General features: G+C 37.6%; 16 protein-coding genes and 1 pseudogene across 26 annotated transcripts; 8 read left to right on the top strand and 9 right to left on the bottom strand.

Annotated features, from left to right (window-relative positions):
- The first annotated feature begins 1,987 nt into the window (after nt 1-1,987).
- Nucleotides 1,988-3,984, top strand: LOC126596524 (protein IQ-domain 26-like). The gene is made up of 3 exons (XM_050263144.1): nt 1,988-2,637; nt 2,728-2,934; nt 3,199-3,984. Exons 1-3 carry the CDS (start codon nt 2,224-2,226, stop codon nt 3,871-3,873), a joined length of 1,296 nt encoding a protein of 431 aa, XP_050119101.1. The 5' UTR covers nt 1,988-2,223; the 3' UTR covers nt 3,874-3,984.
- A 3,578-nt stretch (nt 3,985-7,562) lies between these two features.
- Nucleotides 7,563-11,397, bottom strand: LOC126596541 (probable pectinesterase 53). 2 transcript variants are annotated; one of them, XM_050263171.1, is made up of 5 exons: nt 10,688-11,378; nt 10,321-10,513; nt 10,027-10,233; nt 9,121-9,356; nt 7,563-7,894 (listed from the first exon to the last, which is right to left on the bottom strand). In XM_050263171.1, the coding sequence occupies exons 1-5, from the start codon at nt 11,050-11,052 to the stop codon at nt 7,747-7,749; spliced, it is 1,149 nt and encodes a 382-aa protein (XP_050119128.1). In that variant the 5' UTR covers nt 11,053-11,378; the 3' UTR covers nt 7,563-7,746. The 2 variants fall into 2 exon arrangements, with proteins under 2 accessions (XP_050119128.1, XP_050119123.1); XM_050263166.1 differs by having other exon boundaries at nt 10,027-10,513; nt 10,688-11,397.
- Nucleotides 11,398-14,648: 3,251 nt separating this feature from the next.
- Nucleotides 14,649-26,268, top strand: LOC126596458 (probable glutamate carboxypeptidase LAMP1). 6 transcript variants are annotated; one of them, XM_050263088.1, is made up of 14 exons: nt 14,649-14,862; nt 14,944-15,039; nt 15,491-16,516; nt 16,690-16,757; nt 16,874-16,955; nt 17,044-17,136; nt 23,322-23,474; nt 23,655-23,723; nt 23,854-23,941; nt 24,043-24,126; nt 24,222-24,310; nt 24,472-24,588; nt 24,671-24,814; nt 24,914-26,268. In XM_050263088.1, the coding sequence occupies exons 3-14, from the start codon at nt 15,566-15,568 to the stop codon at nt 25,094-25,096; spliced, it is 2,121 nt and encodes a 706-aa protein (XP_050119045.1). In that variant the 5' UTR covers nt 14,649-14,862; nt 14,944-15,039; nt 15,491-15,565; the 3' UTR covers nt 25,097-26,268. The 6 variants fall into 6 exon arrangements, with proteins under 6 accessions (XP_050119045.1, XP_050119037.1, XP_050119029.1 ...); XM_050263080.1 differs by lacking the exon at nt 23,322-23,474 and adding an exon at nt 17,233-17,385 and having other exon boundaries at nt 14,656-14,862; XM_050263072.1 differs by lacking the exons at nt 23,322-23,474; nt 23,655-23,723; nt 23,854-23,941; ... (3 more) ...; nt 24,671-24,814; nt 24,914-26,268 and adding exons at nt 17,233-17,385; nt 17,565-17,633; nt 17,862-17,949; ... (3 more) ...; nt 18,646-18,789; nt 18,950-19,478 and having other exon boundaries at nt 14,671-14,862; nt 15,533-16,516.
- A 1,209-nt stretch (nt 26,269-27,477) lies between these two features.
- On the top strand, nt 27,478-35,149 carry LOC126596655 (arginine--tRNA ligase, chloroplastic/mitochondrial-like). Of its 2 annotated transcripts, none has more exons than XM_050263322.1 (18): nt 27,478-27,611; nt 28,010-28,080; nt 28,279-28,415; nt 28,581-28,656; nt 28,800-28,901; nt 31,049-31,264; nt 31,444-31,524; nt 31,684-31,767; nt 31,908-32,012; nt 32,462-32,640; nt 32,778-32,862; nt 33,057-33,243; nt 33,434-33,491; nt 33,815-33,884; nt 34,043-34,132; nt 34,240-34,308; nt 34,432-34,533; nt 34,796-35,149. In XM_050263322.1, exons 1-18 carry the CDS (start codon nt 27,518-27,520, stop codon nt 34,904-34,906), a joined length of 1,917 nt encoding a protein of 638 aa, XP_050119279.1. In that variant the 5' UTR covers nt 27,478-27,517; the 3' UTR covers nt 34,907-35,149. The 2 variants fall into 2 exon arrangements, with proteins under 2 accessions (XP_050119279.1, XP_050119289.1); XM_050263332.1 differs by having other exon boundaries at nt 27,539-27,611; nt 28,006-28,080.
- Nucleotides 35,150-35,541: 392 nt separating this feature from the next.
- On the bottom strand, nt 35,542-36,526 carry LOC126596695 (protein OXIDATIVE STRESS 3-like). The gene is made up of 2 exons (XM_050263367.1): nt 36,172-36,526; nt 35,542-36,074 (listed from the first exon to the last, which is right to left on the bottom strand). The coding sequence occupies exons 1-2, from the start codon at nt 36,492-36,494 to the stop codon at nt 35,822-35,824; spliced, it is 576 nt and encodes a 191-aa protein (XP_050119324.1). The 5' UTR covers nt 36,495-36,526; the 3' UTR covers nt 35,542-35,821.
- A 2,555-nt stretch (nt 36,527-39,081) lies between these two features.
- LOC126596685 (mitogen-activated protein kinase kinase 6) lies at nt 39,082-42,487 on the bottom strand. Its single transcript, XM_050263356.1, has 8 exons — nt 42,216-42,487; nt 41,746-41,830; nt 40,993-41,133; nt 40,129-40,353; nt 39,842-40,024; nt 39,525-39,748; nt 39,391-39,436; nt 39,082-39,296 (listed from the first exon to the last, which is right to left on the bottom strand). The coding sequence occupies exons 1-8, from the start codon at nt 42,299-42,301 to the stop codon at nt 39,204-39,206; spliced, it is 1,083 nt and encodes a 360-aa protein (XP_050119313.1). The 5' UTR covers nt 42,302-42,487; the 3' UTR covers nt 39,082-39,203.
- A 2,177-nt stretch (nt 42,488-44,664) lies between these two features.
- On the bottom strand, nt 44,665-48,234 carry LOC126596679 (putative F-box protein At5g52610). The gene is made up of 3 exons (XM_050263352.1): nt 48,097-48,234; nt 47,969-48,033; nt 44,665-46,139 (listed from the first exon to the last, which is right to left on the bottom strand). Exons 1-3 carry the CDS (start codon nt 48,140-48,142, stop codon nt 44,898-44,900), a joined length of 1,353 nt encoding a protein of 450 aa, XP_050119309.1. The 5' UTR covers nt 48,143-48,234; the 3' UTR covers nt 44,665-44,897.
- A 2,016-nt stretch (nt 48,235-50,250) lies between these two features.
- LOC126588226 (uncharacterized) lies at nt 50,251-54,596 on the top strand. Its single transcript, XM_050253306.1, has 3 exons — nt 50,251-50,447; nt 50,645-51,266; nt 51,456-54,596. Exons 1-3 carry the CDS (start codon nt 50,251-50,253, stop codon nt 54,594-54,596), a joined length of 3,960 nt encoding a protein of 1,319 aa, XP_050109263.1.
- Nucleotides 54,597-58,444: 3,848 nt separating this feature from the next.
- LOC126596671 (glucan endo-1,3-beta-glucosidase 13-like) lies at nt 58,445-61,797 on the top strand. Its single transcript, XM_050263342.1, has 4 exons — nt 58,445-58,727; nt 60,015-61,295; nt 61,386-61,416; nt 61,511-61,797. Exons 1-4 carry the CDS (start codon nt 58,670-58,672, stop codon nt 61,647-61,649), a joined length of 1,509 nt encoding a protein of 502 aa, XP_050119299.1. The 5' UTR covers nt 58,445-58,669; the 3' UTR covers nt 61,650-61,797.
- Nucleotides 61,798-62,167: 370 nt separating this feature from the next.
- Nucleotides 62,168-63,830, bottom strand: LOC126596703 (profilin-2). The gene is made up of 4 exons (XM_050263374.1): nt 63,570-63,830; nt 63,184-63,321; nt 62,823-62,965; nt 62,168-62,385 (listed from the first exon to the last, which is right to left on the bottom strand). The coding sequence occupies exons 1-3, from the start codon at nt 63,690-63,692 to the stop codon at nt 62,831-62,833; spliced, it is 396 nt and encodes a 131-aa protein (XP_050119331.1). The 5' UTR covers nt 63,693-63,830; the 3' UTR covers nt 62,168-62,385; nt 62,823-62,830.
- An 8,321-nt stretch (nt 63,831-72,151) lies between these two features.
- LOC126596725 (profilin-4) lies at nt 72,152-73,712 on the bottom strand. The gene is made up of 3 exons (XM_050263402.1): nt 73,415-73,712; nt 72,727-72,864; nt 72,152-72,538 (listed from the first exon to the last, which is right to left on the bottom strand). Exons 1-3 carry the CDS (start codon nt 73,541-73,543, stop codon nt 72,404-72,406), a joined length of 402 nt encoding a protein of 133 aa, XP_050119359.1. The 5' UTR covers nt 73,544-73,712; the 3' UTR covers nt 72,152-72,403.
- Nucleotides 73,713-74,492: 780 nt separating this feature from the next.
- Nucleotides 74,493-77,585, bottom strand: LOC126596713 (derlin-1-like). Of its 2 annotated transcripts, XM_050263383.1 has the most exons (7): nt 77,412-77,579; nt 76,608-76,743; nt 76,449-76,522; nt 76,096-76,189; nt 75,546-75,674; nt 75,269-75,429; nt 74,493-74,878 (listed from the first exon to the last, which is right to left on the bottom strand). In XM_050263383.1, exons 1-7 carry the CDS (start codon nt 77,426-77,428, stop codon nt 74,758-74,760), a joined length of 732 nt encoding a protein of 243 aa, XP_050119340.1. In that variant the 5' UTR covers nt 77,429-77,579; the 3' UTR covers nt 74,493-74,757. The 2 variants fall into 2 exon arrangements, with proteins under 2 accessions (XP_050119340.1, XP_050119351.1); XM_050263394.1 differs by lacking the exon at nt 75,546-75,674 and having other exon boundaries at nt 77,412-77,585.
- A 6,591-nt stretch (nt 77,586-84,176) lies between these two features.
- Nucleotides 84,177-86,945, top strand: LOC126596731 (uncharacterized). Its single transcript, XM_050263407.1, has 2 exons — nt 84,177-84,861; nt 86,107-86,945. Exons 1-2 carry the CDS (start codon nt 84,266-84,268, stop codon nt 86,765-86,767), a joined length of 1,257 nt encoding a protein of 418 aa, XP_050119364.1. The 5' UTR covers nt 84,177-84,265; the 3' UTR covers nt 86,768-86,945.
- Nucleotides 86,946-87,809: 864 nt separating this feature from the next.
- Nucleotides 87,810-90,685, top strand: LOC126596739 (acid phosphatase 1-like; annotated as a pseudogene).
- Nucleotides 90,686-91,806: 1,121 nt separating this feature from the next.
- Nucleotides 91,807-93,331, bottom strand: LOC126596748 (leucine-rich repeat extensin-like protein 6). The gene has a single exon (XM_050263418.1). The coding sequence runs from the start codon at nt 93,239-93,241 to the stop codon at nt 92,033-92,035; it is 1,209 nt and encodes a 402-aa protein (XP_050119375.1). The 5' UTR covers nt 93,242-93,331; the 3' UTR covers nt 91,807-92,032.
- Nucleotides 93,332-102,309: 8,978 nt separating this feature from the next.
- LOC126596756 (phosphatidylglycerophosphate phosphatase PTPMT2-like) lies at nt 102,310-105,822 on the top strand. 2 transcript variants are annotated; one of them, XR_007614030.1, is made up of 8 exons: nt 102,310-102,538; nt 102,686-102,911; nt 103,523-103,645; nt 103,975-104,068; nt 104,174-104,256; nt 104,372-104,461; nt 104,608-104,995; nt 105,379-105,822. XR_007614030.1 is itself a non-coding variant. In XM_050263424.1 (7 exons), the coding sequence occupies exons 2-7, from the start codon at nt 102,708-102,710 to the stop codon at nt 104,872-104,874; spliced, it is 861 nt and encodes a 286-aa protein (XP_050119381.1). In that variant the 5' UTR covers nt 102,310-102,538; nt 102,686-102,707; the 3' UTR covers nt 104,875-105,245. The 2 variants fall into 2 exon arrangements, 1 of the variants encoding a protein (XP_050119381.1); XM_050263424.1 differs by lacking the exon at nt 105,379-105,822 and having other exon boundaries at nt 104,608-105,245.
- A 5,624-nt stretch (nt 105,823-111,446) lies between these two features.
- Nucleotides 111,447-117,175, bottom strand: LOC126596766 (NAC domain-containing protein 75-like). 2 transcript variants are annotated; one of them, XM_050263435.1, is made up of 7 exons: nt 116,865-117,175; nt 116,171-116,415; nt 115,751-115,928; nt 114,890-115,491; nt 113,948-114,301; nt 112,900-113,019; nt 111,447-112,174 (listed from the first exon to the last, which is right to left on the bottom strand). In XM_050263435.1, the coding sequence occupies exons 2-7, from the start codon at nt 116,291-116,293 to the stop codon at nt 112,085-112,087; spliced, it is 1,467 nt and encodes a 488-aa protein (XP_050119392.1). In that variant the 5' UTR covers nt 116,294-116,415; nt 116,865-117,175; the 3' UTR covers nt 111,447-112,084. The 2 variants fall into 2 exon arrangements, with proteins under 2 accessions (XP_050119392.1, XP_050119390.1); XM_050263433.1 differs by having other exon boundaries at nt 116,171-116,461.
- Nucleotides 117,176-120,768: the final 3,593 nt, after the last annotated feature.

The following is a 120,768-nucleotide window of genomic DNA, read 5'->3' on the forward strand; positions in this document are numbered from 1 at the left end:
AATAAAAATACATAATTTGAGTACATAATTATTAGAAATCGAAATATTTCAAAAATATTTTATCAGAATAAATTCAAATTCGGATTAAATTTTTTTAATCGGAACCATTTCAACTTCACCCCTAGAATAAGAATTTCTTCTTCCTTTTCTTTTGTTTTCTAAAAGAAAAATAAGACAAACTTTTTCCCAGAATTCGAGTTGTTCATTGGAGCAGTGAAAATCCCTTTCCCTTTCCCTTTTCCACTAATATTTTCAGCACAATTCTCATGTCAACATTATAAAACATCATGCAAAATGCATAAATTGGCGGAGAGTCCCCTTAGCATTTCTCTCTTTTTTTTTTTTGGGAGTTTAACCGAAACACTCCCAGTACTATTCACCTTTAACGAAAAATCATATTTTTCCTTTTTTCTGATACTATTCACTACACATTTATTTGTCATTTTTCATTAAAACTATATATATATTTTTTTTTTACTTTTCGTTATTTTTCGTTTTTTTTTTTGTCACTTTTCTTGTGGGAATATGATTCTACCAAGGTGAGAGACTTCCTCTGTTTAATTATTATTATTTTAGTCTTTATTTTTTTGGATTATCTGCCGGATGTAACTCCCTCAATTCATATTTTTGAACTTGGGATTTGTGGTGCAAAACTCCTCCTCTGTCTTTATTCGGTTCAAATAATTTTAAAAACAAAAAATAATTTTGAACTTGATATTTAGAATTAACTACATTTTACAATCTTTAAATTTAAAGTGATTTTTAAAAAGTAACGAAGTTTTAATTTTCTCATATTCTACTTTAAGGTTTTAAAATTTTACTAGTTCAAACATTCTATTTATTTGAATGTTTAACTTTTCCAGCAAATTCTCTTGTTGCAATGTATTAGAAAAAATGTAGCTTACAAGCTAACACATATAAGAATCTCGCTCTCACCATGCGTTAATTTAATGAGGATTAAAGAATCAATTAGACTGATGGCATAGGTTAATATAATTTCAATACTTTATGACATAAAATTTTAGGCCTAATTGGATAAATGGTCCCCGTGGTCATAAGGTATTCGGATGATAGCCTCTGTGGTAAAAAAATTCAGATTTAAACCCCTGTGGTCTAAGTCTGTTAGGATTTAAACCCCTGTGGTATAAGTCTGTTAGGATTTATGCCCTTCTGTTAAATAATGCTGATGTGGCTGACACATATATGTCATGTGGCTGCCAAATGTCTGCCACGTGGCAAAAATAATAATTTTTAATTTTTTTTTTAAACCTGAATTTTTACAAAAAAAAAAAAAAAAAACCAGATCTGCAAGAAGAATAAGGAAGAGGGAGGAGGGCACGGGGAGAGGGCTCCGACGAGGGGGGAGCTGGTCTCCGGCGGGAAGAAGAAGAAGAAGAAGAAGAAGAAGAAGAAGAAGAAGAAGAAGAAGAAGAAGAAGAAGAAGAAGAAGAAGAAGAAGAAGAAGAAGAAGAAGAAGAAGAAGAAGAAGAAGGAAGAGGGAGAGGGAGGAGTCGCGCGGGGAGATCGGCGGGAAGAAGAAGAAGAAGGAAGAAGGAGAGGGAGGAGGGTCGCGCGGGGGGGGGGGGGGGACGGGCGGAGGGCGGGGGGAGTTTCTGGGTTTTTTTTTTTTTTTTTTTAAAAAAAAAAAAATTAAAAATTAGTATTTTTGCCACGTGGCAGACATTTGGCAGCCACGTCAGCATTATTTAACAGAAGGGCATAAATCCTAACAGACTTAGACCACATGGGTTTAAATCCGAATTTTTTTACGACAGGGGCTATCATCCGAATACCTTATCACCACGGGGACCATTTATCCGATTAGGCCAAAATTTTAATAAAATGTGGATAAATATGTCGTGTAAAATTAGTGATTTATAATAAATTAGAGGAGAAAATCAATAAACATATAAGTCCAAGGGACAAAACCGACAGCGGAGTAACAGTTGGGAGGGAAATCCTTGAGAGTTGAGAACTTGAGATACCCAAAAAGAAGTGGAAAGAGGAGAGAAAATTCCCCTGTTTTTTCAAAACATTTTTTTACGTATTTCCAAAGATTTTATTCTTTTAACAACTCTGTTTCACGACTTTCTGCAACAAGGAAACAAAGTAGCTACCATTTTCTCTCTGAAACTTCAACTGGGTTTTAATTCCTTTTCACATTCAGTTTCTTCAAACCATTCTCTCTCTCTCTCTCTCTCTCTCTCTGTCTAGAGTGAGAAAATGGGCAGAGCAACTAGGTGGCTCAAAGGCTTGTTTGGAATAAAGACCAAAGACAAACACCAAAAACCAATTTCTGCTTCCGGCGACTTCAACGCCAAGAAAGGCTCGAGCTTTGGGAGGGAGGATGCAGCCGCAACCCTGCTCTGCCACAGCCCCGCCACCATCCCGCCCAACATTTCGCCGTCCGAGGTGGCTTGGCTGAGATCCTACTACACAGAAACAGAGAAGGAGCAGAACAAGCAGGCAATTGCCGTGGCGGCTGCCACGGCCGCTGCTGCCGACGCTGCGGTTGCAGCGGCAAACGCGGCCGTGGCGGTTGTCCGCCTCACGAGTCATGGTAGAGACACCATGTTCGGCGGCGCGAGAGAGAGATGGGCCGCTGTCAAAGTTCAAACTTGTTTCAGAGGCTATTTGGTAAGTGGGGTTTTACTCATTTGTTGCTCAAAGTTTCCAACATTTTTGAAAAAAGCAGTTATTTCGGCTTTTGAATTGTGAAAAACGCAGGCTAGAAAAGCTCTAAGAGCTCTGAAAGGACTGGTGAAGTTGCAGGCATTAGTGAGAGGCTACTTAGTGAGGAAGCAGGCGACTGCAACTCTCCACAGTATGCAAGCTCTAATCCGAGCTCAAGCAACTGTTCGTTCTCATAAAAATCGGGGGCTGATCAGCATTGAATCCAGCAACAGATTTGAAATCCGTGCACGAAAATCCATGGTAATAATTACAATCGAGTCCAAACTTTCCGGTGCATTGGAGATGCCCGAAAGACTTACGTTTGAAACTGGGAAGCGTTTTCCGCACAACCCATTACTACCCTGCCCACCTGTTTATTTCTGGCTTTCGAATTGAATAAATCGAAGAACATAAATAAACAGGAGTCCGCAGAAGGAGAAAGTGGTAGTTCGAAATAATAGATTTTTCTGTTTTTTATTGGCAATTAAATAATTTAAATCTGTGGGAAATAATTGAACGTTGCAGGAGAGATTTGGTGACAGCAGGAGTGAGCATACAGCTCCATCCCACAGCAAAAGGCTCTCTGCTTCTAATTCGGGTGACAATAATTTCAACGACATTGATGAAAGTCCCAAGATTGTTGAGGTTGATACAGGCAGCAGGCCGAAATCCAGGTCCCGGAGAACAAACACTGGCTCTGCATCCGTATTCTCCGACGACACGACATATCAGCGAGCATTGTCTTCTCCAATCCCGTATCCGGGTACTCCTGCCCGGCTGTCAATCCCCGACAGCCGGAACTACCAAGATTATGACTGGGCGCTTTCCGTGGAGGAATGCAGGATGATCTCCACGGCACAAAGTACGCCACGGTTCGTGAATTCCTGTGGCGGAGGGGCTACTAGCAATGCCGCCTGCACGCCTTCGAAGAGCGTTTGTAACGAAAATTATTTTAGAGGGTATTCGCCGAATTACATGGCGAGCACTCAGTCGTTCAAGGCGAAGTTGCGGTCTCATTCCGCTCCGAAACAGAGGCCGGAGCCGGGGGCAAAAAAGCGGCTTTCGCTGAACGAAATGTTGGCGTCGAGGAATAGTTTGAGTGGGGTTAGGATGCAGAGTTCCTGCTCGCAAGTGCAGGACGCCATTGTTTTCAAGAATGCTGTGATGGGGAAGCTTGAGAGGTCCTCTGGATTTTGGTAGTTGCAGGCATGTAATGATCGGAAACAGGGGATGTAATACTAGAATATGCGTTTGTAGATTAAAAAAAGGTTAACTGTTATTAATGATGTATTATAGCAGGGTTTGATCTGATTTTGATGTTTGGTTATGATGAATCATGATGGTTTGATGATTAATATTAATTAATGATATGAATCAAAGGCTTGAAATTGTGTACTATGATTGAAATTGTAATTTTGAGTCCCTCATGTCAAAGGCTTGAAATTGTGTACCATGATTGAAATTGTAATTTTGAGTACCTCATGTCAAAGGCCAAGTCTTGAAAGATACTTAGTAATGTTTTCAATATATATTTTCGATTTATAGAATATTTTCAAGCCCGTATTCAACAAGGCATATACTGATTTTGATTCCTTAGTGAATCACACGATAGTGATCATGAAAGGTTGAAATGTGAGTCTTCTTTTTCCCCAAAAAAGTAGATTGTCGTGGCAAAACCACCCGCGAATCCCCTTTAAATATATATATATATATATATATATATGCCCTTTAAGGGAAGGGGTTCCCTTTTTTTTTTAAATGGGAACACCCTCTTGACCATTAGATTTGGCTTTAATGAAATTCTATGGTTGAGATTAAATCACAAGCTACAGAATCTCAACCACAGAATTTCATTAAAGTCAAATCTAACGGTCAAGAAGGTATCCCCATTTTAAAATGGGGATCCCTCCCCTTAAAGGGTTCCTATATATATATATATATATATATATATATATATATATATATAGATGAGAAAGTGGCGATGATGGTGGTGGTTTGATGGCGGAGGTGGTTGTAGTTGTTGGATGACTCAAGTTTTTGTATTTTCTGAAAATGGTGAAAACGATAATTTAACGTATTTGACGTTTTCATAATTATAACGTTATGTTTGATCTGATTTCATTTCCAAGAACATTTTTTATGTTTTAAAGAAAAGTGCAAATGATGGCATAAAGATGCGATAAAAATAACATTTTTAAAAAGTAAAAGAGGCTCTAAAAGCGTCACTAAACGAGACCTTGCATCTTCACTTCTACTATAAATAAAAAACTTAAATCATAACATGAAACTATCAATCGAAAAAGATCAAATCATTAGTTGCCAATCAATTAGCTTCCCACCTTGGGATCGAAAATGTTGACAATAAATTCTTCCATGTTACAATATGTTGGCTGGAGAAGTTAGTCATTTCCAATTACGGTGCTCTGCAAAGATTTTGAAGACGCGCTTTATCAATTTCGGACGACAGAGCTCGATACTCTTCACATCACACGTACGATTCAAAATAATCATTTTGTATTGTTTTGTCATGTGAATCACATTGCAAAGTGCAAGTAAATGTTTGATATATATGTCTTTGATATGGATTCTCTAAACGAAAGAAAAAATGTTGAAGCTTTTTCAAACTAGTACAATTATTGACAACAAAAATGGAAAAAGTTTGAACCATGAAGCAATATGTGTCCCTTATGATTTTCCTAAGTATGAGAATTGATTTTGGTTTGCTTGATCGTCAAACTCTCTTGAAAAATATGACCCACTTATTTTTAAATTTGTGCTTCCCTATTCAATTACGGGATGACTTTATGGAATGAGTTCACAGTTATTGTGGCATTGTAGTTTAATAATACAATCTCATGTGTAAGTTTCTTTCTTTATGAAATTGCATTATCAGATTGGGACGTTGCTTGAAGCCGTTTCATTGTTTTCAAATTACAAAGCTAAAAGAGAAAGTAAACCAATTACCACATTTCTTGGTTGCTAAAAAGTCTCTAATGTGAAGATAAGTACCAAGACTTCTGCAATTGTGAGTTACATGCTTCCATTTTAGCCAATATTTGAAAAGTCTATTCTACTGTCCTTGTTTCTTCTCCCCTGTCCTTATCAATTATTCATTAAAAAGGATAAATAGTCTCACGTAATTTTCTAGTTTCTTCACCAGCTCAAACTTTTCTGAAAAAGAAGAATTATTAATAAAAATTAATGTATGTAGTTTGTTAAGTACCATGCAAGTTATTTATCAAAGTGTCAAAGGATGATCTTGCTCCTTGTAGTTTTACCAAAGTAGCAATTTAACCTATGTAAATTTACTAAAGTTGTTGTCATTCAAGGAAATTTTCAACAGAATTAGCACGTGAAATGTGTATATTTGATTTTTTTTTTCACCTCAATTTACCCTAACACACAAATTATTCGCAAACTAATTATTGTCAAAGAAATTGACAAAACCAAGTCATTGGTATTTCTTGTTTGAAAACATGATATTCTAAACAACACAAATGGAGATTCGAACTTGAGTACAAGGTAGGCGTAAAGAAGATTAAAGTTCCATTAGACTAATTGACACTTGTGTCCTGATAAGTACATACAAAAGTTTGATAAACTTCTATTATGAGAGATGTCTTCACATCCTCACAAAGCGGGCACACTATGCAATCTAAATCAGTGTCCCAAACATAGCAAGAGTTAATAAACAATGAAGTTTAAATCGCGACAATTAAAGTTAATTAGGTGAACTAAACCCTAAATTGAATCTCCATGATATGTCATTCGCTCAAACTACATATATAGACTTAAAAATCATAATATTTGCCTTTTATTTTTTCCAGTTTCCGAGGGGGATAATAAGCCAATGAGGACTCCCTTCGACTTGTCGCAACGGGTATTTGGATTGGAAGGCCGAAGCCAAATTCTTTTCAAGCTCTGTTGGTGCAGTTGAGTTTTGCAGAAACAAAGCTTAGCTGGAAGCTACGTCCTTTTGCTAGGTTTTTCATGAAAGGGGGCTTTCAAAGTTTGTTAGGTCAAGCAGAGAGCCTCAGTCATCACAGAGATCAGACAGAATGCTTCCCCACCAACAAGTACATTGGTGACTGCTTCCTCCTCCTCCTTCACTCCCCACAGTCCTTGGGAGAAAGAATATTACAAAAAATAAAAAATAAAAAAAAATCAAAAGTAAAAATGTGGTCCTTATTGTTATTTGTTATAACTTATAAGTCCAAAATGTGTAATAACATGCCTTACAGATTTTCAAGCCCAGTCTAAAGGCTTTAGTCAATCGAAGACCCAGCTTACAGGTTATGTAGCTCAAAAGCCAAGTCCAACTGAATTTTCTATCCAAAGTGGAAAGGAAAAAGCTTATAGCTTTGGATCAACAGTACACCATTTTCTTTTCTCATGCCAAAATTGCACATATCATTCATGTGGTGTGAGTCACATGTCAATATCGATCGATCATGTATTCATGTGATAGAAAGTTCTTAATATAATACCTTTGTGGTTAAGTATGTTATCAATCTCAGTATAAATTGAATGTTCTATTCAAGTTCTGTCTAATTTCACCAATTTGAATGTGCTTTTAAGACATTTATGTTAGTTTGATCCTTAAATTAGGCTTAAAATTAACCCTTTACTTTTTAAAGTAATGCGTACATTGGTTCAACTTGAAGAAAAGTTGGATAAAATTAACGATATGGATCAAGGTTGTGACGAACATAACCACATTACTACTAATAAGAATTTTGCCACAGAGTAACAATGACACGTGACCTACACCACTTGATAACTTGTGTAATTTAGCCGGCCGTTTTCTTGGGACAATCATATTTTGGATCAATATAAAAGCTTTAGTTTCTTTTCTTTTGTCTTAATTTCTATCGTTGCGGATTGGGAAGTTAAAGCAAGTTGCAATGATCATATAAAAGCTTTAGTTTGTGAGTTGAGTTATTCCTTGACATGGCAGATATCTCAATCACATATATATTAAGCAGGACATTACTAACATGGATTTTTGCAAACATTTTTCCTTCTTCTTTTGTTTGGATAAAAAATTGTTGGTATTATATTGTTTGATCATCATCATATTTTGATCCACTCAGAGCCATCGATGAAGGTAAGGGAAATAAAGGGCTTGGCTTCCTCATCAGTGAGTTCTCTGCTCCACGAAACCCTCCCTGCAAAGCGAGCTCCTGGTCCTGTGCACTTGTATTGCCCATAAAACACAGTCCTGCAACAACCAAAAACACCATATCCAACTATATCATTACAAAACCCTACTCATCAATCTTCATGCGCATGCCACTACCACCACATTGCACAATGCCAAAGCATCGAAACCAAACCTAACTCACCAAACTATACACACACAGACATAAGCACATATATATATATTATAAACACACACACACACACAGACATAAGCACACACATATATATATATATATATATATATTATAAACACACACACACACACACACACATACATATATATATATTATAAACACACACACATATATATAGACACCAAGGACTAATAAGTGGCTCATGTGACGTTGGTTTTCTTAAAATATGCCAACATGAATGGCGTAATGCATGAGTAGGTAGATAGGGTTTTTATATACATGCACTGGTGTTATGGTGCATTACACGTAGGGTTTGCAGCAGAAAAAGGCAAAAGGACATACAAGCATGCTTAGATCGTCTGTGTAACCGCCCATTTTGTGTTATCAAATGCCAAAGGTGCCCTACGTCTAATAATAATGAGCTAACTAGAACACAACTTTGCTTAAGTTTTGTGATCTCATAGGAGCATGATCTATTAACATCTTAAATCCACCTACTCTACCTTATTGGTTGTGATGGGGCTTGAGGGTTTACAAGGGTATGTTAATGTATTGAAGAAGAACACCTAATAGAAATATCATCATTTGAGAAACGCATTTGACCCACTGAATGGTGTATCTACAAGGGTCTACAACACCATATGATGGGTTTTAGTTTCGTACTAAAAATATGCCAAAATACCCTAGTAAAATTGAAAGTTTTAGAACATGGCTTTGCTTAAGTTGGCTCATACGGGCATGATCTAGATGCGCCTTTACCACTTGCCACTAATTCATTGGTTGCGGTGAAGTTTTAGGTGTGGTGCACGTACTATCGCTTCAAGTCTTCAAGGGTTTACTACATTATATGAGGGGTTATTTGTAGATGTTTGTCCTTAATACGTCAAAACACCCAAGAAAAAAAAAAAAAATTTTAGTTCTAAAAACTATCTCATGATCCTAAGTTGAAAAATGAAAACTATTGTGTGTGAATGACACTATGTACCGAATGTACTATGCGATGTACATGTCACGTTGATATGATGTATCGAATCCAACAAGATAAAAGAAAAGTAAGAGAGAGAGAGAGAGAGAGAGAGAGAGAGAGAGAGAGAGAGAGAGAGAGAGTTACATTTCACGATTAGGGTCACCCCAGTTGTACCAGCCTTTAGGGATGATAATATCGTCCATGTATGTGTAGGCAAAGACCACCCTGGAGAAGGGACCCCAAGCCCTACCAAGATAGAGAGCTCCTGAACCCGTGACCTTACAGTTTACAAATGAGAAGCCCGTTTCCTCCAACATACTGCTTCTGCCTTGCGCCGTGAGTGCTCCTATGTTCTGTGCTATTGCATGCACGTGACATCCCTGTACAGTTGCACATAGCAATTTCAACATTTACACATTCATGTGTGGCTATATGATATGAGACTGCAAGGTCAAGACATATAGAAGACGCCAAGAAATAGAACATGCTTTGATTTAACTTCATGATTTGACAACATCCACAGTTTTTTTGGCATGTCAACTGTCAAGCAGTGAGCTGTAAGAATTGAAAATTAACAAATAAATGAAAAGAGTAAGGGCATTGTTATTTGCAATTCGAAAATGTCGTTCATATTCGTTTCAGTGCAATTTTTCTCGTGTTTTATAAGGGAAGATTTCACGATGACTCTTATGTGCAATTTTGGGAATAGAATTAAAACACATATGAAAACCAACAAGAGAAATGCAGAGTTTTTGCATGTGGAGCGAGACTTACTTACACCCTGGTACATTACTATGGCACCCTGAGCCAATAAGCAAGCTATGTGGAAAAGATTAACGCATCACATACAATTATTCATTTAGGATGCTATGATGGTGTACAAGAGTGTAGGTAAGTCCTTCTCGTCCATGTGTCATTGTACAAATTCTTACGATCATGCGATGATGCAAGAAGACCGTAAATTATAGGATTTTGGAATGAATAAATTTATTATATTTTTGGATTAAAGGCTAAAAGAATCCAAAAAAATAAGGTGAGAATTGATCTAACCTCAAATAGGGAGAGTCCATTTCCAAAGATGAAATCCACAGAACCTTCAATATAGCAATCCTTGTAATAATGCCTTCCCAAATGATCATAGAGTGTATCTTGTGCCCCCAAAAAACTACACCCCCAGAAAGTTGCTGTATCAGCTGATATTCTAAACGCCACTGCCTGCTTCCCAATTGCTCCTGGTTTGGGGACTGGTGTAGTGTTCTGCACATTAATCGTATAATCGTATATCGTAACAAGAAAGCTCTGTGCAGGACGTCCATAAAAAGAGACCGAGATTGAGAAAATTACCTTAAATGTAATGTTTCTGGCAATAAAATAAGGGGAATTGACAGCAAAAGTTGCAGAATTAAAAGTTCCCATGGGTTGTTTTTTTGGACCAGATGGTGTTTGAGCTGTGTCTCCCCATTGAACAATGGTTTTATCTGCCCCTGCTCCTTCTATGGTTATAAATGATTTCAATGGAGGTATATTTACCTTCTCCCTGAATATTTTTACCATTCCACAACTTCATCAGTTACCAATTCACCACATAACAAGAATGTATGACAATTAACAACGTATGAAAAAGTGCAAAAATAAAAAGAAAACAGAGTATTTTCGGTCGGTAATGCTTTTTACACGAGAAGTCGTGTTCTTCTTCCAAAGATATACTCACGTGTATATTCCTGCGTGTACTTTGATGACAACTCTCACGAGATTGATGAAGGGGAGAGAATCAATGGCGTCTTGGATTTTTGTGAAGTCGCCTGCATTAGGGTTCTTGGCCACATGCAGTGTGGAAGAAGGAGAGAGCTTGTTCTTTGCTGCTTTGAAAACAGAGTGTTTGAGGCTTCCAACAAACTTAACCCACTTCATAAATTGCTGTTCCGATAATTGGGCTCGAGTCATGTTCTTCGTTAAGTGCACGTTTCCGGCCGGATTTCCCGGTCGGAGTCCCTTGGAATGGCACTGTGATGGGGTTGAATAGAGGAGGATAAGAAGAATAAGAACATAGAAAATGTGCTGGAATAATGTTGACATCTAATTTTATGGCAGGAGGCAAAGTGAGACGCAAAATAAAAATAGGAATGAGAATGAGAATGAGAATGAAAGGAGTATAGAGACTAGGGAGTATGTTATTATTAGGGAAAGGAATTCCAAGTGCATTATATATAGAGACAACGAAGGGGTTTGATTTGGTTTGGTTTATATACAAGTTGGTAGCTTTTGTTTTTAGGTGGAAAGTGATGCTTAATTGGAATCAAAGACTGATAATCAGTCACGGGTGCTTCTATGGACATTCATGTAATGAGAGAGAGAGAGAGGGAGAGGGAGAGAGAGGGAGAATTTAAGCACTTTCAACATATAAAAATTGTTGTCAAATGTTTTTGCACCTTTTTGTGTTGTAGATGTAGTTGCTTGGTGGTGCCCGTGAGTGTCTCTCTTTCTGTTTGTGTGTGAGTGTGGATATATTCTTGTGACTTGTGAGGGGGAAATGGGTTGTTTTATGTGACTACAAATATTAAGATAATGTTTTGTGAGTTATAAGACCCACTTCCTAGCTTCTACCGACCTCTTAATCATGGCCGTCAATAGAACATGGGGTCCAGTTATGCACCATTTGATTACTATCTAAATATGTGGTTATGGTTCATCAACGTTTTAAAAGACATTAAGAGCTAGTTGAGCGACATGTTGAGACCTAGCACCTAGGTAGCTAAGGTCATCTCCAAATGATCCGGCCAAAGGGCCATAGGGTTAAAAACAGTTCAGAATGACATGAAAACCGTCTCTAATCGAAGGCTAGGCCAAAGAGCTTGTGGGCACCATCGGGCCAAAACCCCCAAATCAGGCCAGCAAGGTGGCCATTTCTAACCAGCTAGCCAGCCCTCCAACGGCAGAATGTCAAGCTTGACTTTGTGGCAGGTGCAACAATACCATGCTTTCTTCATTATAGTGACAAGTGACACTCAAAATATGTCTGAAAACCTTATTTTAATATGATAGTTTAATTTAATTAACCATATTAATTCAATTAAAATAATAAATTATTGAGGGGGTTATGTTTGGCCTATGATCCTTTGGCCCCCTCGGTTAGAGATGAGTTTTTTGTCAAATTGCTATGTTTGGGCGATCGCCCTTTGACCCCCTTGGTTGGAGATGGTATAAAATATGGTATGTCACTGTTCATTAAAATATAATTTCTTGTAGGGCTATAGGGCTAAACATGGTCCTTTGGCCATCCTTCGGTTGGAGATGACCTAAGCGGATTTAAGTAAATTTATTATATCAAATAAATAAGTGTCCGCTTATACTTAAAAAATACCTAATTTCATTAAGATACATGAACTGCAAAATAGAATGACATATATATTATAAAGTATTATAACATAATGAAAACATGGATAACAAACATGTAATGTGTGTTCATCTAAGAATTCAACAAGTCTCTTACCAAAAAAAAAATGCAAAAAATATATTTTTTTTTTACGAAGTGAGAGTCACGACCTATGCGGGTCTAGGCGGACTAGACGGGCACCTAAGCAGGTTTAGGTGCCATTTTTTAATTTTTCAAACGCTTAGGGATTAATCGTGGTAGTAGCGAGCCGCCTAGGCGAAAATTTTTAGAACAGTTCAAGGAGTAGTTGTTGGTGTGTTGAGGAGAAAAACTTACTTACAACATGACTAATTGAATTGGCCGTAGACTGCTCTAAAGGAAAATACTATTTTGAATGAGATAAATACTAAGGGGACTCTCTCAAAAATTGAACTCTCTATACTCTCTTAAAAATGACACCTTATGTTTTTGCCACAATATTTTATAATACCAGCACATGAATTGACGTTAAACTATGAAGTGGTAAATAATTTATTTATGAATTTCACTTTCAAAGAATCCCCGTAACATATCTCTTTGAATGCTCATCATATTGATATTCTAAATCAATAATGTTATATACTATCATTTGTTTTAACATTTAGCATGACAGTGTATTCGTGACTCAATATACCGTCACAATTACAAGAAAGTTCTTGCCGAGCTGAGAGGATCGCTAGGACCACATGCAGAGGTAGACAAAGTGACTCACTCAAACTTAAGGCCTAGCTCTTGGCAGCTGCCACGTAAACAAACTTGTGTGGGGGAATTTTGGTGATGTACAAGAATTTTATATGCTCAACTTTTGTTTCTGGTCTTCTTTAGGACTTGCACTACAAGTTGGCTCTCCTTATTCGTGTCCAAAATTAATTTAGTTGCTTTCTATTGTTTCTTGATAGAATAAGACACTCTTTTAAAAATTTCCGGCTAACGGCGCTTAAGTTATGTTTAGACGCTAGACAACTTACCACAGTTCTAATTAGTTTTTAGGTGTTTGAAAATTAAAAAAATACGTTTAGACCTGTTTAGGTATCTGCCTAACCCGCTAAGCGGTTGTGGGTCGCCTAGCCCAAGTGATCCTTCTAGGTCACGACTATCACTTAGACAAAAATTATAACTTTCATTTTGGATTTTATTTGTCAATAAAATGTAAGAGACTTGTTAAATATTTGAATGAACACTCATTATATGCTTGTTCCCCAAATTTTAAAAATGTTCTAATACTTTGTAATTTATATGTTATTTTATTTTACGATTTATGTTTCTCAATACAATTGTGTGTTTCTTTAAATATAAATAGTCACTTATTGATATAAGAGAAAATTGTAGCAACGGTCCCTCAACTTATCAAAATGTGTAGCTATAGTCATTTTCATCAATTTCGTCAAAACTTTGTCAAAATAAGTTATGTTGGAATAACTATTTATATAATTAGGGTCCCTCAACTCATCAAAGTGTGTAATTATGATCATTTTCATCAACTACGTCAAAATTTTTGTCAAAACGAGTTATGTTGGAAGGACCATTGCTACATTTGGGTTAAAGTTAAGGAATCATTTCTCTATTTGAATTAAAGTTGAAGGATCAATGGTAATAGATTTTTAGTTGAGGGGGACCATAGCTGCACGTTTTGATGAGTTGATGGACTAATGGTAATGAATTTTTAATTGAGGGACCATTGCTTCAATTAAGTTAAAGTTAAAGGACCATAACTACAATTTACTCTTGATATAAATTATTTGTTTCTTCGATAATCTGTCTGTCATATCCCTTGTTGATAATCTATGTATTTTATTCGGCAAGGTATAGGACAATAAGAAAGTTAAAAATAGTACCAAATAATTCAAAATGAATAAAGTAACATCATATCATAGAGAGGGGCATTTTAGTCTAATTGTAATTTAAGTTGTAGACGTGCATCATTGAAGTTCTATGAACACTGATAATAATTCACGACTTTACAATAATTCATAATGATAGACATGTTATGTTGTTAGACAATCGTTTTGTTGTTACTTAAACAAACGTGAGTAACCCATTGTTAACCTTTCTCAACAGTTTGTAATCGTTAATGCAATCGGTCCCAGTGTTTCCGATGTTGTTGCCTCCATGAACACCCTTACTTTGAGATTTTGTGGTCTTGGATAATGGTGCAAGTCCTGTGACTGTGATGGTTGTTAAAGTATTTTTGGATCTTAAAAATATTTTCTCTAGAGTCGGTTTCAGTCGTTTTAAAAACAAGAACTAGTTGTGCGGAGCCGTCGACGGGAGAGCCCTAGATTTACCCTTATTTACTAAATAACCCCACGGTTGTTTGCATGATTGCAATTACTTCACTCCAAACTATTTTAAAATTGCGTTTTAGTGCTTTTGCGGTTGAGAGGACATATTTAAAAGTTAACACGACTGTCAGTAAAGTCTTCGAACTTGTTCGTCTTCTTCGGCTCCTCCTCCCTGCTTTCTTCTGCTCGAAGGTTTAATTTTTCTGGTATATTTAGTAAATTTTGGTTCTTTAATTTTTGTGAAAATAATTTGGGCTTTGTTTTTCTTGACAGGAAAAGAAAAATCATGCACTAGAGTCGGAGATGGAAACTGAATCATTAGCAGCAAGTTGAAGGGAAGAGAAGAGGTTGTGCTTTCTGTAAAAAAAGGTAATTAAACTTTGATCAATCAATTTGCAGAGATTTGTATTATAATTAAAGTAACAAGATGATATTAGTGAGAGATACTCTTAGTGCTAGTGTAACTAGTGCTTAAAATATTGTTATCCGTAGAAATACTGATATGCAACTTTGTGGAAATAAGATGGATATATCGATATGATATCGAATTTAGTTGCCTTTGATATAAATGATGGAAATTTACTAAAAAAAGTGGAAATTTAAAATGAAACTTTAGGGATTGTCAAACTCTAGTTTAGACGAAATATAAGAGTTTTTTCGATATTTGATTGATATGTTAGAAATATTGACGAATTCTATTGGTTTAAGAGTTTCTCCTATATGGGAACTGAAAGATAGCATTTTTCTCATTAATTATATAAAATGTTAACCTTTTCTGGATGATTATCTTGTTCTTGTCGTGAATTTCGATTCGAACTAGGAGGATCATTGTCTCATGAATGTGTATACTGATATACACTAGGACCTCTAACTTTGTATTGAAAGATTGGATTCCATGGTGACCAAAACAGCCAAAGCCAATTTGCTAGCAATAGCCACCTCCTTCACTTTCCTTCTCTTTTATCCTACTCCAAAATCCTCCTACCACTCTCTCTTCATTTCCGATTCGCTTTCAGACAATGCCTCCATATCTCACCACCTCTACACCCTCACCCGCCGGCCCCATGTGGCAGGCCTTGAAGCCAACGCCGAAGCTGCAGCTTATGTCCTCTCCGTTTTCGCTTCCTCCAATATCAAATCCCACATTGCCCCTTACCGTGTGGCCTTGCATTATCCGGTGTCACGCTCCTTAACACTCACGCCGTCACCACAAGAATCCCCTATCAGTTTCTGTCTTGAGCAAGAAATCTATGAGGGTGATCCTTATGCTGATGTAGCACATGAAGTCCTGCCCACTTTTCATGCTTATGCAAAGTCAGGAAATGTCACTGCCCCTTTGGTTTATGTCAATTATGGACGTTCGGAGGATTATGCAAGATTAGAACAAATGGGAGTAAATGTTTCGGGTTCGATTGTGTTGGCAAAGTATGGAAAAATTTATAGAGGGGGCATTGTGCAGATTGCATATGAGGCAGGTGCTATAGGGGTTCTAGTGTATTCAGATAGGAAGGACTATGGCGGTGGTGGAGGTGAGGCAAAGTGGTTCCCGGATGATAAGTGGTTGCCACCAAGCGGGGTTCAAGTGGGATCAGTTTACAATGGACTTGGTGACCCAACAACACCAGGATGGGCAAGTACTGAAGAGTGTGAGAGGCTTTCGGATGATGAGGTGGAGAAGTCAGGGGATGTTCCATTGATTCCTTCCCTTCCAATTTCAGCAGTAGATGGAGAAACCATTTTGAGGTCTATCGGAGGGCCAGTTGCAGATGAGGATTGGCAAGGGAGTGAAGATGCCCCAACTTACAACGTTGGACCAGGTCCCGGGATTGTTCATCTCAGTTACACAGTAAGTCTCAAATCAAGTTTTAAGTGAAGCAATTTCATGTGTTTTGTATATTCTTACACGCATTGTATGTATATATATGATACAGCGTGTGTTTTGTATATTCTTACACGCATTATATGCATATATATGATACAGCGTGCTATATTTGTATTCATTTTGGATATTGGTTTCAGGGGAAGCAAGTCATAGGGAGAATTGAGAATGTGATTGGTGTCATAGAAGGAGCAGAGGAACCTGACCGGTATGTTCGAAAAATTTCAGCTAGAAGTCTTGAATTTTAGTATCAGCATCATTCTGATTTGAATGTGAGCACTTCTACCTTAGCATGATTATTACTCCTTTGCCAAAACTACGTAGATTGGTCATTCTGGGTAATCACCGGGATGCATGGACATTTGGAGCCGTTGACCCAAATAGTGGCACTGCAGCACTGCTAGAGGTAATTGAGGATTTGAATTATGTATCGTCATCAAGTTCCTTCATAACAAGGAAAACTTAGCAGAAGCTACTTTTGATGTGTAATGTAGGTTGCCCAAAGATTAGGGAAGCTGCAGAAAAAAGGGTGGAAACCTCGACGTACGATTGTCTTGTGCAATTGGGATGCAGAGGAATACGGCCTGGTCTCTCATTTTCTCCCTCTTTCTATCTTTTTGTGCGTGTGTATCAAATTTATATCTATTTTTCTATATCTGAAGTTTTAAACTAAACACGAACAGATAGGATCAACTGAATGGGTAGAAGAAAACAGGGAAATGCTAGCTTCAAGGGCTATTGCATACTTGAATGTTGACAGTGGAGTACACGGTCCAGGATTCTTCGCCTCTGCAACTCCGCAGCTTGATGAACTTCTTAAACAAGCTACTGAACAGGTACAGCGAAATATTATTGATATGCTCACCCTGCTTGTGCATATGGTAATGGGGTAGCAAAATATGGTGTGCTACATATACGTGGGTGCTTAATATGATTTAGAGTTCCAATTTTTTCTTCTGTTTTCTGTCATAAATTTCTCACCCATCTCAATCATATTCAAAATTGACCCTTGAAGGTTAAAGACCCAGATAACTCATCACAAACTCTTTACCAATCGTGGGTTGGTTCCAGAACTTCGCCTAAGGTAAGAAATTGCTTCACCGAACTCCTCCATATAGAATTTCAATGAAATTCCAGAAGGGCATCATGCCGGTGATAAAAAAAAAAAAACAGTACAATTTCTGTCTAACCAGTAATCAGAAGTATTGCACTAATTTACCATAGAAAAATGTTGGAAGATGATTTTCAACAAATGGATTTTAAAATCTTGATGAGCATGTTATTGCTAAAAATCTATATTTTGCATACAAAGATTGACAGGTTGGGAAGTGCGGGATCAGATTTTGCAGCTTTTGTTCACCATCTTGGAATTCCGGCAACTCACATGGCTTTCGGTGAAGGTAACATATTAGACGTGACCTAAGCTCTCAAACCATGTTGCCACTAAAAAAAAATAAACATTATGCTTTTAATTACTAAGAAACATATCTAACATTGCAGGATACCCAGTGTACCATTCAATGTATGATGACTTTATATGGGTGAAGAAATTTGGTGATCCGATGTTTCATAGGCATGTTGCAGGTCAGCCTTTACGATTTCTCTCTTAACTGAACACATCTCAGACAATTCTACTTACACCCCCCTTGACAATTTAATTCAAGCACCTAGATTGAATTGATTGGTGTCGATCACAGTTGCAAGTGTGTGGGGTTTGGTAACTCTTTGGCTCGCAGATGCAGAACTTTTGCCTTTTAATTATCTCTCGTACGCAATGGAGCTACAGGTACGGAAAACATTTTCTTCTAATCAACAACTACATGCACTCTGGAAATTATAAAATGTATCAGTTACGGGAGACACTTGTACAAAAATAATATATTGAAACTCTGAATGCCAGACTTATGCGAATGACTTGGAAGATGATATTTCGGACACGAACATAAACCTAACCCCTCTGTTGAAGTCCATTGAAGAGCTCAAAAGAGCAGCCACAGAAATAAACAACGAGAGAAAGGTATCGATTGAGTTTCCTATTACTCGTGATCAAACACTTTCATTTCTTATGAGTACAGAACTGAACCATGATTCTCCAGGAAATAGAACAAAACAAAGGTTGGCTGTTGACATGGAAGAAAGATCATGTGAAGGTGAGAGAGCTGAATGACAGACTAATGATGGCAGAGCGTGCATTTACAGATCAAGACGGACTATTTGGAAGGTCATGGTATAAGCATTTGGTATGTTCCTTACAAATCGTCATGAATATTGTACTAAAGTTGTTTCCGTTGCTCTTTCATTTGCGTTCAACCATCTCTCAAAAGCATTTTGTTTTCCTCACATAGTAATATCGGATTGTGATTGTTACAAGATGGACTAATTGGTATGGTACTTTTGCAGATTTATGGGCCTTCGAAGTATGACGACTATGCCTCGGAATCCTTCCCTGGCATATATGATGCTATTGCAAAGGCGAAAATTTCGAACACCGCAAAGTCATGGAAATTTGTACAGCATGAAGTTTATAGGGTCTCCAGAGCTGTGAAACATGCATCACAAATCATCAATGGCGAACTAACATAACAAACATCAGTAACAAACAACTACATGTATTTCCCCTACTTCCAATCAAATTATCAAACACGTGTGAAGTTTTTGTATTTTGGAAATGTGTTCGATGTGTTTGTCACTGAAATATTGCAAACATCTTGTGAAAAATAATGTGAGAGAGAGAGAGAGAGAGAGAGAGAGAGAGAGAGAGAGTACTAAGCAATTTGAAGTGAGATAAAAAGAAAATGCTACAGATCAATGTAAATATGTGGGTTGGAGTTGTAGTTGGCCTACAATAAATATTGAGAGTTAAATATCTCAACCACACAACATCTTGATAGTTGGTTGTCTTCAATTGGACAAGAGACTTTTCAGTGTATCTATAACGAGTTGATGCATCATATTTTATAATACAAGTAGAAGAACACGAAAAAATATATTCTTTTTTCACTTATAATATAACTTGTGAAGTACTTACTATTACTATAACACGTAGAGCACCGGTTAGTGTCCTGTAATTGAGAACCCAATAAAACGTGAAGTACCAGCTCGTGTTCTACGAGGGGAAATATTACAAGGCACCCTTGCACGTGGTCTGTCAGCCTTTAAGCATGCACCAAGCACATGCATGCAACAATGCAGAATTTGCAATCAGTTTATTCTCTCATCTTTTTAGTGTAAATATATTGTTAAAGGTCGTACCCAGTGCACAAGGCTCCCGCTTTACGCATGGTCTGGGAGAGGTGAATGTCGGCTAGCCTTACCCCCATTTATGGAGAGGCTGCTCCCAAGTCTCGAACCCGAGACCTACCGCTCATGGGCGAAGGCACTTGCCATCGCACCAAGTGTGACCTCTCAGTGTAAATATATTGTTGTATAAAAAAAATTTTAAAAAAGAGTTAGGAGGTGCTATATATTGTAAGGATTAAGAATTGAATGAAGTGCATTTTTCTTTCTTTTATGTTAGTATCATATCACAATTTTTCTCTGTAACCCATAACTTTACAACAATTCTCTAGACACCAAAATAATTTACTGATCTTTTAGGAATACCGTTCCTCAAGCTTGGAGTCGAACCTAAAACCATTTCATTTCTAATACGAATAAAAGGGAATACTCATTAACAATTAAACATGGTTTTCAAGCAGCTTTCTTGCATTTTGGAGCCCAAAAGAATCAGCATTTTTTCTGGTGTGAAGAACTAGACAAGTTTTTGTTTTGACAAAAAACCTATACAAGTTTTTGCTTTTATCTTCTAACTTTCATCTATTTGACCATCTTCGAATTCCAGCAACTCACATCAAGTTTATAGGTTCTTGTGGCATGCGCCCATGTGCTTGGAGATTGATCGAACCATTATTTTGATAATTTATTTTTAAAATCAATTAATGTTGTTCTTAACATTTATTAAAACAAGTTAATTGATCATTTCTCTTAAATTCCATCAACTATTATGTTAGTGTATTGAAGTGGCACAAATGTAGAAATCACAAATTCAATAAAATGATGCCACAAAAATTACACCAAAATGACAACAGTTTATTCAATTTAATAAATAATGGGCTAAAATAATTTGATAAAATTGAGAGTATTTATGTCATTTTCTTCTTATTTAACGGAAATTTTAAACGGAAGGACTAAAGCGATCAAACAAACTTAAGAATCAATTATATCTATTTTAAATCTCAAAGACCAAAATGAGGAGTTATGTCAATTTAAATGACCATTTTAACTGATAAGCCATTATCTAATGTTGAGATTGTTGTGTTAATCTTAAGGGTTTTCGAATGAGGATCCTCTCCGGATCTTCTTTGTGAGAATTCGAGGATCATCCAATCGTGTTCATTCATTATACATCGTGTGATCATAAATTATTTTATTTAAAATTGAATATAAACCGTACCTAACAGAAACTGACCGCACAATATACAATTAACATACACGATTAAAGAATTCATAGAATTCAAGAGAATTCAAATAGGATAGTCATTCTCATCGCCAGTGGCCTATGAGATTGATTGAACGATCCTTTCCAGTGGCCTATGAGATTGATTGAACGATCCTTACTTTGGTCCCCTTACTTTTTATCGCCAATGGTTTAGTCCCTTTTTTTTTTTTTTTTATGAAAAATGGTTTAGTCCTTTTGCTGTTGACATGTCCAGAAGCAAACCACCGGCTTCCAAATTCCCCATTTCGCTACTAATGTAATTAAAAATTAAACCTTTCTCTAATCACTATCTAATACACGACTGCCCTATGATTAATCCATTGCCATCATCCGCATACAGGATTATTACAGATTAAACTCCATGATTATCCGTTGACAAAAAAATAAAACTCCATGATTATCCAAACAGCTGCAGCAGCCACTCTGCTGGCCGCCATAGCCACCACTTTCACCTTCCTTCTCATTTCTCCAACCCCAAAATCCTCCTACCACTCTCTCTTCACATCCCCCTCACTCTCAGACAATGCTTCTATCTCTCACCACCTCCACACCCTCACCCGCCGCCCCCACGTGGCCGGCCAAGAAGCCAACGCCGAGGCCGCCGCCTACGTCCTCTCCGTCTTCACCTCCTCCAACATCAAAACCCACATCGCCCCTTACCAAGTTGCCCTCACTTACCCTGTCTCCCGTTCCCTAAAGCTCACACCTTTACCGCAAGACCCGCAAACCCAAATCGAGTTCGACCTCCGGCAAGAAGTCTACGGCGGCGATCCCTACGCCGACGTGGCAGATGAAGTCCTGCCCACTTTCCATGCCTATGCGAAGTCGGGAACTGTGGAAGCGCCGGTGGTATTTGTAAATTATGGAACTTTGGAGGACTATTTGACTTTGGAAAAAATGGGAGTTCACGTTTCTGGAAAAATTGTGTTGGCGAAGTATGGGAGTATTTACAGAGGGAGTATTGTGCAAATTGCCTATGAAGAGGGGGCTGTTGGGGTTCTGGTGTATACAGATAGGAAGGACTACGGCGGAGGCGGCGGAGCAAAGTGGTTCCCGGACGAGAAGTGGCTGCCGCCAAGTGGGGTCCAGGTGGGGTCAGTTTACAATGCGTATGGTGATCCTACGACGCCGGGGTGGGCTAGTAGTGAAGAGTGTGAGAGGCTTTCGGATGAGGAGGTGGAGGAGGCAGGGGATGTTGGGAAGATACCGTCACTGCCAATTTCCGCGGCGGACGGCGAAACCATTTTGAGGGCTATTGGAGGGCAGGTGGCAAATGATGATTGGCAGGGAAGTGATGATGCTCCGGTTTATAGGGTTGGTCCTGGTCCTGGGGTTGTGCATCTCAGTTACACTGTAAGTGAATGAATTTCTTGTGTTCTAAGATTTCGAAACTTGAAATACATAATATTGTCGAGCGAGGTTCATTGTGGTCGGTTTTTTACGAAAAATGCACGACGGGAGGTATGAAAACGTAAAGAATCTGCGTAAAATGCAAAACTGGAAATTTAAGCATTCCTATAGTTGTATGAAGTGGGTCTAATTATGCAGAAAGTTGCTATTATTGCATTAATTCTGGATGTTTGTATCAGGGGAAGCAAGTCATAGGGAGAATTGAGAATGTGATTGGTGTCATAGAAGGAGAAGAGGAGCCTGACCGGTACGTATGAAATCTTTTTGCAACTAGGAAGTTCAGATTTTAAGCATCAGTAGCAATCATAAGGATTTGAGTATGTGCATTTAAGAAGGAATTAGGACATGTTTGAGAAGAAATTGACACTGGCTAGTACTGATTGTAATGGACTTTGATCGATGAAAGAAACCAAATTTTGGATGAGTAGTCACTCTGGTGCTAAATTTATGTAGATTTGTCATTTTGGGCAATCACCGGGATGCGTGGACATTTGGAGCCGTTGATCCAAATAGTGGAACTGCAGCACTGCTTGAGGTATTGTGGATTTGAATGATGTATCCTCATCCAGTTCCTTCTGTACGAGGAAAATTTAATACAAGCTGCTTTCAATGTGTAATGTAGATTGCCCAAAGATTAGGGAAGCTGCAGAAAAGAGGGTGGAAGCCTCGGCGTACAATTGTCTTGTGTAATTGGGATGCTGAGGAGTATGGCCTGGTCTCTATCCCTCTCTCTCTCTCTCTCTCTCTCTCTCTCTCTCTCTCTCTCTCTCTCTCTCTCTCTCTCTCTCTCTCTCTATGTGTGTGCGTGTAATATCTATCTATCTCTGTTTCTCTCTGAACTTTTAAACTATACCCTATCTACAGATAGGATCAACTGAATGGGTAGAAGAAAACAGGCAAATGCTAGCTTCAAAGGCTATTGCTTACTTGAATGTTGACAGTGCAGTGTACGGCCCGGGATTCTGGGCCGCTTCAACTCCACAGCTTGATGAACTGCTTAAACAAGCTACTCAACAGGTATTGCAAACTAGTATGGATATACTAACAGTACTTGAATACGGTGCAGCATTGGAAAGCAACAAAGATCCTGAATACAATGGTCCTTGGAGCCATAATATGATTAGGAATTTCAAGTTATTTCTTGTTTCTGCCATAGTTTCTAGCTCATGTCAATCATATTCAAAAAATTTATTGAAGGTTAAAGACCCAGATAACTCATCACAAACCATCTACCAATCATGGGTTGGTTCGAGCAGCTCGCCTATGGTAAGCAATTGCTTCATAGATCCTCTGTTCTAGAATTCAAGGACAAGTCTGCCATTTTTTATCGAATGGGTTTCTGAAAACTTTAGTGAAACTACTAGTGCTCAAACAAATCAGTATTTTGCATACAAAGATTGGCAGGTTGGGAAGCGGAGAATCAGATTTTGCAGCTTTTGTTCATCATATTGGAATTCCAGCAGCTGACATGGCTTTCGGTAAAGGTAACACATTTGACGCGACTTAAACTCTCACAACATTGTTGCCACTGAAAAATAGGAAGCTTTACGCTTTGAGATAGTAACAAATGATTTTGGAATCACAGGATACCCGGTATACCATTCAATGTATGATGACTTTATATGGATGCAAAAGTTTGGTGATCCATTGTTTCAAAGGCATGTTGCAGGTCAGCCATAAGTTTTCTCTCTTAACAATTCTGGTCAGCATCCACTTGAAAGTTTATTCAAACACCTCAATAGATTTCATTGGTCTCGAACGCAGTGGCAAGTTTATGGGGTTTGGTAGCTCTTTGGCTAGCTGATGCAGAAGTCTTGCCTTTTTATTATCTCTCCTATGCACTGGAGCTACAGGTACAACAACGTTATCTTCTGTTCACCACTTCATGAGCTCTTGAAATAATCAAATGTATCGTTTGCATGCAACCCTTTACAATTAAAAGGATTTTGCACAGGCATTTAGTGACAAATATATTTGCAATCAACCTGAATAATATTGAAACCCTGAATGACAGAGTTACGTGAAGGACCTGGAAGATGATCTTTCAGGTAAGAACGTAAACCTAACTCCTCTGTTCAAGTCCATTGAGGAGCTCGAGAAAGCAGCCACAAATATAAACAGCCAGAGAGAGGTATCATTTGTGTTTCTTAGAAACAATAAACTACACATCCATTTCTCGTGTGTCTGAAATTCTGAAGCATATAATTCTACAGGAAATAGAACAATGCAAAGCTAATCTATATATCGGAAAGAAAGATCACTTTAAGGTGAGAGAGCTGAATGACAGACTTATGATGGCGGAGCGCGCATTTACAGATCAAGACGGACTCTTAGGAAGGTCATGGTTTAAGCATTTGGTATGTTTGCGAATTTGGGTACCTAGTTTCCTAGACAAAAAATAAACAAGTTTTCCCGGCTGGTGATCTTGGATTGTGATTAGTTCATTGTTTTTCCAGATTTATGGGCCCTCAAAGCATGATGATTATGGATCTGTATCCTTCCCTGGCATAGGTGAAGCCATTGAAAAGGCAAAGAGTTTGAAGACAGCAGAGTCGTGGAAAATTGTACAACATGAAGTTTATAGAGTCTCTAGAGCTGTTAAACATGCATCACAAATCATCAACGGCGAATTAACATGACAACTTGATGACTGGAAATACCATGAAGATCTATCTCGAATGATAGTTTGTGGACTGCAGTAAACAGGCATCAAAATGTATTTCCAGAGCCGATTCTTGTCAGACCAAGAACCAAACAGCCCAAGAGGTGGAGATTTGTGAAGAAAAGTTCGACCAGCGTGGTAAAAGAAGTACAATTACAGCAAGCATATCGGTTTGATTTGGCCTTTGTAACCTCTTCCGCATGTCTTTGATTTCATATCCCACGTTATCCTTGCGCTAGTTATGTAATTTTTGTGCTTCTGTTATTTTCTGCAACAAAGGATGCTCCTTTCTGTATACATAATCTGTGAGTTATTCACATCTTATAATCTTTTGCTTTTCGCATCCCATTCCCCCGAATTCAAAGATATTGCTTTTGTTGCAGAGGAAGGCTAACTATGAACAACTTTTCGAACTTGTTCCACCTCGAATCTCGTGCCACGCTTCTTAATTGTTTCTCGCATAGGCTTTGGACAAGGCTTCTGGATGCGTTACCGGCAGTCTCAAGCCATTCGGATCCTCTTAAAAAGGAGGATGACAGAGGAAGGGACAAATTGCAGCGACGCATGGCTAAATCTCACTGAATCGTGACAGAAAATAAAGATAAACATCATCAGATGATGCACAAACAAAGAGAAGACAATCAAACCTCATTACTTAATATAAAAACTTGTACACAATGTAAGGATCATCGCCCCATTTGGCTTTTATCTATTTACATCTCATTTCCTCAACTGAAAAACTACATCAACATCAAAGATCATAATCAATATCATCAATGATGATGATCAGACGGTTGTGATCTCTTCTGGGTCTTCAAAGTTGGGATCTTTCGCATCGAAAACCTCCTTCTGCAACCCCATCTCGGCCGGAGAGTAGGCAACATCTCCAGCCCAAGTGAACTTACCTCCACGCCCTCCCTTCTTTGGTGATCCATTCATTCCAGTCCCCGACTTTCTGTCCTTCCTCACCTCCCCAGGTTTCCCATTCCCTTTCTGCCCCTGTTTTCCATTCCCGTTCCCACTGTACTTCTTCATCTCTCTCCCAACTCAACCTTTTGGACTCCGATCTCTCTGACTGTAAATCCGTGAAGATGTAAGAAGACTTGCCCTCTATTTATATAGGAGGAAAGGAAAGGTGGAGGTTTTTTATTGGTTTGAGGCCATCGGATAAGAACAACCAAATTTTTTATCTTTTATTACAACACAAAAATTAAGGACAACAACGTAATTTTACAAGATAAAATTTTGTTTTTTTTTTAAACCTCACCTATATAATTTTAGAGAGTTTTAACGAAAAGTCCACGGTACTGTTCACTTTAATGAAAAATCACATTTTTGCACTAAAAAGTCAAACCTGGTACTATTTACTTTACCCCTTATTTTGTCCTTATCATTAAAACTCAAAGTTTTCAAACCCTTTTCATTAGTTTTCCTATAATTTTATCATCTTTAATTTAAAAAAAAAAAAACAATCTCTCCCCATCTCTCCTCGCTCCACGTTCTCTCTCATATATTTAATGTTTGTTTGGAAATTGCTTCTTTAAAAACACTTCTAATCATTAGTACTTTCAATAAAAAAAAACTTCTCTTTGACGTGCATTAAAACTTGAGTAATGCTAGGTACACTAACTTTTTAAATTAACTTTGCAAATCATATAATATGTCATGAGTATGAAATAAACACATTAATCAATTTTTAAGTAATAATCCAATCATTAGCCACCATGTCAAATAATTTACGAAATTTGGTCTAAACAGTTGATCTCACTATCATTACTTTAAAATTTATAACAAAAATGAAAGTGTCACTGGTAAAACACTTAGGTTTGTTTGTAAATGCATTCAAAATAACTGAAAGCTCTTTTAGTGAAAATATTTTTGAAACCAATTCTTAATAAAAGTTCAATTGGATCCTGGAACAACTTAAGTGCTTCTTGCAAAAGCGCTTTCAGCTATTTTAAAAGCACTTTCAGACGCACTCTTAAAAATTTTCTTAAAGAATCACACAATAAAGTTGAATCTAGAAACATTTTTAGCTTTTTTTGTCAAACGTGGTTGGCTGCTTGTGATTAAAACGCTTACAGTTATTTTAAAATACAAACATTGAACTTGGGCTACAAGCATACAAAAACACATGTGAACTTGGGCTTTTTCTAAGATTGCCGTGTACTGCAAGTCCAAAATTTCAAAGTCCACACTCCAGTCCAAACATCTTTACTTGTGAAAGCCCTTCAACGTGTGGGACCCCTATCCACTATCGGCTGACATGGCATCGTCCCATTGGCCAATCAGAAGGAACTTTTCCTCCAACCTGTAAAAATTGGGCAACCAAAAAGACGAATATATAAATAGAGAAAAATTTCGAGGGAAAACAGAAATAAAAAGAAAAGAGAGTAACATGCTAGGTTCCCACTTAAATCTGATAGCGCCGATTTCTCCTTCCCTCTGTCGACTCTCTTCCCTCCACCCCTCTCCTTCCCTCCCCGCCGCCGGTGAGCCATCTTCTCTCTCTCTCTCTCTCCTCTATTTCTCTCTCTGTCTCTCTCTATTTCTCTCTCTAGTTATATATATATATGTGTATGTATGTATGTAAAGGTTGATTCTTTCAGGAAATATTTGTAAAGATTGATGCTTTTTACTGCTCACACTCGATATTGAAATGGGTTGTTTCTGTAGGTTGCTTTTATGTATTCTACTCTTTCAGAAGTTCATGAATGCAACCCAGTTTTATGCTTATATTTTTTTTGTAATTATCTCAAGATTTGTGCTGTTAGTTTTTCGATTAACTCAACTTTTATTTATTTTTTTGGGTTTTTATTAATTTGATTTGAGAAGTTCGAAATTCATAATTTTTGTTGTAATTTAATGTAGTAATTGTGAAACTAGACAGACTTGTTGAAGGCGGCATCTAGGAAGCTTATTTTTGCAGCTAAGTCCCACTCAGTATCCACAATGGCGACTGTAAGTTATTCCTTTTACACATAACTTTTACTTTTTACCAACTTTGTTTAGCCTTTTTTGTGTGTGTGTGTTTGACTGTGAGAAAATTCCTGCAATGTGTAGCTTGTGGTGCCGCACATTATGTTTTGAGCAGTAATCGATTTTCTGAACAATTGAGTTGTATGCTTGTATCTGATTTGTGGCTGTTGTTTGGCACAGGAAGAAGAGAATGTGGGAAATACAAAGCGACAGTTAGCGAAACTGTTTGAAGTCTCGCTCAGAAGAATAGTCCCCGATGAGCCAGATGTCGAGCCAGTGATTGCTGCTTGCACTGGGAAGTTTGGCGATTATCAATGGTACATTATAGTCTTTTATTCTAAATTGTACATATTGGATTTTTCTTGCAACTGTAAAAGAATGTATCTTTTTTTTTTGTTGCTGTCACTTAAAATGTATTTCAATCTGTAATTCATGGCTTGTACGGACTTCTTTCTGAACTCGCAAGTCTTTCTTTGGTGCAGTAACAATGCCATGGGTCTATGGTCTAAGGTAAAAGGAAAGGGCAGTGAGTTTAGGGGTCCTCCATCTGTGGGACAGGTACTAACGTTCACCCTTACTGTACTTCTCTACATTGAACTTGTTTTATCCATATTTTCTATAATTGTGGCTTAGATGGTTATGGTTTCTATTTAGGCGTTGAGTTGAAAGCATTGAATAATGACTGGTGTTTCATTTTATAGGCAATCATGAAAAATCTTCCTGATTCGGGGATCATAGAATCGTGTTCTGTAGCAGGACCTGGATTTGTGAATGTTGTCTTGTCAAAAAAATGGTTGGCTAAGGTATTGTTTGAACTTTTATGCGACTGAAAATTATACTGATAACTTCTTTATTCAATTGTTAAATTTTTTCGTGTGGCTTCTATATTCAAATTTTTTTTTTCTGGTGTGGACATAAAAGATGCTTTACTAGTGTTTCTAGCGAACACGGAATAGTAAGTTCTTGGGTAAAAATAGAAAAAAAAAACACAAAAACAAAGTTGATAGAAAGAATAAAGACAGATTAAAAATCTAGTAGTCTTCATCCATCAAAATATTTCTTCTCACATCTTTGAACTCCTTTGCAAAACAAGGTTGACAACAAAGTCATAACACTGTCTCACCTAGGTTTTAAAGATTTTCCACCTTTTAACTACTTGATCAGGAAAAAATTAGCTTATAAAATAAAATAAAGAGTTTTAACCAGTAATAACTAGAAATTCAAGCCTTACCCATAGCGTCAACGCTATTTTTTGTACATGCCAGAGTGTTTGACCAAGAACTCACGGATGTTCCCCATCCAAAATCAAAGGTTATTTTCAAAGCTAAAGAACCATACAGTAGTAAGTTCAGAATGACAAAATACTTGGTTAATGTCCCATACACACCCAGTACATGGTTTTGCCCACGAACAATGCCAAACCAAGCAAGAGTGGATACTCCATCTGAACCGCAAATACGAGCAACATGAAGAACATAGACTACTCCTATTGACTTCACCACGAAGAACACAAGTTCTATCACGTAGGAGTCATGTGACGAATTGATCTTCCTACCAAAATGCTTTGGATCAATTGTCGTAGCGAAAAAGAACGCAATCAAAGCCAAAAGGAAACTGGCATCGATATCCATAGCTTAGAACTCTCACTCAGACATTGTTAAACACCAAGAAATTTCTCAACAATTCCTTCAAACAAACTTTGGAACAACACTACACTTCGGCCTTATGAAATGTAGAAAAACCCAAAAAGATCAACAAATCTTCAAATGTTCCTTACAACTTCGGCTTCGGCCTTTGAAGCGCAGAAAATCAACAAATCTTCTGGGTTTCCCATATATTTTCTTGATGTATCAAAGCTTGAAGATTTGTTGATTTTCTGCACTTCAAAGGCCGAAGCCAAAGTTGCAAGGAACATTTGAAGATTTGTTGATCTTTCTGGGTTTTTGTACATTTCATTAGGCTGAAGTGTAGTGTTGTTCTGAAGTTTGTTTGAAGGAATTGTTGAGAAATTTCTTGGCGTTTAACATTGTCTGAGTGAGAGTTCCAAGCTATGGATATCGATCCCGGTTTCCTTTTGGCTTTGATTGCGTTTTTTTTCGCTATAACAATTGATCCAAAACATTTTGGTAGGAAGATCAATTCATCACATGACTCCTACGTGATAGAACTCGTGTCCTTTGTGCTGAAGTCAATAGGAGTAGAGTCTATGTTCTTCATGTTGCTCGTATTTGCGGTTCAGATGGAGTATCCACTCTTGCTTGGTTTGGCATTGTTCATGGGCAAAGCCATGTACTGGGTGTCTCAGTATGGGACATTACCCAAGTATCGATACTACATTGTGTTTGTCACTTCCTATTGTTTGGTTCTTTGGCTTTGAAAATAACCTTTGACTTTGGATGGGGAACGTCCGTGAGTTCTTGGTCAAACACTCTGGCATGTACAAGAAGTGATTTGACGCTATGGGTAAGGCTTGAATTTCTGGTTAAAACTCTTTATTTTATGAGCCTTTTCCTGCTCATGCAGTTAAAAGGTGGAAAATCTTTAAAACCTGGGTGAGACAGTGTTATGACTTTGTTTTGCAAAGGAGTTCGAAGATGCGAGAAGAAATATTTTGATGGTGAAGACTAGATTTTTAATCTGTCTTTATTCTTTCCATCAACTTTGTTTTTGTGTTTTTTTTTTTCTTATTTTTACCCAAGAACTTAAGAGGTCGCACTTGGTGCGATGGCAAGTGCCTTCGCCCATGAGCGGTAGGTCTCGGGTTCCAGACTTGGGAGCAGCCTCTCCATAAATGGGGGTAAGGCTAGCCGACATTCACCTCTCCCAGACCCTGCGTAAAGTGGGAGCCTTGTGCACTGGGTACGACCTTTATTTTTACCCAAGAACTTACTATTCTGTGTTCGCTAGATTACCTAAATGGGCTTGTAACTGAGAATAATTGTTGGTGCAGAGCATACAAAGGATGCTTACTGATGGCATCGATAAATGGGCGCCACAGCTTCCGATCAAAAGGGCTGTGGTTGACTTTTCCTCTCCTAATATAGCTAAAGAAATGCATGTGGGCCACTTAAGGTCAACTATTATTGGGGACACACTAGCTCGTATTCTGGAGTTTTCAAATGTTGAAGTTCTTCGACGAAATCATGTTGGTGACTGGGGGACACAGGTGATGTAGTTTTTGCATTTTTATAGCATATGTAACTAATCCATATTCCAAAAGAGAAACTATTGGTAAACTTGGACTTTTCAGGTTTCCCCACCATTTAACATGTGGTACTTGATAGAGAAGCACTCCTTTTTTTCATCAGTAAGATATGGCTCAAATAAGTTCTATGTCTATTGCAGTTTGGTATGTTGATTGAGTTTCTTTTTGAAAAGTTCCCGAACATAGAAGATGTTAATGAAACAGCCATTGGTGATCTGCAGGTGAGTGAAAGTATTCTCCTTACCTTTTAGTCGTTTAAATGCTTGTATTGTATTATTTATCATGTCCATTCTGTTTTGGTAAACTTCCTTTGGCATGGTGAATCAGAAAATAAAATAAAAATGATTGTTAGTGACTTTAATTGAATGGTGTTTTGTTAGGCATTCTATAAAGCATCAAAACAGAGATTCGATGATGATCCTGCTTTTAAGGAGAGAGCACAACGGGCAGTGGTTTCCCTTCAGGTGAGTTATGCATTTTTTTAGTTGTACAAAGAACATGAGGTTTATCTCTCTGTCCACGATGTTAGTAAAAATTTAAAAGTATGTGAGAATGTCTTTTATGTTTCTCTTAATAATTGGTTGTGATTCAACTCAATTTGCAGGGTGGCGAACTGAGGTACCGAAATGCATGGCTGAAAATCTGTGAAATCAGTCGTAAAGAATTTCACAAGGTCTATGAACGCCTTGGAGTTCATTTAGAGGAAAAGGTATGTTCTAACTTTGCAGGATACTCTTATGGCAGGCTATTGATATTCTTGTATCCCTTTGAATAAGACAACAAGTTTACTGAAATTAGACGCAATGTAAAATAATATGAGATGGCCATGTCCATCCTACGCATACAGAAGCTTTTATATTATGCACTTCATCTTATGCACGTAATCTTTTCTTATGAGTGGGACATTAGAAGATAAGTACCATTCCTTTCCACCTAGATTGTGCATTACAGGAAAACCTGGTTTTGTCCAGCAAGTTGGTTGTTTACTTTTGTGCCCTGAAATATATTGCAATGTGGTCGAAATGGAACGTGGATACTTTTTGTTTGTAATAACTGTGTATGGTATAGAATATTTGTTGGATTTAATTTTGCATCTTTAGTTGGTGAAAGCAAGCAGTGAAGTTATATGCATTTGTTGTTACTTTTTATTTCTGACAGGGTGAGAGTTTTTATAACCCATATATTCCTGGGGTTTTAAAAGAATTGAGTGATAAAGAGTTAATTGAGGACAGCCAGGGTGCTCGTGTAATCTTTCTGGAAGGGTTTAACATCCCCCTTATTGTCGTCAAGAGCGATGGCGGTTTCAACTATGCTTCAACTGATTTAGCAGCTCTTTGGTATGGATTTTTTTTGATAATTTTCCTGGATTTTTGGATTTTATAAGTCAAGCCCGTTACTTTATGGTCAGTCAGTTAGCCTTGAGAGTAAGTTGTCATTCTTACTGACGTCTTTCTACTTGTAATGTATTGTATAGGTATCGCCTGAATGAGGAGAAAGCTGATTGGATCATATATGTTACCGATGTTGGTCAGCAGCAGCATTTTAATATGTTTTTCGAGGTACGTTGCTAAAACTGTGACCTGTCTCTGCATACCCTGATTTGGGGTGTTTTGTGCATTTTGTGGTCTATGTTCTTGTTGTAATTATTTATCTCGTAGCATAAATCTTCTTTCAAGCTCATGTTCTCGCTTCTAAGGCATAGGGTAATACGATGTAGTTATATAATTGAACATAATTTGATGTTTGGTGTCAGGCAGCTAAACGTGCAGGTTGGCTCCCAACTGATGGCGCCTTGAAACCAAAAGTTACCCATGTTGGTTTTGGTCTTGTTCTTGGAGAAGATGGAAAACGCTTTCGCACTCGCTCTAGTGAGGTGGTCCGATTGGTTGATTTGCTTGATGAAGCCAAGGATCGTAGCAAAAAGGTTCTTGTTGAACGTGGTATGATATCCTATACCTATCTTCGAAAGTCTATCAATGTGGTATAACTTTATATCTTCCTTTTATTCACAGAGATGTATAATATATTCTGAAGGGAATTGTATTTGTCATCTTAGCATAGATTAGTCTTCTGTACCTCCTAACCTCCGAATCTTCTCAATTGGGTAATTATTCTTTAAATCATAATCAGGCTGGACAGAGCAGGAGCTTAATCAAATTGCAGAGGCTGTTGGTTACGGTGCTGTTAAGTAAGCTGCCTAAACTTTGATAAGTTTCTTATGGTTATGTTGTAATTATCTCGTCTTCATAATGGATGGGTTGGGTTAGCCTAGGTAAATTTTACGAGAACATATAAACTGTGACTACTGCCCCAGATTTTCTGCATCCTGAACGTGAATGGATGTATCGATGTAGTATTTCTTGAAGAACCTTAGGAATGGTTAAAAACTCCATGGTATCCAGATTATAAAAACATTTAGAGAGAGTGTATATGAGTAATTGCATACTTAGTCCAGCCTGTAGATTTCCTAGAACGGGACTCGATTTTTATATATTCTTAATTTTTTGACAGGTATGCTGATCTGAAGAACAACAGATTGACCAATTACACGTTTGATTTTGATCAAATGCTAAGTGACAAGGTGCGTCAACTAGTATTTGGCTAAGGCTTTGCATTAATATTGTTTCAAGATTTTGTTGTAGACTCTTGTTTCTGATGTTGTTCTAATTACTTGTCCTATATGTATTAAACTATGTTACTAATGCTTTCTGTCCTACTGCTCGGAAACTACTTGAGCAGGGAAACACTGCTGTTTACTTGCTCTACGCTCATGCTCGGATCTGTTCCATCATAAGGAAATCTGGCAAAAACATAGAGGAATTGAAAAAAGTAAGTTCAGCTGTATTTTTCCACATTGTTATCTGCGCTTCTTTATTCCTATGCGCCACTGGAAACCGGTGGATGAGGTCTGATGCTATTTTTTTTATTTGAAACAGACGGGGGAAATTGTGTTGGATCATGACGGTGAGCGTGAATTGGGGCTTCATTTGCTACAGTTTTCAGAGGTATGTCCATGCAATAACTGAACTGGTTGTTGCTTTCCTTGTGTCCGTAGCTTGAGTCTTCGTTGATTACTGCCGCAATACATGTGGAACTCACAGTTGTATATTTTTCTCTTCACCTTTCAGAACGTGGAGGAGACCTGCACCAATCTATTGCCGAATGTTTTGTGCGAATACCTATACAATTTATCAGAAGTCTTCACCAAAAAATTCTACTCCAATTGCCAGGTACATCCGTCATTGCTTGTCTCATGCTTTACGAAGATGAGTATTAAACTCAACGATGGCTTTTGATCTTCTACTTAATAACCGAACGAAGTAACCAAATCGTTGTTCATCTGCCAATTTTACCTTACCTTACTAGGCGAATGCTAGGAAAACCGCAAATGCCTTCGCGTATACAATGGAATTTGGTGAATATACATGATGTTTTGTTGAATACGATCGCAACAATCTTAATGAATCTTCATTGCTTTCCGAAACTGGGCAGGTTGTCGGGTCTCCTGAGGAAACGAGCAGACTCTTGCTTTGTGAAGCAACAGCCATTGTGATGAGGAAATGTTTTAATCTTCTCGGAATCGAACCGGTTTACAAGATATGATGGTGGACCAATATAGTGTTGTAACCCATCTTAGCAGGGATGTTTGAATGCTTGTTTTCCGTTTGCACTGTAAAATTGTAATCCGACTCTTCTCATACACGACTCGTCGTTTTCCTATCTCCCTCATTCGAAGTTTTGCATCAACAGATGGATAAAAGTAGATAAAAATCAATGGCTATGGTTTTGCAAACAGAAGAATCATGTGACTCCCATAATTAACCTAGGAAGTAAGTTTCACGCTTCCATTTTTCTTCTTCTGCATTTCTCTTGTTACTTCTGTCCTTCGATTTTTATTTGATTTGTTCAGTTTAAAAATCGCAAATATAAAGGTGTAAGATGAGAAAGAGAGCGTGAGTATAACTTCTTTTAAACCTACTGGAACGCCTCATTCTTTTGGTGAAAGCCTCCATACCAATGTACAATAAATTTGTCACCTAAAAGTTCGTTTGATAACTATTTAGTTTGATTTTATTCGTAAGGCATAAGCGTAAAATAAATGAGTCAATTTTAACATCAAAAATAAAAAAAACCTACGCTATTTTGATCCGTAAATTCTCCTCCAGTTCTCCCTTTCTCTCTAACACAAAAAACGAAAACTAAAAATTATCGCGATGAGAAAGGTGATCGGATTTGAATTATGGTTATAAAAATGTGCAGTTTATGTACAGAATTCTATAATTACGTATTCAAAACAATAGAGCTCCGTAAATTAATTAAACAAAAACAACTAATTAGCATACAAAAAAAAACCCAGATCGACATCTAAATCTTTTTTTTTTCTCGGTTACAAGATTAAATCCTAACTCTGCAAGACAAAACCATGCCAAATTTCTAATGTGTTTGCGCATAATTAGATTTTTGTTTTCTTTTTTTATGTACAAAGATGGATAAATTAAAGCTTAATTAGCTAATTAATTAACCCAATAATTTTCCTCTGTTACTAATGGAATACAAGTAAGACCCTCCTCTCGAAGTTTTCTTTGAAATAATGGATTTTGGAGAAAGATATGGTGATTTGTGACCATCAAAAGCGCCACCAAAGCTCTTGCATGGCTTCATTTTCTTCCTGTAAGGTTCCACCTTTTTTGCCAGATCCTCCAAGCTCGTCGCACTTGCTAGGGTTGTGAACGATTGTGACTTTCCTTCGTAACATTTTGATAAACCTCTCCTGCATATACATAACAAACCCTAATCAGAAACCCTATAATAATAACGGAAACATAAATCATCAACGTAAACAGAAAGAACATTGCCCGGCTCCTTACTTGATAGGAAGATGGATCATTAGGTCAGATAATTCGAAAAGCGGGCCGTTCGACGACGACGACGAGGTAGAAGAAGAAGAAGCAGCATCTTCAACCAAGTCAGATGAAAATGATGATTCCGCGGAGGTCAAAGAGTTTTCCATGGAGGGTTCAACAGATCTCGAGTCACAAATATCTTCTTCATGTTCTTCCTTATTGAAACCCCAGCATTCCTGTTTAACTTGATAAGCATGGTTTTCTTCTGTATTTTGATTCCCCAAAACTCTCTTTTCTTCTTCACGACGACCCATTTCTTGAAATCTACGTTGAAGATTTTGGAGCATATATGTGTGTGTGTGTGTATAAATAAGGAGATGGATAACACTGACTGTTCTGTTATATTTTTATATTAATTTTAATTTACCTATATAACGCTTTATCCCAGATTTTGTCGTCATCACATTCTTATGGTCTAAATTTATTTGCTTTCCCATGGTACTAGAAATAGATAAGCTCCATCGCTCCAACCTGGAAGACATCCATATCTGAGTGACTGACTCATCATCTTTAGGGCAACTTTTGCCTCATAAAGTCATGACAGGTTTCCGTATCGTGGTGGTAACTACACAATATTTTTACTATATACATACATTTTGTTATTTTTATAGTTTGATTTTTTTTTTAATTCATTCAATTGATGTTCGAAAATTGAAAAAGATGTGTAAAAAGTAGAAAATGATGTGAGAATAGCATCACCTTTTATGAATTGTTAATTTTAAATTTGTCTTCAACAATCCGAATAGATGATATAAAATTTTAAATTCGAATAAAAGGGTGAAAACATAAAGAAAAAGTGTTAAAGGTTTTTTTCAAGACAAAGTGAGAATATTTTTTTTTATAGATTTAACAGAACTTTTCGGAAGAATTTAGAGATGATTTTTTATGTGTATTTTAATGGTGGTAGAGTTCAATTGTCACGCTTTCATAACTAAAAATTGCAAGCGTACAAAATTTCATTTATCTTGGACGCAAGTTTTACTTTGGAAAACTCTTGTTTCTCCCCATAAATATGATTATACTTGCTTCCTTCTTTTGTAATTGAACTGGACTTGGCTGCTACAAATTCAACAGCGAAGTATCTTCCTTTGTACTTGACCTTGAAAATTCTGTTTTCTAAAACTTCTCCTCACATGCGTAAGAACAATACTTGTTTTTAAATGATGAGAAATATTCTTATAGTTTTCATCACGTAAATTCACATGATAAAAATTGTAAGTACAACTGCTTATTATTTAATTGCAAATAAGTGTTATTATTTTTTATTTTTTTATTCATTAAATTCGACAACTATAAATTTAGAGAAATCTATAAGAAAAAATAATTCAAAGCGTATCGCACCTAAAACTATATATTGTAAAAACAAGACATGATGTTTTAACCAACTTTATTACACTTTTTTAGTTGTGGGGTTTAGTAAAGGAGTATAGATCTTTTCCGAATTTAAAAAAACATAGCCCAATGATCAAATGATCTGAACCGTTGAAATTTAATTCAACTGCTATAAATAAAGAATCTCTTAAAATTATAATAATTGTAATTATTAGATCAAATTTTAACGATCCGGATCATTTAATCATTTTGGGCTTCGTTCTTTTAGATCGGAGAGGATACGTACTCTTATTAAAGAACGGGAATGAGGATAAGGACCATGGGAGGGTTGACTTAGTACAGCTCACGGTGGTTGGATGTGTGTTTTGATGGGCAATCTCCCACCACATGCTTTCTTCTGCTTCTGCTGCCATTTCCATCTTTATTATTCTTTTTTTTTCTTTTTTTTGAAGAAATGTATATATTTTTTTTTGGTAAAAAACTGGAGATGTACTAACCAGGGCAAAAGAAGCCAAAGAAAACAACGAAAGCCAAACAAGAGGCTAACAAGCAAAAAACAAACCAAAAGTGCAAGGGATAAGAAGACCGGACACTCGAAACAACCACAAAGCGTCCCCCCTTGCACCACCAACACTAACTTAAGGCGGACATGATAAGCCATCCTTATTCAACACATGTACCAGTGAAGATGGGGCCTAGCAACCCAAGACACGTCACACATCTCCACACAACTACGCGACCCCAAATTGGTTGATCTTGGTATTTTTCTATATCTTATATATCCATGTTAATTGCAAAATCTTCTTACAAAACAAAAAAAAAATTAAAAAACTTGAAAAAAAATCGTTTATTTATTTATTTAGTTTGGGGTCAGGATTGCCAAATCTGCTGGACTTAAAAAACCCCCTATAGTTGTTCAAAAAAAAAAAAAAAAAACCCCTATATAATATAATTTAATGGTTTTGTTTTTTTAACAAAAAGCCCACAGAAAACCCTAGCTTGATGGCCTTTACCGACCTCTCCCTATCCCTATCTCCATCCCCACCACCCCCCGTTGTCTCACTCATTCCATCTTTTCTTCTGTAACCTCATCCACACCACATTCTTCGGATTTTTTTCTATTTATAGAAAGGATATTTATTATTTAAATATGGAAAATAGATACCAATAGGCAATAGGATTGTTGTGAGATCATCTTGTTATATGGTGGAGATATGGAGCCTTGTCTCCTTTTGTTCATCAGTCCACCTACTTATCATTAGGGTTTTTAAGTTATTTGGCAAGATCGTATTGGATATAGGAGAAGATTTTTAATACAACAGTTTGTCTGAGTACGTAATTCATGAGATCACTCTCACAAGCGTTCAATAGGTGAGACCATGAAACCCAATTGCAATGATTCCTAATTTTTTTGGAAAAGTTGTCTTACGAATAACGTTGTCAGCTTTTCATGTTGAAGATTCTTTTGATAGGCCTCACAAGAATATGAATTTTAAACAATGGCGAGCAAAGTATCTGCCAAACGAACATTACGCCCCTCAATTTTTAAGAACAAATACTTGGAATGAAAAGCTGTAGTTACTACAAGAGAATTCATGTAATGGTTTGATCAAAACTGAACACTGATACATATGGGGAAAACATTGTTACATTGCAGCGACGAACTATCTTGGAAAATTTACAGGAGGTTCTAAGCTGCCAACCAGAATCCCGAGATCAATGTCTTTGTTTTCGAATTTCTTGATGAAGGGGTGACCCTGAAAGGGTAAACATGAATTCGTTATCAAGTTGATGACTGAAACAAAATCCAGAGCGTTCAAAACCGAAAAAGAAAATCACCGGATTACTAACCAAAAGGTCCAAAGATGATGATCTGCGTTGAGGGTCCTTCTGTATGCTGCAGATCGAATAAGAGAATGTAGAGAGTCAGCATTGCAGTGCATTTGATGTGAAAAGGTGAACAATGCATGTAAATATCTGATTACCAGGAAGACACGAAAGAACAGAACTCGGGGGAGAACTGATCCGGAGGAGCTGAAGGTGGTGGACTTTCCACAATTGCCTCCAAAAGCTCATAAAAGCTTGGCCAGCTTTGTTGATCTTCAGATTGCATGTAAGGAAACCTACCGATGGCACACTCGAGTACCACCAAGCCTAAACTCCAAATATCACTGCTATAGTCATAAGTACTCCCGCTAATCCTCTCCGGCTGAAAGACAAATGTATCATAGTTTCATGAGTCTTGTTTGATGTTTTCGGGTAATTACATGTGAAAAAAGACGGGAAAAAGATCATTACTTACCGACATGTAATTGTAAGTACCAACGAATGTGTCTCTTTGACCCATAGAGCTAGCTAGCGAAGCACTCACGCCAAAATCGGTGATCTTCACCTGCCCTTGATGGTTTACTAGCAGATTGGATGGTTTTATGTCTCTATGTATCACATGTCTTTCATTATGCAAGTACACAAGACCTTGTAAAACCTGATGCACAAGTAAAGATCTTTAGCTAAGGGTAAAACAGACTTCTGCAAGTTATTGCAAGTGAGTTAGGACTTGAATTTCATTAAAAACATACACTCGGATACCTGTTTACAAACGACTGCAAGATATGGTTCAAGAATTGTGTTAACTTGTCTGATCACATCTGCAAGAGATCCCCGATCCATGTATTCTAACACAAGAGAAATGGCCCCATTGTGATAGAATGAGTGGTGACAAACCACCACATGTGGACATTGTGCTGCTTGGTTTATTTTTAGCTCCTGCACAATCTGTTTACGAATTTCCTCTTGTATGTTCATCTGAATCACCTGGAGAACAGAACAAAAAAGAAATCCTAGTAAAACAGAACGAACTAAGAGCCGCAATGTCCTAATTGCATCAGATACTCATCACAGCGACTTTTTACTCAGAAAGAGGTGGATATAACTGGACAGTATTAGGGCTAGACCCGAAATAGTCAATGAGGATCACAGTTCTAACAAACAAGCAATAACTAAGAGGTGGATATAACTGGACGATATGCTACAGAAGAATCTCATGCTCTTCTTTCTGGGAAGGTAGGATTAGGAAAATCCTATTGGTTGCAATCCCCCCATGTCTTCGCTAAACGATTTTCATAACCTCCATCAGATTTTTTTGTTTATTTAAAAGAATTACCAAAATAAGTTGGTCTGGTATGCATAACACATCAACTCTATTAATATCCATTCCGCTTGAATCCTTAACCAAATCAAACCTTAGGTTACAAAGCAATGTTAAAAAATCCTATTACAATTGTAATTTGCACATAGGCCCTATGGTTCAAGAAGAAAACTTCATCTCATACCTCGCTTGAGACGACACTAAATCAACTATCATCACATAAGAAACAGAGAAAATACGACATAACACGATAAAGGCAAGTACACAGAAAATAAGAGAGCAGTTGTCATTGCTAGCGCACTGACCTTCAAGGCAAATAGTTTTCCGACCCATTTATGACGAACAAGTTGTACTACACCACCACTTCCCTTCCCGATCACTTTGATAGTCTCAAGATCTTCCAATGTAATTTCAAAGTTGAGCTCCTTACTGTCAGAAGTTTGATCCTATATACCAAATAGGCAATTGTGATATTGAGTCTATAGACCATATGGTAAACAGGGAAGTATATCTATTAAGAAAACATTCACAAGGACATTTCTGTGCAGATAATAGAAAATATGCACATCAAAAGACAAGAACGCCGAGCATGTGTTCATGGAAGGATGCAAAAACAGACACAAACAAAAGCAGTAAACCCTTCTAACTTAAGATCAGAAGTCAATCCCCAGAGGTTTAAATCATAAGCATAGGATTTAAGCACTTCAATGGAGTTTGATACACAATCGAGACACGTTTTAAATGAAATCAAAATCTTCATCCAAGAACAACAAAGGTCAAATGATGATGTTGAAATGACTCGGAATTCAAAAGCAACTCTTTTCATGGTCTGTGTATAAGTTTACTGGTCATGCTTCTGCAGTGGGAAGCTTAACCAAATTGAGCCTAAATGTCAGGGTGGAAACCATTACGGTCTCCAAATTCCATCAATCCTAACTACCTCATTTGGGATGAGAAACATATTAAATTATCATTTGCAACTTACAACTGAACACTTCAAGATCAATGTAAGATTAGAAATAAATAATAAAAAGATGGAAACCTTAAATTAAACTTACTGGGGTCTCCTTTTCTTCAGAGATAAGCCGCAATCCTTTCTGGTTCAGACGCAGATCGCCGTCATGAAATGTGCCACTGGCAGTCCTGAAATTCAAGAAACGAAAGCATGTCAAAGCTGGAAATTTTCATAACAAACCTAAATACAAAGGGGGATTTTCCTTCAAAGGAGGACATGTTAAGGAAACTAATTAATAGCAATCATAAATCCCAAAGTATGAAATTTCCATACAAATCCAGAAACCCAAATTATAGATATTCCCAGCTGGTAGTGAACGATCTAAATTTTGTTCAAGTGCCAAAGAAAAATCCAAAATTTCTTTTCTTTCTTGAAAAGCAACTTTCTTTGCAATTCCATCCATTCTCTCAGAACCCAAATGAAGTACCTAATCAAGAATTGAAATTTGGGACAGAGAAAAATGAACGATGCAATCTTTACGTTCAGTAGAGATAGAGAGAGGGAGTTACTCACAGAAAGGACTTGATGTTGGCTTCTTGAGCAGGGACATTGAGCTTGAGCTGCTTCAAGTTCAAATTCAATGGCGTCTTCGTCTTCATCTGTCGTCCTGCTGGATTTTGAACTGGTCGCTGGGGTTTCGAGGCACAGAGAGAGAGAGAGAGAGAGAGAGAGAGAGAGAGAGAGAGGCAGAGACTGAGTTTTTCAATTTTATGGAGGATGGATGGGCTTGATTGACTGAAAGTAGTAGACAGATTCAAACGAGCAGACCGCGAAAATTATATATAAAATATTGAGTAAACTGTCGATTTGCCCCCTGAACTATCACCCAACTTTCGATTTGCCCCCTGAACTTTTTAATTGGAAAATTAAGGACTTAAACTAATTTTTTTGGCCGATTTGCCCCCTGCTGTTAATTTTTCATTCATTCCATCCAAATTTCTGTTAAATGGAAGCATATGCACAACATGTGTGGGTAGTTCGGTCACTTCATTCTTTAAAATAATTGAAAACCTTAGATTTCTAAAATATAAACCTATGCAAATATGTGTGATTCTATAGCTTTTCTGTCTGAAGGTCTAGTGAAATGACGCTTTTGTCCACAAATGAGAGTTACGTGGTTTGCACATGATAAGAGTTAACGTTAATTTGGATGAAATTTATGAAAAACTAACGGTAGGGGGGAAATCGGCCAAAAAAATTAGTTTAAGTCCTTAATTTTCCAATTAAAAAGTTCAGGGGGCAAATCGAAAGTTGGGTGATAGTTCAGGGGGCAAATCGACAGTTTACTCTAAAATATTTGTTTTTTTTCCTTTCCGTTGGAAATAGTCTTGGATATGGAAATTTTATTATAATGTTGGGATGGTATTAGCTTGAAAACAAAAGCCATATTACGGTTAGTCGTTCACGTGTTATGTACGAATGAGTTTTATTTCAAGCGTCATCTTAATCATGCCTTTATTATACGGTTAATGGTTCACGTTTTATGTATGTATGAGTCTTGCTAAATTCTTTCAGAGTTATATTAAGGTCAATCGTTCACGTGTTATGTATGAGTGAGTCTTATTTTAAACATAATCTTAATTATGCCTTAATTACATGGTTAATTGTTCACGTTCTATGTACAGTCTTACTAAACTCTCTCAATCCAAGAAAAAAAAAGTGCTTTGTAATAATCAACAAGGTACAATTAAAATTTAGCTTATAAGATATTATAATGTCATGTTATAGTCAGTTGTTCACGTATGAAATTTTTCTGGATCAGGAGAACTTGTTTTGGAAACAGAAGTCCTTGGTGCATTGTTAGTAATAATTTTTGCAGCATGCTCATCTTGCTTAACGAACAATAATAGTAATACCTTAATGAGTGAGTCTGTTGACCGAACTTAACTAACCAATTCAGTAAAAACAAATACAAACTACAAGTATAACTGATAAAAGATCATTTCTACATTTTTTTCTACACGTGAGAGAGAACATTTGGGAATGTGAAAGTAAAAGAATCATACATTATGAAAAGAGAAACACTGTAAGGGCTTAGGTTGGGCTACTCTCTATATTATCAATTGATTTTATGATGAAACGTTAACTTTCTTCAAAAAATTTTAAAAAAAATGTACAATTTAACGAATCATTAACATTTGTACAAAAAACTTATGTTTTTTTGTATAAAAATAGATGTACGTACGTATATAATATGCATATTAGACACTAATTTACTAACTAAAATTTTAAGTAGGGTGGCCTTCTGTTTGAAAGAACGTAACTATATTTGAAGAAGTTATGATGTCAAATACTATTTTACATTCGCAACTTCAGTTTATATATAAAGAGAAATACCTAATTAATTGAATCAAACAATCGACGGCAGATTTTGATGTGTAAAAAAACGTATATCATTGTGGATCGATCCACTCGAAGGGATGGACACGATGATTCCATTCATACGGTATCCAGAGTACACAAGAAAAGAAACTATCAAGAAAACTCGTAGACAAAACAACGAAGCTTGAAGATAGCGATGAAATTATACAGTTTCTTGTTCCTTCTTTTCTCCTTCAATTCATTCAATTCAAAAACTAAAAATAAAAAGAAATGTAACACAATCACCAATTCTTCGTTATGATATTTTGTCTTCCGTAGCTTTAAACTCAACTCTTGTTTTTCACTCTCGGATTAACCATATGAATATAGACTATCATTTTGTTCGAGAAACGGTTCAAAAGGCTGATTGTTGGTACATTATATTCCCACCGATGATGAGGATGCAGATGTATTAAGAAAGGGCTTGCAGAGTCTTGTTTTTGTTCGTCGTTGCACGATGATGAGGGTGATTTGTTGGTAATGTATAAACTCAATTGTTCTGAGAATTGCAGATTCAGTTTTCAGTTCTACCAGAATGGGAAGAAAAAGACTCAAGTCCTTATACAAAGACAAAACAGATCCCTTCAAAGTCACAAAAAGAAGAGCTCGAACTGGTTACATTCCAGCCTTCCATCGAAGGATAAATTAGAGTATACAACGAACTAACTTAATATAAAACTTTATTAAACAAAGAAATATGGAATTGTCAAGAATGCTATATGAACCGAAGATGCTACATCTTTGACTTCAGTAATTCGGATGGAAGAGGCCTAAACCCAAACAATACACCTGAATCTAATTATTATTATTTTCCAACACGAGATTCATCTCCTCTCAAGATTCTGTGACACTGTTGTGAAGCTTAAGGGGGATGATGCTATCTTCATAACTAGCAATCAACTTCATTGGTCCTTCTGGATAGTCATAGACAGAAGGCATCCCTGTAGGAAAAGTAAAATCAAGTGTCCTCTCATGTTTGCTCTTCATATTATAAAGATAATATTCAGGTGGGGAGTCATCATATCCCGGTGAAAATCCAAACACAGTGACCTCAAGCAGTAGGTCATCACCTGCGCCAATTGTACCGAAACAATCAAGTTTCCACCTATCATGGTATCGTCTCACTGTCGACAGTACGGGAATAGTTTCCTTAACCCACACATGGTTTTGGTAGTCCTTCAAAATCCATAACGGGTTTTGTTTCTGCGAGTTGTCAACAAACACTCCCACACATCCTCCCACTTCAACTATAGGAAGATCCGGACTATAATCATTCCATTCCCATTCTCTAGTATAATCATACTCCTGAGGGAGCGGAATAACTCTGAATGCCTCGTCGCCGAGGTCAAATACTAATATACTTTGACTCTGCTCGTGTAGCCAGTGGATAGCCCCATGAAGACACACACTTCTCCTGTCACTTCTCATGTCAAAGGGGGGATGTTGGAGATCAAAAGGAAGATCGCCAACGTCTACTTGTAATGGCCTCCATGAATAATCCATACCAAGTGTAAAAATATTCAACGTAATAATAGTATCCTCTTTTTCATCAAAACCCAATAAGATTTGGAGAACCTTATACTCGTTTGTAAATGGACTGAACCCAATGTAATATGTCGGGCATATCTTGCGGTCGATTTTTTCATGGGGCAGTTGGATAGACTCTCCAGTGGAAGGATTAGATATGGTAACAGGGCCATCACCATCGGATCCAATAACCAGTAAGCCATCCAAACTTCTTACCCCGGAGTAATAATATTTCGGTTCAATATCAATGGTGGAAAGGCGGGTGGCGGGTGTTAGATTCCCTTCTTGGTTTAGTTGGGAGGAGAAGAAACGATCCCCCTTCCGTAAAAGGAGGTTAGTAGTACCCTTGCTGCACTGAAAGTTGCGGTAAGCAGTGACAAAGGAATGGTGGCGGATGAGAGAGGACCATGACTTGCATACGCTGCTGCACTGCTTTATTAAGAACTTGGGAGGTAGCCTTGGGAGTATATGAGTGAATATGATCTCACTTGGGAGCTCTGGTGTTGGATGATCATCAACTTCTATGTCCGTAACTCTATATTTTTCTTCCTGTATTAAGCATTGTTGAGATACATAAAAAAGCTCTATATACATATATATGTATGTATATATGGGTAAAGTGCGATTGACTCTCTAAATTATTACTCCAGTTAAAATGATCCTGAATTATTTTTTTAATAAATTAACTCTTTGAACTATTTAAAATCAGCCAATTAACCACTTCCGTTTAGATTCCATCCACTATTCTGTCAAAATCAAGGGTAAATTAGTCTTTTCATCATCAATTTTTACTTGTCAGTTATAATCACCAATAAAATAATGACACGTGGATACACAATAATTTAAAAACTTATAGCATAATAAAAAACATAAAGAAACGAAACGTTTACATAGCAGACCATTTCACATTGTCATTACACATTATTATGTGTGTTACCTACATGTCATAATTTTATTGGCGATTATAAGTGACATATAAAAATTGATGATAATAAAAAACTACTTGCCCTTGAATTTCATATTGTCCACTATTCTGTCAAATTCAAGGGCGAGTAGTTTTTTTATTATCATCAATTTTTATATATAACTTATAATTACCAATAAAATTATGACATGTAGGTAGACACATAATAATGTGTAATGACAATGTGAAATGGTTCGCTGTGTAAACGTCTCGTTTCTTTATGTTTTTTATTATGCTATAAGTTTTTAAATTATTCTGTATACACATGTCATTATTTTATTGGTGATTATAACTGACAAGTAAGAATTGATGATAAAAAGATTAATTTACCCTTGAATTTGACAAAATAGTGGACAAAATCTAACAACAAAGGTTAATTGCCTTATCTATATATATAAAGTGAGCACCCTAAAATGATGAAACATTCAAAATACCATAAATTGCCCTTTAAGAATTTCATAAATTACAATTGAACCAAAAGAAGCTAAAGTATTTAACCATATTTTTATTTTGAATGAATTTAATATTTAAAATTATAGAAAAAAAAAACAAAACCTCTCACGTTAGTGAGTGGTTTTACGTCTTTAATTCATTTCTTTTTTAAATAATTTTTTTTAAATATGTAAGTTAATTATCTATATATATAAAGTAAACACCCTAAAATGGTGAAACATTCAAAATACCATAAATTGCCCTTTAAGAATTTCATAAATTACAATTGAACCAAAATAAGCTAAAGTATTTAACCATATTTTTATTTTGAATGAATTTAATATTTAAAATTATAGAAAAACAAAAAACAAAACCTCTCACGTTAGTGAGTGGTTTTACGTCTTTAATTTATTTCTTTTTTAAATAATTTTTTTTTAAAATATGTAAATTAATTATTTAAATAAAAAATACAAAAAGGTCAATTGCTACACGTCATGTGGCAAGATGTTAGTTTCAAATAGTTCATGGGGTTAATATACCAAAAAATATTTTAGATGTCAATTTCAACTGGAGTAAGAGTTAAGGATCAAACGACCAGAGATCATTAGGATTAGTTACGAGACCCATTCCACAATGAACTTTAAGGATTTAAATCATCTATTTTGTAAGCTTCTATTTATAGGTCATCCTCACAATAATTTAATTCAATTCAAAACTATTTGCTTATTTAATTATTACAACGAAATTTCTTTGTTCCTGAACAAATAATCATGCTTCAAAAGTTTAACCGCACAAAAGAAATTAAAGATCAAATTAGATGGATGAATTTAGTTGTCAAGAATTGATCAATAAGAAACCAAAAACTTTGAAGAAAAATATATGCAATCAGTCATAAGAAGAAAAGCTAAGGTCTGGACTCTCGATCTAGAGAGAGAGAAAAGCTTAGAAAACGCACGGCAATTATATTATATTTTAGACTTACCAATTCACTGCTCTGAAATTTTCTGACCGGCATCAATAAATATCTAGGACCGACCGATTCCCGGCTCGACCCATCAAGAAACTTCAAAAGTCTCGACGGTCTCGACCCATCGAGAAACTTAAAAATTTTCTGAAATTTTCTGAAAGGCCTCCAGCCTCGACGGTCTCGACCCATCTAGAAACTTCAAAAGGCAGATCGCAGTAGCTAGTGGCAAAGGGGAAATCAATAGTGTATATGTTCTGATGCGTTTGCTAGGGTTTCCCTGGTATTGCAATATTAATAGTAAAACAGAAGCAATGGGCCTACCCATCGGTTTCATTTGGAGAATTGGGGTTCTTAAATTATGTCTATTCATTGTATATTGTGTGGTTAAAAATTATTTTAAATAATTTAAAGAAACAAGCTTGGTATACTTTCTCTCCGGTGTGAGAGTGTTTTCTCCTTCGTGAGATCCGCCGTTGTGCGTGTGGTTTGCTATCTTTGCTCTTGGTCTTCCTGTTGTTTCCCTGTCTTGTCTTTCTCTCTGCAGGTTCATTCGGTCCTGTGCTGGTTTGTGGGTCTGTGGTGCTTTATTCTTCTTTCGGTTGGGGTTTGGGTGGGTGTAGGTGGGGTCATAACTGCTGGATTGGATCGGCCAATTTATTGAGGGGTTTTGCTGAGCGGTTGGAGGCTTGGTCCTGTGCGGAGGGTCAGGCTTTAATTCTTCCTCACCAGTCTCTGGTGGGTAGGGCTTTCTCAAGTGTACTGTTTGGAGCTTCTGTTCGTTTTGTATTTATGAGGATCTCTTCAAGGGGAAGTCTTGGTCTTAATTTCGGCATTTATTGGCATTTGGGGAGCTCAATGACAGGTGTATATCCTATAGGTATTTCACCCACCCTATTCTGGTATATGGCAATGAATGCATTTATGGGTTTGTTCTTTTTGCCTAACTGTTCCGGGTGTAAAGGGTTACGGCTTCAGACTGTTATCAAATTATTCTGGGGAATTATACTGAGGATTGGTGCAGCGAGGGTTGGTGCAGCGAGGCTGGTGTATTCTGTAGTTCTGGTCTTGCAATTTGTCAATCTGTGCTATTCTCAAATGGCGCTTAGTGGTGTGGAGGAGTTGGTGGTCCATTTGGATCAGGCGTTGGATTTATCGTCTATGGAGCAAGGAGTCAAATTGATAGGGAAAGTTCTGACAAGTAAACTGTTGAACAAATGGGGAGTTAGGAATATACTCAGATCAGCTTGGAAAGAGTTGGGAGAGGTAGACATCAAATGGGTTAGGGATAATACGTTTCTTATTTTGGTCCAAGATAAAAGTATGGCCTCCAAGATTCTTGAACAGGTACCATGGGCAGTGATGAAGAAGGTGTTTTCTGTCAAGAAATGGCCTCCGGAGCTAGCCTTAGAGGAAGTTGAGATGGAGACTGTTCCCTTCTGGGTTCAAATTCGTGGCGTTCCATTGGGCTCGACGTCCTTATCTAATATTCAACGTCTCACCCAAGTGGCTGGACAGTTTATAGTGTTGGAGGATCCAGGTAAAGCTCGTGGGTTTTTACGGGTTCGACTATTAATTGATACGGGTAAGCCGTTATGTAATGGTTGCTGGATTCGAAGGGACCAGAACCGTGATACTTGGGTAGATTTCCGGTATGAACGGCTCCAAGATTTCTGTTACCGTTGTGGACGAATTGGGCATTGTAATACGGAATGCACTTTTCAGGCTCGAGGTGAAGGGGGGGCAGCGTATGGGGAGTGGACTAAGGCGCCTCCAGTTAGGGATGTTTTGGAACCTGTGAGATTGTCAAATGTGGGGATGGGTGAGCGACGGCAGGCTGGTGAGGTGAGGGGATCTGGTCGTCCTCCGTCTCATAACCAAAGGGGAGGAAGAGTCTTGATTTCTCCAAGGGAGAATGTAACTCGGGATAGTGCACCTGGGGCGGGTTCTGTTCACCAGGGACGCAATCAAAAGAAATGGCGCCGAAAGCCACGATCCTTGGATTCAACTGGCCAGGGTCCAAGGAATGAGATTGGTGGGGACCGAACGTTTTTGGCGCAGATTGAGGAAGGCGGTTCATACTCTTGTACTTCAGAAAATCAACATGAGGGAGGCGGACAGTCGGGTTCCATCCTAGCAGGTACGGAGGATGTTATCAAGGTGGGTGGAGTAGCTGAATGGGGGATTAAAAGGGGGATGGCATTGCAGAGCTTGGAGCTGTCTACTTCTCCGCTAAAAAAGTTCAGGGGTCTTGGTTTATAGGAGACTAGTACAGGTAGGGGGCGGACTTCTGGAGGAGAATGAGTATTAAGGAGACTTGTTTAGTGGTGGAACGGGCTTTTCTTGAGGAAGACGAGAGGCGGGAAGGTCAATGTGAGGCTTGTGATAGGACGGCATTCTTGGAGGATGTAACGGAAACTGACCAGGATACGAGTTTGGTACACAAGGCGGGCAAGATGGCTCGAGGCGGTGGTGGCTGGCCTTCAACAGCCGCAAGGCAGCCATGAGTTATATTTTTTGGAACTGTCGTGGTCTAGGGTCGGACCCGGCAGTTAGGGCCCTACATGGGCTTATTCGAACTAAGAGACCCTCTATGATTTTCTTATCTGAAACTAAGATGAAAGATCATAGAATTGATGGGGTGAGGATGAGGTTGGGTTTTCTGAACGGTTTTAATGTCTCTCCTATTGGCAGGGCTGGAGGCCTAAGCTTGTGGTGGGGTGACTCGTTGGAGGTTCAAATTGTTTTTTCTTCTCCTAATATTATTAATGTTGTTCAGCGAACTAAAGGGGAGAATCGATGGGTTCGTGTCACTGGGGTGTATGGGACTCCTTATAGGAATGAAAAACATATGTTTTGGGGATGGATAATTAATCACTTTACTCATTCGGAGATTCCTTGGATATGTGGTGGAGATTTTAATGAGTACATTTGGGCCCATGAGAAGGCTGGTGGGGCTGAGGTTTTGTATAATAGGCCAAGGTATTTGGAGGACTTCATGAATTCTTCGAATCTGTTTGATCTGGGCTTCAATGGGCCGACTTTTACTTGGCGTGGGTTAAGATATGGGGAGTGGGTTGAGGAGCGGCTTGATAGGGTCCTTGTTAATGATTTTTGGCAGGACCTCTGGCCTAACTCCTCTGTTACGCATGGCACAGTGTTGGCGTCTGATCATTGCCCTCTATTAATTAAGTCTGATTTGGATGGCCCGAAAGGAAGGAAGCTGTTTAGGTTTGAAGCGTTTTGGGCTAAAGAGGAGGAGTGTCAGAATTTGGTCCGTTCCTGTTGGGCGCATAGGCAGCATGATGATGGTCTGGTGAATTGGGGGAGAAAGCTAAATGTTTGCCGGTCTAGGTTGAGTCGTTGGAGCGGTACCAAGTTTAAACGGTGAGGCCTCCAAATTCAAGATCTCCTTGCTCAATTAGATGATCTCCAAAAGGAGTGGGGTCCAAACCAAGATGAGATAAGGGAGAAATCTCAATTAATTGATGATCTAAGAGTGCAGGAAGAAAGTTATTGGTGTCAGCGGTCTAGGGTCAATTGGTTGCGAGATGGGGATGCTAATACTAAGTTCTTTCATCATTCAACTCTGCACCGGCGTCGTAGGAACACCATTGTGAAGCTTAAGGATGAAGATGAGAGTTGGGTGGAGCGTCCGGATCAGGTTCGCCGCTTGGTGGAGCACCACTTTGCTGAAAGTTTCAGCTCGGCTAGGTCTCGGAACTGGGGTTCCTTATTGGACTGTATCTCTCCTGTGGTCTCTGATGCTATGAATTTGGGTTTGGTTGCGCCGGTTTCGGATGAAGAAATTAATGAGGCAGCTCTGGAAATGGGGTGCTTGAAGGCTCCTGGCCCGGACGGATTTCAAGGGGTGTTTTACCAATCTTTTTGGGAGACTATCAGCGCGGATGTTCTTGCGTTGGTGAAAGCTCTACTTCAGGACTCTACCATCCCAAGCACTTTGAATGATACTCATATTGTTCTTATCCCGAAGGTGGCTAATCCTGAAGCTGTCTCTCAATTCAGGCCTATCAGTTTATGCAACTATTCCTACAAAATTCTGTCAAAAGTTCTCGCCAATAGACTGAGAGTGTTATTGCCGAACATTATCTCTCCCTCTCAGAATGCTTTTGTGGCGGGTCGACATGTCCAGGATAGTATTGGTATTGCTCATGAAATATTTCATTTTTTGAAAGGGATGACAGCTAAGACTAAATTTGAGTTGGGCATTAAACTCGATATGCAGAAGGCTTATGACAGGGTTGAATGGGATTTTCTGGAGGCGGTGATGGAAAAGATGGGGTTCTGTCAGATGTGGAGACAGCTTGTTTTGGGCTGTGTTAATTCGGTTCAGTTTAATGTTCTATTAAACGGGCAACCTGGGACTAAATTTGCTCCCTCCAGAGGCCTTCGTCAGGGGGATCCTCTTTCTCCTTATTTATTCATTTTGGTTGGGGAGGTTCTCTCCCGTATGATTCAGGGTGAGGTGGATCATGGGCGGTTGGATGGTGTGCGGATGGATGTCTCGGGACCGGTTATTTCCCATCTTTTCTTTGCTGATGACACCTTAATTTTCTTGCGAGCTGATGAGAAAAATTGTCGGCTTCTGAGCGATATTCTTGCAACTTATTGTGAGGCCTCAGGGCAAAAGGTCAACTTGATGAAATCCAGCGTCTTCTTTGGGGCAAATGTTCCGGCTTCACTTTCCGCCCACCTGGGGAGTATTATTGGTATGGCTGTGGTTTGTAATCCTGGGACCTATCTGGGGGTTCCTGCTATTTGGGTTCGGTCTAAGAAGCGGGGGTTGTCATATGTGAAGGGTCGAATTCTGGAGAAAATGCAAGGGTGGAAACAGAGTTCTCTGTCCCGTGCCGGAAAAGAGGTGTTGATAAAAGCTGTTGTTCAGGCAATTCCGGCTTATCCCATGAGTATCTTTAAATTCCCTGCCATTGTTTGCAAGGAGCTTGATACTCTGGTGGCGGCTTTTTGGTGGGGCAACAAGGATGGAGCTCGCAAAATGCATTGGGTTTCCAAGGATGTTTTGGGTCTTCCAAAAGATTTAGGTGGTTTGGGCTTTCGAAATTTCCAGGAGTTTAATGATGCTTTGTTAGCTAAACAATGTTGGCGCTTGGTTTCGGACCCTAACTCTTTGTGGGCTCGCGTTATTAAGGCCCGTTATTTCCCTCGTTGTAACATTTGGGAAGCGACGAAAGGTGGTCGTGCTTCTTGGGCTTGGTCTAGTATTCTAACTGGAAGGGATTTGCTGAAACTTGGGTCCCATTGGCAAATTTTGGGAGGTCAGGATGTGCGGGTGTGGGTGGATAAGTGGTTGCCGTCGCTGCCTATGGGTCATCCTATGCCTCTTGGGTCGGTTCCGGTTACCTTGAATTTACGTGTGAGCTCGCTTATTTGTCCGGATTCTAGAAGGTGGGATCTGAATTTCCTGCTGCCTTTCCTTTCGGATTCGGATAAACAGGCTATTGAGGATACTCCTATTGGTGATTTGAGTCGCAATGATCGGATTATTTGGGGCAGTAGTAAGAATGGTATCTACTCGGTCAAGTCGGGTTACAGGTGGATTCAAAGTAGATCGCTTGCTTTGAGGGATTGTAGGCTTTCTACTGCCCGTAGGGTTCCGTCGGTGTTATGGAAGGCTATCTGGAAGCTTGAGGTGCCCCCGAAGTTGCGCCATTTTCTATGGCTGACTTTGCACAATTGCCTTCATACTTGTGAGGCTCTTTTTCGCAGAAGGTCCTCCCTTTCCCCTACCTGTCCTATTTGCCTTTCCCATGATGAGACTATTGAGCATCTGTTTTTTACCTGTCCGTGGGTTGAGCCTGTTTGGTTTGGAGGTGCCCTAAACTACAAAATTGATCGAGCTGCTATTCACTCTTGGGTGGAGTGGTTATCGGCTGTGTGGTCTTCTTCTTTAGTGCCTTCTAACCATGCTGATTGGATGCGGTCTTATATTGCTTATACCTGTTGGGTAATTTGGAAGACTCGCTGTGACTTTGTTTTTAATAAGGTGCCCATTTATCCTTCTAAAGTGCTGTTTGCTATTTCTACGGCGGTTGGCTCTTTTTTGGCTGCGAATGTTAGTTTGGGTGTGTCCAGGTCGGCGGGTGCTGGTGGGGTGGACCTGGGTTCGCGGTGGTGTGCTCCTACCTCTCCTCTTTTCAAGATAAACGTTGATGCTAGCTGGTCTAAGGTCTCAAAGTTGGGTTTTGCTGGGGTGGTTATTAGGGCTGCGGAGGGGAGGTTTGTTGCCGCTGCCAGGTACCCCATTTCTGCTCCCTCAGCTGCTGCAGCTGAGGCTCTAGCTTTGCTTCGTGGTTGTGATTTGGGTGTAGCTTTAGGTATCAATGAGGTGATTATTGAATCTGATTGTCGTGATGCTGTTAATTGTCTCTCTGATTCTCTTGAGATGGGCAGTTGGGAGGCTTTTCCTGTGTTGGCTCGGGTCAAGCAGCGTGGGGAGGCTTTCCAGTTCTGTCGCTGGTCTTGGGTTCCTAGATCAGCAAATGGTGTGGCGCATGAGCTGGCGTCAGTTGGTTTTACGGAGATGCGTGAGTTTGTTTGGGTCGAGAGGCCTCCATCTTCGTTGGTTTTTGTCTTGAACAATGATGGGCTTCCGTGTCTTCATTGATTCCCTGAGGTGGTGTATGGGGTGACGTCTTCACTTGGTGGCGATGTCTCTGTTGTATCCCCGTTCACTGCTTGTTTTCCTGCTTTGTGTTAGCCTCTCTGTAGGCTCTCTTGTTCTGTGGCTTCTTTGCCTTGCTGTTTAAAAAAAATATATATATATTTTAAATATTTTTATTTTAAATTAAATATGTATAGTACTTGACGAAAACTGACCGTCAAATATACGATAAACGGACAAAATTTGAGGATTCTTAGGATCCACATAAAAATGATGGTCATTTGGATCTTTATGTTTCAAATTCATCAATTTCCGTCCCTCGTCTATTACTTTGGTCATCAATGTTATCCTCACCGTCCGGCTTTGTTACAAAAATTTTAGTACGTGATGTGGTACCTAAGCAATCAAATTAATCTAACAACCATACAAATAGAGTTGAAAATCGGGTCTTAAGTGCCCATTTATATGTACATGAGAGTTTTGAGTAATATTTTTTTTTTCTTCAAACTATAAATTTTGTTCAATTAGTCATCAACATAGTTTGAGTCTATGCTGTCATACAAGAGTTCAACACCTTTCACTATTATGGTAAAGGACCACTTACGAGTTTTGAGTAATATTTGAGTGGGATATTGTAGTCTTAAAAAATAATAATAATAATAACGTAATATAATGTTTCTTTTAAGAGAAAAAGAATATATATATCACGATAAAAAACAATAAAAATGAAAGGATGTTTTTTTTTCTTGTTGGGATGTCATTATAATATCTAGGAAAAGATGGGATGCAGATTTTCTCCGGACCAGTCCCATGGGGATCTCCGGACGGGTTAATATCATCTATTGATACAAATGAGACTCTCTTTCTGCTCCTATCTCCCCCTTCCTTTCTTTCCCCTCAACTCTTCTCTTTCTCACTTTGAATCACCCACCGCCACCTTTGTCTTCTTTAATTTTCTTCTTCCCTGGGCACGGCTCTGCAGCTCATCTTCGCTAGGCACAGCTCTGAGCTCAAAAAATTTCATATTTCTACAACTTAGAAAGTAAAAAAAGGACGCTAGTCGGAAACAGGGAAGGTACTAAATATACTCAATTGTAATCAGAATTGCAGATTCGGTTTTCATTTCTCTCTATTTTCATGTTTGAGAAGTTGAATATCAGGGTATGCAATGAATTAACCGAATATAAAACTTTATTAACAATAAAATACAAAGTGTCAAGAATGCTATATGAACAAGGCTATATCTTGATTGTGTTATTTTTCATACTAAACTACGAGCTTTATTTATAAAGAGCAAAATCTAACAAACCCTAATATTAAGATCCAAACAATACAATAAATCTAATTATTATTATTTTCCAACACTGAGATTCATCTTCTCTCTAGATTCTGTACAACTGTTATGAAGTTTAAGGGGGATGATGCTATCTTCATAGCTGGTAATTAACTCCATTGATTCTTCTCGATTATCATAGACAGAAGGCATCCCTGTAGGAAAAGTAAAATCAAGTGTCCTCTCATGTTTGCTCTTCATATTATAAAGATAATATTGAGGTGGGTGGTCATCATATCCTGGTGAAAATCCAAACAAAGTGACCTCAATCAGTAGCTCATCACCTTTGCCAATTGTACCAAAACAATCAACTCTCCACCTTCGTTTCCTATCATGGTATTGTCTCACTATCGACAGTAAGGGAATAGTCTCCCTAACCCACACATGGTTTTGGCAGTCCTTCAAAATCCATAATGCTATATTTTGCTTCCGCGAGTTGTCAACAAAAACCCCCACACATCCTCCCACTTCAACTATATATGTGTAAAAGTATAGGGAAGATCCGAACTATAATCATCCCATTCTTGTTGAGAATATCGCATTTAAGAATGAGAAAAACAAGAACAAAGTTTGGAAATCGAAAAACAAATAATCAAGATAAATAACACCGAGAATTTACGTTGTTTTTTCAATATATGCCTACGTCTACGGGATAGCAACAACAATCTTTCACTATATTAATAATGAATACAACTAATAATCTTATCAAATCTCTAGAATTAAGAACTTGATGATAAACCCGAAAGAACAAGAAATACTCTTTTTATCTCTTTTCTTTGTTATGGATGCGTTTGCTAGGGTTTCCCTGGTATTACTGTATTAATAGTAAAACAGAAGAAGCAATGGGCCTACCCATCGGTTTCATTTGGGCTTTTTTAGTTAGAGCAGCTCCAGCCCACCTCTTTTTGTCGGGCAATTGGGCAATTTTTGCACCCCCCCCCAAAAAAAGCAGCTTCAGCCAATTGAAAAAAGGGCCCAAGCCTGCTGAATGAAGCACTCATGCAATTTGCGCCCAATCTAACGCTTGAGTGTGATCTGACGTCACGCTGACATTAGCATAACGTCGGTTATAAGCAAAAAAACTTTTGCATCAAGCACGTGCAATGCACGTGCGTGATGCCACGTCAAGAGACAGAGAAGCCTCGTGGGGCTCACGCTGCAAGTTATCGAACACGTGGCAAAATCTAGACCGTTGAATTAAAAGTGACTGTTGTGCCCACGTGACACGATCTGTTACATTGAATTGAATAATTAACATTTATACTAATTCAGTTAGTTAAAATTAAAAAATACAGAAAAAATTTAAATGTAATTTTTAGATGTTGACACGTGACTTAACGAGATTAGTTAAAATTTTGGTTAGAAAATAAAAATATAAATAGAAAAATGGGAAATAATTAAATATATCCTTCCTAACCACTCTTCTGAAAAAAAATTTGTAATTTCTAATAATGATACGTGTCGTGATGGAATTGATTTTAAATCCTATTCAAAATTAAACATAATATCATATTTTAATTTTAAAATTAATTTTTAACGCTAATTGCTCGAGCAATTCATTACAGAGTAAAAATACACTCGAACAATTCCTACTCATTAAGACAATAATTGTGCATTTGCCCAATTGCCCAATTGCCCAGACAATTATTACCCTATGCGGTGAAAGTGCTCTTAAAAGCTTAAAGGGGCTGTCCCAACTCCCAAGACTTGTCATACATTCATTCCCAGTATTTTGAGGAAAATACTCAGGTTATTGAAAAAAACCAACACAAACCTTGCATAAGTTTAAAAGAAATTTAGCCACTCTTTTATAGCCAATTGATTTAAGGTAATATTTGAATTTTCTATTATGATATAGAGCGAACAAGTTTGTTTACACGTGATTCACGTAACTCAATTAAAGTTGTACGTGTGTTAAACTTAAAAATCTAGTATACATGATGATGTGTGAGAGAAGAGTTGAGAAACATATAATTTAAAGGTGAAACCTCAACTTTTCGAAGTTATTCCTATTACTATATGCAAAGACGGATGACTTTTTTTATTAACAGCTAGTTGGTGTAGGTTGAAAATCTAACTCTCCTCCCTTCTCCTTCCTTCTAGTCCTCTCATTTTTTTTTCTCTTTCTCTCGTTATAAATAAGTCAACATAAAATGTTGACAGACTTAATCGTAAGTGTTGGAATAAGTAAATACTGAAAATGAGAAAAAAAAATGAGAAATGAGAGAATCCGAATCGAGACAGGTAACTTGTAGCATAGGCAGTTCAAGATTTTACCTAGCAGACCAAAATCCAAAAGCAATAGGCAAAGAGATGTTTTACCTGCAAATATTCACTTTAATATTCTAATATTCTAAAGATTTAATCGAAGCAAGCAGAAAATCAACAGTAGCAGCTAACAGTGGGAAACAGAAGCAAACGGACCCGATGCCTTTGAATTAACTAGATTTTATAATCCACTGCCAAGTCCGGTCCTTCCGCTGACACAAGCACTAATAACCCTGAAAAGCTTTTTCCCACCCTACTAATAACTATACATACGTACATCCAAAAGTGCTTATTAGCTTAAGTGCTTTCACGATCGAGCTCTGACTCTGACCAGAGCAAAAAGGACTAAGGACAAAGGAGCAGTTGCTATTCACAACAAGGAAGGAGAAGAACTTTGAAGAAATTGGTTGGAGCTCGGAGAGGAAGGAGAAAAGCTGAAGCAGAAGCTGTTTGAGAGAAGAAGGAAAGAGAGCAAATGGGAAGTGGGTTCTTCCGGCTTATCATTGCCACTTCACTGCTGCTTACACTCTTGGGTTTGTTTTTCTTTCTGGGTTCTTCTTATTTATCTCTGTCGTTTTTGCTTTCTTTCTCCTTTCATGGGCAATGTTGATGATGGTGTTTGAAGTGCTTTCAACTGGGATTTCTTTGTTCAAGAAGTGATTTTTCTTATTTGGCTTATTAGTTATTTGGATCTTTGTTTTCACCAAGTGCTTTTGGAGAAATTCACACACATTATGCACACAAAAAAAGGAAAATGTCGAATGTCGGTGCGTTTTCTTGCAAGTTACCACTTTTGCTGCATTATTGCTCATTTTCACCTTTTTTTTTCAATATAGTGTGTGAAATTCTAAGAATTTAGGAGGTTAAAGTATTCAAGTTTCCATATTTTTTTAAAGAAGAAGAGTCCCTTTGTCTTCGTTTCTTAGATTAGATTAAAATATCGCTCAAATTATGATAAAATTTTTTATTTAAATTTTATTTTGGTCAGCTAGGTATATTAAGTTAAAGGAGAGATGCTTAGGAGACTCTCCAAAGTGAGACTTTCTATAGATTGTCAGTTTTTAACACAATGTTTTATAATATTAATGGACGTTAAACTGTGAGGTGTGGAGAGTCCACTTTAAGAGGGTCTAGCATTTCTCTTAGTTAAGTATTTGTCAAGGTTACCTAATATACTTTTTTGGGAGCAGCCTTTCCATAAATGGGGGTAAGGCTAGCCGACATTCACCTCATCCCAGACCCTGCGTAAAGCGGGAGACTTGTGCACTGGGTACGACCGACCTAATATACTTGTTTGGAAGTTGGAACCTTATTTATATAGATCTTAAAGGGGCAATGCCAAATTAATGAGTTTCTTTTTTAAGGTCCTCTACTATCTCTGCATCTTTAACCTTTTTTTTCCATGTGGGTGGGATTTTGGGATTTCAATTTGGACAGAGAATGCAATAATTGAGCTTTTGGGGACCCTATCTTGTCTTGGCCATGTACAATATGATATGAATGCGCTATGGTCAAGTGGAAAGTATTCAAATTTGAAATTTCAGCAGTTGGAAGGGTTCATTGCTGATGCTGCAATTGTTCTTGAGAGGAAGCGATTATTCCGAATAATTAATGGATTTTGACATTGTTTAACTATCACTAGGAATTTGTTACGGGACTTGGTAATAGGGTTTCGGGTTTAATGGTAGACCTTGGCTGGAAGACCACTATCTGTTGATGGTCATGCGATCTTTTCAGTTGGTGTTTGAGTATTTGAGTTACCGGACATTTTTGAATTGAATGAGTTTCATTTGTTTGAATCTTGTTGATCTTTGTGACAGATGTTTGCCGAGGAAGTACCATTGGAATTTGCTACGGTAGAAATGCTGATGATCTTCCGACGCCTGACAAAGCAGCGCAGCTTGTGCAGCTCCATAACATTAAATATGTTAGGATTTACGACTCCAATATACAAGTTCTCAAGGCCTTTGCAAACACTGGCGTTGAACTTATGATTGGGGTTCCAAATTCAGATTTGTTGGCGTTTTCACAGTTCCAATCCAATGTAGACACCTGGCTCAAGAACAGCATCCTGCCTTACTACCCAGCGACGAAGATCACATACATAACGGTTGGAGCTGAAGTTACTGAGAGCTCCAGTAATATCTCTGCCCAAGTAATGCCAGCCATGAGAAATGTCCTCACAGCCTTAAAAAAAGTTGGTCTGTCTAAGAAGATCAAATTATCAAGCACGCATTCCCTCGGTGTTCTGTCCCGATCATTTCCTCCCTCAGCAGGGGCTTTTAATAGCAGCCATGCGTCTTTCCTGAAACCGCTGTTGGAATTCCTCGCTGAAAACCAGTCACCCTTCATGGTTGATATTTATCCATACTATGCTTACAGAGATTCTCCAAGCAATGTCACTTTGGATTACGCTCTATTTGATGCATCGTCAGAAGTTATTGATCCAAACACTGGTTTGGTATACACTAACATGCTTGATGCTCAGATTGACGCTATATATTATGCGCTGATGGCCCTGAATTTCAAAACAATCAAAGTTATGATCACTGAGACGGGCTGGCCTTCCAAAGGATCGCCTAAAGAGACAGCTGCAACTCCTGACAATGCACAAACTTACAATACCAATTTGATTCGCCATGTCATTAACGATACTGGCACTCCTGCAAAGCCCGGAGAGAGGCTGGATGTGTACATCTTCTCTTTGTTTAACGAAAATAGGAAGCCAGGGTTGGAATCTGAGAGGAACTGGGGGCTATTTTACCCAGACCAGACTAGCGTCTACAACCTGGATTTCACTGGAAAAAGTTCGGTGGATATGATTACAGAGACTAATGTTACCAGTTCAAATGGAACGACACCGACATGGTGCATTGCTTCGAGTAAGGCTTCTGAACTCGACTTGCAGAATGCCTTGGATTGGGCTTGTGGTCCTGGGAATGTGGACTGTAGAGCTATTCAGCCTAGCCAGCCTTGTTTCGAGCCAGATAATACCGTTTCTCATGCATCGTACGCATTCAACAATTATTACCAGCAAAATGGGGCTACTGAAATTGCATGCAGTTTCGGAGGAACAGGGATCAAGGTCGATAAGAACCCAAGTATGTATTCACGGATCCAAACTCCGCTCTTAAACCGGATTTCTTTAACAAGTCTCGCTGAAAACTAACTAATTTCCTCTATATGTGCAGGCTATGACAACTGCATCTATATGACTACTGGGTAAGCTTTATATATAAGAAAACCCTACGGATTCTGTTTGTCAATGTTGCCCTCCATATTTACCAAGCTTTTCTTGTTTGTGACTTCTGTACAGGAGCAACAAAACCGTGCCAAGTAATACGACTGCAATATCTTCTACTTCTTCCTCTTCCACAATGTGCGGAGTTCCGGTGTGGATTTTTAGTTGCTTTCTGGTGACTTTCATGTCATTACTTTCCCCGGAGACCAGATAATGGCAGTTCTTGTATTCCGGTGATTAGTGTAATATGCAGGGAGCGGCGTTGGTTTGAAAGTTTTTGCCCCATTTTCAAGGGGAAGAATGTAATTGCTGAACATCAAACTGCTCCCCAAGTTTTGTATGATAGTGCTTCGTCTTCTGAAGACGTGATCCCATGAATTACATATTTTTGCACGCAATCGATGCAGCTACGATATACATCCGCAATGTGTCGCGGCAACAACGAAGTTTCATGAATCGACAACAGTTCAACAAGAGGAATTAAAATACGCTTTCAAGCATTACAATCGTAACCGTGCCTGTAACTTCGGCCACCATCACCTTAACTGATGCCGGAATTTCACATATGCATATTTCATCGACCCGACGCTAACACGGCTTCCCCTGAATCACGGGTGCTACACAGATTGCATCGACTCGATGCTAACACGGCTTCCCCTGAATTTTCAACGGTGTTACACCGGGATCATATCTTGTAAACAAAGAACCATTCACTGAAAACCGGAGAAAAACTAAGATAAAAATAGAATTTCTATAAATTCATGCAAATCAATTTGGCACATCCATTTACTGAAATCCATTGGGCAAGCACCTCACTTGAAAATCATACAGTACAAATCATCAAAGAAGTACAAAGACAATAATACAAGACCATTAATCATCATTTCTCAAGCACCAAACTTTGTTTCCAAACGAGGTTCCAACGCTAGCAATACAGGTAGTTCTTCTCACTGCAACAAAACAATTCCGGCAGGCGGGTTAGGATGCGCAGATGAAAACTTCTATAGAAATCGAGAGGATTTTCCCTAAGTAAAAGCATAAGAGCTTGCGTAAACTAGGATACACCGTGATCGTATCCCAAGCCAAACAAACAAGAACATTTTTCTCACCACTCTTAAGCTGAGAGCATTACCACCACATTAAGCGTTGTTGGATGAGTTTAAATTTTGAGATTTGTGTAACAAATAGAGTAGATCACACTCATCCAATGGGGATTAATGTGGTGTAATGATCACCCTTTCTTAAGGACGGCAAGCAAAAATGCACTCCTGGTCAGGCACTGAATCTGCATGTATTATAACTTTTCCACACAAAAGTGCTTCGTTGGCTTGTAGCGACATCCTAGTTGTAGGTAAGTTTCTCTCGAGTAAAAGAACAAACAACATACCAAGGTATTTAGAGACCCTGCTCAATGAGATAATCCCCAAGCCTCTCAACAACCATGTTGCATTGGCCAGGAGTCATCGGCTCGTCATAAATCCCAATCAGCAAAGCCATTGTGCTCTTCTTGACAGTAACACCACCAGGGCCCTGAAATTAAAGTGACCAGACCCCAATCAAAAACCATGAAAACAAGAAACTAGATGGAAATACGCACAATTAGAACCGGCTACAAACTTTCAATAAAAAAAAAAAGTTGAAGCGATGAAAATTAGAGTGTTTAGGATCACGAATTCTAATCAAAAACCAAAATGCATAGGCATTGTAAATGTTGGAACGAACGAATCAAATTAAGCGATGAAAATTACCTTCTTTCCTCGAATCACAACTCCTGGTTCACCCTGGATGACCATGTATTTGGTCCCTCCAAGATACAACCCGGTCGGAGCAAGTGAGCCCGGTTCATTGAAGTCATTCATAACGCCAGTCACCTCCTCAGGCTTCAACTAATTATCCCAAACAACAACACCCAAAACACTAATCAATCAATAATCAAGCACTAATCTTTATCAAATTATAACATCCAACGATTCGATCAGATGAAAACCCAAATCATAGATCGCAGAAATGGATTTGTTTACTGATTCAAACTCTGACTCGCCCACCAAAATCCAAGATTTAAGCAAGATGGGATCATAAAAATTGAAAATTTGAATTGTTATTGTGAGAAGAGAGTGAAAAGAACGATGGGTACCTGAGGGAAGGTGGCACTCTGGGCCCAGACGCTGCCGTCGTGGCCGATGATGGCGGCGGCGGAGAGGTGGTTGCCTTCGATTTCGCACATCAGATGGTCGTCGACGTACGTTTGCCACGACATCTTGTTGCTGTTTTTTCTGAGGTTTTGTGTGTCTGGTGGGATTTGCTGCTGAATCGGAGGTTTTGGGGTGTCTGCGGAGGAAATTCAGTTCTCGTTTCAAGCCTCAGTCTTCTATGCTCAACAGCCAGCGTTCAAACAACGCACGCTGCTTTTAAATATTTTCTTTTTATTTTTTATTTTTATTTTTGTCTGAAGGGTGAATCCCTTTAAATTCAGAATTTTTTTACCTTTTTTTGGTCGGATATTTTTTTCTTATAAAAAAAAAAGAATCAGGATATATCAAATGATTTTTCCCTCTAAAAACACACATATTTAGGAGATATTACGTGTTTAATATACGCATATGGTTGAAATTTGTGTGATTATTATGACTCGTTTGAATGATATTTCTAGAGAGTTAAAAACGCTTCTTAAAGAATAAAAACACTTTCATTTCAAAAATAGTTGTTTGTCAAACATTTTAAAAGTGTTTTGGATAAGAAGCGGAAGCACTGAGTATTTTTTTTGCATACACCGCTTTCTCTTAGAAGTGTTTCCAAAGGGAAACAAGAGAAGCACTTGGCCTGATTAAGGAAAAATTTTATATGCCTAAACTACTACTATTTGTTAAATTCACAAATCCAAAATATCGCTAACTTCCACAAAACCTCAGACCTGCCTTTAGACTCTCCATCACTTTCTTCGAGTTGGCATTTGATCTCTCATAGATTTCAATGGCGGGATTGAGATCCATTCTTAATCTCTGCGTCCAGAGTCAGTGGATTGAGAGATTCGGACTACTCAATTTCAATCTTACTATCCCAATTAATATATCACACTAATCCACCTCACAACTCAAAAACTTAAACGGTCCGAATTTCTTTCTTCCTCTATCGAATAATCCGAATCTCTTAATCATCAAACTTCCAACACAAAAATTCGAAATGAATCTTATTCCTCAACAACTACCCTCTTCCACCTCTTAGATCTCTCCGAGTCGACCTGGATCTTTTTTTTTTCTCAACCACTTGGTGCAAGGAATTGCTCAGACGGAGAAGTTATTTATAGGAGGAGATTTAAATGGACACGTGGGCAGGGAGACAGGCAACTATGGAGGTTTTCATGGTGGCCATGGTTTTGGGGAGAGAAACGAGGATGGGGAAGCTATCTTGGATTTTGCAATGGCATATGATCTCTTCTTAGCCAACACCTTCTTTAAGAAGAGAGAAGAACATGTGATCACCTACAAGAGTGGGTCGTCAAAAACACAAATAGATTTTCTTCTAATGAGGAAAGGGGATCGTATAACTTGTAAGGATTGCAAAGTTATACCAGGAGAGAGCGTGACTAATCAACATCGCTTGTTGGTGATGGATGTACATATCAAAAGAGTGAGAAAAAAGAACAAGACTTGGAAGTGCCCAAGGACTAGATGGTGGAATCTAAAAGAAGAAAAACAAGCCATTTTCAAAGAGAAAGTAATCACCCAGTGTGTGTGGGATAGAGAGGGGGAAGCTAACCAAATGTGGGATTCCATGGCTAGTTGTATCCGAAAAGTAGCAAAAGAGGTATTAGGAGAGTCCAAGGGCTTTGCCCCACACCAAAAGGAATCTTGGTGGTGGAATGAGGAGGTACAAGCAAAGGTGAAGGCTAAGAAGGAATGTTGTAAAGCCTTATACAAGGATAGGACTGATGAAAATGGTGAAAGGTATAGAAAAGCGAAGCAAGAGGCGAAGAAAGCTGTGAGAGAAGCTAAGTTAGCGGCTTATGACGATATGTATAAGCGACTAGATACCAAAGAATGAGAGTTGGATATCTATAAACTAGCTAGAGCAAGGGAAAAGAAGACAAATGACCTAAACCAAGTGAGGTGCATCAAGGATGAGGATGGAAAGGTTCTTGCTACAGAGAACGCGGTTAAAGACAGATGGAAAGGTTATTTTCATAATCTTTTCAATGAAGGACATGAAAGGAGTGCTTCTTTAGGGGAGTTGAGTAACTCAGAAGAGTGTAGAAACTACTCTTTTTATCGTAGAATCCGGAAGGAAGAAATGGGTGTAGCTTTGAAGAAGATGAAGCATAGAAAAGCAGTAGGCCCAGACGATATACCAATCGAAGTGTGGAAAGTTTTGGGAGAGACAGGTATAACATGGCTCACTGACCTTTTCAATAGGATTTTGAAAACGAAGAAGATGCCGAATGAGTGGCGAATGAGCACTTTGGTGCCTATCTACAAGAATAAGGGCGATGTACAAAATTGCATGAACTATAGGGGAATTAAGCTAATGAGTCATACAATGAAGCTCTGGGAGAGAGTCATTGAGCATAGATTGAGGCAAGAGACACGGGTTTCGGACAACCAATTCGGGTTCATGCCAGGGCGCTCAACCATGGAGGCAATCTATCTCTTACGAAGATTGATGGAAAGATATAGAGTTGGGAAAAAGGATTTACACATGGTCTTTATAGATTTGGAAAAAGCGTATGATAGGGTCCCAAGAGACATTATTTGGAGGATTTTAGAGAAGAAATGAGTACGAGTAGCATATATCCAAGCTATACAGGATATGTATGAAGGAGCAAAGACTGCCGTAAGAACTCATGAAGGACAAACCGAAAGCTTTCCCATAACTATAGGATTACATCAAGGCTCATCCTTAAGTCCTTACCTTTTTGCGTTGGTAATGGATGAGTTAACAGGACATATTCAAGGTGATATTCCTTGGTGTATGCTTTTCGCAGACGATATAGTGTTGATAGATGAAACTCAGGAAGGGGTAAATGCAAAGCTTAACCTTTGGAGAGAAGTGTTGGAATCTAAAGGTCTTCGCCTAAGCCGATCAAAGACAGAATATATGGAGTGCAAGTTCAGTGCAAATGGAGGCCAAAACGAGTTAGGGGTGAGGATCGGAGATCAAGAAATACCAAAGAGCGACCGTTTTCGTTACCTAGGATCTATCTTGCAAAAGAACGGAAAATTAGATGGAGATCTCAACCATAGAATACAAGCTGGATGGATGAAGTGGAAGAGTGCATCCGGCGTGTTGTGTGACCACCGTATGCCACTGAAGCTCAAGGGAAAATTTTATAGGACGGCAATAAGGCCGGCGATGCTGTATGGCACAGAATGTTGGGCGGTGAAGCATCAACACGTACACAAAATGGTGTAGCGGAGATGAGGATGCTTCGTTGGATGTGTGGGCACACGAGAAAGGATAAGATTAGGAATGAGGATATCCGGGGTAAAGTAGGAGTAGCCGAAATTGAAGGAAAGATGAGAGAAAATCGGTTACGGTGGTTTGGACATGTGCAAAGAAAGCCTACTGACGCTCCGATTAGAAGATGCGACTATGGGACAGAGGTTCAGGGCCGAAGGGGCAGAGGAAGACCTAGGAAAACTTTGGAAGAGACCCTAAGAAAAGACTTAGAGTACTTGGATCTAACGGAGGACATGACACAGGACAGAACACAATGGCGTTCTAAGATTCATATAGCCGATCCCACTCAGTGACTTGGATTTTCCAAGTTTCCAACCGAGAAGTTTTCCTCACTCGGGAAATTAAGGGAACACTACCTCAACCTATATGCTCCACTCACAAAGCTTCAACATACAAGCTTCAACAAAAGAAAATTCAAAGAACTTAGCGAAGAAGGCTTTGGTGTATTTAACACAATACGTTGAAATGAAGGAAAGCTTATTTATTGATATCCCCGATAAGTTACAAATATGTACATATACTTGAGTCAAAATAAACAAACAAGAGGGAGCCTTCACAAAGGTTGCTTAGGAGAAGTCTCAGCAGTCGGTAGAGCCCCAGAAAGAGAAGGCACCGGAGGGGGATCATTCGGAGCCTCAGTACTGGACAAAACCCTAGAAGGATGAGGCATAAGAGATTGATCATTTGGAGCTTCATTACGCGGTACAGCCCCAGAAGACGAAGGCAATAAATGCCTTTGGAACAAACTCACAAATCTCTGATGATCAAGTAAAACCTGACCATCAGATTCCTTCATCTGGTCAAGCTTCATCTTCATGTTTGTAGCATAGTCATGTGCGAGCCGGTGCAACTGTTTATTCTCATGCTTGAGCCCTCTAATCTTTTGAGACTCATCACTTCAGCCGCCAATGATTCAACTTGGCGGGTTCGAGCAAATAGGCGTTGGGCCATATTAGACACAGAACCTGCACACTGAACACTGAGAGCCAGAGAATCCTTAACAGACAACTCATCAGACCGTTTGGAAAGTAGTCTGTTATCTTTGGGAGTGAGAAGGTTCATGGCCACTACCGCAGCGGTCATATCATTCTTCATCACGGAATCCCCAACGGTAAGAGGACCAGTAGGGGAGACGAAGGATGGGCGCCATATGTTGTCTGGAGAAGGCGGGGCTGCCTCTTCAACAAGGTTCAAGTCAAAACGACGGTCGGAGGGGCCAGACATTTTCAAAGGTGTTGAAGAGAGAAGAGGTCGGATAAATCAAGATCTTAGAAGTGCAAGAATAGAGCTTCTACTGGTGGATATTCAAGTGTGCTTTGGAACTTAATGTCAGCCCCTATAAAAATCTGCACTCGACGAAGCTTCAGAAATCGAAGAGGCGACTGCTCAGAAATCGAAGAGGCGTTTGCTTTCTCAAAAGCTGGGCTGCTCAGAGACCACGAGGGTCGATCTCAGAAATCGAAGAGGTGTTTACTTTCTCAAAAGCTGGGCTGCTCAAAGACCACAAAGGCCGATCTCAGAAATCGAAGAGGCTTGCTTTCTCAAAAGCTGGGCTGCTCAGAGACCACGAGGGCCGATTTCAGAAATCGAAGAGGCACCTACTTTTCCAGCCTTGTCAGCACCTGTCACACGCACACTCAGCTTTGCGGAAATTATGGGCATTCTGTCGAAGATTTCTGGCGAAGTAGAAAGCACATGAATCGTACTGTTCAATCACCCACTTCCCACACGCAACAGTAGCTCATGGGTACCACAGATAACTTTGCCAAAGTTCTCTGACAAAGTTGAGACACGTGAAGCTTGCAGCTCCCACTACATCGCTCTGACCAAGAAGGGTAAAAGAATTGCAAAGAAACAACACTAACAAAGTTTAGACACATAAATTTTGAAAGTCTAGCTACCATATTATTACCCACAAGGGTAAAGGAACAGTACCACTGCTGGATAAATGGAAAGTCCCGGTGTGTCAACCTCTGTGCTTCGTGGCAAGGTAGACTAGCAAACATGCCCAACCTTTACTCACATTCGAGAAAACACTCCTAACAAGATTGCTTGCTCCAAAATCGAAGAGGCACCGCCCTCCGAATCTCGAGAGCCAGACTCCCAACATGATTACTTTCTCAAAAATCGAAGAGAGGGTAAAGGAACAGTACCACTGCTGGATAATTGGAAAGTCCCTGTGTGTCAACCTTTGTGCTTCGTGGCAAGGTAGACTAGCAAACATGCCCAACCTTTACTCACATTCGAGAAAACACTCCCAACAAGATTGCTTGCTCCAAAATCGAAGAGGCACCGCCCTCCGAATTTCGAGAGCCAGACTCCCAACATGATTACTTTCTCAAAATCGAAGAGAGGGTAAAGGAACAGTACCACTGCTGGATAATTGGAAAGTCCCTGTGTGTCAACCTCTGTGCTTCGTGGCAAGGTAGACTAGCAAACATGCCCAACCTTTACTCACATTCGAGAAAACACTCCCAACAAGATTACTTGCTCCAAAATCGAAGAGGCACGGCCCTCCGAATCTCGAGAGCCAGACTCCCAACATGATTACTTTCTCAAAAATCGAAGAGACACCGCTCTCCGAATCTCGAGAGCCAGACCCCCAGCATGATTGCTTTCTCAAAAATCGAAGAGGCATCGTTCTCCGAATCTCGAGAGCCAGACCCCCGACAGGTCTGTAATCTTCACACGCAACATCAGCTTTCCAGATACCACAAACCACTTTTTCAAAGTGCTCTGACAGAGTTAAAACATGTGAAGCTGGCAGCTCCCACTACCGTGCTATAACCAAGCAGGGTAAAGGAATAACATTATTACTTGATGTTAGGGAGACTCCTATATATGTCGACTTCCATCCCTAACGGACAGGCAGACCTGCAAAAATGCTCAACCCTTTCTCTTATCTGAGAGGGCACTCCCAACAAAGCCTTTCGAAATATTCAGCTTTCTTTCCCCCCGATAATACTTCTGTAAACAAGCTATACTAGAGCAAGAATATCTCATATCATCAGGGTTAAAAGCAAGAGTATCCCATATCATGTTTTTTCCCTGTCTTTTCCTTTGGCCTTGTTCTTACCTGCAAGACAAGGAAAAAGAGAGCAATCAGTCAGCATTTGGAATCAAGCTTCCAGCCAGGAACTGACTGCCTGGAACCCCTTACCTAATTACTTACCTGGCATTGCTCTCGAGTACTCATCTTCAACATCTTATGCTTCCAGGGAAGATACCGCATCTGCCTGAGGAACAGATAGGGCAAGTGAGAAGGATACAAGGAAGCATGTGGAGACAAGCGTAACAGCACACGTGCCGATACATCCACTACTCTATCAAAAGCAAAAGTATCCCATATCAGCAGGGTCGAACGTACTCTAGATTTGATGGACTTATTTTGACCCTCAAATTCTTCAGTCGGCCTTATACTCTGGAGGAAACCAGAAAACCCTCCAGCCCAGTTCAAGAATAAGCCTGTGGAAAGTTACTTCTTCAAAAGCAAAAGTATCCCATATCATCTCTCCTCATTTTTCTTCTCTTTATCCTTCATGCTGCCTGCAAGATAGGGAGAATGTGAACAATCAGCCGGAGCTCTGATTGCTTACCTTGTCTGTCACCTCTTTCAGCAGATCCCCCAGCTCGGCGACTTGGGGGACTCCTACTACATGGTTTGTATCTCGCTTGACCAAGCATGAAACTACAAGTAAGCTTCAAGTGAAATTGATACATTACCTTGTGCATCTCCACCAGTTACAGATACCACCCCTGGATGGAGGAAGAGTACTTCCAGAGAAGATGCCACATCTACCTATGAGACAGATAAGGCAAGTCAAGACGATACCACACTCCGGTACTTAGAAGTTTCGTGGCTACGAGATCATTCTCCCACAATATTTCCTAATGTCATTTGTACTAAATCATTCACTTGTACTCACTAAAGGAGAGCTTGAACCTATGTACTTGTGTAAACCCTTCACAATTAATGAGAACTCCTCTATTCCGTGGACGTAGCCAATCTGGGTGAACCACGTACATCTTGTGTTTGCTTTCCTATCTCTATCCATTTATATACTTATCCACACTAATGACCGGAGCAATCTAGCGAAGATCACAAAAAGTGACCGTTTTCGCTACCTAGGATCTATCTTGCAAGAGAACGGAGAATTAGATGGAGATCTCAACCATAGAATACAAGCTGGATGGATGAAGTGTAAGAGTGCATCCGGCGTGTTGTGTGACCGTCGTAGGCCACTGAAGCTCAAGGGAAAATTTTATAGGACGGCAATAAGGCCAGCGATGTTGTATGGCACAGAATGTTGGGCGGTGAAGCATCAACGTACACAAAATGGGTGTAGCGGAGATGAGGATGCTTCGTGGGATGTATGGGCACACGAGAAAGGATAAGATTGGGAATTAGGATATCCGAGGTAAAGTAGGAGTAGCCAAAATTGAAGGAAATATGAGAGAAAATCGGTTCCGGTGGTTTGGACATGTGCAAAGAAGGCCTACTGACGCTTCGGTTCGAAAATGTGACTACGGGACAGAGGTTCGGGGCCGAAGGAGTAGAGGAAGACCTAGGAAAACTTTGGAAGAGACCCTAAGAAAAGACTTGAGTACTTGGATCTAACAGAGGACATGACACAAATGAGCGCAATGGCGTTCTAGGATTCATATAGCCGACCCCACTTAGTGGGAAAAGGCTTTGTTGTTGTTGTTGTTGTGGAGATATTCCCTATGATATGTGAGGACATGCAGCAACTTACAATTCTGAGGCCCTCTTATTTCTTAAAAAAAAAATGGCAATCCATGATCGTGGATTTTCCCCACCATTAAAACAAAAAAGATGACAGGTATTCCCTTGCCAGCAAAACCATTAATCAAACACCAAAATGGGAGGATGTCTTCTTTGAAGATCAATGGTTGCCACCTAGCAATGTGGCTTACAAGTGTATCAATGATTAAGAAAGAACTTTGATGTAACCGAGATATCACATCTGCAATATCTTAAGTCTATTATGCATTGTCGTATGAAAAAGTTAATATGATTAACATGTCTTATTGACTTAAAATATCGCTAAAGTGATATTTCTGTTGTTGATAAGTTTCTCTCGTCCCGTGGACACGTCATTCTTTATATGCAAGTAGTTTTATGATTAATTATTGTACTAAACGTGTAGAGCACATTCTCATATGTGCTGGCAAGCTTTTGCCAGGCAAAGAGATTCTTTAAGAAAAACTACAAGAAATTAAGGAAAATATATAGGGAGAGAATAAAAGGATCAAAAAATATATCATGAAAATAGAGTTTATGCAATTTAAACAATTTCAAACACCAAACAACAGCTTTTAGTCCTTGTCACATGGTTATTGTCTGCACCAACTTCACCACCAGTTTTTAGGGTTTTGGATGAAGGAGATGCAGACTGGGAACCAAAACCCCGAAACAAAAATAATAGAAAAATAAAAATAAAATCCAAAATTGAAATACTAGGAGATGATGAACATGGTATAATATTAATTAGCCTACAGGCCCTGATCAACGAGGTAATCACCCAACCTCTCAACCACCATGTTGCACTGCCCTGGAGTCACTGGTTCCTCGTAGATTCCGAATACTAGAGCTTGCCCAGTTTTCTTTATGGTGATTCCTCCAGAGCCCTGCGAAACCAAAGTACGAAGAATATCTTAGTCTAAAACTTGTGCAATGAATATGTGTAGTCCGACTATATGGAACGGACAAAAGAACAAATTGTTGATATGAAACCGATAATGCATCAATATCATTGAGCAAACAAAACGTAATGACATGTTATTGATACATTATCGACAATATGAGAGGATCGTACCTTCTTGCCACGAATGACAGCGCCAGGCTCTCCCTGGATTACCATGTACTTTGTGCCTCCAAGGTGCAAGCCAGTTGGAGCAAGGTGACCCGGTTCATCGAAATCCTTGTTGATACCAGTCATCTCCTCTGGCTTAAACTGCAAGTAAAGATTGATATATAATGTTCCCTAAGTAAATCCACAAGCACATGCATTTCTGTGTGAAAGAGATCAACCACAGATTCACAATGCTGCATGGAAACAGCTACATTGAACACCAACCAACATACAATAAAGACGGCAATATAAGTATATTATGGTGTCAAACTATGAACATGTAGTATAATCACGACGATTTATGCTTGAATGTGTGTTTCGATTCTCAATATGCCAATATAACCATATATTGTTTGGCAACATATTTCTCTAAGAAACCACTATCCAATGATATTTTGAATATATGGATAAGATGAAGTCAAGCATGTAGTGCAATTATATTGAACACCAAATACATACAACGAAGACGATGTTAATATACTACGCTGTCAGATTGTGAACGAGAATAGTAATCATGACGATTGAAGCTTCAAGATCGTCTCTGTGTACAGTGCGACGATACAACCAAGTATTATCCGGAAACACAAGTCCGAAAAAAAAGCACAAAGAGAAGCATGCAAATGGTGAAAGGTGGAGCGGGGTAGGGTTGGACCTGAGGGAAGGAAGAGCTCTTGGCCCAGACGCTTCCATCAAGACCGATGATGGCAGCGGCAGTGAGATGCTGTCCCTGGCCGTCAATGTCACACATCAAGTGGTCGTCCACGTAGGTCTGCCACGACATTTTCGATTACCTCGATCTTGTAATGCAAGAGTCTGTCTTCTGTGTTCCTTGTGGTGCTGTTCTTTGTTGTTATACAGATAGCTGTGAGGATTGTTTTCTGAAGGAAGAAGTGATTTGTCTGTTTGGTGGAGTTATTAATGTTGTGGTTTGGTCACTCCATTGGGGTTAGTTTGAGAAAGCAAAATATAAACAGAGGGAGGGGAGAGAAATGTGGGGGGAGAGAAACATGGATCTCATCTGATGGCTCACCTCCCTTCTCTCTCAATCCTTCATATTCCATGCTGCCACGTGTCGCTTTATCCTTGGTCTTTGCTCCACTTTGACCATTTTTCCTCTGTTTCTGTTGGAGAAATATTGCTGTTTATCCCAAATCTCAATTTCTCTCCAAATCCATCCATCACACTTTTGCTCTCAAATCCAGTCTGAAATTGCCAACAGAAATGCCTATTCCCTTTCTTTTTCTCTCAAATCTCCAAACTATCCAAAAAAATTGTATAACCAAGAACTACAAGTTGTTTAATGTTGTAGTCCGACTCTGAAATATACGTCTATTCTTTAATCCGTCATTATGATATAGAAAACACGTAATTGTCATTGTAAGCCAATGGAATGTATGAACATACTATGCATTTTCGACAGTATCCTGTCTATTCTGTAATGAAGAAAAGAACGTCTTACACCAAGAATTTCTAATTCTGGTTGACAATTTGATTATCATACATCATCTGTTGGATCAATTGGTAACAAAATTTTGAGCTATCGTATTTAAATTCAAACATATGGTGCACCGAGAACGAAAAATTAGTAAAAAATTTCTCTGCATCATTGGCATTCATAGTAAAGAGGTTGCACTTGGTGCGATGGCAAGTGTCTTCGCCCATGAGCGGTAGGTCTCGGGTTCGAGACTTGGGAGCAGCCTCTCTATAAATGGGGGTAAGGCTAGCCGACATTTACCTCTCCCAGACCCTGCGTAAAGCGGGAGCATTGTGCACTGGGTACGACCTTTATTGGCATTCATAGTAACTTACACACAACTTCACGAGTTCAACAAACTACGAAAATGTATCCTCAATGGGGAAGGAATTTGTTTCTACATTTGCAACAATTAGGGCCCTATGATTAAATTGCTTCCTTTCTGCTTGTTAGTTTCGGCCTCCACAAAAGTGAGAAAGTTGAAATGATTGGAAAAATCTCATCCCCTTTGCAGATCACAATCACTCACTAAGTCGATAAGACCTCCCTCTGAAAGACACACCAGCAGCAGCTGGGGGAGGTGGTTGGGTTCTGCTAGTTGGTGGAGGAGCTCCTATCCTCCATCTTGCGACTATTTTACGTCTGTTCAGTAACAATTAAGGAAATCTTTATGGACAAACTACCTTCAAGTGAGTACGATTAATTGACGAGTGATAAATCAATTACTACAAAGTAGCACTAAAGCATGGCAATGACCAGAAAAGAGTGACAACCATACTGCAAAAAGCGGACGATTATGATACGTAGACCATGGATGAAATACATTTATTTAGGTATGCTAATGTGGTGATCCAAATACGAAACTAAAACTTGAGTGCAATGAGCTACAAGTAGAATGCAGTAGGCAAGCACGGAAGAAACTAAAGTTCAAACAGATGATATGTGAAGGAGAATGAATAGTAATATGATAGCTTAGATCTTGCATGAATTACTTTGCAACTTAAAAAAACTAAATGAATCGAGTAAGGATACACCCATCTTGGAGTCTGTAGTATGTTCTTTCCACCTGCCAATGGATGCAACACAGTCAAGAAGTAAAATAGATGTCCGGCAATGATTCCCAGCAGATCTGGCATAATTGGGGAACCAAAGATGACGTCCAAAGCAAGCATTGCCCAGGGAAGATAAAACGCCTGCAATCACAATATACAGAAATTGCATTCACCAGACATTATGAATAAGTAGATGCAGATAAATTACAAAACAGAAGCACCCAAGAGAAACTTTGTATGTATACCGATGTCCGTACCTTAAGTTGCACGAGACCATATATGTTGACGTTGGCATTTGGAAATTCTCTACTCCAGACATAAACAAGCATGAACACGAGAGACATCCCCAAGAAAGGAGAATAAAATATAGGGATAGCAGATAAAACCTAAAATTTCAAGACAAGAGTAAAGGTGAAAACAGGAAATATGATTGGCGTAGTGAAAACAGGAAATATGATTGGCATACAATTCAATCACAACACAATCCTATCAACCTACACTATACGAGACATAATCACAAGCGCAACAACTTCCTTAAGTTTAAAAATTTCAATAGTATATTTCCCTATCAAAAAGAAAGGTTGCAATAGTAGATTGACACTGAACAGGAAGATAAAAAGGATACAGGATGAAGAGTGAAAACGAAGTAAAATCGGCCTTTTGAGTTAAAAAAAAAAATCAATTCCCTTTTAATTTCTAGACAGCTTATGCGATTGTAAGTTAGCCTAGACACCGCAGAAAAACAGACTTGACCTTTCTGAAGAAACAGATTAAAAAGCAAAAGTATGATGATGATAACTGACGCACCAATAATGTTGTGGCTCCAAATATCATCATCCATAAGAAATCTGCTGTTCGTCGATCAAATGGTCCTTTTTCAAGTTGAACTCCATATCTTGCTCTGTGCAATAATTAACATTCTTGTATTAGTGCATGAATAATTATGTTCCATTATTCAAATATCGGTTGATCCAGTAGTTGAAGAAGTACGAATCTGTCTCCCACTAGATAACATGCTGCATTAAAGGGAAAGTTGTATGCTTTCTAAAAGGAGAAGTACCACTAGGTATCCTATAGAACTATTACTTACAGAAGTATAGACTGAAAAAAGATCTATTTTCAGTTCATCTGACTAGGTATACTACAGAACTATTCCTTACATCATCAGAAGGCGGATTCCAAAGTTGACGGAGAAGTTTCCAAGGAAAAAGAAGTTTGTAAACAACCTCCAAACCTACAAAGAACAGTGAAGTTCAAAATCCACATTTGATATCTTAACAACTAAGCACAAATCTTATATTCTCTGATGGGATACATACCTGCAAATGTGAGAATACTAGTCTATGCACTAATGCAATACTTTTCCAATCATAAAGCCCCAGTTGAAAGGCTGTCGTTGCAATTACACAGAGGGTACCATAAGCCTTGCTTATGGGTGGCAGCGACTGATACCATCTGAAACAAGCAAATAATATATATGGTTGTAACTTGTGATCGGAGCAACTGTATCTTCAGGGAAAACAATAAGATGCACAAGATAGCTGGATGATCGTACTCAATCAGCGTGGACAGGAGCAGAGCCATTATGAAGATTAAATCACATACAATATATCAATCAAACCCTATATTGTCATCAATCCAATAAACCACTTGTTGCTATGCTAACTTCATCTGGAAGTTATACACCCACAACAATGCCTAACTCAGCTAATCTGTCCAATCCACAGTCACAAAAACCCGGTTTCTTGGGGCAGCAACTCAAAGTCCTCAGGGCCATGAAACCAATGTAAACACTCTAAAACATTTAATATAACCAACACTAGCATCTCAAGAACTGCCATTTAGGAATTGGGTTTATCATCTTTTCTCCCAAAAAAATAAAAAATAAATAAAAGGGTTTATCATGTTGTACACAACACAGTTGAATTCAAGTTTAGGATTCAAATTGCTGCTAAAACATAGCTAAACAAAAACACCATCAAATGCAACCTAGTAAAATTTAACAGCACCAAAATCAAAACCCAATACATAAATTCAAGTATAATGGCAGAAATAACATATAATAATAATCTATGAATCTGAGAACGAAAAAGAGAGAAGAAAGAAGAGGGTATTGGAATTACTCGGCAGGAGAAGACATGGCTGAACCACAATTGAAGAAAGCTAATTTGAGCGGTGATCCAGTTGAGATTTCCAGTTCCTAATTGCTCGGTTCGATCATATAACTTCGATTTGAAGGCAAGGGAAGAAGAGATACAAAAACGGCGACCCAGAACCGGAAGCTTCCGTAAGGCAATCGCTTTCGCACACCTTTTTTGGTACTCGCACGTGCGAACCGCCTGCAATTGGGTTGTTAATTGGGCTGAGCATGTGCTTGTTTGGTGAGCTGTTTGGGTGAGCCCTAAGAATTGAAGTTGGGCTGGGAATTGACCCAAAAGTTATCAGCTGGCTATGGTGTACCTGGGACACTGAGCCTACATGTCACTGACCCAAAGGTTAGGAGTATCTTGGTCTGGAGTTCTTGGCCAATATGGGATTAAATTTTCTTTTCCAAAAAAAAAAAAAATATATATATATATATGGGCTTAAATTTTCTTTTATATACATGATAAGATTTAGTGCCAGATTCAAGAGAAAATTCCTTGGTGGAAAGATGTATCTTGGTCTGGAGTTCTTGCCTAAATTTATTTCTTTGTCTGTGAGTGGATCTTATCAATTGTGGCGTCAGAGCGACTAAGGAAGAAAGTTGAGATGAAGAAATTTGGACAAAGTCGGTGAATTTTGGTGAAATGGGGTTGAAATGGAAGAGAAAAGCTAAATATGGCCACTAGTTTTGGGTAGAAAAAGGATATATGTGAAGAACGTTGGGGTTCCATTATAAAACTAATTGATAACATGGAGAATAGTCCAACGTTAGTTCTTGCAAGGTATCTCTTTACACCGATGTGTGACTCTTTTACCTTCACATCCTCACATGCCCCTCACGTGTGATCAATTTTCAAGCAAACACGTGGACAACCCAAATTGGGGGACGTAGAGTACGTTTGCCGCTAGGCTTCACACGTGAGCCAACTTCCTTTGATATCATGAAGAAAGTTGTGGCTTCACTATAAAACCAATTAGCAATATGAATAGTAGTCTAACCTTTTATAAACATTTGCAATGTTTCATTTTTTACCGATGTTGAACTTTTTTACCTTCACATCCGCATAATATGCAACCCCACACCAACTTTCCTTTCCCAACTACCGGGTGGGCAAATGCAGTCTGGTACAGAGATTTTTCATAGTTTGGGTGTACAGCTAACCACCTTTGTCATTGAACGAGTCTACCCTTGCGCATCTTCATGCATTTGCCCAGGACTAGACTATTGTACTCTCTGATGTGTGGTGAATTTCAAGCCTAACACGTGGACAATATAATTAGGTGACGTGGGGCACGTGTAGGCGTCGGACTTCACACATAGACCAACTTGATCTGATACCATGAATAAGTTGAATATCAGAGTGCGCAACGAACAATAGTAACAAAATAATAAGAATATTATTAAACAAACGAGAATGCCAGAACGACTACAAAACTCTAAGAGACTACATTGTGACTAGCTTGTTATTCATGCTAAACTATAAGCTATATTTATAGAGAGCAAAACCTAAAAACCCTAATTCGGATGGGCTAGGCTCATAAACTAACTAACAAACAAAACTCAAATACTAAAATAAACATAAATACTAATATTTTCTAACAGAATAAAGTCAACATAAAACCAATTGACAATATAAAGAGTAGTTCAAGTACTTATAAATACATGCAAAGTAATTGTTTTTTAGGAAACCCAATGTAAAGGGCTTGAAAACTTTTAGTTTTAACGATAAAGACAAAATAAACGGTTAAGTGAATAGTACCATGATTGACTTTTTAGTATAAAAATGTAATTTTTCGTTAAAATGAACAGTAGTACCAAATACTTTTAAAGTTTCCTTTTTTTTTTTTTTCCGGATGTGATCTTGAAATCCACCACTTATAAGATTTAATTTCACAATTCCATTTAAAGCTACAACCCATTGACTAAGAAGAGAAAAAGTTGCATGAAACATTTTATAGGCAGACATATCTTCATCATACGTTTCACCCAACTGATCATTATGCAGTGGGTTCTAGAGGGTCCTAATGCATGATTAAGAATTAGTTAGTCTTAAATTTCCATAATTTATGGTTTGATTTAGAAGAATATCATCACTGCACCAACTATGGTCCTGGTGGACCAAACCAAACCTACCCAATCTTCATAGGAGATTATACAGTGTGCCCGAATGACCTGTCTGCTGCTGCTGTCAACTTCTTGTATATTAATTGATATCTTCACCAGCAACACCATGCTGCTTTACTCAAATGCTTGCCTATAAATGTTATAAGGAAAAGTCGCCTGAGTTGGTTTTGTAAAAAGACCAAAGGGGCAAAACTAGAACGAAATGGATGCACCATACGCTGTGTGCTACGTTCATGCACTACACGTTCAATACTAGCTAGCTAAGGCATGTGATTTTCGCACCCGGTTTCTTCTTTCGCACTCTCAGTTTCTTCGTTTGCGCTTTTTATGGATAGTGAATATCACACTTAATTTTTATTTTTCACACACCATTGTTAATTGTTGGTTACTAATCTTCTTCAATTCATTCGATTGGATGACAGAAAATTAAGGGAGGTTTGAGAAGTAAAAATGAGTGTATGGATAACACTAGCCGTTTTATGTTTTTCATATCATCTTGTTTTTGTCTCTTGATTTTCTTTTAATTTATTTAATTCCAAAACTAGAAACAAAGGAATGAATGCAAAACAGGTAAACAGGGGTGTGAAAATTATGATTCACGTGATAGTGGTTTCCTAATGACAACGCTAAAAGCTTTGATGGTAAAGAATTTACTCTCGTCCTCATGATCATGAGAGATCGACTTTTGTTTAGTTCCACGCTTAAATATGAGGAGGATTTGGTTCTAGTGTGCCTTCACATTAAAGAGGAAAGACTCGCGTTGCTACGGACGGATTAATTACATCAGTTCTTAATAAGTGCTTGAAATTAAGTTTGTAAACTCACAAGCCCCATGATGCTTCTTGTCCCGGCAACATAAAGCAAAGCCAGCCGACAGAATGGTACTGTATTGTCAAATATTGTTGTTGCTATTAGCCTATTACTTTTGGCTAATAATTAATTAAGGATGCGGGATTAAGGGTTAGGTTTAATTGGATTAATAAGCTCCGCAATGATAGGGTAGTCGGAAGATAGCTTTGTATTAAAAAAATTAAAATTTAAAATCATGTGATGAAGTCTGTTAGGATATAGGACTAAAATTAAAAGTTTTGTTAACTCTCTATTAATTGTTAGCTTATAAGCATCACATATGAGGCTAAAAATATAAAATTTCGTCCACTCTCCATTTTATTCTCACATATGTAACTCACGTGCTAACAATTAATGTAGAGTTGACAGAATTTTTAATTTTGAACCTAAATCCTAACGAACTTCATCACATGACTTTAAATCCTAAATTTTTTATCATATAAGCTATCTTCCGACGCCCTTATCATCGTGAAGACAAATAAGATGAGAAACAATTATTATATGGCTTTATAGGAGTGAAACATTGGAAGCGTAGCGATGCAACAAGCATCATGGTTTGAACGAGACATTGCCAAACAATCAAATGTGGTATACATACACGCTTGCTCCCCACAAATCAATACGTGTACCCACCGGTGACGAATTAGATAAAGTTAATTACGATAAAAAATCATGAAGGTTTAATTAATCAACTAGTTAATCAAGTTAATTACCTGTCTTATTTCTATCGTTTTGCGGTTTGAAAATGCTTCTCTAAAAAGTATTTTTGTTGTTCATAAACATTTTTGTGGGAAATACTTTTTGGAAAGAAAAAGTACGTTGAAGTATTTCTTAAAAGGACAAGGTTTGTCTGCTCTCTACTACCGGTGCCTTTTCTGTGTCCTCCTGTTTGTGTGGTCACGGTTAAATTACGTAAACATTTTATATTACTATTTATTTTTGTCTTATTGTATCTATAAAAAATAATATAAAATGTTGACGTGGCTTAACCGTGACAACACAAAACAGGAGGGTACGGGAAGGACACCGGAAGTGGAGGGCAGACAATCCTTGTCCTTCTTAAAAAATTGTCAAAAAACGCTTTTCGCTATCCGACAACACCTCTATTCATTGTAAAAGCACTTTTAAAGAGTATTAGTGGGATTAGAGAATTTTCCATCGTGTTGTGCCTTACCGCTCTTCACAAGAAAATAGTAGCTTGAAAAATTGAAGCTGATTATCAAGTGTTGATGTGTTATCTTGCTCGCCTAAACTATACTAACTCATCATTTCAAATTTCAATAATTTTCTCTCTTTTTAAAAACAAAATAAAATCAAGTAACCTCCCCCACTAGTGACAAAATGGATTAAAAGAAAAACATTCCAAAATGCACTCCAAAAAAACATTGCATATGACATTTAATTAATATTGACACTCAGAGAAATTAAATTTCTTTTCTTGGGGCCATGCATGCACCTTGAATAAGACCTAGTTGTGTTGACCATTAATTTTGTGGACCAATTAGAATTTTTGTTATGAATTCACACCAATCTTTTGTTCACTTGTTCGCATATTGCTAAGTTGGGGCATTTTGTTTTTCTTCAAATTGTCTTTGAATTTAATAAAAAAAATATGCTTAATTCATGAGATATAGGCTTAAGATTGCGTTCCGCATAAAAAAGAGTCTTGTTGGCTTAAGTTACTCTTTTCATGGGATATAAACAGGTTTTTGAACAAATTTTTTTGCTCCTATGACTTATCTAATGACAAGTAAGCAGAAAATAAAGGGAGGGAAATAGTTGAAAATATGAGATGAATATTCATGACGTTTAGTTGTCACTTGTCATCATACTTAATATGTCATAGGAGCAAATAATTCAACACCCAATGAAAGGTTAATAATGTTAATGCGGTCGAAGATGGATGTACTTTCATAGCACGAGAATATTGACACTATATTGTATTGTGTACGAGTTTCATTTTGAGTTAAATAAGGGGGTTAAAAACTTCAAACAAAACTAAAAAACAACATCAAAACAAACAAAACGAGTTTTGAAGATCCCTGAGCAATCATCCATCAACACTATCCGAATCCACATAGGAGGATCATGAAATCTGCAAACCCCAAATTCATATTATAGCTCAAGCTAGCCAAATAATCAGCAACAAAAATTTTTCCTCTAAAAATATGAATCATTTGTCATGTTTTGCTTAATCAAGTTGGCAATGAAAATATTTACACGGAATTTGTCAATAACGGTATATCTGTGTTATGAAAATTGGTCCAATTAAAAACAACTGTCCTGAACGCCGATTAGACGGCGCCAACAAAAACGAAAAGCCACGTGGGGAGCTTCTAGTGCTTTCTTTTATTTCCGGCGAGTGGTTATAAGTCGTTTTGCATAGACAAATGGTCACACAACAGTCAAATCCAATCCAGGTAGTCCAGGCTGGAAAGGGATCCTTTAACCAAGTCCTCTCCTTCAAACAATTTGAGAAATTTTTAATTATGACGGAAATACGGATAATACATTACGTGTTTTTATGTAAGTAATGAAAAATTTTAATTTTTAAGTTATTAATCTTCTAACACATATAACCCATTATTTATATAAGGACACGTGATGTACCATTTCGTGTGACGGTCATACTAAAAATCTCTCCAAACAATCTAGGCCTTTGAAATTTAATCCAACGGTTACAATTATTATAAATTTTAAAATGAATATCTGTTTATAACAGTTAGATCAAATTTTAAGAATTCGAATTAATTAACGATGAAGACTTGATGGAATGGATTCGGAAAGAATCCCTTTCCGTCCAGGCTTTTGAAAGAGAACGTGGTGACAGCCTTTGCCAAGCTGTGCTCTGACCCCACTTGACACACTTGTGGGATCCACTTCATTTTCCTTTTCTTGGTCCTTTGCGTTTTATCCTTTGCCCCATCCCTTTTTTTTTCCTTTTCATATCACTTTCTAAGTCTTGACTCTTGAGTCAATTGCCAACTCAACTCCAATTATCACAATGTTAATCCAAATTGTATAATCAATTGTTTGATTTTTTTTTGGAAAACTCATTTGTTTGATTAATATACTGTGTAAAATATCGATACAGGTAAAAACATCAATATGTAATTTATAAAAATATCAATAGATGTATTAATATTGATATTGGTGAGTATGTCAACTCATTTAAATTTAGTCGAAATTAGAGAAACATTTATTTTTTTAATTTCAAAAGCTCGAAATTTGCAATGACTTGCAACAAAATTTTTGTAGTAAATCGATAAATATCGTCGATATTCATTTATTTTCTTCTATTTTGCTGATATAAGGTGAAATTCACATTCCACCCCCTTTTCATATCGATTCTTGTTTTTCGAATATGCTTAAATTATGATTTTTCTGCGTTTACTAAAACATGAGATTATTTTGACTTATGATTTTCTAGACGTTTATTAACATGTAGGAAACATTGATCGCACCCTGTTCTTCCTTTCATTTTCCGGATTCACGACTTCTCTATTCAAAGAAATATGTCATTTTTCCCGATTCATACAAATTACAATCTTATATACATATAAAAGTAACTTGCTAAAATCACAAACGCTTTTAGGAAGCAAAATAGTCCACCAATTGTAGTAGAAAATATAATTAAATGAAAAAATGACACACCAAAATACAATCTCACCTGGCGACAATAAAATACAGAGAATATCCACTCCACAATAAAAACATAAAGAAAAAATGGAAACAAAAAAGTGAAATGCTAAAAATGGTAACATGCAAGCAAATATAATCCCAAACATTTTTCAGTCCCCTCACTCCAAAAAGCTGTCTCCTCCTCCTCCTCCTCCACTCCCACTTCTGAAAAACTCAATGGATCCATGCCCCTTCGTACGTCTCAATGTCGACGCTCTGGCTGTCAAGCTCCCCCACGCCACCAGACCAGCCGGTCCGGGAGTCCACTCCTCCACCACCCCCTGCTTCTGCCAGCTGAAGATCAAAAACTTCCCTCCCCAAACCGCCCTTCTCAACCTCTCCACTTCTGCCGGCGACTCCCCGCCCGACTCCTTCACCTCGGCTCCCGGCTTCCACGTGGACCCCACCCTGCTCCGGAGGCTTGCCGGGAAGTCCGTCGCGCTTCGGGTCTCAGTTTATACTGGTCGGATGGGCCAGACATGCGGCGTCACCAGTGGGAAGCTGCTAGGCCGAGTCCAACTCAGCATTGACCTGGACTCTGCTAGGGCCCACCCGACCGTGATCCACAGTGGGTGGATGAAGTTAGGGAAGGACCACGACAAGCCCTCCGCCAGGCTGCACTTGACGGTCCGAGCTGAACCAGACCCCCGGTTCGTTTTCCAGTTCGGAGGTGAGCCGGAGTGCAGCCCCGTGGTTTTCCAGATTCAGGGGCGGGACATACGGCAGCCCGTTTTTAGCTGCAAGTTCAGTGCGGACCGTAACTCGAGAAACCGGTGAGTTTTCTTTTACTTGCGGTTCTGGCGCACTATAGTCCTGAGTAATTGACTTTAGCTAACGTGTGCCTGAAGTGGTGGTGAACTTGAACGTGTAAATTATTAACTTTTTTCTTTTTCTAGTATTTTTTTTTTTTTGGGTGAGTTAAATTTTGGATAATGTTATTCATAACATTTTATTTCTCATACATCTTTATTAATTTTTTTTATCAGTGATCGTCTTTAATTCATTTGATTCGATGGTTAAAATATAAGAGAGGTGTATGAATTTTTTTTTAAAATATGTTTGAAAAGTAAAAATGGTTGTGCGGATAATACTACTCTTTTTTATTTTATCTGTGACGTCTTTCACGTTTTGCGTTTTGGATTAGGCATTTTGGAGTGGCAGTATCTTAGCTGGTGTCCAAGAATCACATGCCCATTGGTTCATTTTTTGGAATATTACGTTTCTTGTTCATGCTAGGCTTGCTAGTTAGTGCCTCTCCATGTGCTTTCTTTGATGAATTACTTCTTTTCTACTCAATTGGGCTAATCGTCCTGATAACATTAACCAAAAACACCTAAAAATCAAACAGTCCGAAAAAAAAAAAACTCAAAACATGTAATAATGGAATAATAGTCGAGTGCAATAACAATGGCTCAAGTGGTTTTAATTTTTTAATTTTTAATTTTATTAAAACGGAGTTCTAAGTATTTTTGGCTAAAACATCATGTCCGTGCATATGTTGCCTAGAAAGCCAGTGTGCAAAACCAAGAGCAGTGGTGTATTAAGATTTATACATCCGATTCCACTTAATACTAAAAGGCTTTGTTGTTGTTTTTGAATATATTAGTTGTTCTTGTTCAATCATATACTTCAGATAAGAGAACTGAATTCCGAGACTAGCTAATAATCATTAAAGTACTCAATACATCATCCATTGGCGGTCAGATGTGGTCATTAAATGTCGTTACAACATATATGACCGTTAATCGTTGGTTGTTTGGTTTCAAAAGGATCAATCTTGAATTTTTTTTTTTAGAAATGATAAGAACTTTGAATAATTATTGGTAGTTGCATTGCATATCTAATCAAACAGAAAATGTCAACTACTTCCCTCCCATGTGGAAATATATTTATTCTCAGATTCTACATGTTCTTACTAAGATTATATTCCTGTTTGACAACTCCATACTGTTTAAGATTAATTAAATTAATACGATCGTAATGATTAATTAGTTATTGATTTTGTGTGTAATCTGCAGATCTCTTCAATCGGATTTTACCACCATTAACAGAGGATGGATGAGAACACTATCTGCTGATAGAGAAAGGCCAGGGAGGGAAAGAAAGGGGTGGATGATAACAATTCACGACCTATCCGGCTCGCCTGTGGCGGCCGCTTCCATGATCACTCCCTTTGTAGCCTCCCCCGGTACTGACCGTGTGTCCAGGTCAAACCCTGGAGCATGGCTCATCCTCCGACCCCATGGCTTCTCAATCAGCAGCTGGAAGCCATGGGGCCGTCTTGAGGCATGGCGCGAGAGAGGGCCTATTGATGGCTTGGGGTACAAGTTTGAGCTTGTCACTGACAACGGGCCTAGCAGCAGCATTACCATTGCCGAAGGCACAATGAGCGTCAAGAAGGGCGGAGAGTTTTGCATAGACAGTAGGTTAAATAGAGATTCGGGTTTGAATTCGAGGTCACCGGTGAAAGGTTTCGTGACGGGTTCAACCGTGGAAGGCGAAGGGAAAGTTAGCAAGCCTGTGGTACAAGTAGGAGTGCAGCATGTTACTTGCATGGCTGATGCTGCTCTTTTCGTCGCACTTTCTGCCGCCATTGATCTTAGCATGGACGCTTGCCGGCTGTTTTCGCATAAACTCCGAAAGGAGCTCTGCCATGACGAACAGAATTGCTTCTCCTAATTAAAACTGGTTTAAATCCTTAATTTTCTTACTAATTTATCCTCTGCCGCTGTGACAACCAAATAGTTTTTGCTCAGTTTGTGAGGAATGGTTGGTTTGAGCACTGAATATGTATAATTTTTTTATTTTTAATTTCCTTTTTTCTCCACATTCTTTGATTCTGATTATATTTTCTCCACATTCTTTGATTTTGATTTTTCTGGTTTGATTGTGCCGGTGGTTTTCGCGTTGGTAACTTGGTTACACCTTGGTAATATTACATCATTTATTCTATCATCTGTATACAAGAAACTTTGTAAGTCTTCCCAGCTCTTAAAATAGTAGATTGTAATGGCGAATTCATTGACCGATCATTTTTCTAAGATTATCATCTGATTATCCAATTAGGTGGCCACATAAAAAAAAACATATTATCTAAATAAAAAGAAAAACTATTTCGCGTGTATGTGTTGCTCTCAAGGCATGCAATCTCTATTCATTTAAGGGAGATTTCATATGTGACTCACATGAATAGGAGTGACGTATACTAAGTTATGATCTATTACAAAGTGTTGTGAGTAAGTTAATGATATACAAGTAATATTGTTTGTAAATATCTTAAAATTTGATGGGGTTTTTGTTAAATCCATTAAACCCGTTGATGTGATTTATTTTCTAAAATTGATTTTATTTATAAGAAAATTAATAAAAATAGTTTGAAATTTTTGAATTTTAACGATAAGAACAAAATAAAGGATCAAGTGAATAGTATAATGATTGAATTTTTAGTGTAAAAATGTGGTTTTTCGTTAAAGTGAACAGACTTTTCGTTAAAACTCCTTTTTTTTGTGATAAAACTAAAATTAATTGTTCTGATAAGATTTTCCAAAATTGATGTAGTAGCAAATTTGATTTAGTTTTTTTTTTCGAAATTATAATTATTTACCCAAAAAATAAAAAACCAAACGAAAATGCGGTAAAATTTGAACTTTTTGCGGCAAAATTTGTACGTTAATAAACAGAACAAAATCCAAAAAAAAAAACAGTTTATTGTTTAAAAAAAAAAAGCTCCCTCGGATTCTCTCCTCCACCCTCCATCTCGATTTTCAATCCGAAACCAGAAAGCTCTTTCCGATTCCCGCAAAGATCTTTCTGGGTTCATCAATGGCCTCCGTCCGCCACCGCCTCCTCCTCCTCATCACCCTCCTCGCAATTCCCGCCTCCTTATCATCCCAATCCGTCATCCAAATGCCTAGGAAACGACACCGCTTCGCCGCCTCCGACGACAGCCTCTACTGCGACAGCTGGAGATTCTCCATCGACCTGGTCCAACATTCCGTCCAGGTGCATCCGATTCGTCCAGGACTACATGACCGGCGACCGGTACCGGTCCGACTTGGCGTCCGTCGCGAATTACTCGCTGAGCTTCGCCAAGGGGGTGACGATAGGCGGCGATGGGAAGGACGCGTGGGTGTTCGACATCGACGAGACTCTGCTTTCCAATTTGGCCTACTATCAGGCCCATGGATTCGGGTAAGCTCCAATCGATCACAGCCGTCCGTTATGATTGGTTTGATTTTTTACTGCAAATTAAATTGCTGTGGGGTTGGAAACCAGGAAACGTATGCCTTGTGGGGGTTGCTGTGGCATATACATGTAATTGATGCGTCATTGGCAGGTGTGATTAGTCAATCAGAGGCTGCCACGTAAGGTGGATATGATAGTGTGCTGTGTGATGCATGCTAGGGTGCAGCACCCTTATAGTATAAATATATGGAATAATTGGAATTGATGGTGAAAGTTGAATTTGTTGGTGATAGGATCTGACATGATGAAAGAGAAATGGTAAGAAAGTAAATGCAGAAAATGGAAACGAAATCGAAGTAGATTCATATCTTCATTCACAGTTCTATTTATATTAGAAAAAGAGTTTAAATATATTTAATAATAGTAGAGTTTGAAGTGTAGATGAGCCTAATGGATAGTAATAACAAAATAATAGATGGTTCCGCTAGTTATAATCGAAGTTCAATAGTTTAGAGTCGTATCAATTAGCTTTATAGTCATGCGTTAAGCATGTAAACAAACATGCACAAGAGAGCTTAATGTGTTACACGACTACCGGTATATCTTTTTTTTGTCATGTAATAAATGCTTCGCACATGAGAATTTGAGTCATATTTAAGCATGTGAAAACACACGCATAAGAGAGCCTTTATTATGAGCAAATATGTCACATGATTGCAGATATATTCTCTTGTGTCACGTGATAAGTGCAGCTATGTACATGAGAGTTTGAGTCATGCCTAAGCATGTGAACAAACATGCACAAGAGTCTTTATTAGGAAAGGATATGTCACACGATTGCGAATATATTCTCTTGTGTCATGTGATAAGTGTTCTGTACACGAGGATTTGAGTTATGTCTAAGCATGTGAAAAAACACGTATAAGAGAGCCTTTATTAGGAGAGAATATGCCTTATAATTGCAAAGATATCCTCTTACGTTTACAACGTTGAGGTCACTAGATAAGTGAGGCTAACGCAAGGAAATACCCGACTACACAACTGATTTTCTACTTTATCGAGGACACATTTCTGTAGCCTTGTTTTTGGTTGGTTTATTTGTTGGTCATTTGGTTTGTTAACTTGTGACCAATGCATGTAAAAGATGAAGCTGCATATACCCTTTTAGTTCGTGCCAGAGTGAACTCTCAGCTGTCTCACCTGTAGTTGTAGTCTTGTAGATGTGAGAAGGAGAAATGTTCCCTGGACTTGAATAACTTACGCTAGTAAATGCAGTTTGCTGTGGAAAAAAGAAGGGCTTTGCCGCTTTTCACATGTAAGCGTTTGGTAACATTATTTAGAGAAAAACACTTCAAATCCAATACTAGGAAAAGAAAACCCAACTAACTTGGTAACGAAGGAAAGGCAAGGAATTTCACAACTAAGATTCAATTAGAGTGACAAGTGGATAGATGAGTCGTATAAAACTTGTAAAACTTGTTGTCGGGGTGTTTTTTCTAATTTACTTACGGGGAAAGGAACTTATAGCTGAAATATGGGTGGATTGCACAATCAGCATATTGTTCATTGCCTTCCAGTCCTCAAACATTCATCTCATCACTGAGAGTTACACTGTGAAAACGTATTGCTCGATTTCCCGACAGATACTCTTACCTGGTTTTGGTCTGGTTTTTATGTTCTTCAACCAGAGTTAGTTATCCAGGATTACTAGATTACATCAATGTTTTTAGCTGTCTTAATTGAATAAGTGTTTCGTAAGATGAAATTTGACAAGGTCTACATTCTTTTGGACACAGATCGGAGACCTTCAATGAAGCATTTTTCGATGAGTGGGTGGATTTGGCTGAGGCCCCTGCTCTCCCAGCAAGTTTAAATCTTTACAAAGAGCTTGAGCAGTTGGGTTTCAAGATGTTTCTGTTAACTGGGCGGAGCGAACATCAGAGAAACGCCACCGCGAGAAACCTTCTATATGCAGGTTACAACAATTGGGAGAGGCTGCTACTGAGGTACAATGGGGGCTAAGTTTCCTTCTTTCCTTTTCCTCTTTCCTTCTATTTCTTCGTAACTCCGCAGTAAGGATTGCTGATATGTTTGGTTAACGATACAGAGGACCTTCTGATCAAGGAACACCGGCCACGGTCTACAAATCCCAGAAGAGATCGGACTTGATAAATGAAGGTTATCGAATTCACGGGAGCTCGGGAGATCAATGGAGTGATTTGATAGGTTTTGCTATTGCTCAACGATCGTTTAAACTTCCAAACCCAATGTATTACATTGCCTAGCAAAGACCAACATTCAGATTACATTGTTGTATTGGTTGCCATCGTTCCTTTGCTAATCCGGCATGATTTAGAAGCTTTGTATTCATCTTTTCAAGTGGTATGAAAGTCAGCATGATTTAGAGTTGCATATGCCTTGTTTGATTTGATTGGAAGAGGAGTGTTAGGAACTGTCGCACACATGTGCGGGGATGATTAGACCAAGTGTGTACACGATTGATCCTAGAATTGCTTGTGCATTACTTAAAGGCCTGTTTATGATTGCTTTTGTAGGAAGCAAAAGTGCTTCTTGAAAAAAAAGTTACTTGAAAGTTTTTGTGTCACATCACAGCCTCCTATTCTCTCACGGTTTTGTTTCTGAGAACTCAAACGAGAACTTCTCAGTGGATCACCCATCCTAGGATTGCTCTCATCCGAACTCGCTTAACTTCGGAGTTCTGATGGAATCCGAAGTCTGTGAGTTCCTAAAAAGACTCGTGCTATATGGAGGAGGTAGGTATGTACATATAAGACACATCATCCCTTCTCCGTTGGTCAATGTGAGATCTTACATTTTGTTTCTTCAGAATTCGCTTTTATGATTTATTAAATAAACGTAATTAAAAGTGTTTTTTTTACTGCCATAAAACACCTTAAGCCCTTGTTTATATTATCAACATTTTTAATGAAAATCCAAATGTTTCTTGACAGAACATTCAAAATAGCTTCATGAGGAAGTTTATTATTCAAAAAGCGCTTCTATAATCTATAAACGCTTTTAAAAATTTCTATCTAAACATGATTAAAAGCGTATTGACGGTTAGAAAACACTTGGTTTAAGCCTCTAAAATTCTTCTCAAACTATTCCCTAGTTGAGTTGGAGTACCTTTTACTTTTACTTTTAGGTAGAAAAGAATCATGCAAGTTTGCAAATATGCTTGTTCAACAGCCACTGATAAGGACGAATGCTTTTAATTAATTGGGAATGCCAAAACAAGATTACCTAAGTTGAGAACAAGTCACGTGACACAAGCCGATAAACACATACATCCCAATGTGCCACAAAATACCACATAATTTCCATAAGAATGTCACATGACAAACAGAATCAAACCACTTTTTATACAATTCACTGATTCTGCTCACGATTCTTCCATTACTGAATTCGAGAATTCTCGTGTGCACGGTCCAGTACAGAAAATGTCATAAATAACATAATTGGATGACTTTTTTTATTAAAACTTTCTAATATTTACATTATTACACTTAATATATCGAACCGATAACACATTGCACATTGCACTTTGAAAATTCTCTAATTGAAATACAAAGCGAATCATATAATCTGCTTTTTTAAAAAGCATTTCTGGATATTATAATTCCAGATGAACAGAGTTAATAATAAAGAAATTAAAATGAGTAGGATTCAGGAAGCTTGAGTCATAATTTGCTATTAATAGTAGATTAAGTTGTACAAAAAGACTGAAATCTCCTGTTTTTATGGAGAAGAAGCAGAAGACGATGTGTAGAGGGACCCACATACCAGAGGCTTGGACCCCGGAATTCTCAGGCAGTTCAACCCGCCGCCCGGAATCAGAGAGCATTCCGGGTCCGGCCGCTGCATGTTCCACCCGGGAATGCAATTCAGGGAGAAATCAAACCCCACATTCCGGTGGAATAACTTCGTACATTCCTGACTGAACCCGGAAAAGAAATTGTAAGCAACGGTCAGATTCACCAGGCTTTTCAACGAACAGACCAAGTCCGGCAGCACCCCCGACAGATTGTTGTGCGCCAAGTTCAGAACTTCGATGTCTTCCAGGCAAGAAATCGTGTCGGGGAGATGACCCATCAGGGAATTATGGCTCGCGTCGAAAACCTTAATGTCTGTGAAGATCCCGACTCCTTCGGGAATGCAGCCGGTTAACCGGTTGTTAAGGAACAAAACCTCTTTCAGCTTCGTCCCCATGAAGCCGAAGCTGGCCGGGAGGTTGCCGCTTAATTGGTTGTTTGCGAAATTGATGACGGAGGCCTGGGAGTTTCCTAAACTTTCGGGGATTTGGCCTTCGAAATTGTTGTTGTTGAGGAAGATGGCGTCGAGTTTCCGGTTGAAGAGCTCGTCCGGGATCGTGCCGGAGAAGCTGTTGAATCGGAGGTCGAGGTAGATGAGGTTCGGAATTTGTAATGTGACCGTTGGGAAGCTGCCGGAGAAGTTGTTGTTGCTGAGGTCGAGTTCTTGGAGGGCGGTGAGGTCTCGGAGACTTTCGGGGATTTGGCCGGAGAATCTGTTGCTGTTGAGGTGGAGTAGAGAGAGTTGAGAGAGAAAAGAGAGCTCTTGGACGAGATTGCCCTTGAGATTGGCGTGGTTGAGATCTATGCCTGCAACTTCTTGAGAATCCGGAGAGCAGAAAACCCCTGTGTAAGAACACACATTCGGGCCGGCCCATGAGTCTAAAACCTTTGATGGGTCGTCGGAGATGGCGGATTTCCACGCCTGGAGGGCGGTGAAAGCTCTGTCGAGGCCTGAAGGTGAAGACCCAGATGAGAATGGGGGATTCCCATTTCCATTGATTCCTCCACCAATCCAAACACCGCCGCCGCCGCCAACAGGGCCGACATTGACACCAACTCCACCGCCCACATTAAACCCAGCTTCTGTGGGGTTAGCAATCAGTAGGAGAAGTGCTAGAAACCACCATTTCTCCATTTTTTCAGTGGAGAAAACACTATAATGCTTGTTTGCTGGTTGTACTTGTAAAGTTGTCCAAATATGGTTGCAGCATTGAAGAGAGTAGAAACTGGTGGGGTTTATTTGGTCTTGAATTGGAGTAAAATACGTCTTCGTCTTCAGATATCACTGTAGTAGATTTGCTAATGGGTTGTATTTGTCGTGTTCGTGTTATATTTATTATCTTAATAGATCGTTTCGTGTCAAACCCGTTATGCTAATGAGTTCTTAACAGATGATCTGAGAATGACCTGATTCATTAATAGGTCGTGTCGTGTCGGGTTAACGGATATGCAAGAAATTGTCATACCTAATGTCTAAATCCGACAAACGATTCTTAATGGGTTCTTAACGGGTAACATGATAACGACCCGACTCTTTAACGGGTTCTTAACGGATAACCCAATAACGACCATAATAGTTAACAGGTTAACCCATACCTATTATTTTTGTGTCAAATTAACGGGTCGTGCAAAAAATTATCAGACCTAAACTATAGTGATTTCTCTATCACGTGAAAGTGTTCATGTTCAAGACATTGTTACATTAGTATCTCCGTAACATAATAGTGCTCATGATCAAAGATATTGTCACAATGACATTTTCATTCAATAAAATTGTTCACAAAACTTTTGTTTTATTTACCTTTTATTAGTGTTTTACCTTTTTTTTAATTTTTATTTAATGTTTTGGTTTTCATAGTGACATAACAGGCTGGTGAGTTACTTTAGGTGATAGAGCTGTTTTGGTCAGTAGGTTGGTCAATTAGTAAACTCACCAAAATAAATGAGCAGGGCTAAATTAGTCTGTATGAGCTTGCATAATGATATGATTTAGGTCCTAATCATTGGACAGAGAATCTCTCTTCATCTCACTGTTTGGAGTCCAAAGATCACACAATTTAAACTGCTCAAATGAAATTTGACGGTCCTCATTAATTTATTTTGTTGGTCTGCCTCTTACAAATCAAGAACTTCGGTATCTCTTTCACATAAACCAAGAGCCTGAATTTTCTGATATTTAAGCTCCAAACAGTAAGGTTCGAAGAGATTCCAAATTCCTAATCATTGAGAGAAAGCAAGATGAGAAGGAAATAGGAGTAGGATTCCCTTCCCTCTTTTTTCCCTTCCCCTTCCTTCCCCTCCTATTTGAACGGTCACGGTTAAGCTATGTCAACATCTTATATTAATTTTTTTATATCAAAAGAAAAACTAAATAAGAAAATGTGAGAGAAGGGACTGAAAGGGGATGAAAAAGGAAAGGAGAGAATCATAGTCCAAGGAAATAAACACTTTAGACTATTATCACCTATTGTAGGCTTGTATTATAAACAGATTCATTATTCAAATAATACCATTTCCTCTGTTCATTTTACTCTTTCTATGTGCCTAAAGAACGAGACTAAAATATAGAAATCTCCTACTGTGGTAAAATGTCATACAAAATAACATGGTCAAACAAACGTACCCAAATTTTTCTCTCAAAATACTAAACGTTACCCACTATAGACTTGATTTTTTTTCATAGGAAATTAATAGAACTTATGATGTGTTTCCAATGCATACAAGCACCACAACTATTATCCAAGAATTAAACGGAGTATATCCCAAATATGAGATGGTTTAAATCATTTGCTTGTTTTGTGAAACGAACGGAGCTTCTCTTGACATCCAATATGCATCGGTGTACAGTATATACATAGAACATGCAGTGTGAAACCAAAAGGGATTCATAACCTCGTTTACCAATCATAGAAAGAAACAGTTCATGTGCCACACTCTAAGTGGAAGCCCTGCAAACTAGTTTTTTTTTTTTTTTTTTTTAATCTTGGCCACAAGAATTTTAACGCCAACTTTTCTCTATTCATTTGTGATACCCAACAACATAAAAAAAATTTAAAAATGGAGGAATCAAGGCTGAATGTGAATATTAGGTAAGAAATCAAGATTTATTTGAGGAGGAGGAGGACGTCAATGGGTACTCTGTTTTCACGTCGAATTTCAAGAATGTTGAGAATCAATTGTTCAGGACTTGTAGCTCACGTGTGGTTACAAGCATCTAGTTATGCACTCAGAAGTTTTGGGTTCGAATCTCCCTTCAAAACATCACTTGTAAAAAAAAAATTCAAAAAACAGAACTTGGGTCTTTTGATTTGGATCTTTTAGAGGTGTTTTGAGATTAAAACCAACAATTTGGACTCTGAAATGATAGATTGAATCTTAGGGCCCAAAACTGTGATAGTTTAGACTTTTTGTTACCCCAATATTTGGACTGGGCTTATGTAACATGGGTAGGCCTAATACATAACAGAATAATCTGGTATTAGTTTCTTTTACTAATTAATAAAGTGTTGACAAGCAATTACCATAGAGTTGCTCAACGGTTAGAGACGAATTTTATGACTGTATTTTCGATTCTTGGTGTTAGTGAGTCATGATGGTGATCAGGAGGAGGCTGAAATGTCTTTATAAGTGATCAAGTTTCCTAAAAAAATGAATTGTCACCAACTGGTTTTTTTTATTAAAAAAAGAAGAAAAAAGAGTAATAAAATCTTGACCGGCAACCAGTCCAAATTGCAATAAACTAGTCACTCAATCAGTAGTTTTGAAGATAGGGAACAGATGGGAACTGCTGCCACTTTAAAATATTCATCTTACAAATAAATCCAAAAGGGTGACGTTGGATCGGGGCACATCAGAACCCAGAAAGAAACACCCCCCAACCCAACAACTACACACACATACATATTTGTCACTTTCATCCACAACAAAATCAAACCATATGCTGCCCTTTTTCACACCACCACCAGTTCACACCACTCACGGGCATACTCTCCCAAGCAGGAGTGACACTGACGAGCATTCCATTGTGCCAGTATTTCAAATTTCTCACATAATAGCACAATATCGAAGTAGAAGTGACACCGACGAGAATTCTATTGTGTCGGTATTTCAAATTTTCTCACATGAAAACACAATATTGAAGCAAGAGTGACACTGACGGGAATCCCATTATGCCGGTATTTCAAATTTTCTCACATGAAAGCACAATATCGAAGCAGGAGTGACAATTACGGGAATCTCATTGTGCCAGTATTTCAAATTTTATCACATGACAACACAATATCAAAGCAAGAGTGACACTAATAGAAATCTTATTGTGCCGGTATTTCAAATGTTCTCACATGACATCACAATATCGAACCAAGACTGACATTGGATGAGAATCCCATTGTGCTGGTATTCATGACATCACAATATCGAACCAAGAGTGACATTGGATGAGAATCCCATTGTGCTGGTATTTCAAATGTTCTCACATGACAACACAATATCGAAGCAGGAGTGACACTAATGAAGAATCTCATTATGCCGATGTTTCAAATTTCCTCACATGACAACACAATATCGATTTGAGACGTCGACAGAAGGATATACCAAATGTGAACAAGCGACTCCTTCATATGTGAACGCAGTTAATGTGACACCTACCATTGCATCCGAAAACCATGGCTTTGTGAGTGCTGATCTATAGCCGGACGTCTGGCAGAAGATGAGGACTTCACTTTCTTTTACCTCCGGAGACAAAATGGATTTTGTGTTGATCACCTCTGCGAAATGGGGCCAACTACTCTGGTATTAAAGAGATGCAACCCTACCTAGCTTAGCTACCCTTCATGCATGGTTGAAGCGGACTAAGGTTATCTTCCCTCTTCTTTCTATCTTCTTCCATTCCTTCTTCTCACACTTTCTATTTTGTCTTTCTTTTTCTAAAAAAAAATAATAATATAAGATGTTGACGTGGTTTAACCGTGACCGTTCAAATGGGAGAGAAAGGAATGGGAGTGAGCAAAAGAGAGGAGATAATCCTTCTCTGGGTGAAGCTTCCTATTTACCGTCTTTGTTCTATTGCCCTATTTGGAAGTGCATACCTACCTTGAAATTGTCTCATTATGAAATCTAAGAAGTTCAGTTAAGAAAAATTATATGAGACCAAATGTAATGATTGGGCTTACGATTTAGGGAGTTTAATTCAAACACTCTAGGTATTGTTCACTTTAACAAAAAAGCCACACTTTTACTCTAAAAAGTCAATCCTGGTATCATTCACTTACAACACCTTTTGCCATTTTTGTTAAAACTCAAAGTTTTCAAGTCATTTTCATTAGTTTTCCTTTCACACACCCCGACTCGAAATGTCCACTAGGATTTCGAATCGAGTTGTGCTAGCCGATACCTAGAAGGTGACGAACCCATAAAGTGTAGTGATGTGGAAAATGTGAGTAAATTTAAACCTAAAAGTGCCTAAGTATAAAAGTGCTATGTGAGCGGGAATGAACCCATTTTACATGTGATGTCAGAGCATAAGTACAGTACAGTAAGATAGGGTGAGAATTAATTATACCATCGATTTGTCTACACCAATATTTGCCAAGAATCCTCGTTGATATGAAAGCTCAGCTACTAAAACCTAGGGGGGCGAAAAATAAGGGTGAGTGGCTTGAAAATAAAGTTTTATAAAAACCTTTCTGAAAACATTGTAACCCCTCGCCGTAAAACAAGTATAGTTTCCAAAATATACATACTGCGTATAGTATGAAAATACCTACCGTAGCCTACAAAATCACAAGATTGCCATACGTCGCAATATTGCGTAATTGAACATATAACAACCAATAACACATAATCTCACATAAGCAAAAATATCATATCGGGTGCTAGTCAATATCACACTATTCATGACCATAAATATAATTAAGGCATCCCCTTATAATAAGCTTACATGTGCATCCCGTAGAATTATCTCATCATTTCCCAACAATAAGGCATTCTTATAAACGTAAGTTTAATCATGACAATCACGTAGAGAATTTATTTATAAATGTATATATGGAAACTAACCAATATATATATCAAAGAAAATACCTACTTAGATCATGTCGTCGAATCGAACCCGTCTCGTAGCATCGAGAGTTATTGCAATCCGTTTCGCCTAGAAACGAAACCATTTAGGTAAAGATAATGTGCTAATGAAATTACACGTTTTCGTACAAAATATGGCTAATAAAGGAACTATCATACAACGGTCGAACTTCAGAAAACGGACGACGAATTCGGAATCAACGCGTCGAAATACGCTAAAGAGGGTCCAAAACCCTACACAAGTCAATCTAGGACATCCACCTATGGATTTCCGATCTGTAACTTTCCAAAATCCACACTCTGCTTCTAGAACAACATACTAAAACTTCTTTAAGATCCAACAGTCGGATCTCCGCCAATCACAAATTCAAATAGCGATCAAAGTTGGATTTTACAATCTTTAGAAATTCAATTAGGGAAGATTCGTATGTTGGATTCCCAATCCGTAAGTTCCTAATGTCCAAAAATATTATGTACTATCATGCATTAAAGTTTGATGCCGATCCAACGGTCAGATCGTTCATTCATATAATAACCAAGTGGCGACCAACTAAGCGGTCCATTACGAAACTATATTCAAAACATCAGGATTTCACTAAACGGATGTCAATTATAAAATCAGGGCATCAAATTAGCCTAGGATGGTCAGGTGGGGTCTTGATCAATGCGCCGCCGCACCCGGCAGCCAATCGCCCCAACACGTTAGAAAGTTCAACTATTTCCAAAATTTACCAAATTTCACGGAAATGTAGATTTCAATGAGTGGAGCAAGTTTCATACATGTGGCCAAGCCTAATTTGGTCGGGAAAAATCCCAATTTCCCTCGAATTCGCCAGAAACCCTAGAAATAGGTGGCTTCAATCCATCACCTCCGGTGCTCCGCCGCCCCTATAGTTGTTTGGGCTTTGTTCCTTACCTCACAAGAAGTGGTTTGATGGTGGTGGTTGACTGTACTACCTTGAAAAATGGCAAAATTTAACCGTACACCCCAAGAACTCGCTGGTGAGTTCATCATGAATTCAAGGCCAATTTAACTCAGTTTTGATGAAATTGGAAGAGGAAGGGGTGCTAGGTCAATTTCAGGTGGTGTATGGCTTCTAATCGCCAGAGAAATCATCTAAAAAGGTGTCGAAAATCATGGCTACCACCAGGTCGGGCCGCGGGTCAAGGGATGACCCGGTTTGGCTTGGTTGTTCCCCTCTCCTGGTTCCTCCCATTTTTCCCCTCTCCTTTCTCTCCTTCATTTTTTCTCCATTGGTCACTATCCTTCCTCTATCCTCTCTCGATTCGGCCAACCTCTCTTCTTCTTTTTTCCTCATGTTCTTTCTTCTTCTAATTGGCCTCCCACTTCATCATTTATTTCTGATTGGGCAGCCCCCAATCCCTTTTTTTTTTCAATCCCAGCCATCCATCTCTTTCCTTTCTCCATCACAGCCATCCACGTGGCACTTCCAGATTATGGTCAAATTACCATTTCGCCCATTACTTCGTTTGTTAATAACTCATTTATTATAGCTCCAAATTACGTTCCGTTTGCGTCTACGTGTTCGTATCGTTGAGTACTTCAAGAATACGGTAAAATAGTAGCTTGTACATGTCACGAAGAGATGGCCAATAAAAGTCAACAATCTCACCTCTAAGCATTTTTGTCAATTCACTCATTTAAAGTTAATAAAATTTTAAAGTTAGGGACGAGTTGTCACATCCTTATGATTTAAGCTTTAAATTCCCTCAATACTTTTCTAATAATTGGGTTAAAATAAGTTTTGGGGAGAAAAAAATGATTTCGGGCCAGATTATCCCCACAGTTGAAGTCTGGGATAAGCAGGCCCCAACTTGTGCGTGTGTACGCGCCCATTTTTGGCCCACCAGTAACCCATTGACACGCCCCAATTGCTCGCACACGAATGAACTGCAGTAGCTTGGACTCAACGCCAACAACTTTGTCTGTAATGTGGTGCATATGTGTATGAACTTGTGTTTAAGAATCAGATAGGTTGTGTAATATTTTATTATTTATCGGAATTTAAATATTTTAAAGTTAAAATAAACACAAAAATAAATTAAAATAATCTACATAATTTTTCTAAAATTTTATGCCACACCATTATACACGGTTAACAAAAACTTTTAAGGAGTGAAATATTGCTTCTTTTTCAATTTGAATTACAAGCGTTGACTATAAGATTATTTGAAATGCAACTCATAGTCAATTAGGCAAATCGACGTCTAAATACGTGTTACACTCTTTACTCATAGGATATTAAATCAAAATAAAAAAAAGCTTAATTGACTTCGAGATTAACTTAAGCAAATAAAGAAAAACATATTACTAATTCCTTAACAATTTTCTTGGTCATGCATCTAATTAATTATTATTCCTACGGTCATGCATCTAATTAATTATTAGGGTAAATCTCAGATTACTACCTTCAAGTTTCATGATTTTCAACATTTGGTACATAAAGTTTTTTTTCGCCCCAGAGTTATACCTAAAGTGTTAATTTTAGGACAGTCTCATATATTCGTTATTCTGGTTGTTAAGTCTCCCGTTAACTGATGACGTGAATTTCATGTTCACAGTGACTTGGCGCTGCATGTCATTAAGGGGTCCACATGGAAATTAAAAATTAAAAAAAAAAAATTTGGTCGTCTTCTACCTCCGTCGACCTTCCCTTCCTCCCTTATCCCTCCATTTTCTCATCTGCACCAACCCACCAAACCCTCCTCTCATCTCCTCTTCGACTCGTCATACATCCACCCTTCCTTCTGACGACACACGACTGAAGATGGAAGGGGAAGGGTGGATTTGCAGGGAATGAGAGGAGGATTGGGTGGGTGCATATAAGAGAAGGAAGGGAGGGAATGAGGGTCGGGGGATGGGATGAGGTAGGAGACGATTTTTTTTTTAATTATTTATAATAATAATTATTATATTATTTATAATTTGTTTAATCCACGTGGCTCCCAATTATTGTCTACGTGGGCACCACGTCACCAGTTAACGATTGATTTAACAACAACCTTAACGGAGGTATGAAAGTGTCCCAAAATTATGACTTTAGATACCACTCTGGGATGAAAAAAACATAATGCATCAAATGTTGAAAATCAAGTAACTTTAGGATAGTAAACTGAAATTAACCCTAATTATTATTCCTACCAAAGGGCTATAAATTAACCTTTCTTTTCCTTTACTTTGTTTATTCTATAAAAAGGAGCAATTTGTGACTTTGTTCCCGTAGTCCATCTTTTTGTGACATAAAAAACTCATGGAGGTTTTGTAGTTTCCTTTAGCCATCATGTGATTCACCAATGCCAAGAATCACCCCATTATGTGTCGTGCAAAATACGAACTTGAAAATTCGTCCTTAACAATTGGGTCTCCATGGTGTTTAACTTACAACCAGTGTTTGAAATATCCTAGATATTCTCGATATTTTCACGGAAATATCCAAAAATTTAGGAAAGATATGAAAGGAGGGATATTTCCGGAAATCGGTCAATTTCCTCGATATTTTTTATATTTTCAGGAAAATCCAGTGTTTGCAGACAATTTGCAAAAAGTTTGCAAGAAATATCCATGAGCCTATGCATTCTTTATTTTTTTAATTTCTTTCTTTATAGTATTAGTTTATTTCAATAAAACTTGTGCTGTTTTCATGACAAAAATTTCAATTAAGTTATGTATAATTTATTCTTCCTAGTGAAATGCTTTATTTATTTATTACTTGTCATTATAAGGAAATTTTTCTTTTCACATATCACATACTTATGGTTTACAGAGTATCTAATCATTAATTCTTGATTCATACGTGTGTTGTGATTTTATATGACTCCCTAAACAATATTTTTAAATTTTCATGTTTTTGAGCAAATTTCTATCATTTCCATCAAAGACAATCGATATACGATACATCTATTATTATTTCCACAAATTTTTACCTATCAATATTTTCACCAATAACGATATTTTAAAGATGGTTTACAACTTCAAGACTTGTCCATTTTAAGATTACCCACAGGTTTCCGTCAGACACGAAACCTTGAGGGGGTTTAACGTAATAAACTCAAACGCCAGCCCCAATTATAACCACCACAACCTCCATTCCCAGATTTTGACTATATAAAGATTTCCAATTTCAGTTACCAGAAATTATTCGCACACTAAATCCGATTGCTTGGCATCTAAGTTAACAGTGCACACTCCCTCTCTCTCTAACTCCCCAAATTTAGAAACCCACCTCTCTATTCCCCCTAATTTTCGTTTTCCCACCCCCAAAAAAACCCTAATTTCCCTTCCGGATCGGCCCCAATTTGCCAGTGTTTGGCAATTCCGCTCCTTGATCCCCAAGTATGTAAATTTCTTTTTCGTCTTTTTTTTTCCGGAAGTTCATGTCCCAATTTGCGAAATTAGGGATTCGGAAATTTGAAATCCGGAATCTTTTGGGGATTTTATCACCTTTTGTGTTTTCTCATTAAATTCGGATCTGGTGGTTAGGGTTATTTGTTGTCTGTGCGGAATGAAGATCGAGGAGTTGGAGGCGGAGGGGGATTGCGGCGTTCGGAACGACGCCGTTTCCGGGCGGCAGGTAGTTAGGGTTGACGAAGCCAAGAGAGCGCTTGTTGGAGCCGGTGCGCGGATCCTTTTTTACCCGACCCTGTTGTATAATGTGCTTCGGAACAAGATGGAGGCTGAGTTCAGATGGTGGGACGAAGTTGACCAGGTTTTTCTCTTTCGAATTTTGTCAATTTATTTGCTTCTCTGAATTGGGTTAGTTAATCCTCTGTTTGTTGACTTAGAAAGCGTATAAAATTTGATTTTTTTTTTTAAATTTTTTTTTGCGGATTTTATTTTTTATTTTTTTTATGTAGCTACGATTTGTTTGGTTTCTGGGAAAATTGGTTTCGAGAGAGGAAACTAATTTTTGGGATTTATCAATTTTGTAAGAATTTTGTTTTGTGATTCCAATCGAAGATATGTGGCTTCATATAGGGATTAATTGTTTTCCTAGAGTCAGTTTTCTCACTTTCTTGGCAATCAATTGGAATTTGAATGATGGATAAATATTAAGAAATTGAAATTTTCATGTTTTCAGGACTTTAGACAGAAATAGGTACTCGTTTTTTTTTGTTGGAAACTAAATGGGTACTTGTTGCTATAATACATATTTGAACATCTCTGGTTAAATTTCTAATATTGTATTGGAACAGGCCGAGTATATCATATGTATGAATATCATCTAGGTTTTGTTGTGAGAGATGTACTTGTTTGGGTAGAATGTATTTCTTTGCTCATTTTGTGGTGTTTAATGGATACGTGGTGTTGTTCTTTCAGTTTGTTCTGCTCGGTGCGGTTCCATTTCCCAAAGATGTTCCCCAGTTGAAGCGGCTGGGTGTTGGTGGTGTGATCACTCTCAATGAACCTTACGAAACTTTGGTTCCAACATCCTTGTATCGTGTGCGTGACTGCTCTGCATATATATATATGTTCTTGGCTTTTGTTTTTGGATAATATAAGTAACAATATCATTATTTCAAGTTTTTTTTCCTCCAACAGAAATATGTTTTTAAAATATCTAAAAATGGGCAAGTTTGAATTCACCGTTATGTGTTTTAAATTTTTAATATATGAGAAGAGGAAACTAAAGATTAAGATTTGAAATTAGAATGATTGTTTCTATTTGTTTTCAGAAGCTTTATTATCCTCCCAATAAGACGAGTGAAATCCATTTAAATCTTGTCTATTTGGATCCTACCTATTCGTTTAAGATGTTTGATGGTTTTCAGGCCCATGGAATTGACCATCTAGTAATCCCCACGCGAGATTATCTTTTTGCCCCTTCATTTGTTGATATCAACAGAGCTGTAGAATTCATTCACAGTAAGTGATCCTTTTGTACTTCAAGATTTTGCTAGTCTGTAATTTATTAGCTTTCATTGGTAGAGTTGTTAACTTAATTCTGTAACCTTGGTTTCCCGAACACAGAGAATGCATCGTGTGGTGAAACTACTTACGTGCACTGTAAAGCTGGTCGGGGAAGGAGCACAACTATCGTGCTTTGCTATTTGGTAACAATCTCCTGCTTTCAAAAGTTAGCTGGTTGCGTTAACTGAAGAGTTACTGATGATGACCCCTTTTCAACCTTTAGGACATCATAGGATTGAATTGATTTACTTTCTGTAGGTGAAATACAAGAACATGATACCATCTGCAGCCCTGGACTATGTTCGGTCTAGAAGACCTCGTGTGCTGCTAGCCCCCTCACAATGGAAGGTATGTATTGTAGTTATCTCTTATATTTATGCATTTTGTTATTATCTGCAATCTTCTATCATTTAAAACATTTGATCGTTGCCAACTGGTTTTATTATTTCCCATTCCCATAACCTCAATCACCATTTTTTGCTGTTTCTTGGCAGGCTGTTCAAGAATACAGCAGATGTGGACCAACTACCACAGCATGTTCTCCCTCAGGAGATGCAGTTTTAATTACCAAAGCTGATCTTGAAGGGTACCATGGAACTTACGACGACACTGCTCGTAAGCAGTTGGCAATTGTTTCTAAAATGGTGAAAGCCAGCCCCATGATAGCTAGGTTATCGTTCCTTTTTGCATCCTTGAAAGTCACCGGAAATTGTGGACCAGTCACGAGGCAGTTGCCTGTGCCGGAACCACGTGCTTGCTGAGCTCTCGCACACATCATGCAAGTGTCAAGCGTTGTTTGCTTGTAGAGAAGAGCATGAATAAATAGAAGTTTTATGAAGCGCCGGTGTTTCAGGCTGCATCATGTTTACGAGAGGGAGAAAGGTAAATGAAGAAATCAAAGAAAAACGAAAAAAAAGGTTTCGGCAGCTTTCTTCAAGGTTGTGTATACTGTATAGCACTATGGCAATGGCTGAGGAATGTATTGGAGCTTCTACATGTACATTACAGCGCATCAATTTTTCTTCCTTTTTTATTGTCATTTTCTTCTGTGTTAGTGTTCCTAGTTTGTACCCATGGCACACTATGTAGTGCTGCTGCACTGCATTTAAAGGACCAATATTTTGCTTTTTAACCTTTGTTGCTGTGGGTAGATTATATTTTTATTTGCTTTAGCTGCTTATGTCAACCGTGTAAGAGGCTGCAAATTTTTAGAAGGTTTCTTTCTGTTATACGTCGGCTGATGTCTATGTTCTGAATGGCGGCAGGTCTTTGGGAGGGTGAGGTGCCATAAACTATGGTATGGAGACAAACTTTTGTCCAACCGGCTGTATGTGGAGAATGACTTACACAAAACAGGTTCATTATTACTATGGCGTTCCGTTCAAAAATAAAACAATCACTTGTATGTGGGACCAAATACAGGGGGCGTGTTAGTAAGGCTGCATGCCACGTGGTCTGGGAGGAAGCTAGAATTTGCCATAGATGGGTTACAAAAGTTATCTTCTACTTGGTCATGAGAGGTGTCATACGGATGATATGGTCCTGCATTCAACCTAAGATTTTCCTCTATTTGAATGCAATGGCCAACTATTGTAGTTGTAGTTGTAGAGTTGGACCATGTTGGTCTTTTTACACAGAATGAGTGGAATGAGTGGCTTGTCTGTCCGGCTACATTTTATTAATAGATTGTTTGGGTTAATTTGTAGTGATTTATTGTGTGATTTATCAATTCTAGGCCCATTAGAGTCATCCATTAAAGCCCTTCCTCACTAACAAGGGCCCCATACTCTATTTTGTATGTGCCCAAACCAACAAAATTCTGATCCCATACCAAAAAATTTCCAAACCAATAATACCAAAATCTTTGGGAATACTTATGTAAAAGCACTTCAGCTTATAAGCAATACTGTTATAGATACGTTAAAAAATTTAACTTCCAAGTGCTTCCAAGAAGTACGATATATGGAAATTCAAAAATGGTTTTTAACTTTTGTTATCAAACGTTGTTAGGAGGGATTACTTATTCTAAATACACTTCCATACATACCCTTAGAATTATAAACTAGTTCGTTTTTCATTGCAGTTTCTAATTTATGCTACATATTAATGCATCTCTTCTTTAGCTAGTTGCTTAACTTTCAAAAAGAGGCATATGATTGATTTCGAACTCTTTTCCACTACATGTACATGTTTTCCTTCCAATCGTTGTTTGCATATGAGAGATTTTTTTCAGTGTGCCAGAACACTGAGTGATACATTGTATGTTATTATACAAATTAAAAGATACTCATAAAATAACATGTGTACAAACTTGTGTTCCAAATACATTGAAAAATTTATCTTTACCGATGGTCTTACATACGTATAACCACTCAACGTTTGGCAGTTTATATGTAGTGGCTCTTTTCTCATTCTTATCCAAACCCTATCCTAGCATATATACAATTATTTTTTTATTATTATTATTAGAATATTGTTTTTTAAACATGGATAAGGCCTACATATTCTGTTAATTGTCCAATAGGACACTCATTTCATCGACCCGATTAGTCCGTACAACTTGCATATGGAATATGTATATACTTATTCACATATTTCAAATTACTTCTTTCAAATCTTTTTAATTTTTTAATTTTTAATATTTTTTACACACCACTAGTACTTGATAGAAAAATATTAAAAAATAAGAGGATATGAAAGAAGTAATTTAAGATATGTGAATATAATCTTCATGTACTTATAAAAACCTCTCTAGCTTAAGCTGATGTGATGTAATTGGGCCCTCATTTGCTTTTCAAAGAAAGCTCCTTTGCAACTTTAGCCGGCACGGCCGGCTTCTGTAGCTTTTCTATAGGTATATACACACACACAAATGTCTGGTGTTTATATCTGATACCATATTTACAACATGGTTGCAGAGCTTTTACGTAAATTAACAAACCATATTTGTGTTGTTACTCCTTTCATCACAATTGTAATATCCATATTTGTGTTGTTTATATATGATACCATATTCACAACATGATGGAATGCTATCCTAATATATAAATTAATATGAATAAAAAGTTAGAGCATTGTACTTCACGTAGTTAAGATGATTATTCTGTATTCAAATTTTCCTAGGAAAATTAATGAAAATGATTTGAAAACTTTGAGTTTTAACGATAAGGACAAAATAAAGGGTAAAGTGAATATTACCAGAATTGATTTTTTAGTGTAAAAATGTGGTTTTTCGTTAAAATGAATAGTATCGGAAGCTTTTCGTTAAAGTTCCCAATTTTCCTACCCAATACCGTATTTATCAAACAAAACGAAGATAAAATTACGATAAAAAGTTGTCATTAAATCCTCAAGATATAAAGAGTATGTAGTTGCTTAAGAGCTGCACCCATGCACAATATGCTTACCAAACCCTCCATACTAAAGATAGTCTTGAAGATCGACCCCAAATGATAAGGATATATATGAGCCTAGCCGCAGTAGTGGACCATATACATGTGTGTCTCTGTGTGCGTGTTTTATATGAAAACTGAAAAGCAAATCAAAAGAGGTGGTGGGTTGTTGAAGAATATATCCCAAAAAGTGTGAGTTTGGCCATGTTGTGATATTCGTCCTTGCACTACCTACCACCCATAATTCTTTCTGCAACTTCTTTATGGACCAAATCTCTATACAACAAGAAATACCAATATATATACTTGCTACTGCTAACCCTACCAGTGCTTATTAAACTCCAATAATTAGATACTAATCTCAGTTTCTTACCCATCTATCTCTACCCAAAAGATTAAAGCATCCAAAAGCTTCCACAAAGCGAAAGAATTGAATATCACCTTTTGAGGTTGATGTTGAACAAGACACACACACACGCATACATGTATTTCCTTTATTTTTTTTATTCCATTTTTATATTTGCATGTGGAAAGAGACACTTCCTTCTATTCACATATAGTCCATTTTGTTAGTGTGTTTTTTTTAGGGTTCTTTAGATATAAACCCATGTAACTCTTATTTCCTATATAAAAACCCACCTAATTATAAACACTCAAATAAAACCCAAATTTAAAAGTAATTGCCATGTAGGAAAGTAATTGACCTATTAATACAAAATATTTACAACTTGTACCACAACATTCAAAATAAATCAATAAATATTATTACTCACCTTAATTACAATGAACAAATAATTTATTGCATATTATTACCCCTAACACACACACACACACACACATATATATACGTTCAAATGCATCTAGTACTACCACAAGCTCTATATATATACGTATGTATGTACAATACTACATATATGATCAAACATATTATACTAATTAATCTACCCATATGTAAATTTATGATGAGCAAATAACATATATTTTGTAGGTATATTATTTTGTATGTATCATCATATATATTGGGCACATTTTATTATTATATGTACAAAATAATAAGTAAAATAGTATTGAATAAAATAATAATATTTTTTATGTAGGTACATTATTTTGCATACATTTGGTTTGCTTTATTATGTAGGTAAATTATTTTGCATGTTTTTTACATTTAGTGGGGAAATTATTTTGCTTTTTTTAAGCAATCTAACATTTTAAAATTTGAATAGTAGGTGCACTAAATCAAATAACATTTTTTGTAGGTAAATTATTTTGCATGAATTTTTACGTATACCAGGCATTTTTATTTTTATTTTTATTTTGTTATATATATGTGTGTGAAATAATTTACCTACCTTTATATGTAAAATATAATTTGTTGACTTAACTAAGCATGTATTATTACATATATTAAGCATGTTTTGTTGTTATTATATATTAGGCAACCAATTTATTATTTATTATTTTCGTAAAATCATTAATTCTCCCCTACAATCTATATGGAACTAATTGTGTACATCAAACATTCAAATAGGGGTATTTTGGGCATCAAAAATTTTTAAATGTGTAAAGTCATATATAATTAATGAATTTGTTGATGTGGAATCTAGTTAATGGGTTTTATTTGAGTAAAAAACTTATGACGGGTTTTATGTGGAGAAAATTAAATTTCAGGGACTAAGGTCATATTTTCAGTTTTTTTTACTGATATATAAACGAACCCTAGCACTACACAGCACAGTGCTGAATTCCAGCTGCAACTCATATAGCCATATACCCCCAGATGTTATTCTGATACAATAGCACATAAACTATATATACACACACACATATATTGTACTAGCTAGATTGGGACAATATTCGTATGAATATATGTGCTGCCGGGTATTTTTAGTTTGTTTTCGATAAATATACGAGCTAGAGGACATGCCAATTTACAAGTTCATAAACTAACTTTATATAATTTAACAAATACATATATTTCAGAGCCCTTGTATTTGTATAATCAGGGTAATTCGGAATACGGATTCGATCAGGAGGTGTTGGTCATTTTGACAGTAAAAGTTTATTCTTGTCCTTTCATTCTTGGTTTCCCTCTTTGTTCTCTTCAGAAACTACGATGAAGCTGCTTACCCTCCATGTTGTTTTAACCTTTATTTCAATTTTCATGCACGTCCCATGAAAATAAAGATCGCATGCACGTTACTCTCTCTCTCTCTCTCTCTCTCTCTCTCTCTCTCTCTCTCTCTAGCTAAGAGAGGGAGAAGCATATCTTTACTCTGTAATACTGCTGAAAACGCTCGAATATGGAAAAGAATAAAGCAACAAAGAAGGCTTTCAAGTAACAAATTAAAGAACGGAGAGACCGACTAAAAATGTGAACTTCATGTTACTATATATTATACTAAGATTCCAAATTAATTTCAAATAAGAAAATTATTTTAGCTGAACCCCATTTTCACTTCCTTTTTTAGTGGAGTAGTTCAAAAATAGGAAAAAACCACTAAACGACCTTTAAGAAAAGCATAAAAGCCATGCATTTCGACTTCGAAAATCCACCAAAAATGATATCATTGTTTTCATAAAAGAAGATCAATTAGGATGCAACTTCCACTTAGATTTGGAGATATTTCATTTGTCACTTTCAAGAAGTGACATAATATCTATTGCAATTTATTTTATCTTAATTAATTTTTCGAGTTTAGTAGGGATCCACTTAATTGGTGGCATGGGGAACCAACAGAGTAAAGTTTCTATCCTAACAAAAATAGAAAGCACACTTCCTTTTCATAATGGGAAAACATCTAGGTTCTAGAGCAATGCAAGCACTCAAGACAATTGTAATCTCTTCGCACTAGTGAATAATTTGGAACCCATGCGCAGAATTCGCTTCACAGCTTTCACTAACGGCCGCCACCACCCCATCAAGTCATCACTCCAAACTCAATGCACAACCATCAACTTCAACCTACAACTCAAGTTGCCAACATTGAGAAGAAGGTCATGAAGGTTGCTAAAACGTTATGAACTACCATGATGTGGCCACCATCATCTTCACCAACCATAAAGAAGAACTGGAAGCTGAACCAATTGGTGGGTTTTGAACATAAAGGTTGGGATAGGGTTTCGATGGTCGTAGGTGGGCTTGAAGTGGCAGGGGCTTGATATTTCCGATCTTCAGTTTTTTTTTTCTCATTTTATGTGAATTTGTTAATTTATATTTTATTTTTTTCATTTTCATGTCTTTTATTAAGTTATTTTATTAGTTTTTACTTTACAAGTAAGCTATAAAGTGGGACTCATTGTTGCCATATGTACATTTAATGAAATAATTAATTGGAGCTAACATTTTCAGTAGGTTAGGTACTTGTTTGGAATATTTAAAAAAATTGAGACTAATTTGAAATGACACTAAAAGGTTGGAGGGAGGGTTTAGGTACGTAAGGTTTATTTGATAATCATTTCATGTTTCAATTTTCAATAAAAATATTGAAAGCGACTATTTTGAGTTTTCAAAATTTGACTTGAATTGATTTTTCAATTTTCATTTTTTTGGGAACTGAACATGGTAACCAAAGAAGTTCTCAATTTTATTCAACAAAAATATAAAACTGAAAAACTAAAATGGTTGTCAAAGGGGTTCTAAATATGCTCTACCATATATTATATGAGTAAAACAATTACATTATATCTCACGACATCATTGAGAATCAAATTCCTTATGTCTTTCACTTTTCTTTAATTTGCTTCTCCTTTTTCTTTTTGGGTTCTATGTATTAATTTCCAATAACATTGAAACTTGAAAGACGTAGACAAAAAGCAAATCACTCTGAAAAACGAGATCATTGTCTTAATATAATAACACATTTTTATTTCTATCTTTGGAGACAATATTAACCTCTATTGGTATTTTACTAACAAATCTAATAACCAAAGCTAAAGTACAATTAAGAAAGTATAAGTTGCATTAATTGGCGCAAACGCTATGGTATTTTTCTCTGTAAAAGAACAAGAAAAAGAAACATTATACAAACATTTAAAAAAATAAAAATAAAATAATAATAAGAGAATATAACCCATAAAAGATGATATTAAGTAATGACAATGGTGATGATTTTCATGCATGAAGAGAATAATAATGGTCCTTGATTTCTCCTTCTATTTTGTCAGACGAGATTGCAGTATGCAGCCTTTCGTTCGTTTCTTTCTTTCCTTTTCCTTTTACTAGCTCCCCCCCTCCCTCCTTGCCTCCCTCCCTCCCTCCCTCTCCTCTCCTCCTTTTTTTCCTTTCCTCTTTTCTCTTTCCTTTCCAACATGGACCGTTTGCTCAGTTAGTTCAGTTGAAAGCCAAGAGAGAGAGAGAAGAAAGAAAAAAGTTGGTGACCAAACGAAACCATGGATGGCTATACCTTCTTGGCCTCTCACGTTTGAAAAGCAACTTGATGAGGGAGTCGATGGTGGTGTCAAAATACAAATGATGACTGATTGATGACAATGATGTTGTCTGTGACTGTGACTGTGATCAATGACGACCGTGAGTTTATTGTTCTCTCTCTATCAATATATTTCATTTTTGTGTGCTCTTCTACCCATGATGATCTGGGTTGTCAGGGTCAGGCCAGAAGGAGGAGTACTTCATCCACTCTGCCTCTTGAGGGTTTGGCATCGATGACTCCTGTTACAAAATCAATTGCAAGCTTGCCACGTTTAGATTAATTATTAGGACTAATTAGGGTTTCTAAAAAGTTAAATTTCTCATAGTTCTGCAACAAATAATTTTCTCTAAAACTATAATTATAATTAACAGAAAACCAAACACAGGCCATGGCTATCACTACCTTTATTTTCTAAAAGCGAAAAAAGAGAGTTTCTATTTGAGTCCAATTGAAGGCTGGTCGTTTTCACAATGTACATTGCTATGTAAATAAATATTTAAATACAATATTTATATATTGTTACCTCATTTAAGGAATAAAAGAATGGGTTAACAAAGGTGACATCCATAGCAATTTTGTGTTTTGATTTTCAGTTTGAAATTATTCAACATAATGACGGCTTTACAATCGGGTAACAAGAAAGATTATATTCTGTATGGTCTTTTCTTTAGATTATATTCTGTATGGTCTTTTCTTTTTGGGGGAGGATTATAAAACCACCAAAAACATATATATAAATTCTAAGGCAAAAAAAGAAAAGATAAAGAGATAGGTGCAAAAAGGCTTTGGCTTCTCTCTATCTTTAATTTAAATTAACAGTTAAATAAATTGGTTTTTGTTGCTTTTGGTTCTTTCTAATGATCCTATGCTTACTTTTCCTTTCTTTTTATCTTGTAATTAGTTTGTATGATGACAAATCAAAGGTCATGAAATTCAGAGTCAAAAAGTTGGTATATGTACTCACTTCTTTAATATCACTACTGCTGGAAGTGCAGCCCATTATTAGTTCCTCCAAACCAGATGCAGACCTAGCTCCCATTTTATGATGCTGTTGGTGGTGGGGGTGTTGCTGCTGTTGCTGCGCCTGTTTAGTTATGAATAACAAAGAAACGCATTATATAAAACACAAACTAACAAAAAAAAAAAAAGGAAATTAAATAAATATGTGCACATCTTAATGATATTGTCTTCAAGGATTCAAAAGTGAAAAGACAGTTTCATGTTTGCAAGTACTAAAAGCTACAGTGACAGGTCTGCCACATGTACAGTACAGCATGGCATAGACGCTAGGGTTTGGCCATGTGATAACAAAATTTTTCAATGTATTCGAAATAGTATATGAATACGTTATATGTTATTACAAGGATATTTAAAAAAAAAAAATTCCTTCACTTGTATAATGTTATATTGCGTAACTTTACATATTTCAGATACACCGAAAGATATCTAGTGATAATGGGCTTTGCAGGTGCAACTCAGTCCGAGTTATTGACTCAGCCTTTTCCTTTTCTCCTCCACTTCCTTTCATTTTTTGGTTGAGGAACAATTTTTTTTTTCAATTAAGGTTTGGCGGCATAAATTAAACTAAGGACAAAACAGTTTTGACAACGAGTAACGTACTATAATTAATCATTTATTTATTTTATTTAAATGTATGACTAAATGATTATAACTTAATTGATTTTTTGCAGATATAATTTTTAAATAACGATAATAAAAAATATGAATAGTTTTGTTTATAAAGTCTGTGTTATAAAAATACGCTAGTCACAAGTGGGTAGACATGTGGCTAGGTGCACAGGGTGAAAAAATACATCAACTAGAATAAATACATCAACAAATTTACAGGCGATGAGCTCTAACTCAAGTGATATTGGAGTAGGGTGAGAAAGTGATTAGGTCAAATATTAATCATACGTATAAATTATTGTTTCATTATGTATAGTTATATATGCTAGCTAGCTAGGGTTACTTTGTGATAGTACGAAGATGGGCCGGGTTTGATGGATTACCTGGAAATTTTCGTTTTGGAGCATCAACCGGGAGTAGGAGTCCTGATCAAGAATGATGGACGTGTGGTGGAGAGGAGGTGGAGAGATGATGGTGGAAATGGGATGTGAAGGGCGGCTGATGTGGAAAGCTGCAGCTGTTGCAATTTGTTGATGATGATGCAGTTGCTGCTGCTGTTGATGTTCATGTTGCTGCTGCTGCTCGTGATGATCAGATACTAGTTCATGGCTTATATGATGATGATGGTGATGATGAGGCTGTACTGGTACTGATCTCTGGTGGTGCTCTCGTATCTCTTCGCACGTGCCAGATGGCAGCCCTTCCCTTACAGTTGAAGCCTCTCCTCCTATCCCCACCTGCAAATGGACACTTCCATGAACAAATTCGCTACCATGTCTCTTTTATATCAACCACATTTTATTCACTTCATTTTCTTATTAATTTTCTCTTTGTTTTAATTTGTTTGTGTGTGTTATTAGTCTAGCAGCAAAAAAATTTCAAACTATAGACCCTTTTGGTGGGTGAAGTAGTTTTTATTAGCTGAGAAATGTAATCAAGAGTGGCCCCATGAAATTTGTAATGCCGCAATTGCAAGCAATGGGTTATGAAGAAAATGACAACATATGGAAAACATTTTTATTATTAATATATAGTATATATATGGCTAATTAATTTTTTGGAAAAAAATATATTTACATGCATGAAAAACTTGTAAGTGTGTTTGATTTAATAATGAATAATGTTAGTCTTATCACATTTTTATATCACATATAACTTGACAAACGATTTGTAAATACAACGTTAGTTAAAATTTTTATCTTAATAATTAATAAACGTTGATTTAATTGTTTTGAAGTTGAAGATGTAGAAAGCATTAATCTAATGTATATATGAGATTTTGACCAAAAAAAAATGTAAATATGAGAACATGAAATAATTATTACCTCATCAAAGCTTTTTCTGAAGGGGGCAAAGCTGAAGTGATCTGACTTCAACTGATGAATGTCAATGCCACTGTAGCTTGAGATTGGAGCGGCAGCTGCAACCGCAGCTGCTGCTGTTACAGCTATTTGGTCATGATCTCTATGAGGATGAGAGGGTAATATTTCCTTAGAAGAACAACTCCCACTCCCACTATCTCTTCTGCTATTAGTAGCCACAATATCACTGCTTCCTTCACCAGTTGCACTCGCTCTATCAGACCAGTTGCATTGCCTTGGCTGAGTCTGATAGAATATCTTTGACACCACAAGCTCTCCTTCTTTCTCCTCCTCATGCTGCCCAAGATGGTATTGGTGCATCACCCAATTCGTCTTTTCGGGTTTTCGGTTTTTGCCAAAGTTGGTGTAGAGGACTAGAATTTTCTTGCACCCTTTTTGTTTTCCATTCACCATGACTGGCCTGGTCTTGCCTGTCTTGTGCCATCTTGTTTCCCCACCTTGCAAGTCACATTCTGTTTGGATTTTTCTTCTCTTTCTTGTCCCAGTTGTGTAGGCTTTTGAAGGTCTATGGAAGAAGTGCCTGCTCAAGCCATCTCTTGTGACTCCTATTGCAAGAAAATAAAGTGATCAAGAAATTAACATTATCCCAAATCAACAAGTTAGGTTGACTTAGGTATGACAAAATGTGACACAATATTTAGCTTCTTTCAAATTAAGTCATAATCAACTGAAGTAGTGTATGGTAAGAAACAAACTAATTGCAAATTGCAAATCATAAACTTCACTAATTCTTTTTTTTTTTTGGGGGGGGGGGGGGGGGGGGCGGGCAGAGAGAGAGAGAGATTAATATTCAAATACTTTTACCTGGAAGTTTTTCAGGATGGGTGTAACAAATTCCATCTTCTCCTTCAATTGTAGGGATGAATTCATCAATCAAAGGGTGAGACTTGGAGTTTTTGGCTTCTACCTTTGCTTCAAGGTGTTCAATTAGTTCTTGGTCTGTTGGATCAAATTTCACTCCTGCTGGTAGACCTAACCAGTCCTGCAGTAAATTAACTCCATTAACACAATTCGAACTAAAAAAATACCATTAAAAGAAAAAAAGAAAAAAAGAAAAAAAGAGAACAAATACATTAAAGTAAAAGATAAAGATCGAGGGACCCTTTTTATATTAGCATAAAAAATGTACTCTAAATTTAAAACAATTACTTTCAAACAATATTATGCAAGAAGCATAATTCTTCATGTGCCAAGCTATAAGAATTAATATGTGATTATTCGTACCGGCTTTCCTTCGAGTTTGTGTCCACAACCGGGACACTGCTTGGATCCGCACATCTGATGCTCTTCAAGCTTTGCATCAATGAGATCAGAACTTCTGATGGACCCCAAAGTACTCTTATTCATTGCTCTTTTCGAAAGAGATGCTATCGTCTTCTTTCTCTCAAACTCATCAACATACCGTCTTCTGGGAAATTTTCGTCATCCTTGTAAAAACGCCTGCTGCTCATATCCCAGCCGCTTTCTCTCTATATACGCAAATCATACACAACTTTGATTGAGATCTGGTGATGACTGTATGCACAAAAGGGTACTCATAAAAAAGGGTAATGAAAAATATATATTCGATATATATATATATATATATGTGGATTAATTCTGGGAATTTGATCGAAGATTGAAATACGAACTAAATATCAAGCAAGAAGAACAGCTTCATCAAGCTACTGAAGAAAGAAAGGAAAATATCAAAAACAAGTTTTGAACGATTATCAAGTTTATTCCCTTTGCTGAATCAATTAATATGAGAAAAAAAGAGATTTATTTGCAAAACCCAAGTGAGAAATATGAAACCTAGCTTAAGACAGAAATACAGATATTTTGATTGAGGAAAATCGATGAGAAGGAAAGAAGAGGGAGCTGAGGTAAGCTAGGGAGAGAAAAAGAAACTGTCACAGCGAGAGATTGAGCTATAAACCTGCTTTAACCATGGAAAACACCAGAGAGAGAGAGATAGATGAGAGTTTCCTTCTCCACTTTAACTGAAGGGGCAGTGAGAAAAAAAAGGAAAAGTTGCCCTCAAACCCCTATACTACATACCACCTTTAAGCATTTAAAGCCTTATTTCCTAGGCGGTTTAGAGAGAGAGAGAGAGAGAGAGAGAGAGAGAGAGAAGAGAAGAGAAGAGAAGAGGATAGAAAGAGAGAGAAAACCAAGTTGGTTAAAGAAAGCTAGAGAGCCTTGACTACAAAAGCAAAGGCAAGAAACGGCCTCCACAGCTGTTACCAAGGCACAAATACAAAAGCAAATGAACCCATCCTTGCAATATTTATATATTGTACAATAGTTCTATATATTTATACAAAAGTGTGTTTGTGCAAGCTTATGCCTAGTCAAATTTGCTCGAACATTGTTATTTTTTCTCCAGATTCAAATTCGATATTTCTCTGTAGTTTTGATAAATTTAATATAAAAAATTATTCATATTATAAAAAATAAAAGTGTGTATATGTATAAAATAATGGTTGGTATTTTCATAAAAGGTGGATGTCAATAAAGTTGAAAAAACAATTAGAGATATACTTGAACGTATATATCATCAGAGACTTTGAGTGACAAAGACGAAATCAGGAATTTGACAGTCCCAGATTTAAAAAAAAAATCATATAATTCCTATCAGTTTTTTAGGAGGCATACTAAAGCCAAAAAATTTCTTCATGGCAATGACAGAATGAAAAAAAACAAAGGGTAACGTTAGGGAAACCAAAATTTTAAATTAAATTATGTGGTTGTTGACGATTGAATTATTACTTAAATATTAATTAACGTGTTTATTTCTTATTAGTGACATATAATTTATTTTGTAACTTTGATTTAAAATTTGGTCCATTTAGTATTATCCAAAAACGAAATATATAGTAGAGAGAAAAAAAGATGTAGGTGCTCACATGGGTTTTGAGCTGTGGAGTGCTGATCATGATGCCTTGGTCATGGATGTTGCAGAGAGATAGAGAGGTATTAGAAGGTTGCTTGATATGCAAGGCAAATGAGCAGTATACTTGATGGACCACCACCACCCCTTCTAATTACAACTTATGCAAAAAATCACTTTATAAAAATAAATAAATAAATAAAATATGGAGGAAACTTGAGGTGGAAGCACCCACCCGGTAAATAAATTACCTCATCCGAAAAGAAATCATATGTTTCTGCTTGCAAAATATGTTTTTGAACTTTAATCCTTCAAGAAAATTAAAATTTAATAAAAATTTGGTGTTAGATTGGATATTGATTTTAGTCCCTTAATGTGTACTTAATTCAAATTTATATTATATTTTGTTTTAATATTTAATAGATATCTTATTTAATGTCATTACATTAAAATTTTAATTTATTATTATACACATTTTAATTCATTAATTTTATTTAACTTCTTCTAATTAATGTACCTAAACGTCCGTATCATAATATATTTTACTAATTTAGTGTACCGAAATGTCCATATCTAAATATATTGTAGTGAATTAGTGGCACATAAGAAAATATGAAAAAACATAAGTGTACAAAAATTTCCTTACCTAACTATATGATACTAAACTAGTGTACCGAAATGTCAGTACCTAAATGTCCGTACTTAAACATATTATACTAACTCAGTGTACCGAAATGTTCGTACCTAAATATATTGTAGTGAATTAGTAGCACATAAGAAAATATGCAAAAACATAAGTGTACATAAAAATCTCTACGAAAATATTTTCTTGTATAAGATACTCACCATAATGAGAATTAAAATTTATAATATTTTCATAAAATGTAATTTATGAACACCATAAAATTATAAATAAAAAAGAAAGACATTAAATACATATGGTGACATTAAATAGAATCTAGGGTCTAAAAAATCAATTTTTAGTCTTATATAAGATATTTTTCTAAACTTCATATAATTTAGAGATTAAAATCTAATTTTCTAAAATATATTTATCTATGGCCCTTGTCTCTGGCTTCTGTTATTTCTATTTGGGGGAGGAGATCTAGGGTACTAACTACTAAGCACACATACAAATTTTGTTAGCCTCCTATATGTGGAAGGAGTGGGGCCCCCAAAGGGTGGGACCTAGACCCTTGTGGCCTGGGAAAATATTGTGATATCAAAAGTGTCTTGATATGCATCAGATGATGGTGAGCCGTTCACGTTTATAACATTCATTCAAGCAGTCAAAAATAAAATGATAGATGGTCCAACATGCTGTTTGCACAGGAGAGAGATGTCCATGATTGCTCATTTGTCTGATATTTCCTCCCATTTTTCTTTAATTAAAAAGACGAATTCCTAATTTTTTTTTTAATTTTTTTAAGCCATTTTTTAATGAAAAGATCAGATATCATTGATTCTGGGGAATATATAACATAAATACGCACAGAGGCAAAAACCATGCATTCTACTTGTTGAAAGCCTTGGATTGGTCCTGTTCTTTTTATCCCTAGGGAATGAATGAATCAGATTGTCCGGATTGCATTTTTTAATAAAACCAGATTATCTCAACACTTTTTTTTTATGCTTTATTAATGATACTTTGTACGTAGAAATTCTTTAGTGTGACCACAAATTCTATTTATCGTGAAAAGAATTTTGTTGTTGATGATTTAGCTTGTTTGAGTTTATCATGTAGTTTGGGTCTTATCTTTTTTGAGCAAGCTTATCTTTCTTATCGTCAGTTGTTAGTTACAGATATAAATTAGTCTCGTGGCTTCATGATATTCTTATGTAATATTTCTTTTTCCTTATGACTTTTGCCCTGTTGTCAACAAAAAAAAAAAAAAAAATTTCTTTGATAACAATGAATAGACGAGCGAATGTATTAGGTTACGATATCTGACTTTAACAAAAATTTCTTCAATACATGCGGCATGCATATCCCCAAATTTTTATTTATTTTAAAACTGGAAATTGTTATGTCTTTTCAGCAATGGGAAAAATTGGGGCAAAAAATATTTACTTATAAGGGACAATTCAAATTTAGCATTGCATAACTATCAGAGGGTGGTCCAATTGTTGGATATGAATTTCAAATCTGTATTTCACACAGCACGTTTTGAGTTCGGTTTTTGGTTATGGTGAATCACATGATGGTGGTTAAGGGGATGTTGAAATGACTCTATGAGTTTTCCCGGTCCCCATAAGGCTGGATTGCCTTGTCGAAACCACTAACTTGTCCCTTTTTATGATTTTTGGGTGGTTAATACTTGGGTACTCGTACGTGAGCATTTCCCTTTTGGTTGTGTCTAATGATATTTTAAAACATGTTTTATTGTTTTAAAAATAAATGGACATGTTTTAATTTTTTTCTTGTTTTAAAAAAAATAAGGAACACATGATAATTTTTTTTAGATCAAATCAGAAAGTGAGTACATAGAATACTGTACTTGATTATTATCTTTTGTTGGTCAATCACTCTTTATGAATTATATTTAAGTAAATACATGTATGAGAATATTAGTTACAAGTAGGTAGAACAACTAATTAATACTTGGTACAATTAAAAAGAATATAAAGATTATTCAACCCAACAATAAAAATGAAAACTTTGCAATTTTGCAAGTTATATTCATAAAACCCTTTGAATACGTTTCCTGAGCAAGATTCAAGGCAATAATATCGGGAAGGAGAAGAACAGAAGGAGTTGGGTAAAAACTAAAAAGCCATGATGTCTGAGACCAAAAGGAAAATGCTTCGTACGAATACCTGTATTCAAGCACATGCTTTCAAATGTGGACATTTTTTTCTTGAAAATGCTTGATAGGCATGCCACATGCGAACACACACACACACACACACACACATTTACAATCGCATATTCAGTTCCTGAATTTGTAGT

Source organism: Malus sylvestris, chromosome 2 (genome assembly GCF_916048215.2).
Source record: "Malus sylvestris chromosome 2, drMalSylv7.2, whole genome shotgun sequence".
In the NCBI taxonomy this organism is placed as follows: Eukaryota; Viridiplantae; Streptophyta; class Magnoliopsida; order Rosales; family Rosaceae; genus Malus; species Malus sylvestris.

What these genes read in the sequence shown, in the direction of transcription:
- LOC126596766 (XM_050263435.1), bottom strand. Translation starts at nt 116,293, where the DNA reads ATGAATAAGAGTACTTTGGGGTCCATCAGAAGTTCTGATCTCATTGAT. An exon ending in ACAAACTCGAAGGAAAGCCG is followed by an intron (nt 115,929 to 116,170) that starts GTACGAATAATC and finishes AATTTACTGCAG; the next exon opens with GACTGGTTAGGTCTACCAGC. An exon ending in GCAGTAGTGATATTAAAGAA is followed by an intron (nt 112,175 to 112,899) that starts GTGAGTACATAT and finishes ATTTTGTAACAG; the next exon opens with GAGTCATCGATGCCAAACCC.
- LOC126588226 (XM_050253306.1), top strand. Translation starts at nt 50,251, where the DNA reads ATGAGTATTAAGGAGACTTGTTTAGTGGTGGAACGGGCTTTTCTTGAG. An exon ending in TGGCCTTCAACAGCCGCAAG is followed by an intron (nt 50,448 to 50,644) that starts GCAGCCATGAGT and finishes TCCTATTGGCAG; the next exon opens with GGCTGGAGGCCTAAGCTTGT. An exon ending in GGCAGCATGATGATGGTCTG is followed by an intron (nt 51,267 to 51,455) that starts GTGAATTGGGGG and finishes CTAAGAGTGCAG; the next exon opens with GAAGAAAGTTATTGGTGTCA.
- LOC126596725 (XM_050263402.1), bottom strand. Translation starts at nt 73,543, where the DNA reads ATGTCGTGGCAGACCTACGTGGACGACCACTTGATGTGTGACATTGAC. An exon ending in AGAGCTCTTCCTTCCCTCAG is followed by an intron (nt 72,865 to 73,414) that starts GTCCAACCCTAC and finishes CTTTACTTGCAG; the next exon opens with TTTAAGCCAGAGGAGATGAC. An exon ending in CTGTCATTCGTGGCAAGAAG is followed by an intron (nt 72,539 to 72,726) that starts GTACGATCCTCT and finishes TTGGTTTCGCAG; the next exon opens with GGCTCTGGAGGAATCACCAT.
- LOC126596756 (XM_050263424.1), top strand. Translation starts at nt 102,708, where the DNA reads ATGAAGATCGAGGAGTTGGAGGCGGAGGGGGATTGCGGCGTTCGGAAC. An exon ending in TTCCAACATCCTTGTATCGT is followed by an intron (nt 103,646 to 103,974) that starts GTGCGTGACTGC and finishes GATGGTTTTCAG; the next exon opens with GCCCATGGAATTGACCATCT. An exon ending in CTATCGTGCTTTGCTATTTG is followed by an intron (nt 104,257 to 104,371) that starts GTAACAATCTCC and finishes TACTTTCTGTAG; the next exon opens with GTGAAATACAAGAACATGAT.
- LOC126596748 (XM_050263418.1), bottom strand. Translation starts at nt 93,241, where the DNA reads ATGGAGAAATGGTGGTTTCTAGCACTTCTCCTACTGATTGCTAACCCC.
- LOC126596679 (XM_050263352.1), bottom strand. Translation starts at nt 48,142, where the DNA reads ATGGGTCGAGACCGTCGAGGCTGGAGGCCTTTCAGAAAATTTCAGA. An exon ending in GCCTTTCAGAAAATTTCAGA is followed by an intron (nt 48,034 to 48,096) that starts AAATTTTTAAGT and finishes TTGATGGGTCGA; the next exon opens with GCCGGGAATCGGTCGGTCCT. An exon ending in AATTTCAGAGCAGTGAATTG is followed by an intron (nt 46,140 to 47,968) that starts GTAAGTCTAAAA and finishes TGCTTAATACAG; the next exon opens with GAAGAAAAATATAGAGTTAC.
- LOC126596695 (XM_050263367.1), bottom strand. Translation starts at nt 36,494, where the DNA reads ATGCTCCAAAATCTTCAACGTAGATTTCAAGAAATGGGTCGTCGTGAA. An exon ending in ATGATCCATCTTCCTATCAA is followed by an intron (nt 36,075 to 36,171) that starts GTAAGGAGCCGG and finishes ATGTATATGCAG; the next exon opens with GAGAGGTTTATCAAAATGTT.
- LOC126596671 (XM_050263342.1), top strand. Translation starts at nt 58,670, where the DNA reads ATGGGAAGTGGGTTCTTCCGGCTTATCATTGCCACTTCACTGCTGCTT. An exon ending in ACTGCTGCTTACACTCTTGG is followed by an intron (nt 58,728 to 60,014) that starts GTTTGTTTTTCT and finishes TCTTTGTGACAG; the next exon opens with ATGTTTGCCGAGGAAGTACC. An exon ending in CAAGGTCGATAAGAACCCAA is followed by an intron (nt 61,296 to 61,385) that starts GTATGTATTCAC and finishes CTATATGTGCAG; the next exon opens with GCTATGACAACTGCATCTAT.
- LOC126596524 (XM_050263144.1), top strand. Translation starts at nt 2,224, where the DNA reads ATGGGCAGAGCAACTAGGTGGCTCAAAGGCTTGTTTGGAATAAAGACC. An exon ending in CTTGTTTCAGAGGCTATTTG is followed by an intron (nt 2,638 to 2,727) that starts GTAAGTGGGGTT and finishes TGAAAAACGCAG; the next exon opens with GCTAGAAAAGCTCTAAGAGC. An exon ending in TCCGTGCACGAAAATCCATG is followed by an intron (nt 2,935 to 3,198) that starts GTAATAATTACA and finishes TGAACGTTGCAG; the next exon opens with GAGAGATTTGGTGACAGCAG.
- LOC126596541 (XM_050263166.1), bottom strand. Translation starts at nt 11,052, where the DNA reads ATGTCAACATTATTCCAGCACATTTTCTATGTTCTTATTCTTCTTATC. An exon ending in ATGGACTCTCCCTATTTGAG is followed by an intron (nt 9,357 to 10,026) that starts GTTAGATCAATT and finishes GCAACTGTACAG; the next exon opens with GGATGTCACGTGCATGCAAT. An exon ending in GGTGACCCTAATCGTGAAAT is followed by an intron (nt 7,895 to 9,120) that starts GTAACTCTCTCT and finishes TGGTTGTTGCAG; the next exon opens with GACTGTGTTTTATGGGCAAT.
- LOC126596703 (XM_050263374.1), bottom strand. Translation starts at nt 63,692, where the DNA reads ATGTCGTGGCAAACGTACGTCGACGACCATCTGATGTGCGAAATCGAA. An exon ending in AGAGTGCCACCTTCCCTCAG is followed by an intron (nt 63,322 to 63,569) that starts GTACCCATCGTT and finishes TGGGATAATTAG; the next exon opens with TTGAAGCCTGAGGAGGTGAC. An exon ending in TTGTGATTCGAGGAAAGAAG is followed by an intron (nt 62,966 to 63,183) that starts GTAATTTTCATC and finishes CTTTAATTTCAG; the next exon opens with GGCCCTGGTGGTGTTACTGT.
- LOC126596458 (XM_050263048.1), top strand. Translation starts at nt 21,441, where the DNA reads ATGATTATCCAAACAGCTGCAGCAGCCACTCTGCTGGCCGCCATAGCC. An exon ending in GAACTGCAGCACTGCTTGAG is followed by an intron (nt 22,993 to 23,079) that starts GTATTGTGGATT and finishes TGTGTAATGTAG; the next exon opens with ATTGCCCAAAGATTAGGGAA. An exon ending in GTTTCAAAGGCATGTTGCAG is followed by an intron (nt 24,127 to 24,221) that starts GTCAGCCATAAG and finishes TCTCGAACGCAG; the next exon opens with TGGCAAGTTTATGGGGTTTG.
- LOC126596731 (XM_050263407.1), top strand. Translation starts at nt 84,266, where the DNA reads ATGGATCCATGCCCCTTCGTACGTCTCAATGTCGACGCTCTGGCTGTC. An exon ending in GACCGTAACTCGAGAAACCG is followed by an intron (nt 84,862 to 86,106) that starts GTGAGTTTTCTT and finishes TGTAATCTGCAG; the next exon opens with ATCTCTTCAATCGGATTTTA.
- LOC126596685 (XM_050263356.1), bottom strand. Translation starts at nt 42,301, where the DNA reads ATGAAGACGAAGACGCCATTGAATTTGAACTTGAAGCAGCTCAAGCTC. An exon ending in GCCAACATCAAGTCCTTTCT is followed by an intron (nt 41,831 to 42,215) that starts GTGAGTAACTCC and finishes CTTGAATTTCAG; the next exon opens with GACTGCCAGTGGCACATTTC. An exon ending in CTGAAGAAAAGGAGACCCCA is followed by an intron (nt 41,134 to 41,745) that starts GTAAGTTTAATT and finishes TTTGGTATATAG; the next exon opens with GATCAAACTTCTGACAGTAA.
- LOC126596713 (XM_050263383.1), bottom strand. An exon ending in ATGGTCTCGTGCAACTTAAG is followed by an intron (nt 75,430 to 75,545) that starts GTACGGACATCG and finishes TTGTGATTGCAG; the next exon opens with GCGTTTTATCTTCCCTGGGC. An exon ending in CTACAGACTCCAAGATGGGT is followed by an intron (nt 74,879 to 75,268) that starts GTATCCTTACTC and finishes GTTACTGAACAG; the next exon opens with ACGTAAAATAGTCGCAAGAT.
- LOC126596655 (XM_050263322.1), top strand. Translation starts at nt 27,518, where the DNA reads ATGCTAGGTTCCCACTTAAATCTGATAGCGCCGATTTCTCCTTCCCTC. An exon ending in TCCTTCCCTCCCCGCCGCCG is followed by an intron (nt 27,612 to 28,009) that starts GTGAGCCATCTT and finishes GAAACTAGACAG; the next exon opens with ACTTGTTGAAGGCGGCATCT. An exon ending in TTGGTGACTGGGGGACACAG is followed by an intron (nt 31,265 to 31,443) that starts GTGATGTAGTTT and finishes TGTCTATTGCAG; the next exon opens with TTTGGTATGTTGATTGAGTT.